General features: G+C 37.2%; 1 protein-coding gene and 2 pseudogenes across 6 annotated transcripts; 1 reads left to right on the top strand and 2 right to left on the bottom strand.

Annotated features, from left to right (window-relative positions):
• The first annotated feature begins 15,806 nt into the window (after positions 1-15,806).
• Positions 15,807-19,461, top strand: LOC121486329 (annotated as a pseudogene).
• Positions 19,462-32,018: 12,557 nt separating this feature from the next.
• LOC121471798 lies at positions 32,019-33,001 on the bottom strand (annotated as a pseudogene).
• Positions 33,002-35,471: 2,470 nt separating this feature from the next.
• On the bottom strand, positions 35,472-143,651 carry HACE1 (HECT domain and ankyrin repeat containing E3 ubiquitin protein ligase 1). 6 transcript variants are annotated; one of them, XM_041771114.1, is made up of 24 exons: positions 143,366-143,651; positions 135,498-135,552; positions 134,288-134,377; positions 133,405-133,509; positions 126,352-126,427; positions 117,054-117,185; positions 104,875-104,957; positions 95,413-95,509; positions 94,063-94,164; positions 93,151-93,257; positions 89,742-89,892; positions 82,749-83,083; positions 82,243-82,311; positions 81,912-81,999; positions 66,644-66,755; positions 66,457-66,554; positions 66,161-66,248; positions 61,190-61,339; positions 60,470-60,666; positions 54,083-54,214; positions 46,561-46,659; positions 46,212-46,282; positions 37,700-37,827; positions 35,472-37,152 (listed from the first exon to the last, which is right to left on the bottom strand). In XM_041771114.1, the coding sequence occupies exons 1-24, from the start codon at positions 143,439-143,441 to the stop codon at positions 36,989-36,991; spliced, it is 2,805 nt and encodes a 934-aa protein (XP_041627048.1). In that variant the 5' UTR covers positions 143,442-143,651; the 3' UTR covers positions 35,472-36,988. The 6 variants fall into 6 exon arrangements, with proteins under 6 accessions (XP_041627048.1, XP_041627061.1, XP_041627055.1 ...); XM_041771127.1 differs by having other exon boundaries at positions 37,700-37,813; XM_041771121.1 differs by lacking the exon at positions 143,366-143,651 and adding an exon at positions 142,599-142,757.
• Positions 143,652-144,179: the final 528 nt, after the last annotated feature.

Genomic DNA, 144,179 nt, shown 5'->3' with positions numbered 1-144,179 from the left:
AACAGAACATACAGCATGCTACCATTTGTGGGTGTTTTAAGGGATATTTGTACAAAGTTACATGTGTGTATTGTAGGATCAAGGATAGATGAAAATTTTTTATCATGTTCATGTATCCAAAATATTAAGGAATACCATGTTTAAGCAAGTCCTTGAAAATCTGGGCAATTATCTGTGATTTACCATTGCCAGCACCACTGAACCTTGTGGTTGACACAGATAAGGAAAAACTGAATGTATATAATCTCTTACTTTTCACTGAACACTGAATTCAGTGAATTTGGAAATTCAGTGGGAGATAGCATGAAGCAGTGCAAATACACAGTAAGCATCTGGAGTTGGATGGCCCAGGTTCAGTTTTCAGCTCCACATCTCAAAAGCTGTGCAGTCTAGAAAAAAGGACTTATGTTTTGAACCTCAGTTTTCTCAACCAGCAGTAGGAACAAATCTTTTTTTTTATATTTATTTATTTATTTATTTATTTATTATTTATTTTTAGTAGGAACAAATCTATAAGAGTTTATTGTAAAGTTCCAACTGGGTAATGATAAAACGGAGAGTGCCATGTCAGCCTAATATGACATAACCATGCTAGTTAATATCTAATTCCTATCTAAGAATTTAGTGCCATATAAACTGGAAGTGACATAAACAAGCTAGTTAGTTATGTAATTAATTTTTAGGAATTAAGAAACTCAGTGGCCTGAGTAGAAGACAATAATAATCTGGAAAATCTTGATGAAGGTCATATGATAATGAGGATTACATTTTAAAAAACCCCAGCTGCAGCAGAGAAAGATGTTTAATGTGCCCAAGTAGAGGGCACTATTCACATATTTGTCCAAAGAGTGATGTGTGTTTGTGTGATTGTGTGCTCGTGTGGGTGTGTGTGTTGGGGGAGGGGGGAAATTATGTATTTTTCCCTTTCAGCTTGAACCCCAATCAGGATGTCTTCCTCTTCAAGGAATTTAATGAATTCAACCCCTCCCTCTGCCCCTGGCAGATGCTAAACACAAAGTGACACAACCCAGGGGCAGCTGGCTACAAAGCATAGAGCTCAATGAAAAGCAGAAAATTATGACAGGCCATTTCCAGGTGGACGAGAAGCATTTGGTCAAGTAAATCTAAAAGTCAAATTTCCATAAAATTGTTAAAAACATGTAATTTAAAATCTAAATTTAACTAATCTCCAATGAAAACTGGAAAGGAAAAAAAAAAAAAGAAAAAACCCTTGCAAATACTAAGGACCCTAAGATAAGGAAAGGATAATATACATGAACTAAGAAGGAACAGAATGATCAGAACACAGAAAAGTTAAAAAATAAATAAATAAATAAATAAATAAATAAATAAATAAATAATAAAAATAAATAAAAAGAAGGAGGAATCAGATGAATCTGGATGTGAGGATTTTTTTTTTAATTTACTCATGAGAGACACAGAGAGAGAGGCAGAGACACAGGCAGAGAGAGAAGCAGGCTCCATGCAGGGAGCCTGATGTGGGACTTGATCCAGGGATTCTAGGATCATGCCTTGAGCCAAAGGCAGACGCCCAACCGCTGACCACCAAGGTATCCCTGGATGTGAGGATTTTAATAAATATCTGCAAATTCTTTAACTCTCCTGTCATCAGAAGTTAGGTGTCTATGTTCTCTGCCCTTAAATTTGGGTTGACCTTAATGACCAGTTCACCCACAGTATGGTGAGGGTGACTTTCCCAGTCATAGGATCTATGAAGTCATAATGGTCCCCATGCTCCCAAGGGCTCGTTACCTGGTCTAATGCTATGCTACTGCAATCTTGAGATTCTTAGCAAAAAAGGACTCACATTTTCAGTTTGCACTCAGTCCACAAATTATGTAGCCAGTCTTGCTTCTGAGCCTGGGTCATAAAAGGAAATGCTTGTGCTGGAGCCCTAGGCTACCATGTGAGCAGTCTGAATTAGCCTGAGGCCACCATGCTGTGAGGAAACCACACTATCCCACCCAAGGAGACATAAGTGCTTTGTCTATGTGAGAAGAGAGGTGCCCAGCCAACACCCAGCTGCCTTAGGCCCTGATGTTCCAGTTCTAGACAGCAGAACTGCCCAGCCAAGCCCTCCAAATTCCCAATCAAAAACTGTCAAAGAAAATAAATAAATAAATAAAATAAAAAATTTTAAAAAAGAAACTGTCAAAGATAATATCATAGTTGTCAATGGTCTAGGATTTTAAATTTTAGGGTGATTTTTTTTTTTTTTTTTTACAAAAACAACAGTTAACAGGAACATTGGAATATACCAGAGTAGATTTTCTTCCTTAGGCCATAAATTACTAATCTTTTTTATGAATAAAGGAGGAAAAAAAGCAGTAAGGAAGAATAGAGACACTTTCTTCAGCCCTTTCTCTAGCTATTAGTCATTAAACAAGAAAGGGAGTCAGTTCTGGAGAATGACTAGGCCTGGAACCCAAGAAACAAGGCATGTTGTGACCAGTCAGTGCCTAGGATGGAGCTCATCCTTTGGAGCCCGGTGAGCCAGGGGTGCATCAACTCCAAGAGCCTTAACTGAATGAGATGAACAGGGTGAAAAGACACCATATCTTAACTAACCCAAGTACTGTCCATTCAGTTTGTGTATCTCCTGGGATCAACCTTCACACTGCTGCGTCCTTCTGAAACTCCAGCCTGTCCTCAGCCTTGTAGGGCTAAGGGACAATGGCAACCATTCATCATGAGCCAGACTCTCCACCTACACTAGCTCTAATTCCCCAAACACCACCATGGGGAGGGTTTTGTTGTCCCCATTCTAGGAGATAGGAAATGGAGCTCAGAGTAATGAGGTAACTTTATAAAGTTGATGTCTACTGAGTGCTGATTATGTGCAGGCTCTGCTATATGTTCCATATGCATTATCCCACCGAATGCTCACAGCTGTGCCCTGAAGTAGGGAATAACAACATCCTCGTTTTACTACCAATGATACATATTCTAGAGAGGTTAGACAGCTTGCCTAGAATCACGGAGTGGCTTTGGGAAAGCAGGGTTCAAAATCCAGCTCAGACAGACCCTCTCCTCTGTGGTAACTCCGAAGGCCAGGCTTGGTCCACAGGACACCTCGTTGCCTCTTTGTAAAGCTCCCTCATTAGAATAGGGAAGGAGAGGCAGTGCCCTCAACATCAAGACTATGGTCTTGGGTGGGGGAAAGGGGACATTCCCCTCAACTTGCATGACCATGTTATGAGATTACTGAAATGCATGGGCTTTACAGGTTGGGAGATACATGAGACCTCTTTTATAGCAGATCTCATTATAAAACTCCAGTGAGTTCCTTTTGTGCCCCACGAGGGTTTCTGTCAGTGGAGTGTGCCATTCAGATTAATGGTAGCCAAAACTATAGTGTAAGACTCAGCCGTGGCCTGGAGAAAGCTCTCTAGAAACACTGGAGCTCCTCTTGCCTCTACTTGCATGAAATGTCATCATGTGTCTGCAGACCTGACTGTTGGTTGTTTCCACTTCTCTAAGACAAGTAAGGCTGCTGCACTATCCTGACTGGGCCCTATCACCATTATGCAAGTGATGTGAAATAACAAAGAACCTAAGCTTTTCCTGTCTTTTGGGCTTATATTCACAAGTTTTTTTATACCCTTCAGAGCCAATTTTGTTGGCAGTTACTAAGGTTAGCAACATCACCCCCATCAAACACCTCTTTTCTATCTCCTAGATGAGATCTTACACTATCTATTCCCAATCATTGCTTCTTGCTTATTGTGTAAATTGCATTTATCACTCTAAAAGGACTTGAAACATCTTGACTGTTTTCTTCTATGTGGAACTTGAAATGCATCGATTTCTGTTGCTACAGACCTAGCTATATGTTTATTATCTGTCACTTCTGGTTTACTTAGAAGTTGCCTCTGTAGAAGCTAACAGTCTAAAACTAGTTCACACAAGACAGAGAATCAACAGCCATATTTCATCCATCCTCCCAGTTCTACTCAACCTGTTTCTACTGGAAAGGCCCCTGGGACCAGAGGGCTCTCTCTCTCTTTCAGCGGCCACCAGAAAAGCCTTCGAAATGCCTCCAGTTGCTAGAAGAGAACAAAAGTGCCAAATTCAGATCAGAAATTCAGATCTGTGATCAAATTCAGAACTTCCTGTTGTTGCTGTCACCATCATGACCGTATGTTACACAGCAAAGCCATGTGCATCACGTCAGGAATATCCTGACCTGAGCTGATCGTCAGAGAAGAAAAGGCTAGTCTAGAGGCTAGAGGGTGGTCTTTGGAGCCAGACAGATGTGGTATTAGAAAAGTCATTTAACTTCTTTTGAGGGGTGGTTTTCTTCTCTGTATATGGTAATAATAGTTCATTTGCAAAGTTCATGTAAAAATTAGAAATAATGTCTGAAAAAAGTTGTTTTCATGCTCGATAGAAGGTCCTCAGTAAACAATACCTATTATTGCTATGAAAAGAAACTTAGTATAATAGCTTTATTTTAAATGTTAGTTTTATTTTTAGCAAAGTTACACATGCACATATTTTACGTGGTCAAATAGGGCTATCGGTCTTGTCATAAAACCAATACTCCTTATGTTATGCCTGTTTTCTACTCGAACTGCAATGCCAAACTGTTTTCTAAATTGGCTGGATCCATTTACACTCCCATGAGTCCCTGCGCTCATTGATTCTGAAACTCCTATCCTTCAATATTGAGATGATACTTTAAAAATTATTTTTTGGTCTACATTCTGGCTTTTGATTCAAGTTTTCTTCTTACCTTTCTGCTGAATTTTTGTTTCTTCTTTCATAGTTTTAATTTTTAGGATCTCTTATTAGAATTTTCTGAAAGTTACTTTTTTATAGCCAGTATTTTTTTTCTCTATGGCTGCAATATCTTTTTTCATTCCTCTGTTAATAATGTTCTCTGATCATATTTTCCTCTTCCTATTGCCTTCCTAGTGCCTATTCCCTCCAAGATTCTTTTCTTAGGTTGTTTCTGTCTCTGTCAGCCTTGTTGGATGCTTTCCTGAAAGGTCAGACAATTCCTGGTTGTCTGCCTCTAAAGGTGTTGCACTAACAAATTTATCAAAGCTCTGTGTGCATAGTGAGGCTTGGCAACTTTGTTCTATATAGTCATCTGCTGAGGTTTTCACTGGCAAAGAGTCAATGTCAGGAGATGAAGACCTTTGTCTTGGGCTGGTCAGATTTTTCAGACAAGCCTCTTCCAGTCTCCTACATATAGATGAAGTCTGGCTCCATATTCTGGGAACCAACAAAAGAAATGAAGAAAGCATTCACTTAATTTCCCTGTTTTTAATATGGGCCTGCATAAATAAACCTACCATTTTGCCGGGCTAAGTGAGAGGCAATCACCTGGCTATGCAAAGTGGGAAAGAAGATCTTAAGATCTGCTTCTGTGTTAATTTGGAAGATAATTTATTTCTCCACAAAACAGTTTAAAATTAGGCAACTGGTCCTGGATGGGTGAACTTTGCTCCATGAGAAGCGGGGAAAAAACCCAGGTGTCTTCTATTTTTGCTCTGCCATCTTCTAGGAGGTTAGAAGAATGTCCTAATCTCCTCACATGTCCAAGTTAACTTAACATGTGGTATCTACATGCCAGCTCACAGGAGGAGAGGAGAGAGAAATTGAAGGGCAATTAACTTCTTTTCTAAAGAGCCTGACACACCACCTTCTATTAGTTAGAAGAATTTACACATGTAGCCATCTCTCCCTGCAAGAAAGACTGAGAAATATCTTTGATAACTGGCCAGCACATGCTTAGCTAAAACTCTGTGATGGTTCCAAATGGAAGAGTGATCAGATTGGGTTTGGGGACAGGAGGCTTCTCTGCCCCAACTTCTCAAACAGATTTCAATCAGTCCTTCTGTCTCTAGCCCCACTTCTACTTCCTCTTCCACAAAACCTGTGACACCAATTCAGGAACTTTCTTGGGGTTTCGTAGTGTTAATAGGATTGCTTTTTTAACTTTTCCAACTGTAGGCCAAGGTTCAGGTTTCTCAAATCTGCTTTGATATTTGGAAGTAATTCACCTGCTTTCTACTTTCCCAAATTTCATGGCTGTTGTCTTCTTCTGATCTCCTTTTCTTGAAGATATAATCCTTGTTAAATAAAACTCTTTGCTCTCATTTCAGCAGGCTTGGGGTGGGAGTGGTGGTTAGATAAGTGTGCTCCATCTGCCAGTTTGAAACAATTCTGCTTTCACTAATTCTGATTTTTAATCAGGATTATAGGTGATAGGTATCTACTTTTGGTCCTTTCATTGGTTATCTTTCATTTAATCATACATTCATTCCATAAGTATCTATTAAATGTCTGTTACATGGTAGTCATTGTGACAGACACTGAAGAGACAATGGCTTTATTGAACTCATAGCCCAAAGAAATAAAGACAAAAATTCCTTTTTTAAGAGAAAAACATGCAATAAAAAATTAATAAACATGCAAGAAATAAAATAGTACACTGGGATAGAAAATAAAGAGGTAAGAGAAGGCTTTCTTTCATGTAGTAACACTTGAGGTGATATTTGAAAAAGACCTAGAAGCCACAAAAGCAAAGCACATGTGCTAAACTTGCTGTTTCCGGAACTAAAAGTATGTTACTATGATCTTTTGGCTTCCCATCTTTACAACTTCCTACCTTCTGGCTTCTAAATAGTACCATAAAGTTTTTTCTTGTTTCTCCTTCTCAACTTATAGGTATTGATGGCACAATGACATTACCTTTTCACTCAAAAGATAGAAGTTCAAATTCTAGTTCTGCAATTTTATAGCTACGTGACTCAGTCAAGTTTTTCAACTTCTCAGAACTTAAACGTCCTCAGTTTAAAAGTGAAAAATTATAAAACGGTTATGTGAGAATCAAATTAGATGATTCATGTGGAAGTAATTGGCATACAGTATATACTCAAAAATTGTTGAAACTAAATCCAAATACTGAACACATTCTCAGGTACATTAACTTGGATTCTCTCCCAAACTGGCAAAAGATTCATGATTAGTTTTCTAGTCAAATTATGAGAAAAAGAAAAAAAAATACCATCTGTGAATGTTATAAACAAGTATCCTAGGTAATGAAATCAGAATGAATGGGTCAGATCCCTGGCTCTCCCTGATTAGAATTAGAATTACATCTGATTATGACATCCAGAACCATGTTGTGTAAGGCAGCAGCTATACCCCTTGACATCTGTTTCAAGGATGGGGATATAACATGCCTCAACCCCCCACCCTCCCAGAGACTATTACAGAAATACAGTTAATGGACTTATCCAATGAGCTTTGAGTAACTCTTTTTTTCAGCAAGTATAAACTCCTGGAAAGTGTAAGCTTCATAAGTTTGAATTTGGAGTAATCCTGTTTATTTTTCTATAACTTGATGTCTTGAACACTGTGTAATGCCTACAGTGGTATTATTTAGACTTAATTTAAGAAACCTTGATCATTCACTTCCCAGACATACAATGCTGTGTTAATGTGCTGGATGGTGTATAAGAATGAACTTAGTATTTGTAGTCTAAAATATAATAAATTATAGACAATTCCAAAGTCCTTTTTCAGGGATTCAGAGGGCACTTTATTACCTTACAACATTCCAGATTAATCATTGTGAATGTCAATTACTATTCTATATGGTCAGGCTTAGAAGGAAAGACCGAATAAGGTCTATAAGACACAAAATAGTAGCAAAAGAGTGAGCTGTTCTCTTCTTAGAGCTCCCCCAGACAGCACTAATTCTACATGCAACTTAGGAGCTTTGTATTATAATCCAAATGCTGAGAGAACTGCCCTCTAGAACCTGAAGTATTCAGTAGCCAGGTCCATGCATTCTCAGTACCTAAAAGGTGAGGCATGCAGTGTATATTCAAAAACTGTGGAGGGCTGAATAAATGGATAAATATCTAATACTTTCCTTTTCAATTTATTGCCCTAGAAAACATACAGTGGTAAATATTGATATCAAAGACACTCTACTAGCTCACTGAAACTTAGCATTAGCAGTGATGCTACCATTTTTTTTAAGATTTTTTTTTTTTTTTTAAGTAATCTCTACACCCAATATGGAGCTCGTACTCACAACCCTGAGATCAAGAGTCGCGTGCTCCATGGACTGAACCAGCCAGGCCCTCCATGATGCTACCATTTCTACAGCAACATGTATGAGAGTGTGAGTAAAGGGTTAACATCAGGCCCGGCTGAGACAGGCCTGCCTGAGAATGACCTCCGGTCTCCCACGGTCCTGTTTCCTTGGAAACAGTAGAGTTAAGATAAATGGGGAACAGTTGTCTCTCCCCCTGTATTGTGTGAAACAAAAACCTGAGCTCAGGGATCTGCAAGCTGGCATGCAGACCTCAAGCTTGATGAAAACCATATACAAGATTGGTGGGGGAAGTAGCCTCCCTATGACAAGGTGACCCCCACACACCCTGACTCTCACACCTTGTCCCTGCGTGGGTAGGGGGCAAACAAAAAACCGCTACTGGGGTAGCAGTAGCATAGGCCTCCCCCATGACCTGACAACACTGTATCTCTGCTAGTCTCCTGCTGTGCTTCCTTCCAGAAAGTTCAGTAAGAGCAGTATTGATTAAAGCCTGTCTGTGTCTCTTGAGTCTGATTTGCCAACTCAGATTCATAATGGCAACCTAGCTGTCACAGTCAGTAATCTTCACACCTGGCTCTCCTGCTCCCAAATGTCACTTTCAGCACAGACAAGGGGGGAGTTAAAAAAAAAAAAAGAAAAGAAAAAGAAAAAAGAGAAGAAAGACCTCCAATGCTATGTTCCCCAAGTTGAAAAATAAAATGCAAATATTTGGGGATGCCGTGAACCCTAGGCAGAACCCAGACTGACGCCCAAAAGGTCACATCCCAGAAAAAATGAGAGTGGAGGGGATTAAAATTAATCCAAGTGCCAATGTCTGGAGTAGGCACTGCACAATTTAAACTGCATCACCAAAGAAAGGCCATTTGGGAAAGGAAGTGCAAAAGAGAAAAGGCAGGATAAGGGTAATTTGATGACTAGGAAAAGGTCAAAGGGGCATATTTGAGAAGGTCCCTCTGGATCTGTGAAACAAGAGGGAATAAAAGCATATGCGTGTTCCCTGAAATTAAAAACCCTTTTAGGTCATCTTCTCTGCTAAATTCTTATGACTCGAAATGATTTTAAATTCCCGAAAGCAACTCCTTCCTCTCTGAGTCAATGTTTAGCCACTTTAATGTGCTTTACCTGGGAGTTTGGTTCGTGCCTTCGAGCCAGGAAAAGAGTTTTAAGAGGGTCTAATATTCCCTTCAGGCATATGTATTTTTTCAAGCACCAAAACAGTCTACCAGCTAATAAGCCTATAAAGGCCGCGTAAGTGATATCAGAGCCACCACCCAAAAGACCTGGTTCAGAGCACTGAGAACTCCTGACCATCTTTGCTATCATTGATGGATTATCATTCATGTTTTTAATGTGCTGAGAGCCCACCATGAGCGAATCAAATTGGCCCTAAATTTCTTTTATTTAATTTATCCCATGTGACTAGTTTCAAAGAGAAGTGTGCTATAGGTCATTACTCTCCATATATTCAAAAACATTTAAACAACCTTCAGTGGGATCAATTCCAAGAAATATTGATAGTTTCAGTTATATCAACATAAAATAACATAGATGTCTTTGAAATGATACATTTCCCTCCAATAAAATCCTATACACAAAATATTTAAGGTTGTCTATACATACTATTATTTTAGGTAAAACTGCTTATATTCCTATAGCCCTTTATATGTCTCAATATTGTGCATAAATCATCTCATTTGATATTCTCAATAACCCTGCCATGTAGCAACACAGATATTATTACTATTCAGCTGTCTTAGAAACAGACAGTGGTTTAAAAATGTCCATAAGAAAACAAAGTTATTATGTGACCTTAAACTGCAACCCTGCTAGTCTGACTTCCAGCAAAATCATTTTTCTACTATATAACTTAATAAAAATTAATGCAAGAATTTTTTTCAGTTCACTTCTACAAAATTTCAAAGTTAGTAAAAACAAATAAAAGTTGTTACATAGCTCTTTCCCTCAGAAATAAAATAACTAAGTAATTTATAAGTTACTATGTAAAAATTCAAGCTTTCAAAAAACACAGAGCCATTTTTGTGATGCCTACGAGGTAAGGAATTTGTTCTATTTCTTTTTTATTTCCCAGGAGGGATTTATTAGACAAACACAAGTTTAAAAATTCATATACTTCAAGCACAAGTTTAAAAACTTTAATTCCAGCAATATGAATACTTTAATTTCCTGGGAATAAAAATTTTAAAAATCAAAATCTAGACCCACTCCCTTTAGTATGCATTCTAACAGTTTACCAAGCTCCAGAACAGATCTAGTGGGCATTTCAACTCTTTGAGGTAATCTTCAGATTTGCTTTAAATTCTTCTGGAAGATTCACACTTTAATAGTTGGGGGGAAAAAATTAATGACTTCTGTAAAGGATAGAAAAAAGTATTTATAATGGGACTTAGGGGCAGGAGCTCTGCAATTAAAAATACCATTTAAACATTTTACTTAAATCCAACCAAACTGGAGTGTCAGCGCAATTCTATTCGTTAATTTTGACATGATTTACTGAGTATAATCCCCTTAAGTCAGAAGCTGACCTCCACAGCATTCAAGCTTCCTGTGGGATCAAAAGGAATAATAAGAAACATGTTACTACTGTAAAATAAGCAAGTCTGGTGTTGTGCCGCAGGTTTGTTCCTATGTTGTCAAATAGACAAGCATGCAGCAAATACTCAGCAATAACAAAATAAATGTCCAGAGACCTTTTTCCAACCAACAAGCCGGCAACTCAGCAACTTCAAACAGATTTTTTTTCTTTCGGAGCCAATTCACTTGCAGTGTAGGCTGATAAAGCAGTATTAATCTCCTGCTTTAAATCAAGTTTCTGTCACTGGGCTCCATTAATCTCTCCCCTGTTATCAAGTGTCTCCATGGCAGGAAATTATATTTCTAAATTGAATTTTGTTCTGTTTCGATGTAGTAAGAAATATTTTCCAGACTACTAATAGGATGCATAAAGATTGTGACTCTGACAATACCGTTAGATAAATAAAAGCTATAAATTAAACCCACCTTCATTCACTAGCAAGCATAATAGTAAAATAGAAAACATTGATTACCTCGAAAGAGTAATCAAATAAAAGATTTTAAATGAAAAGTGAGGCAGCAGATGGTTAACTTTTTAATTTACCTTTTTATAGCAATTGCCCCATAAAGGTAAAAAGAAAAAAAATCAATTCAATGAGTCTCCTGGTGCTAATAAAACACATATTGATTCGTAGTGCATATGCTTACTCTACAAGATGCTCAAACCTGGTTCTACCACTGGTAATGGAAGCAGATACTGTTTATGAGCACTTCAGTGGAGACAAATTTACAGTAAAGAAATGTCTCTGAGCTAGATTTATTATTAAAGAACAAAACCCTATAACCACAAGTAACAAAGAGATTTCATTTTATGGTTAGAGATCCACTCATAGGTGGCCAGGACAATTGAGCCAAATGGCGGTTCAGTCACTGGAAGAGACCTTCAAAATTACAGTCTCCCTTTTTGTCGGTGAACAATAGTTATTTCAGTAAGGCTTAGTTTTTTTTTTCCATTGATATAAATTGCCATGTGCTGCCTCCCTTAACACAGGTCTAGATTCTCTTTGACAGTATCAATTTGGAAAAAGTCTCTTAAACTTGTTATTGAAAACACAGTCCCAAGATGGTCCATTAAAACTTCCCATATTTAAAGAAACATTGCATGAAGGAAGCTTTTCATTGTGTATCCATATAAGGAGCTTAGAGAACACAAAATTAATGCTACTTCTACCAAGATGCTTGAAGGGTGAGTAGAATCTGACAAATGTACAAAGGAATGGAGGGGGGTAGTTTTTCAGACAGAAGAGAGATGAATGGACACTGGCATTTCTTTCCCACTCTTGTCTACAGATCTCAACCTGAACAGGTAAGATATGTGGATCAAATCGCTAAACCTTCCTTAACCTCACATTCAGAATACTTCAAACAGAATTACCATGGTGGCCTAGACCACTGCTATATATATCATCTTCATCAATTGACGTATTTTGAAGTTCCCTTGGATTAAACATGTAAAGTTTATTTATAATGAATACAGGAATAAATGTGAAGCCACAGAACTTAAAGTTTATAGAAGTAAAACTAAGAATCTGATGAAAACTATAAAGAATACCTTCAAAATAATAGGTATTAGCCGGAACTAGACAGCAAACTAACATGGAATAAATTACTTTCAGAAGAAGAAATACAGCATGTTATTTTCATAAATAAAAACAAGCAGTAAAAAGAGAAGTCAGCATTCGAAAAACATATATCCTCCTCCTTTGCCCTCTGAGCAGATCTTACCTACATGTGTGAGAAAGTAAAAACTGCAGGCTTACAAACAAGAGGTCATAAGTCACATTCCTTATGAATAATCAAGGGGCAATGGTAAGTCTGGAAAACTCTGAAGCTTATTTATTATCGTTGTTGTTATTGTCATTATTTTGACCAGAGTGCTGACTATAATATGCTCCTAGGAAGAATGGCACCAAAAGAGAATGATGATCATTGTTTTTCTATATGCTGCAATATTGCAAAGTATTTTGCATAAACCACAACACCAGATGTCTGGCCTCTGGACTCACTTTTTATCAGAAAGTTCACCTCATCAAGCAGAATGCACATTTCAAGTATTTCTACCATGCTCCATTTAATGCCAAAAGGTTTGGTGGGGTTCTACATGGAATTAATTTGTGATCCTGAAACCCAATTGAGGACAGTCTCAATTTCAGGCTAAGTCCATCTCCCAAAATGTTGCTTCACACATGAAATCCACTTGCTAGTCACTAATTCTCAGAAGTGTCTTTTAGTCACCTACGGTTATATAAAACATATAGTTCAATTGTGATTCATTAAGAACAAAAACATCTATATTGCCTAAAAAGAGCACAAAACAGAAGTCACAAACAAGGGTAAAAGCACTTCAATTTTGCAGGAGAGAAAATCTTAGACTACATTTATTTGAGCTTTCCAGCAACTCACATTCTCCCATGCTGAATATTCAGAATTTTCATTTACACCATTAAATGGTCCCATTTTAAAAGGATCACCTTACTTGGCAAAACATATTTAGATACCCGGTTGTGTTGGTTCAAAGGCTTCTGGTTCTAAATATTTATAGGCAGAAAAGAGAAGTCTTAGGAGTCTACTTCACCTTGCCTTTTCCTGAGATTTGAAAAAGACTGATCAACCGCACACCAGAACATCAAGATGCGGCCAGAGGCTTCCTTCTTCAGCTGTGAGACAAAGTTCCCTCAGGAAGGAAATCTTAAGGGAGATACCAGGAAACTAAGTAAGGACTATGCCAGTCATCTATAAAGAGCTCAAAATACTTCAGAGAGCCAAATGTTCAACCAAGTCCTTTTTCTACTTTTTTTTTTATTTGAGAGAAAGAGGGGGGCGGTGTGGAGGGGCAGGTGCAGAGGAAAACAAAGTCTTAATCAGCCTCCATACTGAGCACAGAGCCTGACTCAGGGCTCAATCTCATGACCCTGAGATCACAACCTGAGCTGAAACCAAGAGTCCGCCACTTAACTAACTGTGCCACCCAGGTGCCCCAAGTTCTTTTTTAAAAGAGAGAAATTAAATCCCAAGTTCAGCTAAAGAGAAAAAGATCACAAGGGATATTCTATCTCTATCTCCAAAAAACATGGCACCCACTCTCAATTTTAAAAATGTACCTTTAGTCACTTCCAAGCATAGCTTTGTTTCTTTTTTCCCCACGAATAGCTTTAAATACATTGAGAGCTTTGTTTTGAATAATGGTGCTGGATTCTCCGTGGTGTATTTCCCAGGCCATTATCCTTGAATGTTAAATTACCCAGGAAGCTTCCTTAGGAGAGCTTACTTTCCAGAAGATACCAATCCTTAAAACTTGAGCTGAACAGAATAGATGCTTTATCTTAAAGCATTTTGTCAAATTCTAGCTGAATAGAAGGGACAAGTCCCAGGGCTAATACAAAGTATCTTTGAAGATCTAACTTTATAACCAACTGATTGATCAAAAGTGAAAGTTTAAGAAAGGAAGAAAGTTCATTGATATGACTTCTTAATACCTATCTGGTTCCAAATAGCCAATATTTATACTGAAAGGCTAAAGCTAATAACTTTTTTCCTGTCTGTATCACTCTTAAGATCTAGCAAGATCTACAATCTCCTATATTCTTCCAACTAAACTCTTCAGCAACATCTATCACTGCTCCACAGCATGAGGAGGGGCAAAGTAGGATACAAAGAAACGAAAAGAGCAGAGCCTCTCGCCTTGAAAGAGTTTTAAATTCACTGCTGCCACTTTAAAATTTGCATATTTCCCATAAATATCCAGATTTATACTCTTTTTTTTTTTTTTAATTGTAGGATCCAGCATCACTGGGCCCTCATTTCAGTCTGGCAATAATTGATTGGCAATGAGTAGCTACTGCTTAATCCATGGGCCAGATAATCTCCAAAATCCTTCCAGGAACAAAATCTGAGTGTCTAAATAAGACTGTACTTAGTTTGTTGTTAAACTTTTCACTCAAGTAGCATTAAATTCATAAGTGTGAAGCTCAAAACACTTGTTTGAAGTGCAAGTGGATTTCAGAATTAGGATTATTAAAAATGACAAGGAGGTTCCTCTTGTACTAAGTGGGATTACCACGGCAACACCACATCATCAGTAGGGTAAAACTAACCTACCCATGATGGTCTAACCCCAGGTCACCTTTCCTACCAGTGGATGAACAATCCAATGCTTGGGGAATTCTGCTTCATAGTGATAGGAAGAGACAGTGTCAGAGGATCATAAAGCAACATTGTTGTGAACCATTGGCCACCACAAACCAGTTATCTTGGTTATCAGTGGTAGCTTTTCTGACACCTCTTGCTTAAAACCCAAAAGATCAGAAGGATCATGAGGGCCTGCTGTCATAATGTGTATTCATAAAGATCAAGTGAGTGTTTGTCCTGGTCCACAGGAGCTGACCTTCCTGGGCTCACCTTAGGACACCTGCATTAGGGGATCCCTGGGTGGTGCAGTGGTTTAGCGCCTGCCTTTGGCCCAGGGCGCGATCCTGGAGACCTGGGATAGAGTCCCACGTCGGGTTCCCGGTGCATGGAGCCTGCTTCTCCCTCTGCCTATGTCTCTGCCTCTCTCTCTCTCTCTCTCTCTCTCTCTCTCTGTGTGTGACTATCATAAATAAATAAAAATTTAAAAGAAAAAAAAAGGACACCTGCATTATTGTTTGACAGGTGTACCACCCCAGGCCTGAGTGGCAGCCTGCCAGCCCCCACTGCCAATGTGCTTGTTGAAAGAGATTCGAGAAGGTTGGCCCACTTAGAGTATTCAATCATGCTGAAGAAGGCCAAGGCACCATCTTTGTCCAGGTTCCTCTCTCCAGATCCTCCACCTTGAACTGCAACCTCTTAAAGACCTCTTCAGAGGTCTTGCAGTCAGGCTTCTGAATTTCACTCTGGAAGCTCTGCACACACCACCCCTTGCACCAGGGGAAGGAAGGGCAAGGAAGAATGACAAGTGGAGCCTACAAGGTGGACTGTGGCCCAGGGCCAGGCCAGGGTTGCCGGTGCCATGAAGGAGGAGGCTGTCCAACACACGACGCTCACAGGGCTGACAGCCACATCAGGCACAACCTGACTGGCCACAGCCGCATCCAGCAGCACCAGTTTGCGCCCCAGGCTGGCTGAGCCTAGAGAGATGTGGGCCCACGTTATCATGGACCAGCACTCTGTACATGTGTGCCCTTATCACCATGATCATCTGAAGCTTCACCTACCACAGCTGGCTGGCCTTCATGTCCTCATGCTGCTGCTCTGGGCCTGCCTCAGCTGGACCGTGTGCAGCTGCCACCAGCTGGCCAGGCTCTGAGCACCTTCTATCCCAATCTACAGGTTGGCACTGTGTGGCCTGCACTACATGTGGGCCCACGGAGCAGGGTCCTGAGCTCCCCACCACCCTGGGCCCTGTCAGCCTGGCCAGCTGTGGCTAGAGAACACCCACTACCTCAGCCTGGACCTCAAGGCCATGGTGCCATACACCCTGACCTGGCTCCTGCGACACCAGTTTGTCACAGAGAAGTTGCTGAAGGTGAAGGCCCCATGCATGCTGGAGATCACCATGGCAGGCACAGAGCTCATGCAGATGCTACTTCAGAGTCTGGGGGAACAGTCGCAGGTGTCTGTGCCAAGTCCTGTATCTACACGTCTGCTGGCACGTCCACCATGGTCGGCTTTGCCAGCTACCTCATCATCTACAAGATCGTCTACATGCTCCTTCTCTTGCTCTGCCTCACCCTCTTCCACATCTAGTAAATCCCGTGGCAGAAGCTGCTCAAAGTGCTCTGGCAGCTGGCCAGAGCCGACACTGTGCTGGTGCTCATCGCCGACTATCATTTCCAGGTGCATGACTTTGCCGTATATTGGCACAACCTGATGGGCTTCACCAATGAGCAGGTGGGGGGCCTGAGCCCAGAGCAGCTCAGCATGTCCAAGTTCTCCTCCGGCATTCTCATCCCTGGCTCCTTCTCACTCCCCTGCTCCCTGCACTGCACTACTTCCGCCAGCCCTTGATGCAGCTCATCAGCCTCATGCATGCCCTCTGACCCGGCACCACTTCTTGCGCTGGGTTCACCGGCAGTGTATGTTGGGTGGGACCCCACTGGTGCACGAGGAGGAAGGGCAGGTCTCCAGGGATCAGGGGCTGAGCACAGCTGGCTCCCACCAAGCCACACAAGTCCCAGAAACCACAGCCAATAAGTGGGGCCTGGTGGCCAAGCAGCTGTTGGAACTTGGCCACTGACTTCTGGGACACCCTCGCCAACGTACAGGTGTTCTTGTGATGCCTACTGAAGCTGCATGTCTTCAAGGTGGTGGTCCTATACACCATCTGGATGGCCCTGAAGGAGGTGTGGGTGAGGAACCTTCTGCTGGTTGTGCTGTGGGCCTTCACCCCACCCTACTCCCACCTCTGGCCCAGGGCCTCCTGCCAGTCCACCTTCTGGAACTGCATTAGCATCATGTGCAAGATGGTCTATCAAGACCATCAGCCCCCATGAGTACTCCAGAAACTGTCCCGAGCCCTTCCTCAATAACACCAACTTGCAGAAGACAAAGATCAATTCTTGCTGTTCCAGAGGCCCATTAACCCTGTTAACTAGTTTTAGGGTGGTGTGGAAGGGCTTCCTGAACCTACAGACCCTGCTGCTGCTGCCCATTTGAGGCCACCATGTACCAATGCCAGGAACATCACCACCCACAGCACCTGTTCTCCAGTGGCTGAGCTGGGGCCTACTTAACTGCCTCAAATTCTTCTTCTTCTAGCTGGGGCCTACTTAACTGCCTCAAATTCTTCTTCTTCTTTCTTCTTTCTCCTTTTTCTTCTTCTAATTCTAATTCTAATTCTTCTTCTAATTCTTCTTCTAATTCTTCTTCTACAGACTTGGACTAGAGATCTTCCCGATGGCCATAAACATATTTGGGCTGTGCAGGAATGTCATGGTCATCCTGCATGGCTATCCTTACCCACCAGCACTCAGGGCTATTGCTGGCCTCTGGGCCAACTACTGCCTCTTCCTGATACTCTTACCGCCTTACCAGTGCCTGCTGTGCCTGGGCATTGCCCCTACTCTGCGCATAAACTACTTGTGGCACCGGAGCCAGACCATCCCTGTGAGCTCCACACTCAACTGGCTGTACCCGCCCAATTTATTCAGAGCCCTCAACTCTACCAACCTCCTAAGTGACTTCCTCCTGCTGCTCTGCACCTCCCAGCAGTGGCAGGTGTTCTCTGCCAAGCACATCAAGGAGAGGCCGGCATCAATACCGACCATCTGGAACCTACAGGGAGATCCCAACCACATGCCCAGCTTTACCCCTCACAAGTCCTATCTCAACATGCTGAAGGTGGCCATCTTCTGCTTCCTCTTCTGGTTGATGTTAGTCAAGGCGGCTGCCCACAGCAGCATCTTCAAGTTGGGTCCACCTACTGGCCCGCTTCTACCCGCTGCTCTTCAGCACCAAGCTGCAGAACACACGTGCCTGCCTCCTGCCATGGGACTGCCTCATCCTCTGCAAGCTCGGGGTCATCATGTCCAAGAACATGCTCTTATTCTCATCCTGGGTGTTTGTGGAGCAAACGCAGTGCAACTTCTGCTGGGCCATCCAACTTTTACTGAGCCCCATGTGCCCCGCCAAAGGTTACTGTGACCCCAGGGAGATGCTGGGCAGGGACCAGGACTGCTTGCTGCATGTGGAGGAGGCCAGATCCCCTGGGACCTGTCGCCTCTGCTCCTTGTTTCTGCTGGGGCAGCCCCGCATCTTCTCAGCCACTCCCTCCTACACATGGAGGCGGCGCTCGGTGCCAAGGGCTCTGCGGTCCTCCAAGCCTTTTGCTGTCTGCAATGCTGCCAGCCTCAAAAGCATCGATGTCCACCACAAAGCAGATAAGTCCCTGGCGCAGCTGCACCAAGCAGAAGCACCGGCAGGATGTGGCAAGCTGTGGCCCCTCCAGAAACCAGGAGCCAGGTCCAGGCAGTCCCTGCTGCGGTGACAGCGGCGGTGGCTGTGCCTGGAACACATCCGCGCCATCCACTCCCGCCTGGGACCATTACGTGGTCGAGTCCAGCTGTGAGGAGCAGAAGGAGGCCCGGCCGGAAGACCCCGCCGACCGCGGGCACAGATGGCACAGCAGGGATGGGTGACCGACGTCCTGGCGGCGCTGCGGTGGCAGGTGTGGGCAGGACAGGGCCTGCGTCGGGGGCAGAGGCCACGGAAGGCTCGGCACGGCCACAGGAGGAGGCGAGGGCCAAGCCCCACGGGGCCCGCGCGGGGTGGGGGCCGGGCTGGCACCCTCGGGGGCCGCACGGTGCCAGCTCCACTCGCGGGAGCTCGTCCGGGGTCGGAGGGAAGCCCTGAGGCGCGGCGGACCAGCCAAGGAGAGCGACCCCGGCCCAGGTGCCAGGCCCTGCCGAGCCCCGCGGCAGGTGAGTCGCCGCGCAACAACTAGCAACGTCCGCGGTCCCCTCAGCCCCCGCTGCAACTCCCTCAACGGCGACGCCGAGCCCCGGGCGTCCCGGTGGAGCTCTGGGAGCCTCCAGCCAACATTGGCACCTGGTCGCCCTGCGGCTGGGGAGCCGCTGTGCCTCCCGGAGCTGCCGGAGGCCCGCGTTTCACCACGGGCGGGAGCTGCAGCTGCAGGCCGTGAACCAGTGCGCAGGCACCTCCCAGGGCCCCGCCCCACCCTCGGGCCCCCGCCACGCGGTCGCTGTCCAATGGCCCAGCAAGCGCCTCTGGATGGAGGCCGTTGTCTTCGGGGCGTCACCCAGGACCTGTTACAGTTTGGCTTCTCCCCCTAAACCAGTCACACCGCGATGCGTCTCTCCGGGAGCAAGCCCTACTTCCCTGCGTGCATCCTGGGCCTGAAGAAGAGGAGGGCTCCATCACGCAGGACCAGCTGCGGCTCATGGTGCTCTTCGGGAGAGCTCCCAAATCCAGAGGATGGGCAGTCATCGAAGCCGGGCCAGGCGGCTGCGTAGGGTGAGGGGAGAAGTGGAGTCACCCCAGGAGAGAGTGAGGGTGCCCGGGCTCCACCTGCAGAGCTGCTTCTCCCTGGGCCTGGCCCTGAGCTCCTATCCACAGCTGGCCCGGCAGTCTGGAAGCTCGATGACCTTCCACTCAAGGAAGCCAGTAGCCTCTAAGCCCACACTCTCCCTCCAAAGCTAGACGCACATGTCATGGTAGTCACCCTCCTCTTTGGGCTGCAGCTGATTCATAGGGTTGGCTTCAGGCGTGTTGGGTGCAAATATACTTGGAGAGGAGGTTGAGGATGATTACTGACCTGTCCGAGTTGCCTCCAGCAAGCTGGCCGGCTGCCATTGCATGGTGCTGTTGGGGGACAGGTCCCCCATGTACAGTACAACAGTACACCATGGTACTGCATTTGGCCAAGTCCCTCTGGAGTTTCCAAGTCATCTCTTCTCTCCTCTGTGTGAGTAGAAGCATTGTTCCATCCAATGCTTGGCTATGTTGTGTTTTCCTTGGTGACTCTGATACCAGGATGCAGTGGACAGAAGTGTTTAAACTCTATACAGGGTGGCTGGCATTGTAATGATCTTTTCTGTCCTCCGTGGAGTTGGAGTCCTCTCCTGGCATTGATTACTGGTGTGCGGTGTTCTGCATGACAGACTGCTACCGGGTACCTGGGTTTCTTTTGGGTAATAAAAGTTGTCTATGGGCAGCCTAGGTGGCTCAGCGATTTAGCGCCTCCTTTGGCCCAGGGCCTGATCCTGGAAACCCGGGATCAAGTCCCACGTTGGGCTCCCTGCGTGGAGCCTGCTTCTTCCTCTGCCTGTGTCTCTGCCTCTCTCTCTCTCTCTCTCTCTCTCTCTCTCTCTCCTGTGTATTCTCATGAATAAATGACTAAAATCTTAAAAAAAAAAAGTTGTCTAAACTTAGAACATGTGGAGTTGTGCAACTCCACAAATATACTAAGAGATGACATGGCAACAGTGCTCTTTGTTGATAAAAATTCACTACGAATTTACTAAAATTAAAACTGTATAACCAATGTTATGTTTTCAGTAGCCTGGGTCCACGCAAGGATTATATTCTTAGGGGACTTAAATTCCTGAGAAGAGAGAAGCCCATGGAGCCAGAGTTCTCATCTCCTCCGCTTTAAGCATCCCAGGGAGCCTCCATATTCAAAGATATCAAGGAGCCTAAACATAAAAGGAAGCTGTGATGAAAGGGAAGGTGTATATAAGACTTCCCTCTAACACTAGTTTCAGCACTCTATTTGCTGATCCACCAGAAACAGGTTGGATGTCAGCTTAACGTCATCTCAGCCTCCATTTTATCTACCATTCATGCAGGCTAGGAATGTGATCTCAGGCATTAAGCTTAAATTTCACTTAAGTCAGATATTCCATTCATTTTTTTAAAGATGGTTTAAATTTTAGCATCCTGCTAGTTTAGTCCTCTTGATAGTAGTTAAATTACTAGGTCCATTCCAAAAGGGGGAAGGAAGAGATAGATGCTTGTATCCTCAAATACTTTCCATTGTTCAGCCCAGAAGTTGGATCCATTTTATCCCAAGTCTAATGGTAGTGAATGTGGATCAGAGTGGGACCACAAACATTGTTACTGACTGGGCTGTGCACAAGGCACAGATATAGTTGCAATTAAAAGCAATGTACTCTTCCCTCCCTCACATATCCCTGTGGTCACTTCTGTTTGGCACTTATGCTCTTTCACATTATCATAAAACTGTACCCCAGAGTATTGCTAACTCAGTTTTCTCCTTATATCACTATATTTGGTGTATTTTTCACAGCAAGGTGTTTCTGTAGATTGGACAGAGTTAGAGTTCAGCTTCTCCTAGCCAAAGTGTTTAAATTTGACTAGACAGCAGCAATTGCTTTTTAATCTAAGCAAACTGATCTGTCAAAGGCAATCAACTCAGGGAAGTTATTCCAGGAGGATCCTAATAATCCCAATGAATCACTCTGCCCTATGTGAAACTCAGCCGCTGAACTCTTGACATAGTGTCACAAGTACTTAGAGGAATTAATACATACAGCGGAACTCTATGTTGACACACAAACTCTAGCCTCTCGTGCATAAGTTAACGATCACTGTGTTTGGTCTGGGGAGGAGTACGCTGATGTGTGTGCTGATGTGTGTGGTGATGTCAGTCACGTTTAATGATGATGTTACATCACCTAGGCTTTGTGTTGCATAACCTTCACAAGCATTTATCAATAGTATGCTCAGTTCCTCTAGGTGTAAATAAAGGTTTGTCGTGATTTTCAAAGATCACCTCCTGCCTTTTAAACAAGGGTTCCTAACCTTTTAAAAATGCTCGTACCAATTTAGAGCTTTTCTGTTATCGGGACCTTTAAGTAGTTTTTCTTGGTTAAATATTGCAACAATCCTTGAAAGGTCAGTAGAGATGGTAACATCGTTTATATCATTAGTAAGTCACACAACTGAGACTCAAACCTAAATCTTAAGGCTTGATGTTTTGAGGTCTTTCCTGAGGCTGTAAATCTTGTCTTTGGAGCTTTTGTTCTAGTGTTAGGATTACTAGGACAGGTGGGATAAGGTGGGATAGCATTTTTGAGAGTCTTGTCCATAAATAGAGCAACCTGTCAGGTTCCCTATGCTCCCCACAGAGAACCCTACCAAACGTAAAATAAGGAAACAGAATCAATGGGGAGGCTGCGATGAGTTGGATCTCTTGGAGGGCTGGGCTGAAAATTCTCCCTAAGTGATGGCACAGGTATTCTTTGAGAATGACCTCCTCTTACAGTTGGAGAACTTTATGAGAAATAATGATACACACTCAATTCAGTCTGAGGGCAATGAAAGAGTAGATTGGCTAGAAGATAAGTCTGGAAGAACAAGGATAATAATATAACAGCTAATGTATATTGAGCACTATTGTAAGTGCTATATGAATATTAACTTATTAAATTCTCATCACAGCCCTATGCAGTAGGTACTGTTACTCTGATGAAAAATTGAGGCAGTAGGAGGTTGATTGACTTACATGTGACCACACAGCTAGTAAATGTTAGAATCAACATTACAACTTAGTCAAACTAATTCTCCAACTGTGCTCTAATGTGTGGTAGTGACGATGAATTTTGGAAAGACTTCCTGAATTATAAGAAATTTCATTTACTTTCCTGACTTAAGAACGACAATGAGTATTTCCATCTCAGGCAACATTGCAGCCCCGAGAATCTGACTGACCCTTCCATTGAAAACACCCCAAATTGATGCATAATGTTAAAAGGAAAAAAACTTCCTAAAACATGCTAATAAGCTGGCAAACAAAGTAAGAAATGCCGAGGTGCCTAAAGTCGCATGAAAATGTAGACCCAGTTTTCACTGGTAATAATATTCAATGATCCTGTGGACCTTGATCTTTGATTTCTCATAGGGTCACGGGGCATGGAGACACAAGAGGCCTGGCTGAGGTGGGGAGTCTAATAGGAGACTTCAATGACCCACAAATCTACTCCCTACATTAGAGATAATAAGAAAAACTAATTTCTCAGGGTGCCTGGGTGGTTCAGGGGCTTAAGCGTTTGCCTTCCGCTCAGGTCATGATCTCCTGGTGGGTCCTCAGATCAAGCCCTACTTTGGCAGGGAGCCTGCTTCTCCCTCTGCCCCTCCCCATTAGGCTCTCCTTTAAAAAAATACTAATTTCTCAATCCCTATGTGCTCATAGAGGAGAAAACAATCTCTTCTAAGAATTCATAAGCACAAATAGACTTTTATTTGGGTTTCTAGTCCAAATGTACACTATGAGAGTGGTGCCAAAGAAACTTCAGGTTAAGAATATGGTTTAAAACTGTACTGGGGAAAAAAATAAAAAAAAAAAAAATAAAAAAAAAAAATAAAAAAATAAAAAAATAAAAAAAAAAAATAAAACTGTACTGGGTTTGATGCTTGGTAGAATCAAAAACAGCCCAGTGAAAAGGGGCCAGCTGGCAAGTCAACTCCCAAAGAATCCCCATGGATAAACTGCCAAGGTATAAAATCTCAGAGCAGAGTATCCCAAAACATGTAAACAAAGGACCATGGGCATAGGGCCATTGGAAACTACAACCATAAGAATTGGACCCCAGAAGACACCAGATAGTGCAATTATGCAATCAAGAATGACAGGTGTAATCTGGTAGTGTTTTGCTTCAACGGTACCACTTATCTCTTGCTCTCTACCCCTGGGCTTCTCTGATGTCAGTTAGGATGTATTCAGAAATTAACTAGGCACTCATGTACACACATCTGAAAGGATGGAAGACTGCCATCCCTGGGGCAAACTTGGACCAGTGGAGAATGAAAGCTAATGGAAAAATGCTCTCATCTTCCACTCTTTTAGTGGACAATTCTGAGATAACAGCTCTTCAAAAGGTCCTGATAGAACTGGGTTCCAGTTGCCCACAGTGAAGATCAATCCACAGGGGCACCCTTAATATTGGCTTTCCCGCCTTCTTGGTTTCCCTTTCTCTAGGCTCACACTCCTGTTCCTTGGGTTCATTTTCCCAATAAGCTACTTGGCTGAGAATTTAAAATACAAATAAGGAACAAAAGACTAGAACACAAAAAGTAAGGCTCAGAAAAAGAACCAAACAGAACTTCTAGAAATGAAGAATAAAATACTTTTAACTTAAAGTGTAAAAGATGGCTAAACAAAAGAATAGACACAGCATAAGAAAGAATAAACTGGAAGATGAATCAGAATATTTTGCATAATATTTTGCATAATATTTGTCTATGTGGAACAGAAACACAAGCATATAGAAAATGTAGAGGAGATAGTAGAGATAGAAATATCTACAAGAGTTCAACTGGAATTCCTGAAGGAGCTAGCACATGGAAATAAATACAATATATTAATTATTGTGTACATTTTAACAAAAAATGTGTTTAAAAATAAAGATTATCAGATTGGGTAAAAATAAATAAAATCCACTTATAAGGGATGCCTGTGTGGCTCAGTTTGCCTTCAACTCAGGGAGTGATCCCAGAGGCCCCGGGATCAAGTCCCACATTGGGCTCCCTGCAGAGAGCCTGCTTCTCCCTCTGCCTCTGTCTCTGTCTCTCTCTCTCTCTCTCTCTCTGTGGGTCTGTTGTGAATAAATAATAAAATCTTAAAAAAAAATTCACTTATAGGCTGCTTTAAAAAGAATCCTGTGACATAAAGATAACAAATAGTTAAAGTTAGAAGGATGAAAAAATATATATACACAGTGTGGATAACCAAAATAAAGCTGATGTGACTATATTATTATCAGACAAAATAGACTTTTAAGACAAAAGGCATTGAGACAAACTACATAATGAGAAAAGGTTGATTCAACATCAGATATAAAAATTCCAAGCCAAACTCTACACTATATAGCCTGAAACTATATAAAACAAAACCTAAATACAAGAAGAAATATATAAACACACCACTAGAGTTGAGGACTTTAACACACCTCAGCCCTCGGTGATTGATAGCTCACGAAATCAAGCAGAAAAATATCAGTAAGCATACGGAAGATTGGAACAATGCAGTTAACAAGCTTTACCTAATAAATATATAGAGAACATTTTACCCAAAAAGTGAAGTATTTCAAGCCTCTTCGTAAACAGGAATTTACAAGGACTGAATGCATCCTGGGCCATTGTTTTAAGATTCAACTAATTTTAAATGATTGGTATCATACAGATTATATTCTTTACCACAATGTACTTCATAGAAGCACAAATGGCCAATATATTATCAAAATGCTGCTAACCTTTTAAGTAATATGGAAAATGAAAATTAGAATCACACTGATAATATTTCACACTGACTGTAATGGCAAATTTTTAAAGTCTGACAATATGAAGTGTTAACAAGAATCTAGGAGTAATCACATCTCTTCTACACGGCTAAAGAAAATATTAAATAATATCACCACTTTGGAAAACCAGTAGGATCAACTATTAAATTTAGAGATATGCATTCCCTATGATCCAGCAAGTCTATCAGAAAAACTCTGCACCTGGGTGGCTCAATCAGTTAAACGTTGGCCTTCAGCTTAGGAGGTGATCTCAGGATTCTGGGATTGAGCCCCATGTCAGGCTCTCTGCACAGTGGGGAGTCTGTTTCTCCCTCTCCCTCCGCCTGCTTCTCTGCCTGCTTGTGCTCTCTAGGTCAAAAAAAAAAAAAAAAAAATATATATATATATATAAAGTCTTTAAAAAGAAAACTCTGGCATATATGCAGACATTCAAGAATATTCATAGCAGTAATGTTTTAAAACAAAAACTGGAAGCAATACAGATGTCTAACCTAAACAAGGCCACAATAAAAAGTAATAATGTCCCCCTATGGAAAAGTTTGAAATTCCTCTAGAAAATACGAAGCACCAGACAATTGGGCCATAGGCACACTCATATTTAACCAAATTTTTCAAGAATTCTTTCCAGAACAGACACACCAATTAACACTCTAAATTGCAAGGCTTAATAACAGTTCTCACATGGTCACTGAAATTTAGTATTTTCTATTTTCTAATATTTCCTATTCTGATGTGGGACCTAATTTTTATTTGAAATTTGACTGTTTTGATTTGCATCTCTTTATAGACTTGTCAGCCAGTTGGGCTTCTCCATCTGTGAATTGCCTAACCATATTCTTTGCTCATTTGTCTACCTGGTTTCCTGTCTTCTTCTTGTTGATATGCAGCATTTGTTTGTTCGTATATATTCTATATGTGAAACCTTCATTGGACTTACACATTATGAGCATCTTTTCCCAATCTGTCACCTTTCTCCATGATGTCCTTCAAATGAAAGAACCTCTTATTTTGTAGCAAGCAATTCTTCCTCTCAAAGTTTCAGTTGCTTGGGTCTTAAAAGTTTTTCCCCACCCTCAAGTAGTAGTCTTTAAATGGTTTTTAAGGTTTTACATGGGAACTATTCTTTTGCATTTTTTTTGAGAGATTATTTCTTACCTTATAGTTTTATCAGCTATTGTAGGTGATATCTAATTTCCACTTAAATTTTCTGGTTGATTACTCCTGATAAAGACAAATGCTATCACTGTGATAACATCCCATTAGTTCTAATAGCTGTTCTGTTCAATCCACTTATTTCTTCTGTACACAATCATATCTGCAAGTAATTTTATCTCTTTCCCATCCTGGTAACTTTTCTTTACATCAGATTAGCCAAACCTTCAATATTATGTCAAACATTAACAGAAATATTGAGTATTCCTGTCTTGGAGCAGATGTTGATGAGAATAAAGTCTCCCCATTAACATAATATTTGCTCTAAAAATTTTGGTATACATTTTTGATACAATACAAATCAAAGGAATTCTTTTAAATTTTGAATTATGTCCGTTTTCATCAAAAGGGATTGAATTGAACTTTGTAGTACTAGGGTGGTTCAGTCAGTTGGGCATCCAACTCCGGATTTTGTTTCGGGTTGTGAGATGGAGCCGCACATCAGGCTCCATGCTCAGTTCAGAGTCTGCTCAAGACTCTCTCTCTCTCTTCCTCTGCCCTTCCTCTGCTATGTGCTCTCTCCCTAAATGAAATCTTTTTAAAAAGGGGGGGAGGGTGTTCAACTTTATCAAGTGTTTATTTCTACATTTATTGATGCAATCATGATTTTTCACCCTTATTTCAATAATGTTCTGACCTCAGGAACTGTTAGAATAAATTTTTGTGGTTTTAAGCTACTAAGCTTGTGGTTTTTTGTTACAGCAGCAATAGAAAACTAACAATAAAAAAAAAAAAAAGAAAACTAACAATACTATATGTGATTCTCATAACTTTATATTTCCTTTATAGACGGCAGAGAGAAAATTAAAATAAATTAAATAAATAAATAAATAAATAAATAAATGGCAGAGAGCAGTTAAGAAATTTGCCCAAGGTCACACAGCTGAGGAGCCTGACTCCTGGTTAAGAACCTAGGTGTGATTTTTCAGATGTGCCCATGGGGAATTACAAAAGCTTTCCCTGGCAGGCCTCGTGGGAAGAGGCTGCTGCTCCCTACCCAGACTTGGCACATAGCTAGTGCATTGCAGTCAACAACTTAGGCTCCCCTGCTCAGTCATGCTTTTCATATATTTGCATTCCTACCCTTCATTTCTGGTTCTCTTTATTTGAGGCATGGGGCAGAAGCCTTCTTCAGATGCTTCTGCTGAGTCCTCCTTTGGAGGGGAAGTGGAGATGTTTGCAAATGTTTTGTTCCACTTTGTTCCCTATAGCTTTTCACTCCTAACCTACCTCCTTCACCATCTCCCCACTCAACCACAGGGTCCATAAAATTACTGGAGCCTTTAGTTCAGGACTCCTGCAACAGTGAGAAGTCTCCCATGCCTGCGTTGATGCACCTGACTCTGGATTTCCACGAGGGAAATAAAACATTGGGAGTCAGTGGCTTCTCTAGTTTTAGACTCCTGCATATAACCATCCCAGCAGGTGATTAAAGGCTTAACTCTTTCATTTTTGGCTTGTTCCATTAATCAGCTACTCTAACATCTACCCCAACATTCCCCAGCTCAGCTGAACTTCTAACAACAGCTAATAGTAGGAAAGCTGGAATTCAAATCCAGGCAGTCCAGCTCTGAGCCTCTATTCCTAACCATAATGCCTTCTGCCTCCCTTTGTGTTAGACCACTCTGATCCAAGAAACTAATCATGGTGATTTGGACAGGGCAATAGAAGTTGACTAAAGAATATGGAAAAGGTAAACTCAACATGAGTTGGTGATGGGTCAGATGTAGAAGATGAGAAAAGGGAAAGAATAAAGAATGACTTGTAGGTCTTCAGCTCAGAGCATTGAAGTAGATGATGGTGACCATTTGCTGAGATAGGAAAGATATGTGTAGGGGGACAGGTGGACATGGGGAGGGAGACAATGGAGAAACAAGAGGTCCTCTCTGGATATATTTAAGTTTTAGATTATTTTTTTAAGATTTTTTATTTATTCATTCATGAGAGACAGAGAAAGAGAGGCAGAGACATAGGCAGAGGGAGAAACAAGGCTCCACACAGGGAACCCAATGCGGGACTTGATCCTGGGTCTCCAGGCCCCCCGCTGGCTGAAGGCAGGGGCCCAACTGCTGAGCCACCCAGGTGTCCCTAAATTCTTCATTAACATCTAAGTGAAGATGTCAGGTTGACTATTCATATGGAATTTTGGAATTTGAATGAGAATATCAATTTCTTCCTCTAAGATTTTTTTAAAAGATTATTTATTCATGAGACATACAGAGAGAGAGGCAGAGACAAGCAGAGGGAGAAGCAGGCTCTTCGCAGGAGCCCCACTTGGGACTCGATCCCGAATCTGGGGATCACAACCTGAGCCGAAGGCAGATGCTCAACCACTGAGCCACCCAGGTCTCTAAGATTTGAGGAAAAGAGAAATACTATATGAGTATACTGTGTGGGCATCACTTTAAGCACTCCTCCCCACTCCTATACTAAACTTTCAAAAAGAATCAGATATTGCCACTCTCTGAGAAAAATATAGAGCCATCTTCCAATATGGTTGGAATATGGACACAAGAGTCTCCAAATTATTAAAATTACTAAATCAGAATTCTCAAGGAATGACTAGAATCTAGAACCGAGCTAGCTAATAATTCACTAAGTAAAAATCTGAGAACCCAACTGCCATATATTAGCCTTACGTTGTTAAGTTTATCATTTTTAACCTGCTTTTCAGTAATTTATTCAATCAACAGGGTGATCAATTTATTTACCTCCAAATTTACAGAGCAATTTAACATTTCAGTCAGGCCAAAGATTTGAAGCTACCTTGGATACTCAGTTTATATTAAACTCTTCTTCCCCTTCACTAATACACTTCTGTAGCTGGTTTTTACACTTAATCATAGGCTATACTGCTGTTTTAAAATGTTTCCAATATGCCTTCCATCTGCCCAACCGAATTTTATTTCCTTTTGAGGGTAGGGACTGTGACCGAGTCCCCAAACCAGTGTTGAATAATTTAAGGGGAATTTGTTGAATTCATTTGGAAAGTTGTCTCTACTGTGTATCCAGCACTCACCTATAGGATGAGTCGCCCTCCATTTCACTCAACTAGACTCAATTTAGTCACACAAGTATACAATAATAGTCATCATATTCTCAGTTTATGGTTTTAATGGTATTGCAACATTAAGTTCACAACATATTTCCAAGCACCAAGTATGCTTGAAATTGAACATTTTTATAAAGATAATAAAACTTAATGACTACCCATGATCTATGATCTGACAATACATCTGTTCTTTTTCATCTTGAGATGGTAAAGTACCATCTCAAGTACCAAGTAGACCCTTGCTTATTGTGGCACAGTGGGAGAGAAGAAATATAGTCCTATTAATCACTCTTAACTATCAGCTTATTAAGTTATAGTTTCCCAACAGGCTTGTCTTACATGACTGTTAATAGGCTGCAGGTGTTTTTCTAAAACAGTCTTTTTATAATGCAGTTATGTCATAAAGAGACAGCATGGAGTAAAAGAAAGGCTTTAAATTCTAGTAGTAAAGTAGCCCCGAAGCCTTAAGCAAGTCACCACCTCTCTGATCTCCACCATTTTCTCATCTGTAAAATGAGAGGACTTATTATTAATTAAATAAGTGCATTTGTGCCATTTATACCTGGCCAGTAGGCATGTAACCATAACCCGGTACTTAAGAGTTTCACAAAGGACATTCTAACAGAAATCTCTCTACATTAAGATAGCTTAAGCTAACGTGTAAAATTGAGATTTGTTGCTAGTTAACTTTAGAGGTAAATTTTGTTACCTAACCACTGTGGATGTGCACAGAACAGAGGAGCATATTTCATGAGAAAAACAGTGACTACTGATACGTATTAATATGCCAAATTGTGCTGAAAATCAGCAAAATTCTACTTTTAGCTAAAAACCCACTCAGAGAGATAGCTGTTATACACACATACTATTTGACAAAAGCTTTTAAGTCCATTTGTGGAAAACTTTGCAAATGGAAGCTAGGTTTCTAGTTTAACCCATAAGAGTTTAAGTAACTGTCCACAAAGCTGGACTATATAACATAATATTAAATGCTCAAGTTCTGGGTCCTGAGAAGGAGGCTTATGTCATGTAGATGAGTTTCCTCTCTTGCTCTTGGAAAGAAGACTGGAAGTAAGTAATGATTAAAATTGATTTACCTTTTTCACATCCTTCTACCTCTCTAACCTTTTTTACACTCAGGTAGGGTACACGGCCCTAATTGTGCTGCTGGAACAAAGCTATTTGGTCCTACCTACTGTGTCAACATCCTTTCCTTGAACCTTCCCATAGTAATTCCACAACTGTGGAGCAATTGATGGACATTTCAACAAATAACCCAGAAAATGTTACCACTGTTAAACTATAACTAGTGTTGAAAGAGACCATCTGTTACTTATAAAACCAAAAATATTAGAAATCAATGTTAAAAATTTTAGAGACATGGTCAAATAAATTATGATACATTTATATGATAGAATATTATGCCAATATTTTTTTAAATGTTTTAAAAGTAAGTTGAAATGACATGGGAAATATACAAAATATAATGCTGAATAAATTTAAAAAAGATACTAAATGCTATGTTCTTTATGAACTCAATTATGGAAAAAATGCATGAGGACTGGAAGCTAATAACACCGCTGAGTAGTAGACTTGTAATTTATGGATTTTTCCCAGTTAGTACATGAATCCATGCTTTCCAGATTTTCCCATATCAAGTAAGTGCTATTAAAAAAAAAGGAAAATCAGAGAAAAAATATAAATTCAAATAAATGTCTAATTGGTAGAATTTTAGAGAGCTATAAACAGTGCTAATTAACAGGCAATGTGGAAATAGAGCTTTGAGGGCAAAGGAGCATTCCTTCATTTGTTTGCAAAAGACTTTAATTAGGAGACTTATTTTATTTTGTGTGTGCGTGTGTGTGGTTTTTTTTAATTGAAGGTCCCTTACCGCTCCTGCTTCCATGCGTGGCCACCAGCAGGGGAGAAGGGAAGGGGAACCAGGCAGTGCGAGGAGGGGTCCTCTCTGCAACATTCCATTTATACACAGAACTAAACAGACAAGCACAGAGTCACTATTGATGTTAGAAGTTACCAGCATGGGGGATGCCTGGGTGGTTCAGCAGTTGCGTGTCTGTCTGCCTTTGGCCCAGGGCGTGATTCAAGGATTGGGCTTGAGTCCCACATCAGGCTCCTTGCAGGGAGCCTGCCTCTTCCTCAGCCTGTGTTTCTGCCTCTCTCTCTCTCTCTCTCTCTCTCTCTCTGTCTCTCATGAATAAATAAATAAAAATCTTAAAAAAAAAAAAAAAAAGTTACCAGCATGAGAAAAGGAACAGGTGGGAAATTGGAGTGTCATAAAAAAAAAAAATACAGCCCCCCCTCAAACTGGGGTGACAGGGGGAAACTTGGTCTGTTTCAAGCCAAGAGGAATCAGATCAAAAACAGCTTGGAAAGGCCAGAACCGGTCAGGGATGGAGGGAGGAGGAAGGCCCAGGGGGTGAGAGGGCTGTCTGGCAACTAAGGTGAAGAGATTGGCCTCCCCTTGCTGGGATCTCCCCAGCCCCTCAGGTCTGGCAGGAAGGGCCGCCTGCAACCCCCATGTGCAGGTCTGGGGCTGCCGATGCTCCAGGCAGAGCGCTGGAGGGGACTCACAAAGGCTTGGCCTCCAGGGAGATAACGGCACCGCCCCCCAGCTTCTCTGCCCGGTTACAACAGTCCTTGACCTCCTCCTAGCAGTTTGCTTGTAATTCATGCTTGATCTCTGTCAGCTTCTTCACGATGGCATCCTTGGCACTGGCATCGATCATTTTGCTCTTAACGGGTACAGGCTCAGGTGTCCAGAAGATAAACCCGAGGTGTCCTCTTTCTTGCTCTCTCGGTCTCATAGGTTGTGTCGCAGAGGGCACAGTGGCGGTCCTTGTCTGACGGCATCCTGACAAAGGTGGCATAGGGGTGGTCGACAGTCTGGCCCACGTCACCTGCGAGGATCTACTTGTGCTCCTCCAGGTTGACGTTGTCCTTGTCCTGGCTCAGGCAGAGGAGTGCCGCCTTCTTGTGCTTCCTCACCTCCTCTGGTGTTGGGGACTTACCGTGCTTACCCTCATGTCACCAAACGCTTTGATGATGCCATCAGAGACTGCCACACCAGAGGCCACATTTCCGGTACCGAAAGGGAAATAACAAGGACAGTCAGAAGACAGGAGAGCCATTGCCACACTGCTGCTGGGCTCGGACTGAAAGAGACTTACTTTAAGCTAACCACATTATAAAATAGTAAGTTTTGTGGTCATGAAAATAGTGCTTATTGCTACTGCTACGGCATTTTATAGATCCAATAAAACCTACAACTGATGCTTGCTTTCCTCGATTAAAGACACCGGCGTTTCTTTTTTACATATATCACATAGAAAATAACACAGGCATGGGATTTAGATAAATAGGAAATAAAGGTTATATAATGAAAAAGTCTTCATCCCGTCTTACAATGCTTTCCCACATATAGCAGTGATCCACAGCCCAGAAATTATTCTTGTGTAAATCTGCCCGATGTGTATTTATACACTAATTACTCCTATATGCCTTATTTCACTCAACATACCTTAAAAACATTTACATATCAGTATGTATAAGTCCATCTTATTCTTTGTAAATACTATTTAGTATTCTGTTGTATGGCTGTAACTTATTAGTAACCCCTCACTGATGGACATTTAAATTATTTCCCATTTTTCTCTATACAAGGCTTCAGGAAATATATTTTAAGATTTTATTTTTCTTTATTCATGAGAGACAGAAAGAAGCAGAGACATAGGCAGAGGGAGAAGCAGGCTCCATGCAGGGAGCCCGACGTGGGACTGGATCTCAGGACACCAGGACCACAACCTGAGCCAAAGGCAGATGCTCAACCACTGAGCCACCCAGGTGCCCCAGGAAATATTCTTGTACAAATATCTTTATGTATATGAGCAAGATTATCCAGGAGATAAACTCTTAGAATTCATATTAAGTCAAAGAGTATAAGTACATTAAAAAAAATTTTTTTTGACACTGCCAAGGTACCTGGGTGGCTCAGTCGGTTAAGTGTCTTTTTTTTTATATAAGTTTATTTTTTATTGGTGTTCCATTTGCCAACATACATAATAACACCCAATGCTCATTTGGTCAAGTGACCCCCTCATTATCAGTCACCCATTCACCCCAACCCCCTGCCCTCCTCCACTTACTTCACCCCTACTTCGATTCCCAGAGTTAGGAGTCTCTCATGTTCTGCCTCCCTTTCTGATATTTCCCACTCATTTTTTCTCCTTTCCCCTTTATTCCCTTTCACTATTTTTTATATTCCCCAAATGAATGAGACCATATAATGTTTGTCCTTTTCCGATTATTTCACTCAGCATAATACCCTCCAGGTCCATCCACATCGAAGCAAATGGTGGGTGTCATTTCTAATGGCTGAGTAATATTCCATTGTATACATAAACCACATCTTCTTCATCCATTCTTTGGCTCAGGTCATAATCTGAGTCCTGGGATCAAGTTTCATATCAGGCTCCCTGCTCAGTGGGGGGTCTGCTTCTCCCTCTCTGTGTGCTTGCTCCCTCACTCAAATAAACAAACAAAAAAAGATACCTAAAAAAAAAAATGACATTACCAAATTGCCTTCCAAAGAATTTGTGCCAATTTATACTCCAGGGAAACATTTCCAATCAACATAGATTCTTTTTTTTTTTTTTTTAAACATAGATTCTTTAAAGCAAACTCTAATGCTGTCAATGGCCAGGAAGGTAACATAAACCAGGGATGCAGGCTGGGACAGGCAAACAGAAGACTGAAGAGCATATTCAGTCACTGAAAGAAGCAGCTTCTCCTCAATGGCACCTACTATGCCTTCTAGGAATCAACACCCAACATTGTTAGTCTTTTCTTGATCTCTCAAAAGCCTAAAATCTAGACTTCTGCATGAAACTTCCGGATTTTTTATATGTTGACAACTCATTTCAGAATTTTAGAATTGGCATGACAAACAAAACTGAGTGGAAACCACCTACCGGGCCTCCGAATTGTGACCTACACTTTAAAGCTGGGATTTCTGGGATGCCTGGGTGGCTCAGCGGTTGAGCGGCTGCTGAAGCTCAGGGCAGCTGCTGAAGCTCAGGGCGTGATCCTGGAGTCCCGCATTGGGCTCCCTGCATGGAGCCTGCTTCTCCCACTGCTGTGTCTCTGCCTCTCTGTCTCTCATGAATAAATAAAATCTTTAAAAAATAAAAAATAAAAAAATAAAGCTGAGATTTCCTTAGATACACTATTTCTGGACAAACTACAAGAGTTTATTAACTATGTGGTCACTATTCCTTCAAACTATGTGATCAATTTACTACGTGGTCACTATTCCTTCAAATTATGTGATCAATTTAATCTACTCTTGCTCAAATGTTTTTATTAATGGGTTCTTACATTGTGCTCCTTGTCCTATACTTTTATTGCTTTAGAGTGCTGTGTTCCTGTTTTCTTCATTTTATGGAACCACTACATGTTTTAAGGGCTGAGTCATTTTCCTATAAAAGTAATCTTTCACCCAAAGGGGTTAAAAATCTCTAGTCATTTTTCTATACTACTTTGCATTCAACGTATCCATCTACTTACAGAAGACATTATGGGACTACAGTATATTAAAAAGACTTGCTCCTCTTGCTTAAATAGTATTTTTAATCCATATAAAATATTTTATATTAACTACATTCTTATAGTTAAAAAATAAAACATAAAAAATAAACCTTGAATTTGCTAAATTTGTATCAAAAATATTCAAATTCAGGGGTAAAATACCATGAGATTTTTAATATTTTAATATCTCTTCTACATAAATACTTGCAGAAGGACCAATCTGACAAAGCCCAATGTATTGTACAAAACAGAAAAAAATGTTTGTAAACATTAAAATTATAAGGAATGTAATATTAAAGCGGTCAGTTACCTATTTGAAAACCCAGAAGGCAACCTCTTAAACAAGTGAACTTTGAGAATAAAAATTTTTAATTACCTTCATTTATCATAAATATGCATGAGTCTTAATTTAAAGCTAATTGTCATTTTTAAAGAATTCCTAGTTTTGAAATTAATTTGTTCAGAAATGCTTTCTCTCTACATATATATATATACCAATACGTATATATACGTACATATATATATATATCTGCAATAACAAAAGACCAAAAGACATATATTCAAGAAGCTCTATAACGTATCAAAGCTGTCAATGTATGTTGAAAATATGACTAGCCACTCATAGAAAAAAATCTGCATGCGTCATTTTACCAACATCAAATACCACTGGATAGTGTACTTTTAGTTTCCAAAGGCAAAGTCCTAGACATTATAAGTTCCTCTGTTAGCACTTCTAAATATGTAAGCATTCCCACTTCCCCTTAAAAGGTATGCTGCAACTACTCAAGTGTATCCTTTCAAAAGAATATTGATTAGATCACTGTAAAATTTAAAAACCCAAAGCTCTGTATTAGGCATATGTCACCTGATCTCAGTATTTTAATCACAAAAAACAAACAAGAATAAAAAATTACATATTTAAATTGTAATCTGCACATTGGATTACTTCTTCAAATGTTAACAGAACTCACAGATAAAATAAAAAGAATGTGGTAAAATATTACATTTAGTTTTGCCTAAAATATAAATTAAAATAGGGCATGAGAAAAACTTTGAGACTACAATACATATATGGAAAACGGACCACTGAGAGATGCAAATAATCTATACAATATAAGCTTTAATATATAAATTGTCATTTCATCAGCTGTTAGTCACATCAGTCTAAACTTTACATTATATATTAAAATATTAAAAAGCTAAAAAACATCATTGCAATATAGATTCAATATGGGAAAATACATATTTGTGGCTTTATACACAATCTAAATTAATACATTCTATACAATAGTTTTCCAAAATATAAACAGCACTTTACATGCAACAGAACATACCAGGCTGGATGTCCTAATTTAATATATAGGAAAATAAAGAGAAAACACCCTTTTAACAAGACAGTTACATAGTGGATGTGGAATGTAGAGTAAGATTTTTGCCTTAACACAATCTTGGATAAGAGTGAAGAAATATGAAAAAAGACAATTTCTACTACTTTCAATTAGCACTTTTTAAATTGAAGACCACTGTGATTTTATATTTTCTAATTGTGTCGCAAACAGAAAACATAAAAGGGAAGCGGGAAGGGAGGGTAGAAAGCGTGATCCTTTACGAATTTTAAACATCAGCCCTGCCTATGGGGTGCATTTTGGTTCCTTTTCTGTTGACAGTTTCCTAAATTATTTCTGCCACTCTGAATTGCGCATCAGTAATCGGATGAAATTTCCAGAGTTCTTTAAGCCATTGTGTAACCATAGCTGCCACAATGTAACGCCACAAGAAGTCTGTCCTTGAGTATTTCTTTACTTGGGTATTCAGGTAACTTGAGCATGTTGATGCTTTAAAAGAAAAATATACCACCATTAAAAAGGAAATCTATGAAATTTCTTATTGTTTTGTCTAGCAGTTAAAACACTACTCAAAATTAACATAAAACCACCCTCTCAAATTTGCATTCAAATTGGAAAACCCTGAAGTAGTATTTAAAAAGAAAAAAAAAACTGCTGCATTGCAGTTTCCTTTAGCATGCAAATGTAGTGGAAGAAAATAAGTTCTTTTCAGTCTGAAATAAATAAGCAATAAGGGAATTTAGTGTGAAGTGATGGTATAACTCAGCAGTGATACTTATGACAGTGTAACTTCAGTGATACTTGAACGACATTCAACTAAATTATAGGTAGGTCGTTTCCTCAAATATTTTTCCTACCAGAAAAGGAAGAGGCAATGAATTATGTTGATACTTATTTATCACTGATTCCAAAAAGCTAAAAAGAGATTACTGTTGAGGTTTTCCTTTAATGTAGTAGTATAATAGTTAGACCTTTAATCATTTCAAAAGTAATCAAGACAATTCACAATGCATTTAAATAAGCCAATTTAACATACCATGTGCTTGAAGTTGGTAGGAGATTTGGAGTATATGGCACAGCAGCAATTGTAAAGTTTTGCAATCCACTTCCACCCATGATATTAGCAAATCCACCATGTGGGACCCTGGAACTAAGAGTTCATATCTTAATAAATTGTAATCATGAAAGGAAATTCTTTGTGATAGATATATTACAAATTACAAGTTAGAGTAAGAATATATTCAACTCCAGGGCACTGACAAGGTAACATCTTTGGCCCGGCAGAACTCCAACTCATTATTAAAAGATGCTTTGTGGCCAGTTAGCACGCTTCCATGGAGACACTCCTCCACATTTCTACAAGCCATACTATGCTTTCAATTGGCCACTGCACACATACCTCTATTACTGTACGTAGCATACTGCACGTACAATTATCTTCTGTGTGTCTCTCCCCAATTAAATTGGGACTAATCTGAGGATCTAAATGTGTCATATTTGTATCTGTACTCCTGGGGTTACTAAAAACTGGCATCTGACATTCATTAGATATTTGCTGAATACATGAATGTTTGCTTGATTAATTCAAGCCACAGAAAGTCTGTTACACATAATCCAAATGATTTTTCAATTTGTGAAAAAATATCTAAGTATCTAGAGTTTGATGGGGTTCAGGGTAGGCCATCCCTAAATATGCATACTGATTTTTTTTTTTTTTGCGTACTGATTATTTTAAATTAAAGTTACTTAACAACAACCAGTGCAAAAAGGACACTTTAATCTTCCTGTCTCCCTGAAAGCAGGGAATAAAGCTCCCATGTGAAAGGTACTCTTACTGTTCCTGGAGGTGAAGAAACATGCTATGACCAGAGATGGATTCAGGGCTGAGATAGCTACAGAAACAAACCTCATTACTTCTTTAGCATGCAAATGTTACCCCAAGCACAAACTTCTTTGTCTTCTCAATTCCTCAAAGATGCATTGTCTTTTTGTCTAAAAAGTGTCAAGCCTGCCTATTTTGGTCACTTCTCTGAGATTCATATTTCTATGAGCTCCAAAACATATGAATTAAATTGGTTTTCTTCCTATTAATCTATCCATGTCAATTTAATTCTTACACCAAGCAGAGTAACTTTGAAGTGTAAAGAAAAATTTTTCCTCCCCAACAGGTCAAAGGGTTTTTGTTTTTTGTTTTTCACAGTGGGAAAACTAGAATATCCTTTACATTTCTGTTCCAAAGACCCCATAATATCAGCGCCACCTTCAGCCCGGGGCGTGATCCTGGAGACCTGGGATGGAGTCCCAGGTCAGGCTCCCTGCATGGGGCCTGCTTCTCCCTCTGCCTGTGTGTCTCTGCCTCTCTTTCATGAGAGACATTCTGTGTGTCTCTCATGAATAAATAAAATCTTAAAAAAAAAAAACAAAACTTGTGCACCAAAAGATACCATCAACAGAGTGAGAAGGCAGCCCATGGAATAGGAGAAAATATTTTCAAGTCATAAGTCTGATAAGAATTGATATCCAGAAAATAAACAGAACTTCTCCAACTCAACGAAAAACAAAAAAACCCATTTAAAAATAGGGAAAGGACCCAAATAGACATTTCACCAAAGAAGATACACAAATGGCTTTTAAGTATATGAAAAGATGCTCAATCAACATTACTAGTATTAGGAAAATGTAAACCCAACACACAATCAAATACCATTTCATACACATTAGGAGGATCTTCTTTTAAAATTAAAAAAAATATATGTATGTATGTATGTATTTTAGAGAGAGAATGTGTGTGTGAGTGTGTGTGTGTGTGTGTGTGTGCGCAGGGGAAGGGGCAAAGGGAGATAATATTTTAGAGTGTGTGTGTGTGTGTGCAGGGGAAGGCGCAAAGGGTGAGAGAGAGAGAATTCTCAAGCAACCTCCATACTGAGCATGGAGCCCGACATGGGGCTCAATCTCACGATCTTGAGAACATGACCTGAGCCAAAAATCAAGAGTCAGATACTTAACTGACTAAGCCACTGGGGCACCCTTCAGATGATCATTTTAAAGAAAAACACAAAAATTTTAAAAGACACACAAAAAATAATAAGTATTGGAAAGGATATGCAGAAATTGGAATGCTTATACACTGCTGGTGGGAATGTAAAATTTACATCAGCTATGGAAAACAATATGGCTGTTTCTCAAAAAATTAACATAGAATTATATATATATAGCCCAAAGAATTGAAAATAGAAACTAAAAAAGGTGATTTGTACATCCATAGTCATAGCAGCATTATTCACAAAAGCCAAAAGGTAGAAGCAACTGAAGTGATCATCCACTGATGAAGGAATAAGCAAAAAGTGGTATATATGTATTCATTGGAATATTATTTAGCCTTCAAAAGGAAGGAAATTCTGACATATCCTACAATGTGGATGAACCTTGAGGACATTATTCTGAGTGAAATAAGCCAGTCACAAAATGACAAGTGATGTATAGTTCCATTTATATGAAGTACGTAGAGTAGTCAAATTCAGAGAGACAGAAAATAGAATTATGGTTGCCCAGAACTGGAGAGAAGGGGTATGAAGAGTTAGTGTTTAGTTGGTTGACAGTTTCAGCAGAAGAAGATAAAAACGTTTGGGAGTTGGATAGTTGCACAACAATGTGCATGTACTTAGTATCACAGAACTGTACTTAAAAATGGTATTTATTTTCTGCCACATATACATAAAAACTGTGGAAATATGCACCATGATTTTGTTTATTTTTTAAAAGATTTTAGACACACAGAGAGAGAGAGGCAGAGATACAGGCAGAGGGAGAAGTAGGCTCCATGTGGGAAGCCTGATGCAGGACTTGATCCCGGGACCCCAGGATCACGCCCTGGGCCGAAGGCAGGCACTAAACCACTGAGCCACCCAGGGATCCCCAGATTTTCTGTTTAAACTCATAAATGGTATGTATTCGTTCACAGGAGGAATAATAACAATCCAATATAAATAAATCTCTAAAAACAGCAGTTTTCTTTTATCACTGGGAAGTCATTTGGTTGCTACTAAATGCTTTACTGATGAAATGTCTGAGATTACCTTGGAAATCCAAGTGACTATTAAAAAAAGTCTTGTTAATAAACATTCATGCATGAGCAATTCCTACACAGGGCAAAAGAATAGCTAAAGAAGACGGGGACATGTCTGTAAACTGAAATAAAATTCAACGCTAGTCCATGCATATTAACCTTTGCGTAAAACTTTAATAAAGGCAACCAAAAATGAAAAGGGATAAAAAGCCAAGCTGTTCTCAATTTCCTGCAAAGGTAGAATTTAAAAGTAAGTACACTATTTTATCATAAGGTGAAAAAATGAGACTTGACACTGTTTCTTACACAAATTAATAGACAGTATTTCAATATCAGAATGACTGATCTAAGGTTTTTTTATGTACTAAATTTTAAAAAATAAGCTTAAAAATCTGAAGGTTTCCCAATTTTAAGATCTAAACTAAAATTATACTGTAAACTGATATTCACAAGCAATCCCTGAAACTTTACTCTTCTTCTAAAAATTTTTTTTTAAAGATTTTATTTATTTACTCATGAGAGACACAGAGAGAGAGGGAGGCAGAGACACAGGCAGAGGGAGAAGCAGGCTCCATGCAGGGAGCCCAATGTGGGACTCGATCCTGGGTCTCCAGGATCAGGCCCTGGGCCCAAGGCGGCGCTAAACTGCTGAGCTACCCGGGCTGCCCAACTACTCTTCTTCTAAACTACAAATATGACCATGCTCCAATACCTGAATAAGCAGTGAATCTTATGCTAAGATGGCTCATCAAGCTTTAGCATGTGTGAGAAAAATAAATGAAATGGTCTTTGGTTGAATATTATGACACTTGGATTATATAATGTAAAATTACAGTTACTATAAACAACATGCATATAAAATAGAAATTTTATACACAATTCAAGTCTGATTTTCATTATTCTTAAGGGTTAAGGACAAAATAGAGTAACTCATTTAATTAACAGAGTCTGATAGACCAACAAAATAATGTCACACCATAAAAATACTTAAAAAAAAAACTTAAAAATTACTTTTTTTGCACTGATTCTAATAATTGGAACACATTTGACTTTTTAGTAAGTTTGCACTAAACTATGGATAATAGAAAATAATTGGATCTAATAATAATTGGAACACATTTGACTTTTTAGTAAGTTTGCACTAAACTATGGATAATAGAAAAAGATATTTTAACATCTAAATATAAACAAATAGATAATCAGAATTTTCCAGAAAGGGCTGAATAAAAAAATACATACTAAGTTTAGAATGGCAAACTCTATGCCTATACTAAATGAAGGTTAAGGTTTAAAAAAGCTTAAAACTTAGTCTGAATTCAAAACAAGGACTCTGTAGACTGTATTGAATGGTGGCTTCTTCAGCATGGTGTTGAAGCTTAGCTCTGTGTTGTTCCCCTCAGCTTCCTTGGCTTCTATTTTTACTCGCATCATTCACCTCAGTTTAAATGGATTCACAAGCTATACTTCATGACCAGTTAAATAATAAACAGTGCAATTCTTTTCAGTACTGCTAACAAGGACTATATGATTGACTTGGGAGACGCACTCTGTATTACTAATATAAGAGTTTTTCATTCTACAAGAGCAGCAACTTAACAGACATTTTTAGTACCAGAGAACTTGAGTAATTGTAATTGTTATCTGCAATTTAAAGACTTATACCAACCAAATCATGGTGGCGGTGAGGGGTGACGTAGATATAATAATCCACTGAATGGTGTTTAGATATTATCATTTAGAAAAATAGTAAGAGCTCTATACCTCAATACATAAACCAAAATAAAATCCAGATGGCTTAAAAACTGGAATGTAAAAATAGGAATTATAAGAAACTACAGAAAAAATGCAAATATATATGTTTGTATACAATATATTTGTATATATTGTATATAAATATAAATATATATATATTTATAAAACCTTGAGAGAATGGAGAAGGATTTCTAAAAACCACAAAGTACTGATATCAACTTACAAAATTAATCACTTCAATTTTATACATGTATACTTTAAATTACATGGAAATCTATAATATTTAACTTAATGAACTTAAAAGGCAAATGATAAACTAGAATTAATATCCCACATAAACATTTAAAATTGAATTTTTAAAAAATGACACTAGGGGAGCCTCAGTGGCTTAGTCAGTTAAGTATCTGACTCTTGATTTCAGCTCATGTCATGATCTCGGGGTTGTGAGATCAAACTGGGAGTCTGCTTAGGAATCTCTCCTCCTTCTTCTCCCTCTCCACAACCCACCCCCAAATAAACAGATGTTTCATAAATAAATAAATGAATTACAATAGAATAATGCATACAAATTAAGACCAGCAATTTACATAAAAATTATATAAATAAAAAATTAGATGAAAATAGAAATGATGATATCTTGTAATTGACAGAGTAAAAGGAATCAGACCCCTGATTCCCTGTTGATATGAATACTGAAATCTTTCTAAAAGGGTAAATGAACAATATATATCAGGTTATAAAAATTTACATACTTTTGAATCCAAAAATTTCCCTTCTAAGAATTTTTTCTATATAAATAATCAAACTGGCCCACAAGTGTATAAGTACAAGAATTCCTTATTTGTTCAGCATTATTTATAAACAGGAAAATTTAGCAAAGAAGGACAGTACTAATTAAGAGAGGTCCATAAACTGAAGAATAAGCAGCCATGAAAAAGATTAGATCTATAAATGGAACAATTTTTAATAATATACTGCTAAATTAAAAGCTATAAAAGAGGAATGGTGTTTTTAAAAACTAAAATCTATGGGGCACTCGGCTGGCTAAGTTGGAAGAGCATGCAACTCTTAATGTGCAGTTATGAGTCAGAACCCCAAGTAGGGTGTAGATATTACTTAAATAAAACGTAAAAAAAAAAAAAAAAAAAAAAAAGTAGGGCAGCCTGGGTGGGTGGTTCGGTGGTTTAGTGCTGCCTTCGACCCAGGGTGTGATCCTGGAGACCTGGGATCGAGTCCCACATCGGGTTCCCTGCATGGAGCCTGCTTCTCCCTCTGCCTGTGTCTCTGCCTCCCTTTCTCTCTCATGAATAAATAAATAAAATCTTTTAATAAAAAAAAAAAAAGAAAAGAAAAGGAAAGTAAAAGTTTAGGTATGTCGGAAAAATTCTGAGACACTGATATTAGAAGTGATTTTTTTTTTTTAATTGAAATTGTCTAACCGGGGCAGCCCCGGTGGCGCAGCGGTTTAGCGCCGCCTGCAGCCCAGGGCGTGATCCTGGAGACCCTGGATGGAGTCCCACATCAGGCTCTCTGTATGATGCCTGCTTCTCCCTCTGCCTGTGTCTCTGCCTCTCTCTCTCTGTCTCTATGAATAAATAAATAAAATCTTAAAAAAAAAAAAAAAAGAAAGAAAGAAAGAAAAGAAATTGTCTAACCCTGGGGCGTCTAGGTTGCTCAGTGGGTTAAGCATCTGAGTTCGGCTCAGGTCATGATCCCAGCATCCTGGGGTTGGGCCCCATATAGCACCAGGCTCATTGCTCAACAGGGAGTCTGCCTTTCCCTCCCCCTACTCTTGCACTCTTGCTCTCTCTCTCTCAAATAAATAAATCTTTAAAAATAAAAAAAGAAATTGTCTAACCCTCCTACATGGAATATATAATTTTTAAGTCTTTTCATTAAATTATTCAAATCTCTGGGTATTTCTTGGCATTAAGAAGCCAAAAAAAACCAAGACACAAGACTAAAACAAGGTTTTCTTTTTATCTTTACTCTATGATCTGTGAATATTCATATTCTCTCTCTCTTTTTTAAGATTTTATTTTTAAGTAATCTCTACACCCAGAGGGGGACCCCAATTTACAACCCTAAGATACAGAGTCTCAAGCTTTCCTGACTGAGTCAGTCAGGTACCCTGAATGATTATTCATGTTTTATTTATTGTTCAAAATGAGATTTAAGAGTGAAAGGGAGGTGGGTGGGGGATGAGGAGCTGGGTAACAAGCACTGAGGAGGGCAGTTGATGGAATGAGCACTAGGTGTTATACTGTATGTTGGCAAATTGAATTTAAGTTAAAAAAATTAGATGTATAGTGTAGTACAGTGTGACTTCAAGTATTTTTCTAACTCCACAGTTAATGGACTTAGAAAATAAAGCAAAATGTTAAAGTATTATATCTAATTACTTAATGGATTTTCATTTTATTTTATCTATATTCTTCATCTTCCAAATTTTCTAAAATGGTTATGGGGCTACTATTAAAATAAGGAAATAGTGGACTTTAAATTACATATATATTTTATATATATTTTATAGAGACATATGCTCACAATTATGTTTTTAAAATAAACAGAAAAAATACAGAAGTGAATATATCAAATTACTTATCAATATATCAAATTACTTTGCTAGCAGGGAGTGGTATTCCTTATTTGTTCTAATTTCATTTATGTTCCAACTTTGCTAGAATAATGAGGTACATTTATAGTGGAACAAAGGAACTATGAGTCCCATAAAGAGAACAGCACAGATGAAACTGTAAGATACTAAGAATGAAAATCAGATTTTTAAAAACATCTTTCAGAAAGTTAAAGGAGGTTAAAAATCATCTAGTTTTCTAAAGCTTTAATCACCCTAAAAGTAGACTTCCAAAAAAGATTTTATTTATTTATTCATGAGAGAGAGAGAGAGAGAGAGAGAGAGAGAGGCAGAGACACAGGCAGAGGGAGAAGCAAGCTCCATGCAGGGAGCCTGACATGGGACTCGATCCCGGGTATCCAGCAGTTGGTACTAAACTGCTGAGCCACCTAGGCTGCCCCAAAAGTAGACTTTTCAAAGACATGTGGTATCACAAATTATTTTTTAGGCCATACATCTTGAGACTTTAAAATCTGGCAAGAGAAACGCCTGGGTGGCTCAGTCAGTTAATCTTCTGACTCTTGGTTTTAACTCAGGTCATGATCTCAGGGTTATGGGATCAAGCCTCCTCACTCAGCACAGAATCTGTTTGGGATTCTTTTCCTCTCCCTCCAACCTTCCCCCCACCCATGCTTCTCTCTCAAATAAATAAATAAATAAATAAATAAAATCTTAAAAAATTGGTAAGAACTGGAGGAAAAACTGCTGAGTATGGATATTATATATGTCGCGTGTGTGTATGTGTGTGTTGTCCAGCAACCTAAAAATATTAAAAATTTGGCACTATCACTGACTTACCTATACAATGAAAAGATTACCAAATTACAAAATACAATATACACTGTATTTTGTATTGCTGATTGTATTGTATTGCTGATTGTCCTGATTGGAATAGTTTATTTTTTATACATTAAATATTTATTGAGGACTACCATACGTTTATCTTTAATGGCTAAATAAATCCTTAATAACCTAAAAAAATGGAAAAGGAGGTAGAAACTGACAATTCAAAGTAATAATGCATTTTGGCTATTTAAGCCATTAAAACTGCAACACATTAATCTCCCTCCACATTAGCATAAAAGTACTTCTTACCTGCCAGTAACAAACTGCAAGAGAAGAACTCTCTCCTCTGGAGTAATGCCTTCCACAACTTCCCAGAACCACTAACAACAACAAAAAAAACTTAACTCATATTTCAGTGCAATTGTAGACTTGTTAATACCCGAGAATATGTAATATTCATAAAGCATATTTTATTCTATGAAACTCATTTATCAAAAATGCTTTCATACAAAGTTTTCAGATGCAATTATCCCAGGAGAAAAGTTTAGGGAAAAATTTTACTTTGTTAATTAATGTAGGTTTTCATCCAATAGTGCTGAAAAGCTTATAAAATTAAGTGGCAAACTTAACTTCATTCTAAGCTCTAGAGAGATTTTACCTGAATAACTGGATCTTCTCTTTCATAGCCACTTGTGTATTCTGTATTTCTTATCCAATCGCTCACATCAATTTCTGGCATGCCAGAAAGCAGTAGCTCCTTTGGGGAAGAGGTAAAGTATTTCATTAATCTTCATTGGGAGAAAAAAAAAATTACATTTAAATAGTAAATTTGCCTTAATTAGAAACTAATCCCATGTAAAACTGATTTATTTTTGTGATAGTTTCTGCATGTCATCAATAACAAGTACTCCATGGGAGAGAACTCTTCATAATGATAATCTCAAATATTGCTGAGATGTGGCAATGCCTTCACATTGATAAAATTCCATTAAAACATATGAGACAAATACACAAACATATGCAACAAGTTTACATTTGCAATAATTTTATGAATTTGTTAAATTCTAAAGAGACCATAGGCTCAACATAAAAGTGACAACAAAGACCTGAATAAGTCCTGGCTTAAGCAAAGGAAAAGATCATTGGAAAAGCTCTAATCACAAGGAAAAAGGAGCAATATAATAAAAACAGGTAATGTAATAAAAAGTGATTCAAAAAAAAAAAAAAGAACATACTCAGGGCCTTGAAGAAATCTATTTTGGAATGATTTGGATCCTTTAAAGCCAACATTCTACAGTGTAAGAAAAAAAAAATGCATTTTCCTAATGACTTTTGGTAGTCACTTTACATGAAAATATCAAATAAATAAAAACAAAATTAAGAATGTCAAAAAATATTTACCATATGTTTTCCAAGAGGAAAGAGAACATGGAAGGAGCTTGTCCAGATGTCTCAATGAGCCCATACCACACAGTTGAATGTGTTTACATGGTCAAATAAGAGAATGAATATACACTACACTCAACTAAGTACTAACAAGCCAGAACAGCTAAGTTTGTTGTCACAGATGTAGATACAATGTGTTTAACTACTACAACAACTACTCATAACATACACCTGACTATTATAGAGGTGTGCTCGGAAGAAAATTAATGAAACCTAATAAGAAGTGAGATGTGAAAACTCTTGGGGGGCTTCTAAGATTTATTCAGAGTCTACAAGGTTCTCCCTTTTCCAACATATCTGAGTCTGGATTTTCTTCATAAAGTTCAAGCACACAACATATTTTAAGTGATTACATGCAACAGCAGATATGAGAACCTAGTTGCCTTCTATTAACCAGATATTAAGTAAACCTACAAAAATGTAAAACAATGTCACTCTTCCCGCTATTTTTACATTTTAGAAACGGCAATTTTCAATTTTTAAATGTTACCTATGTAAATATATAATGGTTTGTTATTTTTATGTTAAGAAAATATTTAACAGTTTTTTTAAGTTTCAAATACAGTAAATATCAGGTAATATAACCCACATAGATAAAAACTTTGTTGTAAGGATGTCCTAAAACCAAAAAGTTTGAGAATGGCTGGTCTAGGGTGTGTTCTGTTCCTTCTTTCCACAGTATTATAAAATACTTTTCCTAGATGGATATTCTGATTAGTCTCCATTTTAGCAATCCAAATACATTCTCCACCATTCTTTGCACTTTTCTGTACCCCAGGAGACCAATTCCTATAGACTGACTGGCTCTTCTTGCCTATCAGCTTTAGGCTGGGCTCCATCACTGGGAAACAGGCAGGCCTATGGAGGTGAGGATATTTTTTATTTCCACCTTGCCTCAGCACATCTTTGTAGTAACCATGTATCCTCAACCACGGCATCCTCAACCACGGCTACTACCAGGATGCCCCTCATTGGTGCGTCAGGCTCTCAGAGGGTCCTCGCAATACAATAGGAAGGTCCCTACTTTTATCCACAATTTCGCTTTCTGTGGTCTCAGTTACCACAGTCAACTGTGGTCCAGAAGCAGGTGATCCTCCTTCTAACATACTGTCAGAAAGTCAATAGTAGCCTACTGCTAAGTCATGATGCCTACATCATTCACCTCACTTCATCTCATCACATAGACATTTTATCTGACATCATCACAAGAACTAAAGTAAGTACCACATAACAAGACATTTTGAGAGAGACCACATTCATGTAACTTTTAGTATAGTATATTGTTATATTATTGTTGTTATAAATATTATTAGTTATTATATTACTATTAGTTGTTAATCTCTTACTATGCCTAATTTATAAATTAAACTTTACCCTAAGTATGTATATTTAGGAAAAAACATAGTATATACAAGATTCGGTCCTATCCGTGGTTCCAGGCATCCACTGGGGGTGTTGGAACAGATTCCCTCTTGATAAGGTGGGATTAATGTAATTTCTCCACCTGTCTCTTCAATTCTAGGGATGATAAAGCTTTCCACTGTTGCTAGTCTCTGGATGTCTCCCCATACTCTTGTGATTCTTAACACCGTCACACTTCTGTAATAGCCCCTTTGTTAAGTTTCTATTTGAACCATCTGGGGAAATTCTGTTCCCTGGCAAGACCCTGATACAGATCTGCCAAAAGGGAGTGGGGATGAATTTTAAACATTTCTTATAAGCCATGAGAGTTTAGTCCTCTTCCCTTCTAGACTGAATATAAGCTTTAAATAATATTAAGTATGCTTTCATTATTAATAATTGTGATTCAAAATGACTGAGACTATATTCTCTCAGGAAAGTTGAAGCATTTCATTAATATATTATTATGACTTTTGTGAAGAGGATGAAAGATCTTTATTATCCCACTTAACACCTGGGCAAAAAAAGTTATTACAGTGATTAAAAACAAGTAGATGAAATGGAAATTCCACAATAAAAAGAACATACAGCAAGAAGATTTCAAGTCTAATCAATAATTTCGTTTTAAAAAATATGACAAAATAAATGAATTTGTCTACTGGAAATGGGTATAACATACATATCCTATATGAATGGCCAGAGATGGAGTCATGCAAATATTCATAGCCATTAGCTTACCTAGAATTCATATGGCTCAATGTGTTAATATTCTGGTACCACACATTTACTGTAGATGTCTATGCCAACTTTTTAAAAGGTTTCCTATCCCAGTCTAGCACAGCCCTTTCCTAGGAAAGACATAAAGTCATCCAGGTCCCATTTATAACTCATGCTTTTGAAAGACAGTTTGACATATTGATGAAGACAGAGTGGACTCTAGGTCACAGACCATGGGTTCCCAGTGTGGCGCTAACACATACTGTATGAATAGAAGGAAGTTCTGTACCTTCTTTGGATTGGTTTTCCTCATCTATAAAATTGTCAGAGGTCTGTTGTGGAAATTTTATTTTTTTTATTTTTTTATTTTTAATTTTTTTTTGTTGTGGAAATTTTAAAAGTTAATACATATGAAGTGCCTGGCAAATACTACGTTTTTATTTATTTATTTTTATTAATTTTATTTTTTAAAAGATTTTATTTATTCATGAGAGATACAGAGAGAGAGAGGCAGAGACATAGGCAAAGGGAGAAGCAGGCTCCATGCAGGGAGCCCAATGTGGGACTCGATCCTGGGACTCCAGGATCACACCCCAGGCCGAAGGCAGGCACTAAACCGCTGAGCCACCCGGGCTGCCCAAATACTATTTTTTTTTTTTTGACAATGTATATAAAAGGTTCTTTTATTTTTTATTTATTTTTATTTTTTTATAATAAATTTATTTTGTATTGGTGTTCAATTTACCAACATACAGAATTACACCCAGTGCTCATCCGTCAAGTGCCCCCCCTCAGTGCCCGTCACCCATTCACCCCCACCCCCCGCCCTCCTCCCCTTCCACCACCCCTAGTTCGTTTCCCAGAGTTAGGAGTCTTTATGTTCTGTCTCCCTTTCTGATATTTCCCACACATTTCTTCTCCCTTCCCTTATATTCCTTTCACTATTATTTATATTCCCCAAATGAATGAGAACATACAATGTTTGTCCTTCTCCGACTGACTTACTTCACTCAGCATAATACCCTCCAGTTCCATCCTATGTTTTTAATAATAATTTTCATCACTGCATAAATCAGGATCATGCTGACAACACTGCTCTTCCCAAATAATCCCTCCATCTGAAATCAGCTCAACATAGTAAAGCCAGAGTCTAAGACAGATGAAGAATCCTGACTTTACTTCTATATACAATCACAATTGAAAACTTAACAATAGCAGACCTACATATGAAAGATAAAGGAATAAAGCTTTTAGAAGAAAATAAGGGAAAACAACTTCATGACCCTGGAATAAGAAACAGGTTCTTAAACATAAAAAAAGAACCAAAAAAGCTCCATCCATTAAAAAAAAAAGAAAAGAAAAGAAAAAGCAAGCGATAAATGTTGAACTGTGTTAAAACTAAAAACTTCTATTCACTAAAAGACACCAGAGTACAAGATATTCACAATATAGATAACAAAGACTCCTATAAAGAATCTTATAAATCAGTAACAAAAAACCAGAAAACCATAGAAGAATGTACAAATTACTTCAGCAAACACTTAAAAAAAAAAAAAAAACAGCATACCAGTGGCCAATGAACACATAAATGCACTCAAACTCATTGGTCACTGGGACATGAACCACAAAAATGGTAAAAGTGAAAAAGACAGAAAGTATCAAGTGTTACTGAAGATATGGAATACCCAGAACTCTCATACTTATTGGTGGGAATGTAACCTGACACATCACTTGAGCTATTTGCAAATATCTACTATAATAGAATAAATGCACACCTTATGTCCCAGTAATTCCATTTCAAAAATGTATACATATATCCTCCTAAAGGCATGTACTAGAATGTTTGAAATAGTATTTCAAATAACCCAAAGCGGGATCCCTGGGTGGCGCAGCGGTTTAGCGCCTGCCTTTGGCCCAGGGCGCGATCCTGGAGACCCGGGATCGAATCCCACATCAGGCTCCCGGTGCATGGAGCCTGCTTCTCCCTCTGCCTGTGTCTCTGCCTCTCTCTCTCTCTGTGACTATCATAAATAAATAAAAAATTAAAAAAAAAAACAAAACAAAACAAAAAAACAAATAACCCAAAGCTGAAAAATACCCGCCAAATGTTCAATCAAGAGTAGAACAGACTTCTACACACACACACACACACACACACACACACACACACACAATGAAATACTAGAATGCAATAAAAATGAACAAATTACAACTTCATGCAACAATACGCACAGTTTTCACAAAAGGTTGAACTAAAGAAGTCAGATATATTCTAGGTTATTATTCCATTTACATTAAGTTAAAAAACCAGAAACCTAATCTAAGATATTTTTAGAAGCCAGAATGGGGCACCAAGGTGGCTCAGTTGGTTAAGCATTAAACTCGGATCAGGGTCCTGAGATGGAGCCCCGCATTGGGCGCAGTGCTCAGCAGGGAGTCAGCTGGAGATTCTTTCTCTCCCTCTGCCTCCACCTCTCTCCCTACTCATGCTCTCTCTAAAATATAAACAAAATCTTTAAAAAACAAATATAAGACTGATGAATCACTGAACTCTACCTCTGAAACTAACAATACACCATATGTTAATTAATTGAATTTAAATAAGTTTAAAAAATAATAATGTTAATGGGAAAAAAAGGTCAGAAGAGTGGTTCCCCAAGAAGAGGGATAGTGATGAGGAGGACAGGATTGGACATCTGGGGTGCTAGGATTTTTGTTTCTTGATCTGGGTGATTTTATGGTTGCCTTCAGTTTGTAAAAATTCATCAAACTTTTCTGATGTGTATACTTTTCTCTACATACACTGTAAATCAATAATAAGTTTCGTAAAATTTAGAAGTATCAGTAAATTAGGAGGCAAAGTTTTCGTCAATTATTTACATTGTTGCTATTTGTTTTATATACAGGTCCAGAAAATGATGTAAAATTCTGTTCTGAACTTTACAAGGCGAATTTAGTAAGTACAGTACAGAAAAAGTCATTTCAGTCATGTTTAATAATAGTTCCTAAATATTCCTCCATTTCTAAATGCTAAAAGTAACTTATTGCTATGCAAAAACTAGACCAGTCTATATACTAAACAAAACCATTAATCTTAAACCTAAAAATGCAAACAAAAAACCCCCCTCAAAACTGACATTTAATGAAACTGAGTCACAATGGGCTTCAAAATTAACTAGTAAATTCCATTCAGTACTATACTAAAATATACTATGAGTGATAAACTAAAAATACTGGCACATATGTAAAATTAAAAGGTATAAATCAATGTACTTATTCATACAGTAAAGTGAAAGGCATAGGGTAAAACTACTTTATGGGAATAATAAAAAACAAAGGATACTTTTCTGTTGCTCTAAAATTTACTATTCCAAATTATAATTTTTAAATAAAAAATAGCTATATTCTATTCAAAATACATTTTAGTAAGGAGTTAGACAACTCAAAGAGTCTGAAAATAATTTATTATCAATAATGAGAGAAAAAGGATATGAGGGAAAATACAAACATAAATCATATAAAATTAGAAATCCTGTTAGGTCACAGTAAAAAGCAAGCAAATTAAAAGAGCAATACAAACATTAGAAACTGGAGGCGGGCAAAGAGAGGACTCCATATAGATTTAAAATGGAAAATGATAAAATGATATATATGGTAAAATAAGCAGCTAGAGAAATTAAACGAATACAATAAAAACTAATTCTTCTATTCAGAATGATTAAGAAGTTATCATTATTTTATACCTCATATGATCTAATAAAAAAATTCCTACGAGTTCATTTTTGCTTGAACTCTGACCCCATGAAGTCAAAATCCATGTGTAACATCTGAAGTCCCCTAAAACTTAACTGTTAATAGCCTGCTGTTGACCAGAGGCCTTACTGATAACATAAACTATAAATATATATTTTGTTATTTGTATTACATTTCATATTCTTAGAATAAGTAAACTAGAAAAAGAAAATAGTATTAAGAAAATCAAAAGGAAGGGGCATCTGGGAGCCTTAGTCTGTTGAGTGTCCGACTCTTCATTTGGCTTAGGTCATGATCTCAAGATTGTGAGATGGAACCTCACACATGTTCGGTGCCAAGTCTGTAAGATTGTTTCCCCTCTTCCTTCTCCCTCCCACTCTGCTCCTTCCCAACTCATGCATTCTCTTTCTCTCTCTCTCAAGGAAATAAATAAAATCTTTAAAAAGTAAAGAAAATCAAAAGGAAGAAAAAGAAGCTATAGCATTATACTATAAAACATCCACGTTTAAGTTTGAATCCACACAGTTCAAACATATGCTGTTCAAGGGTGAACTGTACTATGAATATTGCTTTTGAGAAGACTGGCCTTCAACATCTCCCATGTAAAATACTTTTATATGTGTTTCATCTTTGTTTATCACCACCTCACCCCACTTCACACTAAGGAATTGTTACTCTGGTTATCAAGCTTAAGAGAACCACATTCACAAATCTTGTAACAAGTCTCTAAACATAAACATTAGACTATAATGTCTTATCATATATGATTTCATTCATCATAGTACTCCAAAATTATTTCTAAATTATAGCAACTGGAGTCTTGTATTGTTTTGCAACCACAGAGAACTGATGTTTTTCCTTACCAATTCATATTCATCAAAAAGTTGTATGAGGGAAGGCGGAATGAACATATGAAAACCCTGTAAAAAAGCATTGATCTGAGGTTGAATGGCTCTTGTCATTCGAAGTTCAGTAACAAGCTGGACATACTCCGCCTATTAAGAAAAAAAAAAGTGAGGATTTTTTTTTTTCAATTTCACATACATAAAGATACTGTTGATACAATCATTTCTCATTGAAGAGGTGAAGGTTTGGAATTAATTTGGTACCATTATTCATAAACCACAGTAAACCCATAATCTACCAATAGCTACACTACTTAGGCCAAAATCCTAGGAATCAATCACCCATGATTTTTCTCATATGCTGTATCAGTGAGTGCTATTAGAACTACCTCCAAAAAACATTCTCAATCTCACCACCTCCACTTCTAGCACCTTGGTCCAAGCCATCATCTTCACCTGGATTACTATAACATGTGGTATCTGTTTCCATTTTTCCCTCTATACAGCTTCTTCCATAACACCAAGTGATTTTTAAAAATATATAAGTAATGTTTTATATATAATTCAGATCACATTACTCCTCAAAACACTACGAGGGGCACCTGGGAGGCTCAGTCGGTTCAGTCCCCTCTCTCCCTCCCTAAAACAAACAAAACCCCTATAGTGACTTGAGTAAAATTCAAATCACATTCCTAGCCTATAAGGCCTTAAATGATCCAACCTCTGCTTTGCTCTCTCATCTCATTCCTTTTCATTCTCCCCCTGGTTCATTCTCTCTACTCCCCAAACATAAGCTTGTTCAGACCTCAGTGTCTATACTTCCTGGTGCCTCTGACTGAAATATCTCATTAGAATATAATCTTTCTGCAGGCAGGGGCTCTGTTTTGTTTACCAGTATATATTCCCAGCTCCTAAAAAAGTGGCTGTCACTTTGTAAATGTTCAACAAATATCTGAGGGAATGCACACATTCAACTAGTGCATGTAATATATACTCAGAACTTGATAACATGGGTGGTTTAACCATACTCGATTTGATTCTGAATTAAGGTAAATTATTTTTACACATTTCATTTTAAAATACATCCCCCCAAAAACAAACAAACAAAAAATACAGCATTCCTGAAAACAGTGTCACTTAAAATTTAACTGGAAATAAAGAATGTATTTTGGCTCAGACAAGGATCAATTACCATACCTATCAGTCAATTCTATCAATTGTTATAACTTTATAATTATATCTAAGTGAAACTTTGTGACTTAAAAGCAATATACCATACATAGTTCTCACCAAAGCAAGCCTGTTTTAGGCTCCTTCTTTTATTTATTTGGCACTAATCTGATGCTCTGTCCAACCCCACTCCCCAAACATACTCCAGGGGGGAAAGGAAAACCACAACCACTGAGCTAGCAAATTATATATAACCGCTGGCTATGGATTCTCCATACATGTCAAAGCTACAGAAGTGTCATGGTAGATTCCCCACAGTTCTCCCCAAGCCCCATGTGGCCTCTGGTGCAATCTAGCACAGGAAAAGCTGTCATCTCTGCTATTCAGTCTACTCCCACTCCCAAATCCCATGCCCTACCATCCAAAAGCTTTTCTTTACTGCACAGGAATTAATCAGTTACTACATTTAGGTCGTTACTAGAGAGAGGGAGACAAAATTGTGTGCCAATCAAACAGAAACATAAACTAGATTTTTCAGGTCCCATCCAGGAAATAATATATATAGCACTGTTCAAATTATAACCAGCAGTGATTTCAACATTAGCACATCATTACCTTTTAGTTTATGTCTGCTCTAACTAAACTGACTACACTACAATTTTTCTGCTCCATTCATTCATTAATGTTTAAGGCGCTAGTGAGACCCCCTTTTCCCTTAACAAGAGTAGCTTTTTTCCAGAAGGATTTGTTCTTAGAATCTTATGGTGCTATTCAATAATTATTGTTTAAGACCTTAAATCATGAAGCATAAAAGTAAAAGATTTGTGGGATGCCTGTGTGGCTCAGTCAGTTAAGTGTCTGACTCTTGACTTTGGCTCAGGTCATGATATCAGGGTGTGAGATGGAGCTCCATGCCTGGCTCCACATTGGGCATAAAGACTGCTTAAGATTCTCTCTCCTTCTGCCTCTACCGTCCCCCTCCCTTCCCCTAACCCCACACATGTGCACAAGCACTTTCTCTCTCAAAAATAAAAGATTTGTGAATTGCTCAAGATACTTTACCTATTTTATTTTATTTATTTTTTTTTAATTTTTTTTTAATTTTTATTTATTTATGATAGTCACAGAGAGATAGAGAGAGAGGCAGAGACACAGGCAAAGGGAGAAGCAGGCTCCATGCACCGGGAGCCCGATGTGGGATTCGATCCCGGGTCTCCAGGATCGCGCCCTGGGCCAAAGGCAGGCGCCAAACCGCTGCGCCACCCAGGGATCCTACTTTACCTATTTTAATTTGCCACCGCATTTCGTATTTATCAGAATAGTACACATTCTGTTTTCAATAAATTAATTCCTATTATTTCCTCACACATTTTTTCAAAAATTAATTTCCACGAGTATACTAATCATTCCTTACATGTTTCCTTCTATTCTAATATAAAATATTATTCTAATATTCTAAATATTTTCAATATTTATTTCTGTAACTTTGACCCATAGTTATTGCATATCAATTTGTGGAAATGAGCACCTTCAAATACTAGTTTCCATGTTAAGTTAATTTAAATGTGGATGAATCTTGGTCTAAATTATTTCTCAGAAAAATAATTAAATCCTAACCACCACAAATCCTACTGAGATATTTAGTAAAATAAAGTTTTCCATAAAGCTGAAAGATAACTGTGAAGAAAGACGAAAATACAAATCCAACTGAGCTACAATGTTTTCCTCCTTCCTTAAACATTACACATCCTCAAATGGAACATAAATTAACACTTTCTTGATGATACAATATTACTATGAACATCCACTATTATTACACACTAATAGTATGACAATTCATACTGTGCAGAAATATGCTGGCTACATTCCCACTACCTATGAATCCAAGTGACTCGCCTCCCCACACTTTAAGCTCCTGCATAACTACATCAAATATCTTACATGCTTCAATAAGGAAACAGATGACAATCAGTTCACAAAGGAAACAGATGACAATCAGTTCACATAGAGTTGCACAATTAAACCTAAGCTATCATTTTCTTTCAAGTTATTATAAGAGATTGATATAACTTGGGGACAGGGGATCTCTTTTTATCCCTAACAGATGGCATATCCTAGGAGTCATATTTGCTCCCACCTGAGATATATGGTCTATTCTTTGAAGGCATAAAATAGTACCAAATGCCAAAGAATTAAATTGAAGAATTAATCATATTAAAGAATCTTAATACTTTTACTAGTGAAGTATATTAATATATCGAAAGCTTTCAATTGGAAAGCCTCAGCATGGAAACAACAGCAACAAAAAAGAGCCTTAGCAACTTTTTTCTGGCTTAACTCTGACTCTGGTAACTGATATAAAATAGATAAGCAAAAAAGAAACTGTTAAGCGAAAAACATAACACTGAGATTAGGAAGACTGAACTTGTGGACATTATGTTCCAGTAAAATTATATGTCCATATTTATAGAAACATTTTGTTTTAATAATCTCCTAGTCTTCTGCATATGTGGAATAAATAATAATCAATTCTCAGAAATATTCCTTAAAATTTTAACTTCTTTTCAGGCTTTTTTTTTTTTTTTTTTTTTTTTAAAGAGATCTGCATCATTACCTGATTAGAAGTTGCTTTATTTTTTTTAATTTTTTTTCTTTTTATTTATGATAGTCACAGAGAGAGAGAGAGAGAGAGAGGCAGAGACAGAGACACAGGCAGAGCAGGCTCCATGCACCGGGAGCCTGACGTGGGATTCGATCCCGGGTCTCCAGGATCGCGCCCTGGGCCAAAGGCAGGCGCCAAACCGCTGCGCCACCCAGGGATCCCCTCTTTTCAGGCTTTGAACCTAAAGTATGTCTTCTGAGGAATGGCAGTGATGTTGAAAATAAAAGCATTTTTTTTTTTTTTACATTTTATTTATTTATTTGACAGAGAGAGAGAGAGAGAGAGAGAGAGAACGCAAGCAGGGGGAGCAGCAGGCAGAGGCAGAAGGAGAAGCGGGCTCTCAGCTGAGCAGAAAGCCTGATGCAAGGCTCAACTCCAGGGCCCTGAGATCATGACCTAAGCCGAAGGCAGACACTTAATGAACTGAGCCACCCAAGTGCCCTGAAAATAAACACATTTTTAAGCTGTTTCTTTCCCTGAAAATCTTGTTTTTTGAAAGACAGCTAAATAAACCATATTTACTTAAATAAGTTAACTTTTACTAGTGAAAACAAGATGTTCTTTTTTTCCTTCCTCTAAGCAGAGGAAAAAATTGGGCCACATTTGTAGAACAGTTTGGAATAGTTATTTTTTTAATAATTAACAGTTTAAATGGCATTACTGTTGGCATAATTCAATTAACTGTTTGAATATATATCCTTTAGTGATAAAAGCTTCTTTCTTCAGTTTATCTACTTATTACTGCTCTAGTATGTAAGAGTTCTCAGTGAAAATTTCTCTACTGAGAACTCCAAAGGATAACCAGATTTCTTTTGTAGGAATAAGCAGATATGTCAAAAAAAGGCAAGAAATTATCTCATTTTCTCCATCCCCCCTGCCATTGTCCTATGAAATCCTCATGCATCCCCACATCAATACCAAAACCACCTATCAGTTGCCCTGACTCCAGTACTGACCCACTTCAATTCATTCTTGACACTCTAAGCACAGTTTGTTTTTGTGTGTTTTTAAGAAACGGAATCCATTGATGAAACTTGCCTCTATAATGTCTGCAATCATTCCTATAGTCTTCAGAATAATTTTCAAATTCTTTATTGTGGATGCAGTCTTTCAGAATTTGGCCCCTGACTACTCCCCTCATCTTTTACCACTCATTTATTTTGCAATCCAAGCTAAGATCTACAACTCTTAAATACCTGTGGTTCCCTGAACACATCATGCTCTGTCATCCTTAACTTCCTATAAGCCCAGAACATTTCTGTTTTCCCCCCCTTACTCCTATTTGGCCATTTAATGCTTCTCCTCTATAATTCAACTCCCATGCCATCTCCTCTATTCCCTGAAATCCTGTCTTATCCCACCCCTATTTCTTTCTCTCCCAGGCAGAATGAACTTGATGATTCACTGTAAAAATGTTATTAGCACTTAAAACTCATGTAGCTTACTCTTCAGTTCTAGGAGACAGCACTGAAGTTGTAAGAAAACCTGTCACTTCTAACTCAAATTTTATGGTTCCATGATTCTAGCTTTTGGTCAAGAATAAAAAAGAGAAAGTGAAAAGTAAAAGCAAAACTTTTCAAGAAAGAAGAAAATACTATTTAAATGTAAATGTTCAGTTTCTGGTAATTCAGCCATTTTCAAAAGTGACACCAGAGTTTAGTTTTATTATTTTTTAAGATTTTTAAACAAATTGACAGATACAAAATTAAATTTAAAAGAGCATTATGTTTCAAATGTGGAACTGATATACATTCTTCTGCCTACAACATTTGTATTTATTTAATGTACTCCTTTTTAAACAAAGGTATTTTCATCTATTCGGATGAAAATTTTCCCTGTATAATTTCCAAAGCCTTTCCATAAAATTTAGGAATAAATGACTCCCCCATGTGGAGATCAGCTTACACAGATTTTCTCGTACTAACAAGTTTGGCAACTCATTTACGCTTCATTATGCTTACAGATTTTGAAGTTGAGCTCCAAATGGGACATTATAACTTTATTCCTATAGAGACAAGGAAGTAAAAAGCTAGCCCTAAAGTAACAAAAAAGTTCATAAAAGAAATATATGTTAAAAAATAACAAAATCTCTAAAAAACATGGTTTGAAATTTTTATTTGTAAACTGAATATGTTAAAAATCTTAAAGCAAGCAATCAATTTAAGATGCAGGTTATTTTTCTAAAGACTTTTTATTTAAAAAATTAATCAAGTTGCTTATTGAGTAAGCATTAAATGTTTAAACATCACGAATGTGATGATCTTGATGTAAACTTCTATCTCTAGTCAATTTTTTCAAAAAAGAGATGCCCAATTTACATATCCAATGAATTGTGCTCTAAGGCTGTTTCAGGAACTGCCTCAGCTATCTAACACAATAGTAAAATGATCCTTCCTAACTCAAAGTTTGATATTTGATGGTTTAGTTAATTTAAATATTTTATCTATTATAAAATGTTATGAAACTCTTTTAACAGCAAAGTTTTTCTAGCTAATGTCAGGAGGCTAGAGTAATCAGCAAACTATCAGGGCCAAGTTACAAACAATGGCTAAGATAAATATTTGAATACTCACTTTGTTATTTTGTGTCACAAGAATACTTCCACCCCCAGGTTTCAAAGGCACCTCTTCCATTGCTCCAAACACATCAGTTTCAACAGAAAAGGTTAGTTCTAGACCCAGATCACTAATGTCATTATCTAAAATCCACTGCAAATTTTTGGCATATTCTGGATCAATGGATGCCACATCTTGGTAATTTACAGGGATACCTAAAAATGCAAACATAGAGCAGTTAGAGTCTAAATGCTTCTGCCTTTCCTTGTTTAATGGTAAAATACTGCCCTCTACAGATATTCCATAAAACTGCAAAATATAACCCAATTCACAGCATGATTTAAAATGGAGGCTAATTACTGGATTTGGAAGTCTGTTAACTTTAAGTTTGTGGGTTTTTCCACATTTTTATAATATAATCTTTCTTTGAAATCGCTACACAGGAAAATTATCAGATCCTTCAAAAAGTGCCAATTCTCTTAAGTGTATTCATACTAAAATGCATCCTCAGCATAAACATATATACACTAAAATGATCAACAATTTTTTCAGCAAAAAAAGTAGATTTTTTTTTTTACTCCCCCAGGCTCCCAAATGCCTTACATATACAGATAGCTTCCAAGTGAAATAAAAATTACCTCATCCAAAACACCACCACTTATCTACTTAGTTTTTTCCTTAAGATTCTAAGAAAAACATTTTAAATAAATGCCTATGGAAATAACAGTAGAGCCATACCAAGAATGTGCTTATAGAACGATCTTGTGAAGTAAATGTTGACCAGCTGCCTGTGGTTCAAAGCTAATCCCAAGATCTGTCCAGCAAACCGGAAATAGTTCAAGTGATCAGGATTTACATAGGAATTGCTATTAGGCTGAAAAGTTGTTCCTATTAAAATAAATATGAAATAAATACGAAATAATTTATTCCAAGTGATCAGGATTTACATAGGAATTGCTATTAGGCTGAAAAGTTGTTCCTATTAAAATAAATATGAAATAAATATGAAATAATTTATTTCTAGGAATCCAGATGCAGAAGAAAGATCATTTTCAGTGCTGATAAATCAGTTCATATACAACTTCAGTAAAACCAGGGTTACATTATGTATAAACTTCCACCAGAATGTTCTTTGTGGAATACATGACAATGGAATTGTCAGAAGATAATCATTAATTCACACATACTTATCAGAGTAAATCTTTGCAGAGAAAATTTTAGAATACTTTTAACTGAAAGCAGTTAGAAGATGTGTCAGAGAGATCCTGGAAATAATATACTAAAAGATAACATAAATAACACATTTTCCTCAGCAGTATAGAAATACTAGGCTGTGAATTAGGGCAGGCATAGTTTCATTCATCTATACACACCCAGTGCAGCAGATTTTCACACTTTTTGCTCCTTATGGAATAGAGCACTAAAAAAGAATAACTAAAAATTTTAAACTACAACTGTTCTTAAGTGATGAACTTGATGCCTTTTACCAATCACCTAAATCCACAAGTCAACTGATTATTCCTCGCAACAAATAATCAACTTTATTTTTTTAAAAGATTTTACTTATTTGAGAGAGAGAGAGGGTGAGAGAGCATGTGCAAGCAAGGGGAGGACAGAGGGAAAGGGAAAGAGAAAATCTCTAGCAGACTCTCCAGTGAGCCCAGAGGCCTACTTGGGCTTAATCTCACAACCCTGAGATCATGACCTGAGCGGAAACCGAGAGTTGGACACTTGAACAACTGAGCCACCCACTGGCAAAAGCAAGAGTTACCAATTACTGTCAAAACCTAGTATGATTCCACTTATATGGAAAAAGGTCTGGAAATGGATAGTGGTGATGGTTACACAACACTGCCAACATACTTAATGCTAGTGAATTTAAAATAGTAGTTTTATGTTCTATATTTTATGATGATGCAAACAAAAGTCTAAAAACAATCTAGTGCAGTGGAAAATCTAATACCAAGACCTCAACTTTAAAGAACTCTTTTTGTATTTTTCTGTAATGATCACTAACTGTGAACACAACTCTCATACATTCAACAAATATTTATTGAGCTTTTGCTATTTACTACTCTTCTAGGCACTTACACCCAACAAAAGAATAACTGCTTAATCTAATGAAATAGTATCCAAAAATAACATAAAATAAAGGAAAAGTGGAAAGTTTTGGAAAGTGAGATGTTTGGTCATTTGGTATATATATTTTGACAATAATTCACTTTGTGCGTTGCTGATCTTTGACTTTTCACTACTGGCACAAGACTACATTGCTGAGATCAGTTTACTTAGATCGAAGGTAAAAACTTAGAAGCTTATGGTTGATTGACTTAAAAGGGCCACATGAAGCTAGTCATTCACTGTCAAGTACCTTTTAAGAATCATTCCCAGTCATGCGAAAGACTGGGTATGAAAAGTCAAAGAAAAGTTTTGTTAGATGAAAAAAGACTTCAAGGACAAACATAACTATAATGCCAAAAATATAGTAATATAAGAATAGTCACAAATTTTGAATGCTAAGGCTAATAAAAATAGTGAGTGCTAAGGCTATCGAATCGATCAGCAAAGATCTTTGATAACTCAACCTTGTCCCCTAGGTCTGTGATTCCTTTGCTAAGTACTTTCTTGGAAATCTATGTTATTAAAAAGAACAGATAAGGAAAAGGAGAAATGAAAAAAAATAAAGAAGGAAACAAATGGGGGAAAAATCTATTTTTTTCCTGCAGTAATAGTTTAAAACTACTCAGGAAAGAAGTAATAGGTTTTTAACTTGAAAACTACTTAAAACAGAACACAAAGTTTGGGTTCTGTTTTAAGTTCAAAATAAATGTAACTATGACACAGCTATTTTCATTACCTCAGAAAAATCCCAGTGAACAAGAAAATATCATTTTCCACACAATAATAGCTGCTAATAATTATTTCTGCTTTTAATGTGCCAGGCACCAGACTAAGCACTTTTTTTTTAAATTTTTTATTTATTTATGATAGTCACACACACACACAGAGAGAGAGAGAGAGAGAGAGGCAGAGACACAGGCAGAGGGAGAAGCAGGCTCCATGCCCCAGGAGCCCGACGTGGGACTCAATCCCCGGTCTCCAGGATCACGCCCCAGGCCAAAGGCAGGCGCTAAACCACTGCGCCACCCAGGGATCCCGACTAAGCACTTTTTACGTAACAGCTAATTGATTTGTCTCTCACCACATTACAAAACATTCATTATCACCATTTTCAAATGGAAAAAATTGAGATCCTGAAAGGTTACATTTACTGGCCCAAGATAACAAGAGGAGCAGGGCAGGACTCACATCCAGGGTCAAAGGCTGAGATGCTACAGTAAGCATCTTAATTTAATTAGAAAGCAAGTTTTAAAGAAATTATTATAGACATGAGGACTATCCAAACATTTCCCATATTTTGGAATTTTTAATTGAAAATTTTAATGTAAGTCCCTTCATATCAACTAAACTTAAGAACAGGAACTATTTCACTGAGATTTTAATTTATGAATACTGTGACCCCAAAGAGAAGACTTACATGGCTTACAAAAAAGGACAAATCACAATCTTTATGATCTCTATGCTTCAATATATGCTCTGCTAATACAGTCATAGTAAGAGACATTACCTTGACTGAAGATTCCACACCAAATCTGTTTTTTTTCAGGTATGAAACTAAACAGACTCAGAATAAGGGACTATAAAGAAATGAAATAAATCTAAAATATAATGCTCTAATGCTAAATCTTTCTTCAAAGATCAGGCCTAACTAAACTCAGCATCTCCTCAAACTTGTCATAAAAACAACCAAGACACCAAATTCACCTCAGAGCAAATAATCAGAAGTTACAGACTTAAAACAGATAGTCACATATTCCTCAATACCTTCAAACAGACCATGTGTGTCTGAGGAGCCCAGCACACAGGTGAATACCTGTTCCCTAACATCACTGCAGCCCACCACCACCTTACCACTCATTTTTTTTTTTTTTTTATTTATTTATTTTTATTTACTTTTTTATTTACGATAGTCAGAGAGAGAGAGAGAGAGGCAGAGACACAGGCAGAGGGAGAAGCAGGCTCCATGCACCGGGAGCCCGACGTGGGATTCGACCCCGGGTCTCCAGGATCACGCCCTGAGCCAAAGACAGGCGCCAAACCGCTGCGCCACCCAGGGATCTCCACCTTACCACTCCTAAAGTCATCTTTCTTAGTGGAGTTTTGCCTGCTGGTTTGGTTAGAGATGAGAAGGTACAATTAATGATGCATTCTCTCCTTATACATATATAAAAAAACAAACAAAACAACTTAAACATTAGGAAAGAAATGATTTTCAGGAAATAAAAGCAACTGTGTAAAGCATTTAAAAATCCCCAATAAATAAAAAAAAAAAAATCCCCAATAAATAAATAAATAAACAAACAAACAAACAAACAAATAAATAAATCTGAAATCCCTTCTTCACTTGTATATGTCTTTCTCAAGTTAGAGAATTGTCAAATATTCCTCATAGATGAGGTGGTAACCACTTCCATTTAGCCTACAATATCAAATTAGAATTATGCAAGTCAGAAGCACTATTTCAATAAAAGGTTCATCTCTATTATAAAATAAGAAGAGCTTTTTTTAATTGGCCAGGTTTCAATCTTTTAAAAGGACTGAAAACTAAGTTACTATACATAAGTAGATTATAAGTTAAGATTTAATACCATGATTTCTAGACTTTGTTTTTTATGACCAATTAAATTTTAAGATTTGGCAATCGGAGAAGGACAAACATTATATGGTTTCATTCATTCGGAGAATATAAAAAATAGTGAAAGGGATTAAAAGGGGAAGGAGAGAAAATGAGTGGGAAGTATCAGAGAGGGTCACTGGATATGAGAGACTCCTAACTCTGGGAAATGAACAAGGGGTAGTGGAAAGGGAGGTGAGCAGGGGGACGGGGTGACTGGGTGACAGACACTGACGGGGTGGAGGGGCACTTGACAGGATGAGCACTGGGTGTTATACTATATGTTGGCGAATTGAACTCCAAAAAAATATATATACAAAAAAAAATTGTAAGACTTGGAAACTCAAATAGGGTTAGCAAATTTGAATTTTTCCAAATTAATATTTAAGTCCATCTACTAGCACTATTTCAGAAAAGGAGATTTTAACTCAAAAAAGTAGTTTAAGGACAATCCTTAAATTGGATAATTTAGTTTTACTTTATAAAGAACTGATGAAAGCTTCCTTGGAGCCAGAACTGGTCCTTGAGATAAATATTTGAGAACCAACTATTTAGAGAACAGAATGCTAGACTGAGGAGCCCCTGGGGTGGCTCAGTCAGTAAAATGTCTGCCTTTGGCAGGTCATGATGATACCAGGGTTCTGGGATTGAGCCCCGTATCGAACTCCTACTGAGCAGGGAGTCCGCTTCACCCTCTCCCTCTCCATCTGTGTTCTCGCTCTCTCAAATAAATAAATAAAATATTTTTTTAAAAAAAGAATGCTAGACTGAATCAGGTTCCACTCATGATCCTACTGCTCATTAACTATGTTAATGTAGATAAAAACTCTGAATTTCAATGTTCTTTTCTATGATATGGGAATACTCCACACCTAGCTCATAGAATTACTATGGGAATCAAAGGATAAAGTGCACTGAAGTAGTTTGAAAATATGAGAAGCCACAGAAAAAGTCATGTAGACTGTACAACTTACCATCAGCTGACTGGGTGAACAATGCATAATCAGGATTCACTATCTCATTAGACAGAATATCAAACCACTCACGCACAACACCTTGGCCCTGAGTTCAAGAAAACAAAATTAAGTATTAACAAAATATATAATGGGGAAATTTTTTTCTGAATAATAATAAATTAAAATCATTTCTAATTTCCTCCCTTTTCAATTATGTACTGAACTTTATTCAAGTGCGCGTTTCAATCTTTTATATATAAAAGATTTTATATCTTTTATATCTTTTATATAACAGCACTTATTTTTATACCCACCATGCCTTCTTCTCCATGGAACCGTACAGCAATTCCTTGCTTTAGCTTTGCACAGTTTGCTTTTGACACAACTTCACAGCTACTCCTAAAAATAGAATCTAAATATGTAGCATTGGTTAATTTTATATATTAGAACTTTCAAGAACTAATATTTTGTGCCTCACACACATCAGTTTATTAAACATACCTCTGTGAACAAGCAGGATATCATTTTCATTCACTGGCCTGTGCACCATGTCAGAATCTGGTTGTCCTGAGTGCAAATGTTCATAGAACCACTCACAGCGATCTTTAAATGGCTACCCCAACAAATGACAGTAAAATATGTTAGCAGTATTTCAGTTACTATCAGATTATGTAATGAGCCTACTAATGCCCTTTCTACAAATAATCATTCTTAGACCTTTATTTGTAATAAATAGTTCTACATAATGTTCTGACATTTCAAAACCTATTCACAAAAAGGCAAATCTTAGCTGAAATACTTTGATTGCAAAGAGTATTTTTTTAAATAACCAACATTTTTAATAGAAAAGACTTGATAAATTGGGTTATATCTAAAAACTTAATATCAGATATGTAATTGATGGCATTACTCCCAATTTCCTTTAAGCCCAACAATGCTTTTAGGAATGAATTTCCAAATCCAGAAAAATTACATTGCATGTTACACTTAATTCTTCATGAAAATAATCTTCTACCTTTATTCTCTTTTTTGTTTTTTGTTTTTTTTTTTTTTTTGAGATAGAGAAAGAGTGTGTGCTCAGCCTGGGGGAGGGGCAGAGGGAGGAGAGGAAATCTCAAGCAGAATCTGCACTGAGCCTGGAACCCGACACAGGCTTTGGTCCCAGGGCCGTGAGATCATGACCTGAGCTGAAATCAACAGTCAGATGCTTAATCGACTCAGCCACCCTGGCGCCCCTATCTAACTTTACTCTTATTTCTATCCTTTGAATATGTACTGTAAACCTTGACTATTGGGATATTTTTTCTTATTTAATATAGGTGCCTGACCTTGATTGCCAAGGCAACCACTTCAAAGAGGCATCTACTCCAAAGATGCCTATCTCAAATAAATAGAACACCAGCCACATAACTTGATAAAGAGCCAGGCCATTTTCCCACATGGAGGCTCCTCTGTTTTAGAAATCTTGGTTGATTTCTATAACTAACCATTTGGCCCACCTGTTTTTCCCCTTCCCGTGCTTGAAATTCCCACTTGTATGTTTTAGATTCAATAGTGAGTCTGTGAAACCCTAGGCTCCCACCTCAACCACAGTAAAAGCAGAACCTCAGGCCCATGTGTGTTATCATGCTTGCACATATGCACACACTCTCCCATTCCCCCACCTCCACCATGTGTGCTGTGTAATATCCAGATCCCATAAGTAATAAACCTATATATTTTTTTCAGTTTCCTGATGGTTAATGTTAAAGGGCATTTTGCAACCATAATAAGAACCACAAGGGCTGGTCTAGGCAAAAGCTGAGGTTTGTTATCGACAGGCTGAGACCAATATACAACCATTGGCATAGTTCGCAGGACTGCGTGATTGCCCTTGCAATTAACCAACAGGACTGCTTTTACCTACAATTTGCCTATTAATTGCCAAACTCATCATCTGAGAAAGCAGCAGCTTTAGCTGGGGTCTGTTGTGCTGCTACGTGCTTTCACACATCGCCTGTGTTGTGTGTTGCCTGAAGTATCCAACTTAAAAGGTCACAGCTGCCATAATAATGCAAGAATATCCCCAGAGCAGCATGATTAAAGCCATATGGTCTAATAATCAGACTACTAATTATAAAGGTCTTAATTGACAATATGTATAAGGGTCCTCCAAAGCCAAGGAGATTGAGGGAGGGTGGATTAGACTGCAAGGCTACTGTCACTGCCCAAGGAGGGTTCTGGGCCAAAGGTAGATAGAAATGATTCCCTTAGCTAAGGAGGAATTGGAGATTTCCACTTGCAACCACTGGGTCAAATGGGTTGTGCCCAAATAGATGTCCTAACTCAGAAGAGAGAAACAGCCTTGCAAATGGAAGCCAATAGAACCACAGGGGGAACATACAACAGAGGCCTACAGCCTCTGTGCCACCGCTTCACTCACCACCATTACTACTTGTCCCCTGACCCAATAGGATACTATGGATTCAATCCCAAGTGTGGTACTGCTAAAAAATTAATGGACAAATATAAATGTCCTAAAGAATCTAAGAACCCTGAGGAGGCATACCAACTCCTTGATAAATACAAAACCCCATGGACGCTTCCTAGGTATTACTCAATTATGCACACCAAAATGCCAAGACTCTGGTTTATGCTCCAGAAGCCTATAGTCTTTTCCCAAAGACCCTGTGCATATCATGCTACCGAAGGCAGGCTTCAACTCCGAAGAGGTTTCTTGAGACACCCTGAAAAGGAAAGTGCCACCTACAAAGAGCACCTACCTGACAGTGATGTCATCCAAAATTTCCTGGTTAACTAGTTTTCCAGTAAGATTAAGGTAACAGGATAAAAACAAGAAGTAGAAATTGAGATCAAAAGCTATATCTTAACTGATATAAATTCAAACCTTTCTTAAATATTTTATGCAGCAGGAAAGAGAAAGGAGAACTAATTGATTATTGCAGGTTTTCCTGTTTGTTTGGAACAGGCTCTGAACTGTTGTTACTCGCAGCGGCTAAAATGCACCAACTGGGTGGTATCTCTGAAGACTCTAAAACCCATAGCTTTCTTTAAGATCCATCTGGGCTATAATGCTCATTCTTTCTGAGAGAGTACAGATTCTGAGCCCTCTCAGCTTTCTGCTGAACAGGGCAGGGCATAACTATAAACATGCTTCATGAGGTTTCCCTGCTATCAAGGGAAGAGCAGACAGGGTAGCGTTATCAAGGCCTCTCTTGAAAAAGAAGAGGGAAATAGGAAGACAAAGGCCCCTAGAGCCATTGATGTTCATATTCTAGCCCTCCCTCTTCTCACTTGGACATGTGCTGTCTGGCACTGTACCCATCCTTCCATCACAGTGATCATTGCTAAGGCTTCCAGAAGTGGCCCATCTCCTACTACACAAAATTTCCATGGTCCAACTGGTTCATCATTTCTATGACCACAGTGATCCAGATGACCCCTTCTTCATTTCCAACCTGAAGAAACCCCATTTGACCTTGAGTCTAGAGGATTATTTCACAAGGCACTCCCCCTAAATACAGGGTTGCAGTACTACATTTTATTTTGACATCAGAAACCATCAATAAAGCACTAGAACTCCTAGGAGAAAACTTATATTCTTTCTCTATCCCTTGAAGATGTAAATACTACAATGACTTTGAAAAGTAAACACCCTAGGAGGTAACTAAAACTCTGCCCAGAGTTGCCAGAGACTGAAGGGAAAAAAGAGGGGAAAGCCTTTTAAAATACAAAATGCTATAAAAGCTCTTTTGCCCAAACTCTAGTCCCAGCCTCCTTAAGATTATTTGTTAAGGATAAATACAAACCTTAAAAGTCTCCACAAATACTAGTACAAAGCTTTAGCCACTGGAGCAGGCAACCTTAACTTATTCTGTCTGCCAATTTGGATTCAGCTGTTATTTATACGACAGTGAGTTTTATACTGTTGTACCTGATTCATGACTAGGATGCTGGAATTGATGCTGCAGGTCTCTGTGTCTGCCTATATGTTTATGTGTATCTATGCATATGTTATATGTATATGATTTTTTTCTTCTCTCAACCTCTAGATGGTACTGCCAAAATTAATTTGCAAAATAACTCTATTTAATTAGCTTAAAAATAAGCACTTACGGATTAAGTCTTCCTAAAACTCTGTAATACTGAAACTAACCCAAATATTTCAAGTTCACATGATCTGGGATAATCTTTGGGAAGTAAAAGCTAGTTTAAATTTGGTTTAATTATGGAATGCCTGGGTGGCTCAGTGGTTGAGCGTCTACCTTTGGCCCAGGGCGTGATCCTGGAGTCCTCAGGATCAAGTCCCACATTGGGCTCCTTGCATGGAGCCTGCTTCTCCCTCTGCCTGTATCTCTGCCTCTCTCTGTGTCTCTCATGAATAAATAAATAAAATCTAAAAAAAATAAGTGTTTTTTTAAAAAGTATGTCTTCAGATATATGCATATTTAATAAAATGCAGATTATATATAATTAACCTATATATAATCTATAACATAATTATATCATGCACATATATGTATTGTAAGTTAAACATAGAGATCATATAAATATAATAGGAAGTATGTTAAATAAAATGCAGATAAAAATGTATTGTACCTGGATTTACTAGTCAAATAAATTCATGTTATCTCTATTACAAAATCTGTCAGCAAGTAAAGTAGCTGGGCATGATGCTACCTAATGAAGTTTTTCATGGACAGTCTAAACATAATTGGTGTGATCAAGTAATTCAGATAAATGTTAAATGGGATAAGTTTCTAGATGAACTTTTCAGCAATAATTATGTGTTATGTCCAGCTAAAACTAGTTTCTAAAATTTTTGTTAACTTTCACCCCTAGAATTTTGCTGAATAAGGGAATTCATTGAATGTCTAAATCATTTCCAAATAAAATACTGAAACATTGCAAAACAAGTCGAAGTTTACCTACTTTTGACCTCTTATCACAGAGGAAACTGAAGATATTTGGGTCTGTTAGTAAGCATGTCTTGTGACACTGAAAAGTTGTACCATGAGGAAATATATATTGATAGAAATTATGAAATATAAACACATAAATTTGCCAACCTAAAGAATGCTGGTATAACAATTCACAAATTTTGCTTTTTACTTTTTATCAGAAATTAAGGTTTCTGAGGGCTAAGAGTTCTAATTAATATATGTAATTACAACTACTAGAAATAATATGGGAAACATCTCTCTGCATGCAAGGAAGGTAGGACATATCTTTACCTAAGAGAAGGTATGAGGTATGAAGATGTATATTTATTAAGGGAAAAGAAAGTAAATTTGTCTAAAGTAAAACTGGTTATTTCAGAATGGCAAAGAGGAAAATAAAGGATAAAATGGTACAGAAAGTAGTTGAAAGAATGAATTTTACCTTGTGGTTGACTGACTAAAATCGAATTGTTGTTTACAAGGGTTTCTTTTTTATAAGCTTTAATATCAATACTATGCTTATATAATTTTCTTTCATGTGCTAAAAGGACAAAGTTTTCTTGGGAGTACTGGTCAGTTCTTGGTAACAGATTATGAAAGCTTTTGCCTTACCTTTTAAGTAATCTAGCTAGAAAGCAAAGATTCTGTGTTTTATCAAAATAATTAACCTGTACTTCTTGCTGTTTTGATCAGGTCTTTGATTACTTAAGCAAACAGCATCTTCTCAATATTAAAGTAGTTGAATTTTGCTCCGAACTATGTAATCTTCTGTATATACCTTTAAAAATCTTTTGTCATTTTGGCTAAGTAGATAATTATTGTTTCATAATTATCTGTGATCCTATTTAGTCAAATGTCCAAAACCTTTTGATGTTTTTGACTAAATTCCCAAAATCAAATTCTAACTAATGTATTTCTGACCTGGAAATAACTCTGGAATTTTCTATAGAACCCCTGGAACATCTCAAAAGATCTGCTCACTCTCTTTATAAAAAGAGAAACAGTGAATTTAGCTTATTTGGTATGATAACTACATAAGAAGCACTGTCAAATAAGAAATAATGCTGAACCTTCCTTTTGGATATCCTTGTATGAATGGATATATGCTATCAATATAAGTATTCAAGAAATTCTACTGAATTCCTAAAAATCTGATACTAAATGTTTTCAGCCATCACTCCAGTTATCATCTTACAATGTGTGTCACAGAAATAGCCAAATTTCCTTATTAGTTGTGTTATAATGAACTCTCATCAGATCTTTAAACATGGGCATTTTCAAGTCTTTTATCTTTATCATATTTAAGTCTTTTAGTTTTTTTATCCTTTACAGTTACTGTTTCACTCTGATGCTTTTGCATATGTGCTTCTTCATCTTCAAGAAGATTCCTGGAAAGGACACTGACAAACCCAGGTCTCTGATAACTTTCAGATCATATCACTGAACTGGGTAAGAAAGGACAGAACTCTAAGGAAAAACTAGATTCATAAAACTGCTAACAAAAGATCAAGATGAAGAATCACTGGGACTGAATGAACTGATGAGAATGATTATAATTTTTTATGAGCCTTCTTTGAAACACTGTTGGTTCTTTAATCTTATGTTTTCCAAACTTAAGGAAACTTTTTCTCTTAAGCTACTTACAGCAATTTGGTAAAGAATGCCTTTGTGAACAAAGATGAAACCATCACTGTTACCTTCCATCTGATCCTTCCAGAATTTGGAAACTCTCAGTGAGTATTCTTAAATTTTCACAGTAGCATAGTTATTAACATAATCTGTTCTCATATCACGACACAACTGGAAACAATGGTCATACTATCAAAGGCTTTGAATGGGGCAGCCCGGGTGGCTCAGCGGTTTAGCACCGACTTCAGTCTAGGATGTGATCCTGGGGTCCCGGGACTGAGTCCGACGTCAGGTTCCTTGCATGGAGCCTGCTTCTCCCTCTGCCTGTCTCTGCTTCTCTCTCTCTCTCTCCTCTCTCTCTCTGTCTCATGAATAAATAAAATCTTAAAAAAAAAAAAAAGGCTTTGAACGGAATGTCATATTTGAGAGAGATATGCATAGATTCAGATGACCAAACAGCTTTAAAAAAGTAAGGCTGACTTTATGGAACCAATTAAGCCCCTTGGGAAAATAAGTTTTACCTTACTTGTAGGGTTCCCAGCAGCCTTACCAGATGAGTGAGGAAAGTCACTTCCTGGCAGGCCCGGGAACATCAGAATATTTTAAGAACCTCAAAAAATGAGGAATTCACCCAAATCTATTGGTATTATAGGTGAAGTCTGACATCAAGTCCTGAGCTTGGCCTCCCAGCCTTGAGTAGCTTTTAAAAATTCAATCTGAGACTCCTTATGAAAAAATCCACCAGAGCTGACTTACTACATGATCAATCGCTATTCATTCTGCACTTACGTAAATAAGCAGGCCAGGTTTAAAGAGACTGGCCTTTCTTAAACCCTTTAGCCTTATTTTCCTCATCTCTGATAGAAATGAGGGTGACTACAGAGAGTAAAAATTATGTTTCAGTAATACACCTTTGTGAATATCAGATTTTAGTGCTTTTAATTGTTCTTGAGGTTTTTTCACCTGTAAACTGAACCAGATCATGAACTCTTCTAGTATCTTCCAGTATTTGGCTACAACTCTCCAAACTGACACTTCCTATTTTTCTCCCACCCTTCTGACTTGGAATCACAGAGAAATTAAAATTGCCTTTTTCCCAAAGCCATGAGAGCTAGAATGGAATAACCTGATATAAAATTCAGAAAAATCATTACAATACTTCATATATAGACAATATTTGCACGTGTTGCTGTGTGGGCAATAGTGAGTTTATCTCAACACTTGATGGCATCATCAGAAAATCCAAACTGCAAAGATGCTTGAGCCTAACATCTAGAAATCCTACCTCCAGGATTCAAATTTGGTTTACAATTTGCTCCAACCATTAGCCTTTATTTTTCCTTTGTTTCCATAGAAATGCCTTTTATTAAATACCTGATTTCTTACAAATACAAGCCTAATTTTGGGAATCCACTTGCATGACCATCTCCTGAAATGAGATACAACTTTTTAATTAACTGATCTATTTTCATGGCTGGACCTTTCAAGTTTGAGACAATGGCTACAGACTGGATTTCGGACTACTGCCTGCATAATTATTAAGTTTTGCAATTATAATTATATTTAGATGTGTATGTTGTGGGTTACAAAATGCCCTGCAACAGACTTTAGCATATCAGTTACCCAGGCACTTAAGGTCCTCACTATTGAGCCCAATGCCTCAGAGTAGTCTGTAAACACTGACAGTTGTTTGGGTTTATTTCCTTTTCATAATGCAAGTGCCTGACTTAAACTTTGATTGCTGTGGCAGCCGCTCCAAAGATGGGCTATCATGAGGAGGGGGTGGGGAGGGGGCACACTGCCAGCCACAAAACTAGATTAAGAGTGCCAGACCACCTCAACATGCTGAGGTTCCTTTGTTTTAGAGATCTAGGTTAATTTTAGTCATTAACCATTTGGGGAATTTGTTTTTTCTCTTCCCATGCTTTAAATTCCTGCTCTTATGTTTTAAATTCACCAATAAAGAGTGAGCCCTCAAAACCCTAGCTCCTAACTCAACCCCAGGCTCAGGAGTCCTCTTTCTCTCTACCTGTGACCTCACAGCATGGCCCTAGGTATGCTGAGTAATTTCCAGGTCCTGTAAGTAATAAACCTTTATATTTTCAAAGTCTTCATGGTTATTGTTGAAGGGTATCACTCGGAACCACAAGGGCAGATGTAGCCATGACACGGGTTATTGGTAAGATGAGACTGACACACAACAGAAGACATACAGCAACTAGAAAAGAACTATTACCCTTTTTCTTCCCTTCCTCCACCCTAAAAACTGAATAATAAGATCTCCTGCAGTAAAGAAGTCTCTACCTTTATGTCAGATAAGCAAACTTGCAAGTGACTTGTAGTTTTTATGATTAATCAGGAAGTATTACATACCTAATGCAGGTAACAGCTTTAAAAATCTCAACTTCATTGTTAAAAATTATTTAATACAGCTTAACTTCTTAATACAGTTAAAGAGATAAGGCCAACATAGGACAAACAATATGTATATAATATCACTTTCTAAATGGTGAAGTACAGACTTCTACTATCATGGTATAGTGCACTAAGAATGTAGAGACTATGCAGATGAGGAGAGTACAAAACTTTCATGAAGTCACAGTTTGAGCCAGGACATAACACTGGGTAAGATGTGCTCAAGCAGGGAGAAGAGACACACCAGGTTAAGGGAGTCCAAAAAAAAAAAACAAAAACAAAAAAGGCACACACACACACACAAAAAAGGTACAGAAAGAAAAACTGTACGTCTCCCTAGAAGATGCAGTTAAGGTAACTGCCATAACCAGAGTCCTATCCCTACACATAATGAAGGAAATAAGTTTGTATAAGTACACTTAAGGACATAATTATGGATCCTTAGAATCAAGTGAAGAATACAGGGACCATTGTGGGTATTTGGTCAGAGGGATATAACATGATAAATGTGGTCATTAAAACGAGAGTAGAAGCAATATTAAAGGGAGACCATCTAAGTGGCAGTTTATTAAGTATTGGGTGATAAGGAGTTGGTCATAGGATGAAAGAGAAACAAAAAGGAAATCTGAAAAACATTACTCCTTTGAATAAAGATGAAAAGAGATGATCTCTAGGGATAGAACTTAATGATAGAAACAGCTTAAACGGGGAATACTCTCCCCTCACAATCTACCCCCATAGTCCTAGGGGCAGAGGTGGAAGGATAATTAATGAGGTTTTATATAACCTGAATCTCGGGTTATTTGGGATGCAACTTAGTACTTACTAAGAGCTTGGAAATTAGCACTGGAAAGTGCCATAGCTGAAGCACTGGAAATAGAGTCATGAACAGATCTGGATTTGGACACAAAGTAAGGTTCTTTGTTCAAGAGATTAAAGATACAGAGAACAAACACCTAGAACAGAGTTTACGATCACAGGTTAGGACTGAGAATCTGCTTACTGAATGATACACATAGCTAGAAAAGCCAAAGGAGGACCAGGGTGGTGCAATAACACAAGGCCAAGAGTTTTAAAACTAAGTATGATCAATATCCAAGACCACAAAGGGTATCTTTGAGGCAGTTTGTAGAACACTAGTAAATTTCTTCATGTGAGCTAAATTATATACTAGCTGGTTCAAAGGCTTAAACATTATTAAGTCTTAATAAAAATACTATTATGAAGGTAACTGGTGAGAGATTAACTTCTGCCTTTTAATACCTGCTCTTTCAGTAAAAAAGAGTAAATGCTCTCTTTTTAAAAGTTAAATGTATTGGGGAATCTGGCTGGCTCATTCAGAGAAGCATGTACTCTTGATCTCTGGGTCATGAGTTCCAGCCCCATTTGGGGTGTAGAGATTACCAAAATAAACTAAATAAATAAATAAATAAATAAGACTTAACTGTACAATTTTGTCCATAATTCTAATAGTCTTTCACTGAAAAAGTACTGCTGTTATCATATAATTACTGGGCATATAAATTTTATTTTATTTTTATTTTTTTTAATTTTTATTTATTTATGATAGTCACACACACAGAGAGAGAGAGAGAGAGAGAGAGGCAGAGACATAAGCAGAGGGAGAAGCAGGCTCCATGCACCTGGAGCCCGACGTGGGATTTGATCCCGGGTCTCCAGGATCGCGCCCTGGGCCAAAGGCAGGCGCCAAACCGCTGCACCACCCAGGGATCCCTGGGCATATAAATTTTAATAAACAAACTAGAATATAAAGTGCTTGCAGTTTTAATGATTATTTCTAAAACTCTGGTAAAAGAGGAGAGAAAAAAACATTACACAGAGGTGATACATTCAAGTGAGGGCTCTGAAGTTTGATAAATATGGTTTGGAATCCTGGTTCTGTCACTACTGGGTTTGTGATCTTAGGGGAATTACTAAATCTCTCAGAACTTCAGTTTTCCCACCTGTAAAATAAGGAAACTCAAGGGCTGTGAGGATTAAATGAAATAATGCAAATACAGAATATAACAATAATTGCAATAATTAGTTAACTAATAATTCTTAAAGCACCTGTTTAACCAGGTACCGTTTTAAGCACTTTACACATATTTTTACACATAATCCTCCCAACACTGAGAAAAAAGGGATTCATATCATCCCCAGGTGACAGAAGAGAAAAACGTAGCACCAAGAGGTTAAGGAACATGTGGAAATACTCAATATCCAGAATGTTCAAAAAGTAAGTATTGTTCTCATCACTCAGAACAGTGTTAAAATTATTTAACATGATGGAAGATGACAGAAAACTTATTCACCATTGTAAGATAATAAACTATAACCTTTATCTATAACAAGTGAACCAAGAAATAAGAGCAAATGGCATTTTTTAAAGTAATTCAAATGAAACATTAAAAAGTACAAAATGTGGGACACCTGGGTGGCTCAGTGGTTGAGCGCCTGCCTTCGGCCCAGGGCATGATCCTGGAGGCCCGGGATCGAGTCCCACATGGAGCCTGCTTCTCTCTATATGTCTCTGCCTTTCTCTCTCTCTGTGACTCTCACGAATAAATAAATGAAATATTTAGAAAAATAAAAAAATTTAAAAAATAAAAAGTACAAAATGTTACCTTCAAAAGCTAATAAATGATCTGTAAGATCAAAACATCACACACATTTATATACACCTAAAAAGCCAAAGGGCACGTTTTGTATGTAAAGTTTCTGAGTACCTGCATTTCCATAAAATAATTTGTAAAACAAGACTGATCACAGAGGCTCTCTTTTTTTTTTTTTTAAAGATTTTATTTATTGATTCATGGGAGACACAGAGAGAGACACAGAGACACAGGCATAGGGAGAAGCAGGCTCCCTGCGGGGAGCCCGATGTGGGACTCGATCCTGGGACTCGGGGATCACGCCCTGAGCCACAGGCAGATGCTCAACCACTGAGCCACTCAAGCAACCCAACAGAGGCTCCTCTTAAAAGCATTTGTACAGCAATACAAAATGTCTCTCCCTTTAATTACAGGCCACCTAAAAGCCACCAATAGAACAAAAAGTCAATCCCTTACCACAGGTAATTTTGTTCTTTTATATTTTTTGGGTTTTGTGAACCACCTCCAAGTTACAGAAAATTCCTAAATATAATAGAGTACAAAGCATTTTTTCCCTGATATGAGTTAGCTGCCAACATGATATCCAATCACCCTTAAATACTTCAATGTGTATTTCTTACAATCAAGACAATTCTCCTACATAACCATCAAAACATAACCATCAAAATCAACAGATTAACCCTGATACATTACTATAACTAATTCTTAGATTCCATTTTAAGTTTTATCTGTTCCCTAATAATGTCCTTCACAGTGTAAATGACTCCTGAATTGGATTCAGTTGTCCTGTCTTTTTCACCCTGGTACAGTTCTTCAGTGTCTTAATTTTCATGACCTTGATTGATACTTTTAAAAACTGCAGGTCAGTTATTTTGGAGAATGTCCCCCACTGTAGTGAGTCTGCTGATGTTCTTCTCATAATTAAATTCAGGGTGTATATCTTTGGCAGGAATATCAAGGAAGTGATGCCACATTCTCCTCAGTGCATCCTATCAGCTGGCATATTCATATGTCTATTTTGATCACTGCCAAGTTTTCCACTTAAGTTTTTAATCTTTGTAATTCTTAAGCATCCTATTAGTAGATACCCTGAGATTGTAAAAACACCCCACCCCTCATCAAACTTCCCATTTAATTTTTTTCAATATAGACTTACAGGTTCTAATTTTATTTATAATACTTTGCCATCATTATTTATTTGGATATTCAAATTATTCAGCTTTGGCCAGTAGTGTCCATTCAAGCTGGTTCTGTGTCATTCTGACATAATCCTATCACTCTTTGAACAACTTTCTTGCATAAAAAGAGGTTCTAGGCTCATTTTGTACTTCCCTGACCTACCCCTGAAATTAATCATTTGTCCAAAGAGCCCTGGTTAATTCAGAACGGTGTTTCTGGGCCAAGAACTGGGTGCCAGGTTTGGTTTACCTATTGATCTACATTAAAAATTTTAAGTTCAGGGATCCCTGGGTGGCGCAGCGGTTTGGCGCCTGCCTTTGGCCCAGGGCCGCGATCCTGGAGACCCGGGATCGAATCCCATATCAGGCTCCCGGTGCATGGAGCCTGCTTCTCCCTCCACCTATGTCTCTGCCTCTTTCTCTCTCTGTGACTATCATAAATAAATAAAAATTAAAAAAAAAAATTTTAAGTTCACACCGATATCTTCAATTCTAATATAAGAGCACACGGTGCACTCTATTCTCCTCCAATTTGAAACTCCTTTCTCCAATACTAAGAAACCAAGCTCCCATAATAAATATACTTACTTATCTGATAACTGCCCCACCCTGTATATAACCCAATTTCCTGTCACTGACATGGACACTTTACTGCATGGATGCCCTCTACCCTACTCAGGCTCTGTCAGTCTACTCTGAGCACCTGTCACCATCCTCTACACTGGACATCAGCATGTGCTGCTCCAACTCACATCTCTATGCTGGGCCCCTCTTCGACACAATCTCCTTACCACACACAAGCTCCAAAACCCCACGCTAGGCTGGCTACCACTATGCATGTGAACCCCTTCCTTACCCTGGCTAGGCAACAAAACCTCCTCTGTGGTGAAAGAGGTGGACAGCTTAATTCAGATGCTTTTGACTAAATTGTCCAGGAAAGGAAGAGGAAAACAGAAGTGAAAAGCAGAGATAATATTAAAAATAACAAACTATCTCTTTCAAAAACTAAAAGCTTGGGATGCCTGGGTGGCTGAGCAGTTAAGCATCTGCCTTTGGTTCAGGGTGGGGACCAAGTCCCACATCGGGCTCCCTGCATGGAGCCTCCTTCTTCCTCTGCCTATGTCTGCCTCTCTCTGTGTGTCTCTCATGAATAACTAAATAAAATCTTAAAAAAAAAAAAAAACTAAAAAAACTAGAAGCTTTTTTCACCTATAATCTCATTTGCCCTAGATTAGAGTTACATAGTTTGAATTTAAAAAAGAGACTTTTAAAATCTTGTTCTCTCACTTAGTAGTTGAATGACTTAAACAAGGTACTTAATCTCTTCAGTTAAAGAGTACCTATCTTTGCATGATTGCTATGAAAATAATCTATGTTGGGCACTTGGGTGGCTCAGTTGGTTGGGCGTGTTCCTTAGCTCAGGTCATGATCCCAGGGTCTTGGGATCGAGCCCCCGCATTGGGGTCCCAGCACAGCGGGCAGCCTATTTTTCCCTCTCCTCCCTGCTTATGCTCTCTGTCGCTGTCTCTCTCTCTCTCAAGTAATTAAAATCTTTAAAAAAAATCCATGTAAAGCAAATATATATCTGACCTAGAGTTAGCATTTAATAAATATAAGTTATTATTACTACTTTCTCTTTTATATTATCGTTTTTAACACATGTCAAAGGATAGCTATATACACATGTATAATTTTATAAAAAGTAGTTCTTAATTTTCTTTAATTTCTGAAAGGTTCAGTGTCCATAAAGACTTTTAAAAACACCTACAGTATCTATGACTACTAACCAAACTAGAGCCTCCAGTCTATCCTACAATTTTGACAAATTATTTCCTGAAGTTTTGCCAAGCTTGTATCATTCTCCTGAAGCAAAGTTACCAGGAGCTGCTGAGAGTCTAGAAAACAAAGGTTTGCAATGTGGCAATCAGGGTTTAACAAAGTGTGATCCCAACCTATCTTTCCAGAATTACATCTCATTCCTCACCTACACAAAATTTGTTTCAGCCACTGTAATTTTATACACTTTTCCATTTACAAGCCCTGACCCATATCTTGGCTAGAATGTTCATCTTCCTCATTTACTCCCAGCAAGATTCTGCAATATTTTTCAAGGTCCAGCAGAAAATACACCTCCTCTTCAAAATTTTCCTTTACTACAACAGGCAAAAGCAAGGTCTTCCTCCCTTAAACTTCTAAACAACTAGATAATAATATAATTACTGTTTCATAGGTACATTTATTATCTCCCCTGCTAGAGTGAATTAAGATCTTTCTGGAAAAAAGACATATGCTTTTCTATCTCCAAATAACTACCATTTATTGAACATACATACCAATTACATTTATTCTTCACAATAGTTTTGCGAAATTGGCATCATTATATCTATTTTATAGATGAAGAAACCAAGACTCAAGGATGTTGGAAATGTGCCCCAAATTACACAGCTGGCAAAAACAACCTTTTCCCTAGCATGTTTCATGAAACATGAGATATGAGGAATGAACTTTGCTACCAGGGAAAAGGCTCTCAGGTCAAATAAATTTGGAGGATTAAAAAAGTTTAATCACTATTTTAGGCAAAGGGCTTCTCAAAGCTTTTTAACAAGCTGTTGATATGCTTTATAAATCTCCAACAGAGATATTATTATATTTTCCAAATGCATTTGGGGATAAAATCCTTTTCTCAAGGATCATTAATCTTATAGGACAAATATTCCATGAAACCCATTTCAGGAAATGTGGCAATGTATTCTGTTGTCTTTGCACACAGTGGGCACTCAATACACACCTCCTTAAAGATTAAAAAAAAAAAATGCTCCTCATATTAAAGTAACATACTAATGTAATTCCACATACTAATATAAAGAATAAGGCAATTTCACTCTTCTTATAGCAGGAGGTCCAAGTATAACAATTAACATCATTAAACAGCATTCAAATTTAAAAATTTTTCATTAGACAGACTAAAAACAAGATTAAGAGAAATCTCTACCTGTGCTTTTATGATATGCATGAATCTTGACATCAACTCAGGACATTCAAGGAGGAAATGAAAGTGATCAAATATAATTTTGGGATTTCTAGAAGAAAAATATAATTTGTTTGAATGGACAGGAAGAATGAGTTGTTATTAAGTCAAATGCAAATTCAGATATACAGATACTGAAGCAGGAGAAATATATTAATCCACACCTATAATACTTTTACTTGTCATGGTGCATTTTTTGAATAGTAATAGAAATAACATTATTTCTGTTGAGATACAAACTATGTAAAGAAATAAAAGTCTATGAGGGCAATGCATGAATCCAAGAAAGCCTTACCTATTAACAAAGCATTTTAAAACTTCATCATGTTTGCAGACAAATTCAATGAAACGGGGTGAGGTCATTCTGTGGGTGATAAAAAAAAACAATCAGAACACAGAGAAATTGATGATACAGCAAATTTCATAATGATGTACAGAAATGGACTGGCTTCTATACAGAAAAAAAGGATATGGGTTTGGACTGTCTTTATAAAAATTTGAGAAACTGAGGTATACCCAGTCAATTTATAAGATAAAACAGTAACTGTTTAAAAATCTTGAAATTTTAAACATCTTTGCTCTATACATTTTGAATACATAATTAAGTATCCTATACAAAGTGAGGATCTTTAATAACTTATATAATCTTAAAACTCAAATATTTTTAGATTAGTACAGTATCATAAAACATCAAAACAGAACCTAAAATCAACAAATTATTATCTGTTGTTACTGAAGTTACAAAAAAATCATAGCTTTTCTTCATCTATCAGAAAAGGAAATAATAAGCAGAAACCTTACCCTGGAGGCATCTGACAAGAACAGCACATGTAAAAAGCTTGAATGACAGCACTTAGCCGGTTAGCTGTCATAGAAATAACATCCTGACAGTCTGCACTGGCTTCCTGTTTCCCTCCAAGAGCATCTGGTTTAGATTCTCCTGTGCCAGTGGATAGATTTTCATAGCTCCCAGGTCCTGGAGGTTCAAATGGAGGAATGGAAGTACCATCTTGATCTTGGCCTTTTTGTTTCAGTAAAATAGAAGTGATATCCGTTGAGTCCTTTTTGTTTTTCATCAATTCTGTAGCTATTAAAACTAGCCATTCATCTAATGAGTGCCAAAGCAATTCAAGAGGCTAGGAGAAAAACAGAAGCGTTTTTTAAATATCATTCTTAAACTCCAGGAGAAAAAACCTCACACAAAAAAATAATATAAAAGAGAAAATTTATTCTAGATATTTCTATTTTCCCAAGTTAATGTGATAACAATGCCTAAAGGTAAGTAACAAAAACATAAACGCCACATAAATAACAATTTCCTTGCTTATAGCAAAAATTTATTCCTTGGGATAAAAAGGTAAAACTAAAGCCTAACAAAAAAATTTATAAGCAATCTATCCTCTTTTAAAATTTTTCAAAAACTTAGCTTTAAAAACATATACTACTTCTATATATACAATCCCCCAACCTTTACTATATTCATGTGTCAACAATTTTCAATTATAAATCTTTTCTCAATTAGAAAAATTAGAATTTCTAAAAAAGCTTAATAAACAGCTTAGTTTTGGGGTGCCTGCCTGGCTCAGTCAGTGCAGCATGCGACTTGATCTCATAGCTGTGAGTTTGGAGCCTCATACTGAGTGTAGAGATTACTAAAAGAAATAATGTTTTTAAAAAAGTTTACTGTGCTCTTTTTTTACAAGTAATTCACAGAATTTTGAAAATTTTATGGTAAAATTAAAAATATGATGTAATATTTATATATATACACACACATACATGTTTTCATGCACATATACATAAAATCCATCTCTAATAACCAGTAATTATCAAATACTGACCAGCAAATTCTTAATTCCAAGTAAAGATTAACAGCTTAAAAAAAGAAAAAGAGGGAGAAAGTAAAGCGTTTCTTATTTCTACACTATTTAAAATATTCCTTTTAAGAATAATGAAATATCTTTTGTAAATTAACAACAAATGAAAATTCCTTTTTATATATTATGTGATCACAAAAGCTATAATAGGACCAAGTACTAAAGAAAATGAAATACATACATCATCCCTAATAATTAGTAATTTTTAAAAATTTTATTCAGTTATTCATGAGAGACACAGAGAGAGGCAGAGACACAGGCAGAGAGAGAAGCAAGCTCCCTGTGGGGAGTCCAACGTGGGACTCAATCCCAGGACCCCAGGATCACGACCTGAGCCAAAGGCAGACACTCAACCACTGAGCCACTCAGGCGTCCCCCATTAATTTTTAACAAGGAGAAATACTATCAAACAACAAGCTAAGAGTGATCTAGTATTCACCACCATTACTAGTTAGTAATACTGTACAGTTTACTTGAAAGTTGCTATGAGAGTTAAGCTTTAATGTCCTCATAACAACAGGAAAATGGTAATAATATGAAAGAAGGATGTGTTAACTGACCTTATACACATGTACCAAATTATCACACTTGTACACCTTAAACTTACACAGTGTTATATAGGTCAGTTATATCTCAATAGAACTTGGGGGAAAAAAAGACCTGCTAGAACATTTTTAACCCCAAATAAAAACTTAACAATTATGGGGGGGTGGCAAGGATAGCAGTTAAATGCTCCTTTATTCCTACACTACTTTAAACATTCCTATTGAGAATGATGAATTGTCTTTCTGCAAATATAAAAGTTACTCTTCCTTTTTGTTTCTTATAGGATCACAGAATGCTACACATTAGACCATGTGCTTCAGAAAGACCCATGCCTACAATATTTCAACCAAAAGAAATAATGTTACTTTTTAAGATTAAAATATTAAAATCTTACTTTATGGAAATAGATTCTACAACTATATTTGGAAGTTTAGGGAATATTTAAACAACCTGTTCTTCCAGGAAATTCTTTACAGTTATTTTCTCTTTTTTTAACATTTAAATTCAATTAGCCAACATATAGTAGTACATCATTAGATTCTGATGTAGTGCTCCAGAATTCATCAGTTGCGTTTAACACTAAGTGCTCATCACATCACATACTCTCCTTAATGCCCATCACCCATTTACCTCATCCCCCCCACAATTATTTTCTAACAAATTCATCTGCTATATGTTCAGCCTTTCTTCAGATTTCCAGAACATTCTCTTTTTGAGAATATTTGACTTACTGCATTTGCAAATGATTAAATAAGCCCAAGTCCTCACTGTAACAAACCAAAAGAGCAAAACAAAACAAAATAAAGCAAAAAGCCCCCACTATCACCAACAAAAACCTATTTGCTTCATTTAACAAATATTTAGTTAGTACACACTAGGCAACAGTTAAGCAAAGTAAGAAACTAATTATACTCTGAGGCTGAAATAAGCACCCCTGTCCCCCACAAAGAAGGCTTTTCCATGGTCAGGCACAGCAGTTGGGAGATCCAGGATCCCTGAGCTGCTGAAAGGAAGTGCAAGAAGTACCAGCTGCCATAAACACTGATGTGCCTGCCACCTGCACCGAAAATGTCTTTATTCTCCTCATGAGCAAAACATTAAACCTGCTGTAAAAGATGAAAAAGAACTTTTTATGCTAGCAAAACTTTTAGTTTTTACATCACCAAATGAACTTCCAAAATAGAAAGAACATGTGGGAATGTAAAACTTCTTGAAACAAAAGGCAAAAGGAGTAATTGGCCTCTAAATGAGATGGGCTAAAACCTAGAAAATGAACACACTGGATGGAGATGAAGCCTAAGGCAAAAAATGATACCTAACTGCTCACACAGAGGAGAGCTCTAAGACTGAATCAACAACAATCCTACTTTTAAACACTGACAATGCACAAAAATTAAAGGTCAATTCTGAATAATCCAGAAACAATTTTTTAAAAGCCAGATCTGTGTAAAAATAATAGTTCTGGGAAGAGTTTTTGGTAAAGGAACATAGCAGAAATTAAAAGAGATTGAGGGAAAAAAGAAGTGGTAAGTCATCTTAGACCTTTCTTTACTTTTCTCTTTTCCCTATCTTTTTCCCTATCTTTTCGTTCTTCATTCACACATGCATTAAAACTAATTTCCAACCTCAAGGTATCTTACCCTAGAGAGTTGTCCCTTTGAAGATTTTTTTCAGTTCATGCTTCAATAACAAAAAGAAAACTGTGAAAATAACTTTAATTTCTAACTGTGGTGTAGCAGCCTCAGATAAAAAGGATTAAAGTAAATTTTTAAAATAAAAAAATGAACTATTGCAAAGCTTATCTATGATGCTTTCTATAGCTATAAATAATAATGATACACATTAGATAAGATACAAATATATCAACTATTACTGAAAAATGAGTCAATGACTATGGAAAATGGGTCAATGACTATAGAAGCCATTAGCAGGCTTCTTGGCATTGTGAAATACTGCTTCATTTCATATTACTGAATAGTCTTTACTACAGAAATATATTTTACACATAGTAACAATGCTGTGACTATCATACATGATTTTCAAAACATTTTAGGTCCTATTTCAAAGTTGTAATATATAAAAACCTCAACTTGTTGGATAATGTTAAAATTATTAATATCCAAAAAAATTATCAATATCCATATACCAAAGTGAGACACAAATTTTATAGGTAAGCATTACTAACTTAAGTTCTCTAATAGTGTCTTGAAATTTTCTCTTAGTCTGACTATTCTCAATTTGATAATATCAAATGTTATAACCCCAAAGATAAGATTTTAATGTAAAAAGTTTCTCAATCTTTTCTGGCTTCCAAATATCCCCAATTATAATTTTATGAAAGTGTTAATAGTCACAGCTTACTATTCTCTCTCTCTCAGACACACACACACACACACACACACACACACACACACAGACACACACACACACCATATCAAGATTCAGGAAGCCTAAATTGTCTTCCCCATGCTCCTACTGCTTCAATAACCATAACTACCTTCTCCCTCAGATGCCCCAAAGTTCCCAAGGCACTATATATATATCTCTTAACACCGAAAAAAATGGCTAAGTGTTAAGATTAACTTAAAGGATTTCTTAGATAAATCAGAAAACTAATAACAGGATGTTAAACAATTTCACCTACTAAAACCACATGGCCTATAAATCCACCCATACTTAATGGAAAACCCATTAGTTAATCCTAACAATAAAGTGACATGTTAGAGTACCTAGTTAATGAAATGGAAAGTAGGGATCAACTGCTACCTTAGACAAAATGTGGTAAAAATTAAGATGGTATTTCCAATCTAGCATTGCAGGAACTCAGGAAATGGTTATGATCTTTACAACTGTGAATCACCCCACAGTGAACCGAAGACTTTATATACACAGATGACAACACAGTTTCTATATTTTATCCTTATAAGTTGGAGGGCAGATCATTTTGTCGTCCTCCGGTCTACATTTAATTCACAGAATTATATGAAAGAGCCTATATATTTTAATAGTAACATCTAATGTTTTTAAAAATTAGGTGAGTTTTGTAATAAAAATATTTTACTAATGTGCAAGGTCTAAATTTAAGAGAAAATGAGTGGTCAGAGGCATAAGTAGTTGTCAATGATGGGAAAAAAATTACCTTAAAAAAAGAAAAAAGAAACTAACAAAAAGAACTTTTTATATGTGTCATTGATATATGACAATCAAAAACAGAGTTTAGATTTCATAAAAGAAAAGCACAAAGAAAACCAGTGATAGCCTTTTCTACTCTATTATACCTGTAATGATGGGCTAGATAGAAAACTAACATTTTAAGTCAAGCATTAAATTCCCACACAGAGGCTACTAATTAGCACACAACTTATTTTCTGATGTCATTAGCAAACACATGGCAGACTTAAATTTTAACGACAGCACCAAAGACATCAGACAAGAGTGAATATAACCTACATGCAATTTGGGTAACAGTGATTGTATTTATACCTGATTTTATTTTGTATTCATCATTATAGATAAGTAGAGAGGATAAGCAGAAAATGAAATCAAGCCTAGATTCAGTAACCAACAGCCTGGGCTACACAAGAATACATTAAGAATAACTGCCTGGAATGTGAATGTTTAAGCAGTAAAATTCACTTAAAACAACACTGACAAAACAGTGCAACAATATTTAGATTCAAAATTTGCAAAGATGGTAAGTTATCACTCCAAACACTATTTTAAAAAATAGACACAAGAAGTGCTGAAGAAGTGGTATGTAAAAAGCCAAAATTTGAATTATAAGAAGCTGTATAACTGACTTCTTCCAGGAGGTGGCACAATAAGGGAAAAAAAAAGGAAGGAAAAATAAGAAACATTCTCTCTCTCTCTCTCTCTCTCACACACACACACACACAGCTGCAAACTCTTTCTTATACTAATTCTTTAAAAAAAAAAATAGTGGAGCAAACAGATGCAAGACAAACCTTTCTGAAAGCCTATCATATCCATTTTAGGTTATTAAAGACTCTACTAGTGTCAAAATACTTCCAAATTACACCTATCTGTAAGAGCCCAAAAAAATTTCTGTGTAAGAAAAGAATCCTTTAGCATAGTTCATTAGTTTTACTTTAAATTTTACAGACAGTAAAGCTATCAATCTGAGGAAATGGCACATAAAAATGTTTATATCACTTTTTGGATAGATAACCTGTATTTATACTCAAAAGACTAAAGAAATAGAAGCCTTTGTGAACCCAAAAGCAAATTTTATGCTATGAAAATCCCTTAAATTACCTTTAAAAAATAACACAAAAACAGTTATAAAATTACACATTCGTCCAACTTCTGAGTTGTCTAAAAATAAAATGCCATAAAAAAAGCCTTAACAATAGCATTTATAGCCACGTTCATTTTGCTTAATTCGTAAAATTTTAATTTGATTTGGGTGGCAACATTGTCTTGGGTCTTACAGGAAGCAGCTGATGCAATACAAAATATTTAAAGAATATATGGGGCACCTGGGTGGTGGCTCAGTTGGTTAAGCATCTGCCTTCAGCTTAGATCCAGCCCTGTGTCTGGCTCCCTGTTCAGCGGGAAGCCTGCTTCTCCCTCGCCCTTTTCCCCTCACATCCTTCTCCCCCCTTCCATCCTGCTCCTGCTCTCTAATAAATAAAATCTTTAAAAAAAAAAAAAAGTAAAGAAAATATCTCAATGATTTTTCCTTGAAGTGATCTCAAGAATTGGTAGTAAATCCAGGAAATGAACGTAACCTTACTTCAAAAACACATACACATACATAACACACACATGATAATAACCTCTAAATAGAAAAATTATGTTCAGAGGGGAGGTGGATGGGTTAAATAGGTGATGAGGATTAAGAAGTGCATTTGTCATAATGAGCACAGGGAGACGTATGGAATTGCTGAATCACTATATTGTATACCTGAAACTAACTTTAACACTGTATGTTAGCCAACTAGAATTAAAATTAAAACTTTAAAAAAATAGACACGAGAAAAAAAGAAAACTAGATGTTTTCTTTCCTTCTGAATAAGAAATTAAAAAAAAAACACATGATGGCTGCATATGGTCACATTTACCTGCATTCCAATAAAAAAGTAGACTTAAAAATTAAATATCTTTAATCTTAAAATACAATACTAATGGAATTACAATGTTAGTTATAAGAAAAATACAGAAGAAAGCTCACCACTTAGGATTTCTAATGATTAGACAGAAATGAAAGGAGAAAAGTGTACCTAACTTAAAATGTGATATGAGTAGGAAGCAAACTTAGTTTATGAGGTTTCTAACTAATGAAAGCATGCTTTGTCAAATTCATCTCTTTTTCATCTATCTTCCTAACAACGTCATATATTTTTCTGACCTTGAACACTTGGCTTCTTGGAGTTTTATTCCCGTTGTAGCCCAAATCGATTCCATTACTGGGAGAGGATGGACCAATTCGAAAGACATGACAAAATATCCTCACAATCCTTAAGAGGCTCTTCATCTGAGCATCATAATTACTAGACAGACTGAAAATAAAAATTAAAATATGAACAGGTTAGGTGAAAAAAAACAAATTACATCTTAATTTAAAACATTCAAATTACACTGACCATGCAGGTTTCCTAATATAAGTAGCAAATTCCTACCATGACAGGGTTGGAATGTTTTAATAGGAAGTTGCTATACATTATTTGGATTGCATATGAATGAATTATTAATGTTTAAGCAATCAGAATAAAACTGATAATCAAAGCATAAAACTATGAAGAAAAGCACCACTGTAAAATGGTTTCTTGAGGCACCAACTTAAGGCAAATTCGAACTTTCACTTCCCAAAGCATATAAATTACACTGAGTCTTTAGAACTCTGAGAATATTTCACAGAGAAACAATGATAGAAATGTTGATTATGTTAAGTCAACCCACAACTCAATTGTAGAAGCTGAACCTTCTACTCTCCTATCCATAACCTCATTTTCCCTCCACTCCCCAGAATAGTAACCAATTGTTCATGTACAGTAGAACATTTACAAATTGAGTAATCTTAAAGTTACTATCAGCAAGGGTGGTTCTCTACATAATGGGTAGTCTTATGACTCTATATAAATATAGGATCTATCCCACTATGGAAAAAAGAAAAGAAAAACTCAAGTCCAACTAACACAATAATACTGAATATAATACAAACCTTCTTTGACAAATCAAAAAGACCTTTAGAATTCTTTACTGCCTGGGGATTGTTAATCATTACAAATATCAACCAACTACCCTTCCACAGAGAAACTGTAGGAGTTAGGCTAAATCTGTACTGAATCCAATGACAAATCCTAAAAAAAAAAAACCTCTTGTTGTTCAAGTGGTGGTTTCATTTTGAAATCTCTAACATCACTTATCTTGTATTACAATAGTTGCTCAATAGAGTAAACAGTTGCATAAACTTCTGGGCATAATGGTATGTCCATCAATTGGTAGACAGATAGATGATATGTCAACTCAATAATATTTAATAATGTTATATGGTGACATATAGTGACTCTACTTATGATAAGCACCGAGTAGCATACAGAATTGTTGAATCACTATGTATGTTATATACAAACTAATGTAACATTGTATGTCAATAATGATAGTTTTAAAAAAAAGAGGGGGAATTAGTAATGTGGAAATGACAAATGCCTACTTCTAAGAATTTCAGTGTGGTAATGCCAAATAGAGGGTATTTTCTAACCTGGTGACATGTGAACCCAAAGTTTTCTGACACTTTCACTTCAATATTCCTGTTGTTTCTCATTCTAGGAATTATTAAATGGTTAAAAGTAGTCAATAAAAATTAGCTATCAGTTCCAATTGTTAGTGAAACGTAACAGTTACTGCTATCCACACTGTATTAAACTGGGAAAGCTACTTAGCAAAACTTTTTGTTTTAGTAACTATGAATTAAATGTGTATAGAATCACTACTTTAGCTTGTACCGATTTTTGCATATTTGTCTTTATGAAGTGTTTCTAATTTTATAGCCAAAGATTGTTAAGACTGATAAAATAGAAAATGTAGTTTAGCTGAAACTATTTCTTTCTTTGTGTTGTCACTCAGAAAAGTTTAACTATAATGATTCTCAAATTCTTCCATGAGAAAGAGGTAAATCCTCTGCAACATTACCATAGATATAAAAATTTAAGTACCTGATCTAGGAAACACTTCATGAGACATCTTAAGAAATATCTTCTTACACAGTGGAATCTGAATATCACTGTCAATTATTAATACAGTCTAAAACTTTGTATTACTATATCCAGTTTAAACTTCTTCAAGCTAATTCACTGGATCTAAAAAATGTTATTTTTCACTTTACAACCTGTGAAATACCTCTTTAGTATTATACAAAAAGATCATAAAATCCAAGCTTCATCATATCCTCCATTTAATCATAAAATGATAATTTCTTCCCAAGCCATGAGGTGTCTCAATATAAAAGTTTTAACATTGATTTCCTATTTCAAAGTCCTATCAATGTACTTACCTTTCGTTTACATAAGAGTATACTTTGATTCAGTGCCTTACTAAGCAAACAGTTGTGATTTCTGTTCATTTACACATTGATAACTATCTTTATCTTTAACCGTATGTATACAGAAAGCAAGATAACGTACTTATTTAGAAGAACACAACATTATCCGCAAAAGGGCCTTTAATAAATATTTGTCCTTAGTAAATATTCCTAGAATCAGTTAAACAAAAGGCTATCCATTTTTTTAAGAGTAAGCTAAATAATATCTCAATTGTCACTATGTATTTGTATCAGTTTTCCTTAATTAAAATTTCTGTTAAAGTAAATGGCCAAAATTATATCACATTGTGGGTTAAGAAACATAAAATGATTCACAAATGAATAAACAGAAAGGGAACAATTTGCAAAAGTACCATGAAACATAAACTGGTAGGGAGGAATAATTTGTATTTGAGATCCTCTTAAGACTCTACCTTGGCAGTTGGGAGATAATAGCAAATATATATATTGGTCTCTGCCCCTGGTTCCTGGCACAGAGTTCCTAAAATCCTCATAATCTCCTAAGTGATAAGAGCACTAGGAGCATCTTTTGTTCTAATATTTGATCTTTGATTCCACTTCCTAATATACAGCTCCTAAACCTCTTATAATTTCTGGGTGATAGCAGTGTTTCTTTTTCTCCTGAGGTGACTCTTGGTGGGCTCCTGGACAGAGGCTGGCCACAAGAAAGATGAAGCCATGATCGGAAGCGTGGAATTTCCAGACCCACCTCACATTTTCCAGAAACGGAAGAGGGCCCGGAAATGCAGTTAATGATCAACATGCCTACATGATAAAGCCTCCACAGGAATCATGTGGATATACTGAGATATTGAGAGGCTGAACAGTAGTCCATACACAGAGTTCTATAGTGCTCAACATTCCTAAACTATTTTCTTGGAGGGACAAAAAAAAAAAAAAAGACTCCTAAACTTTCTGATTCTTCTTTATGTATATTTACTTAGACGACTAATCTAAGCTATCATTTTATAAAATTTTAGACACCTATGTCCAAATCCACTTAAGTAAATATTTTTAGTCTCTCTAGACAAGTATCTCCCAGTAAGAGCTGACTGCCCTAGTCCTTTAAAACGAAACAGTAAGTCAGCAAATTTTTAGAACATCTTACCACTGATGGAAACATCCAACAACATAAACCATTCCCAGAAAAGCCAAAAAAACACAAAGCTGACAGATACCACTACCTATTGATTTGTCTATATTTTGAAACACTTACCTAAGCAGTTTATGCCCATTTGTTGTGGCAACTTCAGCAAGGCTTGTTAGAATCTTTAGGTACTGGCTTTCACTTTGCTGAGACAAATGTTCCAGAACTTGCCGTAACTAAATTTTTTACAAGTAAAACAAAATGTGATTATACAATAATCTATTAAACTTTATCAAGAAATTGAGTATCTATTAGTTTAAAAAGTATCCCAAAGCCAAGTAGCTGAAATCAAGTCCTTTACAGTTTTGTCTTGCATAAATTCAAAAGCTAATATACAGATGACATAAAATCTTTTCAAAATCACCCAGTAAAAAAGCAGTAAGAAATATAAATAGAAATCACCAAGTTAATTTACAGAATCTGAATTTCAAACTTTAATACATGAGTTTAAGCTCTGCAATTTTTCAGAGTAAAGCTATTATAAACTAACGATTACCAATGATACGATGATATTCTTCCTTAGTTATTTTTCCCCTATCTATGGAGAAAATTCCAATTCTTTTAAGCAAAAACCAAAGACCCCCGGGGTATCTGGGTGGTTCAGTTGGTTAATCATCTGACCCTTGGTTTTGGCTCAGGGCTATGGGACTATGGGACTGAGCCTCAGGTTGGCTCTGTGCTCAGTGCAGAGTCTGCTTGAAATTCTTTCCCTCCCTCTCCTCCTAAACATGTTCTCTCATAAACAAACAAATAAACAAAATCTTTAAAAACAAAACAAAGACCCAGAGGGCAGAAGGTTCATAGGGCTAAATAATAGCACAAAATTTATTAGTATACTATTTATACTTTCCTATAATGCAGATAAATTTGAATCATTAAAATATTTGTAATAATAAAATTACTAAGTACATTTTAAAATACCATATATGCTAAGCACGAACAAAGCTCGTTCATTTAAAAGCTATAGTACAATTACATTACCATGTTTTCTCGGAGATCTTCATTCTGTGTCATTTGAATAATTGTCTGGAAGAGCCTAGGGTGATACTGAATTAATACTTCACAAGTCTCTCCATAGCCACCCTAAAAAAGAAGAGAGAGAGAGTGATTTAAAATTATCTAAATTTTTTAAAAAGTTCCTAATGGAGAATTTATTTCCTCTACACACCAATCTGATACTAAATGTGTAGGTTTTCCACACCAAGCAATTCTCCAACTGTCTATAAACACCAACTAAGTGTCATACAACTTAATTCAATTCTATTGCTAACTAGGCACAGTTAACACAGACTCCACAGGTTAGGAGCTCAGTCTCATAAAAGTGCCCCCCCTTCAGAAGCCATTCACAAGACCAGGCCACCCATACTTCTCACTAACCAGCTATAAGTCAGGAGTTCCCATTAATCCTTCCTCAGGTTTGATGATCTGCTATTTGCTGTTTGATAATAGCTTCCAGAATTCAGGGAGACACTTTACTATAAAGCCTATAACTCAGGAACAGCGAAATGGAAGAGATACACAGAGTAGAGTATTTGGGAAGGGGCATAGAGCTTCCATATCCTCTCTGGGTGTGGCACCATCATCCCACAACTCTGATGTGTTCACCAACCAGGAAGCTCCCTAAGAACCCCACTGTATATAGGATTTTTATGGAATTTCTATTACATAGGCATGATTAATTAAATTACTGGTCACTGATGACTAAAGTCAATCTCCAGTCCTCCTTACCTCCCTGGGAGTGGGATACAACACTGCTCTGTAGTCACGTGGTTGGCTTCCCTGACAACCAGCACTTATCCAGAAGCCACCAGCCACCTCATTACTGTACAAAAACATTCTTTTCACTCTGGAGAGTCCAAGTGCCTGAGAGACTCTTGTGTTAAGAACTGGGATGAAGACCAATATAGGGATCCCTGGGTGGCACAGCGGTTTAGCGCCTGCCTTTGGCCCAGGGCACAATCCTGGAGACCCGGGATCAAATCCCACGTCGGGCTCCCGGTACATGGAGCCTGCTTCTCCCTCTGCCTGTGTCTCTGCCTCTCTCTCTCTCTGTGTCTCTCATGAATAAATAAATAAAATCTTAAAAAAAAAAAAAGAAGACCAATATATATTTCTTATAATATCACAGTTCCTTTTTCAAGATCATATTCTTTTTTAAAAAATCATATTCTAAAAAATAAGAAATAAAAACAAAAAAAAAAATAAAAAATCATATTCTTTACAGAATAAAAATCTTTGCATCTGTCCTCTCATTTGAGGGGAAAAAGTGATTTTACCAGTGTCAGTTTCTATTATAAAGTAAAGAGCTAAGAATATACATTAACAACATACCTGTACACATAAATCCAGAGGCGTTACTCCATTTTTATCTGACAGATATTTAGCTCCTCGTAACAGAAGAATTTGTGCTGTGTCTCTCTGACCATGACTGTACAGAAGTAAAACCATGTTAAAAAATAATCTTTTTAATTTAAAGTTTTTCTCTATGAATTATAGACAGTCAGTATGAATCAGCAGAGGGTTAACAATTTTTAAAAACTGAGAAGAGATCTGAATTACATCCTCAACATCTAGGAAAACATTTCCCAATGTTAAATCATACCTTCACTATGTAGATAAGTTTATCTATTTAAAGATTTAAGATTTTTACCTATTAAAAATCTTAAAATTGAACTTAGGACACATTACCTATAACAAATCATAATATCTTGGGATAGGCAGCTACTATTCAGGCTTATGTGCTATTTTTTCTTCCAATAATTTCCTTCTCAACTTTAGCCTGACCCTTCCTACCACACCCATCCAAGTCTCTAGATTTTTAGTCAAAAAAAACCTCAATATTCAAAACAAAAGTACATTTTATGGCACTTTAATACTTGGCAGAATAAATAAATACAAAATGAAGGAAGGAAGGAAGGAAGGAAGGAAGGAAGGAAGGAAGGAAGGAAGGGAGGGAGGGAGGGAGGGAGGGAGGGATACAAATATCAAAATAAGAGAATGAGGGGAGGGGAGGGATTAATATCCAAAAATACTATCTAGCTTTCCACCTTCATTTTATCAACCCACACAGTTTGGCTTCTGTTGACAGTTATTTAATCTGAGGTAGAATGAACAATGCTCCTATCCAAATGCCCATTTTCTTTTAAGTAGTAAAATTAGTAACCATCACTCTTTCAACTAGGAGGAATCTAATTTGGAGGACAGTAACCACTAGACTCTAGGGTCTTATTATTCAGTGAGCTAATCTGATCCAAGATAGTCTAGGCAATAAAAAAAAAAAAAAATTTGCAATCCAAAGATACTATAATTTAAAGCTAATTTTACCAAATGCCCAAGGAAGTCATATGGTTTGGAAGAGTATGTGATCAAAAATTTTTATTTTGTAGTTGATAAAAGCTACTAACTTAAGCACAGGTGAAACTAGAATTCAAATCCCTGCTCTTCTATACCAATACTCTTCCTACAATACCATTACACCTAAAAAGGTACGTCATTTCCCAAAAAGAAAGACAGATTTCTCAGAAAGTTAAAAAAAAAAAAAAAGCCTACTCATTCTTTTCCACAAAATGACACTGCATAAAGTATAATTTATAACCAAAAAGCATTAAACAATTAAACAATTTTAATTTAAAAATTTTTTAATTTAATAAAATCCTACTATGAATCTGATGGCAGATATTATAGCTGTATCACTCTCACAATACTCTATTGTCATGCTGATTATTTAGCTTAATACAAGTATCAAGAGGTCAAAACTGAGTCAAGAACAAAATCTAATTTATTAGAGAAAACCAAGAAACCAAGGAAATCAGCAATCTCTCCAAAAGCAACAGTAGCTAGTTTCACTATTGTACATCAAGAAAAGTTATCATTAGACGTCATTTGTGATTAAGCTAGAAGTGCTGGCCAACACATTACATATCACAGCTAATAGCAAATAGCTTACAATTGAAACTGTTCTTTTCTTTGTAATACCTAGAAATGAAAGCTAAGTGAAAAGAAACTAACCTAACCTTAATTTATTTAGAGACAGTGATAACTTTGCTACTACCCTTGGTTCTGGAAAAAATTTGCAAAGCGAATCTGTTCAACTTTCATGATATTTCTTCTATAACTATTTAACATCCATGTGTCTAATCATTCCAATTGAACTGTAAACTTCTTCACCATGTATTTATTCCATAGCACTAAGCACAGTAGTTGGCTTATAACATGTATTCAATATATTTGTTGAATTATATTATAGTTTTTAACTTCAGGTACCATTCATTTGACAAATAAGTATTAAATAAAGTAACATACACAGAAAGCAACAAAAAAAGACCTGATTCATAATTTATTTAGGATCTACTAAATGACAAGCATAATGCTCAGTTCTTTGTACAAAGTCTGATTTAACTCTGCCCCTCTTATAAAATAAGTATTCATGGGCACCTGGGTGGCTCAGTGGTTGAGCATCTGCTTTCAGCTCAGGTCATGATCCTGGGGTCCCAGAATCGAGTCCCACATCAGGCTCCCTGCAGGGAGCCTGCTTCTCCCTCTATGTCCCTGACTCTCTGTCTCTCATGAACAAATATAAATTTTTAAAAATATAATAATAAGTATTCATTTCATTTTCAGTAGCAAAAACTATGACTTTGAGAAAACCATGGAGTTACTCAAGATCAACAGTTACATGACAGAGTAGAATTTGAATCGAAGTCGATCTGAACCAAAATTTTCATCTGTATCGTATCATTCCAAAAGATGACTAAACATAGAGTTTGCTCTCAAAGCATAAACAATTTAGTATTTAGTACTCAAGAGAGAATGGTGTAAGTTGCAAGGGGATATATGCTCTGAGAAAAATACAATGGGGATCACACACAATGGACAGACAAGATCACCATGTACAAATGGGACATTGTTGAATATATGTGGTTTTTAAAATGTCTCCAAATAATTTATCATATATAGCCAAAACGATAATTAGCATGAAGGAAAAAGAATTCCATTTTGACATTTTTAGAAAACTGGAGTAATCTCTAAAACTACATTAAAATGTCATCTATGATCAAGTAACGTTTCATTTCAAAAATAAATTAAAATCAAGAAACAGGCGCTAAATAATATATAAAATCTGAAAAAAAAATAATATATAAAATCTGCACAAACCGACTTAGGCCTCAAGTGCTCCACTTACAATATTGCATGACATTAAGAGTAATCTGTAACAAACTTCTCAAGAATATCGCATAAAAAAGATTTTTCAGTTCAAATAACTAAAAATTTGCTCAGAGAACAAATATTCTTTACAGTTTAATTATCTTTTTTTAAAGATTTTATTTATTTATTCATGAGAGAGAGAGAGGCAGAGACACAGGCAGAGGGAGAGCAGGCTCCCAGCAAGAAGCCTGATGTGGGACTCGATCCTGAGACTCCAGGATCACGCCCTGGGTCAAAGGCAGGTGCTCAACCACTGAGCCACTATTTTTTTATATATATATATTTTTTCAAGAAGTAGATATACATGTTATCAGAAGTCTCATTGATATGACCATGGAATATGTAGGGAGAGGAATGTAGGAATTATATTAAAAGATTAAATTCTTCATTTTTTTTATATTGATTGAGATTATAGTCCCTTCAAGGAAATGCCAGTGCATTTTCTGGAAACTAGGAAGTTGGCAAAGATTTAATAAGAAAGTTGTAGTACTTCTAACATACTTAGAAGTGATTTTCAAGCACTTTCAGCCTCCTAATTTTAGGCTCTTTCAAGCAATATGATCTGAAAACTTGGCTAAAGTGCATATGGTACAAATATTGCAGGATTTTTTAGAACTCATAAAGAGATCATATTTTCTAATGGTCTTTTTCCTATTCTGAAGTTTACAACTTTGAGTCTTTGGGCTTTGTGTGGGACCCAGGAAATTTAACAAAAATCCCCTACCCCTGGACAAGCAGAGCAGGACTGATTCTATTTTGTGCTACACCTGCCACCTCCTGTATGACCCCCACATAACCTGCTTATTGCTTAAGGTGTGGCCCCACCCTAGTCAAGCGGCTGGGCCCACCCTAATCGGAAATCGGCTCATCACAATGTAACCCTGCTTTGTGCCCGCCAAAACTGCGCCCCAATTCTGACCAAAGTAATAGGCCAGCTCAAATGGATACTATAGGGAAAGATGTAATTCAATCGGCCACGTGTGGACCGACATGACTGTGCAACTTTGTGTATCCTATGGGCCACTGGCCCTATAAAATAGCTGCTACGCCTCTTAGTCTCGGGGTCCAAGTCCCTGCTCTGCTGTGTCGGGTACACTTGGACCCAAGCTCGAGCTTGTAAATAAACCCTCGTGTGTTTTCATCGGTGTCGGCTCCTTGGTGGTTTCTCGGATTCGCAATCTTGGGCACAACACTTTGCTTGTGAATTCCACTAACTGAAAGGAGATACTTGGCAGTAGCTACGAGTCCATGTTCAGAATCACACCTTTTTCTCTCTATTGCAGACATCCATAATTACATAAACATCTCACTAATTTACTGTATCTATATAACCTCAGCTAAACCTTGCTTTTTCCTAATAGGAAAAAAGGTATCCCAGATATAGAAAACACTTAAAAATCATTATACACCCAAACCTTTATTTAAAGAACTCAGTTAAGGGAATGTGAAGCATAAAACTGAAAATAAAACCAATCTAGCAATTTAAGGACTTGAGGCATTTGTAAATACTATATAAAAGTCCTAGGGAAACCTGGATGGCATAGTTAAGGCAACCAACTCTTGGTTTGGCTCAGGTCATGATTTCAGTGTCATGAGATTAAACCCTGCATTGGGCTCAGCACTGAGTGAAGAGTCTGCTTAAGACTCTCCCTCTCTCCCCCTCTGCCCCTCCCCTCACACTCTCTTGCGCGCGCGCTCTCTCTCTCTCTCTCTCTCGCAAATAAATAGGGGGGCCTGAGTGGCTCAATTTGTTAAGCATCTGCCTTCGGCTAAGGTCATGGTCCTGGGATCCGGCTCCACATTGTTGGGCTCTTTGCTCAGTGAGGAGCCTGCTTCTCCCTCTCTGTCTGCCTGCTGATCCCCCTACTTATGCTGTCAAATAAATAAATTAAACCTTAAAAAATTAAATAAGGGGCACCTGGGTGGCTCAGTGGTTGACCATCTGCCTTTAGCTCAGCGGCTGAGCATCTGCCTTCAGCCCAGGGTGTGATCCTGGAGACTGGGACTGAGTCCCATGTCGGGTTTCCTGCATGGAGCCTGCTTCTCCCTCTGCCTGTGTCTCTGCCTCTCTGCCTCTCTCTCTCTCTCTCTCTCTCTCTGTGTGTGTGTCTCATGAATAAATAAATAAAATCTTTTAAAAATTAAATCAATCCTTTTTCTTAAAAAAGGCCTAAATAAATAAATAAATGGCCCTAAAAACAGGGGCACCTGGGTGGCTCAGTTGGTTAAGTGTCTGATTCTTGCTATTGGTTCAGATCATGACCTCAGGGTCATGAAATCAAGCCCCATGCCAGGCTCCATGCTGGGCTTGGAGCCTGCTTAAGATTCTCTCTCTCCCTCTCCCTATGACCCTCTTCCAAAAAAAGCCCTATAAACAAAGGTGCCTAAAGATGGGAAGGTGATGGGGAAATAATTGTGTGCATGAAAAGAAAGCTAATGAATTATGTCTTGTGCAAAATACTTAGAGGAAAAAAGTGGCTGGAAAATAGTTCCTGTCATAATTTTAGGTCAAAATCAGTTTGAAAATGACTCACTCACAGAAGCACTACATAATTAAATATGGCAATACAAAGTAAAAAAGTCTGTATGGTAGGAGAAGAATCCTATTTCTCAGTATGAAAATCTTGTATAGCAATAAAACTAAATGAGGACAACCGTACTTTGTGCATACTGGGGAGTGGAGACGTATACCGCAGGTTAGCAAGCACTTACTAAGTGCAAAATACTCTGCCAGATGCTTTCTATAAGCCATCTCCTTTGATCCTTACTACAGTCTCACAAGCCAGATAGCAGCATTTCCATTTCAGAAACAAAGGCTTCAGAGGTCTAGGAATTTGACTAAAGTTGCACAGCTTTGGGGCTGAGATTTGAACCCTGCTTCCAAGGCTCTTTCTCCTATTATAGCTCAATACCTTTTGAATGTAATTCAAAATTTTAAAAAAGCATATGATAGTATATCTCATAATACCTCTCAACCAATAAAAACTTACATTATGTTTAGCTTTTTAGATCTCTCTTTTTTTAAAAATTATTTATTTATTCACGAGAGGCAGAGAGAGAGAGAGGCAGAGACACAGGCAGAGGGGGAAGCAGGCTCCATGCAGGGAGTCCAATGTGGAACTTGATCCCAAGACCCTGGGATCATGCACTGAGCTGAACGCAGACGCTCAACCACTGAGCCACCCAAATACCCCAGCCTTTTAGACTTCTATACTTTGTCTATAGGGTCAACTTGTTCTGTTTCCCACATTCCTTTCCTCTTTTCATTTATCATAGATGATACAATGGGAATAATTTATACATTTAATGTATATCTATATCTAGATATCGCAAATAAAAAAGTCTGCCTACAACAAATACCACATGATTTCACTCATATGTGGAATTTAAGAATACAGATGAACATATGCTGAAAGGGGAAAGAGAGAGAGGAAAACAAATGTTAAGAGACTTAAGAGACTTAAAAATAAAGAACAAACAGGGTTGATGGAGGGAGGTGGGTGGAGAATGGGGTAAATATGTGATGGGCATTCAGAGCACTTGTGATGAATACTAGCTGTTTTGATGGATTGCTGAATTCTACTCCTGAAATCAATATTGCACTGTATGTTACCTAACCAGAATTGAAATAAAATTTTAAGAAAAAAAAGTCTACATACAAACGAACCATGTTCCATATCTATCATCCTACTATAATGATTCATTTCTTTTCTTATTTCAATTTTAAGTTAAAGCTTAACTATCTCTGTTCAAAGAAGCCTAATATTTGCTAGAATAAGTTAATAATGGGAGGGGTGCCTGGCTGGCTAAGTCAGTGGGGTATGCGATTCCTGATATTGAGGTTGTGAATTCGAGATGCACTTTGGGTGTAGAGTTTAACTAAAGATAAAATCTTAAAAAAAAATTTTAAATAAAGGTTAATGATGGCAATATAATACTAACAGAAAGTACTTCTAAAAACCTTTTTTTGCCATACCTCTATGCTCAAACTAGAATAGCCGCATTCTGAACACTAATATACCAATATTTAACTATTACACATACTATCATTTTATAGAAGATATTTTTCAAACATGTAACTATAGCAATTCATTCATTCAAAAACATTTACTAAGCATCTAAATGCAAAGCACTGTACTACACATTGAATATAAAGTGGTAAGATTCTTCCCTTTTTTGAACTTTCAGTCTAGTAAGAGAGACATACGATAAAGGAATAAATAAACGATTACAAAATACAAAGTGCTATAAAAGAAATGACTGTGGGACGCCTGGGTGTCTCAGTCAGTTAAACGTCTGACTCTTGATCTTAATAAGCTGAGGTGTTGATTTCAGGGTCATGAGTTCAAGCCCTCTGCTGGGCCCCAAGTTGGGTGTGTAGCCTACTTAAAAAAAAAAAAGGGAAAAAGAAACAACTGTGATGCTGTGAAATAAAATTTGGGGAGAGGCCATACTCACACTGGCCAGGAACTACCTTCCGAAAAAGTAACAATTAAGCAGTGATATAAAGAAAGAGTCAGCCACATAAAAAAGCCAAAGTAACATCATTTTGGGGAAAACAAACAGTATGCAGAAAAGCCTACTGGAAAGAGTACCTTGCATTTAGTGAACCCCGAGAGAACCATTGTGACAGAAGCACAGTTAGCTAAGACAGGGTCAGACCACAAAGGTCTCACAGGCAAAATCAGAATGTGTATTTTATCTGAAATGCAACAGAGGCACCAAAATTTTTAAATAAAGAGTTTTTTGTTTTTTTGTTTTTTTTTTAAATAAAGAGTTTAAACACAAAATGACAAAAGCTGGGTTTTTTCAAGATTTTATTTATTTTGAAAGAGAGAGGGCAAAGAGAGAGAGAGAGAATCCCGTGCAGACTCATGCCATGTGCAAAGCCCAGAGCCCAACTTGGGGCTAAATCCCACAATCATAAGACCATGACCTGAGCTGAAATCAAGAGCCAGACACTTGACCAACTGAGCTACCCAAGTGCCCAAAATAGATTCATTTCTTTAAAAGATTGCTTTGGCTGCTAAAGAAGGGACAGATGGAAGGGAAACGAGAGAAACCAAGAAGACCAGTTAAGAGATGACGCAGTATTCTAGATGAGAGGTATCAACGTTAACTATGATCATTTCAGTGAGTTGGAGAGACGAGTTTCAGAATATATTCTGGAGGCAGAATTTACTAAATTCCAAGTTCAGGGTCAGAGAGAGACAGAGAAAAAGAAAAAAAAAATAACGATCTAGTTTCTATTTAAACAACTGAAAAGATAAAGGTTCCAATGACTGAGATGAGAAAAGGTAGACAAAAGGTTTGAAAAGGGAAATCAGAAACTCTGTTTTGGACGTGTTGACATCTGAGATTCTATAAAACTTGCGAGTGATGATGTAAATCAGGAAGGTAGCCATTCAAATCTGAAGCTTCAAAGAAAGGACTGATCTAGAGATAATCCTTCAAGATAGGATATGATTTCAGGGAATCAAACAATGACATTATTCATATATTCAGGACACTATGGAAAGAATGGGTTTTCTAACCAAGCAACCAAAACATAAATATAATGTAACAAAATGGCTGGATTCAGATAGAAGTCTAGAGATCCAAAAGTCCTTGTATTCTAATTCAATTTGTTTAATGATGATTTGAAGCAGTGTAATCAAAGTAACATCGAGACCCTAAAGAGAAGCTAAACAAGAACAAAAGCAGATCTTTTAGTCTAAAACAAACCTCCAGGAAAATGACATATAACAGAAAAAGGGATTAAAAAAAAAAAGAGGAGCTTTCTGGAGAACTTTATATCTGCATTTAAGAGACTAAATAAATACTGCAATTCATATCATCTAAACCAAAGACAAGAAACACTGGTATATTGTAAATTGCTTCTAATTGCAAACTACATTTATAGAACACACACATACACACACACACACACACACACACACACACATATATGTATGGGTACGTATGGGGTGGAGTACATGTATAATTATTATGTTGTTAGCTCCATATGGACTCAGGTTTTATTTATTACTGTATCACTAATGCCATAATATATGGCACACACTGAGTAGCTAACTAAATGTTTGCTTATTACACAAATGAACCAATGAACAAAATGTATGCTTCAAGAAAATGAACCAAGACAGAACTACAAAAATAACTTAATCTATAAGTTAATATCTAACCAGACAAATGCAAAGATTTTTTTTTTTTTAAAGTTACAAATACAAAGAAAGCAAAGACACGGCTCTGGTCTAAGACATATTTTAATAGCTTATCCCTCTGAAACTGACATAGTACTTAACAAAGAAAACTATGAAATTAAAGGATTATACAGACACCTTTTTTCATTAATTATTAAGTAATTAGTCTAAAATTTAAATAATCAAGTAAATCAAAAGCTCCCACCTATTAACATATAAAAACACTGGCAATATAATAGAAAATATTTTTCCTTGTGCAGTTAAGTGAGTACAGTATTTATGGGAAAACAAGAGAACTTTAGAAAATATACAGAAATGCTTGTGTTTGGAAATGTAATAAATACACACATTCTTTAATGAGAGCATCTGAAAATAGAAAATATCATACCTGCAAGCAAAGTACAATGGAGTGGCTCCAGATACATTTGGCCTGTTAATATCAGCACCACTGTCTAGCAAGCACTGCACTGTCTGGAGGGAAAAGAAATAATTAAAAAATAAAGCCAGAGAAGTAAAACAAAGACACAATTATCATGATTTAAATAGATAGAAGAAATGATCTTACCACAACTTGAAATTTTAAAGTAGAACAAGTAGGAACATGACAATTATGATAGCTGAACTACTTCAACTTTTTGGTTAGCTCTCTTGAGACTCTCAGGTACTAAATAATACATGTGTAATTATCAATGAAATATAACCTGTTAGAATCTGGGAAGGTTCTAAAAAAAATCACCGACACATGTAGCTACCAAGGACTTGAAAACAGGCTTGAACAACTGAGGAACTGAATTTTTTATATATTTTATAATAATTAAGTTTAAACAGCCACAAATGGCTAGTAAAGTTGACAGAACTATTCTAGATATTTGGATTTAAAAACCAGAATTCTTTTGCCTCTAAAAATAAAAAACAGGTATTCTTAACAGATAGTTAGGAAAACTATCATTTTCTAAACTCAAACATAATTATTAAAGTTCAAAATGTTAAAAAAGCTATAAAGTCCTCGTACTACTAACAGTAATCAATACTGATTTCAGTTTCTCTGACAGTCTCATTCATACATACTCTGTCTCCTAAGCTCTACTTCTGCAATCATTCGAGTCATATACTAAGGAAAAGCAAGTTATTATAAAACCTTAAAAACATATATCCCATAATTAGAGATAGGATGAGGCTTGCCTAAAACCTCAAAAAAAAAAAAAAAAAAAGCATCTCTCCTGGCTTTATTCCTTTAGTCTTCATTTGATTTTCTCCTACAAAAAAGGAAGAAACCATGTAAAAACCTAAAAGTTTTTAGAATTACACCACTTAATATTACTTCTGGACTGAACACATGTTCATTATTGCTGCTATAATACCTAGTACAAGGTCAGTAAAATAAGACTATAAACTCACAAGGAAGAAGAGGAAAGAACAGAACAGTATACTGGACAAATCGTTCAGTTTTGGGAAAGTGGCAAACAAGTGGAGGGATAGAAGCCGACTTAGCAGATCAAAGGCAGCTGAAGTCTACATGCCTGCAAACGTGGATTCCAACAAACCATCAAATTCTCCCTTTAGAGCATACATACAAAATACAGGAATTGGAAGTACCAGGTAACTTAGAAGACAAAGATAGTTACAAAGAGCTCTAAACAGAAATAGTAGTTGAAAGCCTGTAAAAGAAAGAGTTGGACCTTACCCTAGAACCCTTCTTCCCCATGGCAGAGAGTTAGCCACTATCTCTCCCTACACTGTCTCAAAATAGTAAGGTTTATTCTCTGGACAAACTGAATAGGGAGGCTCTAGACTGGCAGACAAGATACAGAAGTAAAGCAGAGATAAGGAACCATGATGAACAAAGTTAAGTGAAAATCTTTAGCCCCTACATTCCACTAGGCTCCCAAAAATCCAGTAGCCAGGCTTAAAACCTCAAAAGATGGAGATTCCAAGTTTCCTCTCTGGAGACTGGCAAGAGAAAAGAGTCCTACAAATACTAGCATTACAGAGTGGCCATGAAATAGCCCAATCATCTCCAAGGGGACACTTGACAATGCTGGGAGATTATTTTTTCATGACTGGGGAAGGGAGAGTACAATTGGCAGCTAGTGGGGAGAGGTCAGGGATAGGTCTAAACATCCTACAATCTACAGACGGCCCCCATAACAAAGGATTTTCAGGCCCAAAATATCTCAGGCAAGATTGAGAAACCATAGCACACTGTGGGGCCAGCCAATAAACCCAACCCATGTACACAATGCTTCCTGCCAATATTTTAGTGCCCTCACCACTCTACACAAATGGGCAGACAACATTTAAGAGACAACTACCTTGATTAACTAAAAGCAGGTCTCTTTCCTGAAAAACAAAAATCAAAACAAAAGAAAAAGGAAGTCAGGAAGATAAAGATAATAAAGAGAACCAAAGAAAAAGCCACAAAATTTAAAAAAGATATTACCTCAAACAGAAAAGATATTATATCCATAGGACAAGAACAAGATGCTGGGAGAAAAATATTCAGAGAATAAGAAATTAAAAAATATAAGTAAAAATTCAACAGGAACTTAAACATTTTTTTTAAAGTTTATTTTGACTTATTTGCTTAAGTATTCTCCACGCCCAACATGGGGCTCAAACTCACAACCCCGAGGCCAAAAATAGCATACCCCTCTCTGAGCCACCCAGGCACTCTGCAAATTCAATAGTTTAGAAAGACAATATTGGAAAAACCCCACAAGAAATAAAGTAAAACAAAAAGACAAAACAGGAAGAATGGGAAATTAGTAGATCAATTCAGGGAGACACTGCAGAAATCAGGAATAAAGAGAATGAAGGAGATGGGAGACCAAAGGGAAGTAATCAAGAAATAATGTCCAAAAATTTCCATAACTGAAAGACATGCAGTGACAAACTGAAAAGATTCACCAACTGTCTGGTGTAGTAAATTAAAGGCCAACAAAGCACATCAAAGTGAAATTTCATAATTATTTCATAATTTCATATAAGATTACAGAAATAAACAGAAATCAGATTAGCACTAAACTTCTCAACAGCAACACTGAAATTTAAAACACTAACTGCCTTTAAAATAAGGTAAATGACTTCCAATGTAGAATTCTATAGCCAACCACACTACCATTAGAATATATGGTTTTAAATAAAAAATACGCTTAAATACGTAAGATGTTGAAAAAAAAGTACATCCAATGCACCTTTTCTCAAGAAGCTACTAAGTAAAGGAATATATCAAAATATGAAAACTAGATTATTAGGGATTGAACATAGGAGAAACTAAGAAATTTCTAAGTTTAAAAAATGGAAATAATATTATCTAATGAATTTGTCTTTGTAGAAAATAGAACTGAGATATTTTGTTGGCACATATAGGAAGAATTACTGATTCATAAAAAATAAATTGAACAAAGCCAATTATTGACTTTAAGAAAAATAGTCATCCTACATAGAAAATGTTGTTGTAATTCATTACTTGAGGCACCTGGGTGACTCAGTGGTTTACCATCTGCCTTCAGCTCAGGTCATGATCCTGGGATCCTGGGATCGAGTCCCGCATCAGGCTCCCCACAGGGAGCCTGCTTCTCCATCTGCCTATGTCTCTCTCTTTCTCTCCCTCTCTCTCTCTCGGTCTCTCATGAATATATAAAATCTTTAAAAAATAAAAAAATAATTCATTACTTGGGTCAGGAATAAATAATAGTTACCTAACTATATATACACCTAATCTTCTCTGTCAAAATTTACAATTTAATCTTAGAAATAGGGGAGAAGGCATGGGAAGAAGATTTAAATGGATTATATCCTCACTCACTAGGACAAGAAATGATTCAGTGAGGGATCCCTGGGTGGCATAGCGGTTTGGCGCCTGCCTTTGGCCCAGGGCGCGATCCTGGAGACCCGGGATCGAATCCCACGTCAGGCTCCCAGTGCATGGAGCCTGCTTCTCCCTCTGCCTGTGTCTCTGCCTCTCTCTCTCTCTCTCTGTATGACTATCATAAATAAATAATAAAAAAAAAATTAAAAAAAAAAAAGAAATGATTCAGTGACATCTGAAAGTTGAGAAAGAGCCATAGAAAAAGATACCAGAAGAAACACTAAAAGAGCTCAAAATTGTTGCCTGATGATCATGACTGGATAGAAAGGGGAGCTTAAGGGACTATCATTTTTATTGCAAAGATTCTGATTGGTAAGAATAGAATTATTTTAAGATAGAGTATTCATGTATTGCTAATTGAATTTACTTCTATTCCAAGAGGAATAGAAACACTGTTACATAAAATTTTATTATCCTCTATAGAATTCCTTTAAACTGAGGACAAGTGGTCAAGCATAGCATTTAAATATAAGAAAAAGGGATCCCTGGGTGGCGCAGCAGTTTAGCGCCTGCCTTTGGCCCAGGGCGCGATCCTGGAGACCCAGGATCGAATCCCATGTCGGGCTCCCGGTGCATGGAGCCGGCTTCTCCCTCTGCCTATGTCTCTGCGCCCCCCGCCCCGTGTGACTATCATAAATAAATTAAATAAATAAATAAGTAAATAAATAATAAGGGGCACCTGGGTGGCTCAGGGAGTGATGCTGGTGTACCAGAATTGAGTCCTGCATCGGGCTCCCCAAAGGGACCCTACCTCTCCCTCTGCCTCTCTCTATCATAAATAAATAAATAAAATCTTAAAAAAAAATAAGAAAAATAAGCATTTAAGTCATATTTTTATAAAACAAGGCCTATTTGAGCCTTTTGATCATGGCTTTTCCTTTCTGAGTTTTGACCTAGAAGCTGTGTCTGCATGGCCCAAAACAAGAATGAGATGGACAGCAACAATAATGTTTCTTAGCTGTTATAGAAATTAGACAAAAAGCCATAATCGAAAAGGCTCAGGAGAGGTGAAAGCAATATATATACTGAAAATATATACTAATATACAATTAAAGCCAAGCAATCCAGATAGAAGCAGAAATAAATTATTATTATGATATTTAAATACTTTAATCTCTATATTCAACGTGGAACTTGAACTCACAACTGCTAGATCAAGAGTTGCATGCTCCAACTGGGCCAGCCAGGCATCCCAGAAGAAGAAATAAATTATTAATAAAACATGCTATTAATTCACAAAAGTTATAAAGTTGTTTAAAATACATAATGGTATAATAATGTAACTTTAACATGTACCTGGACACTGTGCTAATAAATTTAATACATCCTGTAAGGAAACTGATATTCTCACTACTTTTAAAGTAGGAAACTGAGTCTCAAAGAAGTAATGTGCATCCCAACACACAAATTAATAGAGAAATAGGATTAAACTCAAATCCATGTTCATAACCACTATGATACCTACCAAAAAGTAGGAATTCTAATTTTTCTGAATTTGGATTACTAAGTAGAAGTAATGCTAATTGGCAGAACTTCATAAACTACATTAATTATAATCTACTAATTCCCCACTAAATAACTACTTGAGAGTCAAACTTAAAAAAAAAAAGAGAGTCAAACTTAAGTGTCTAGACAGCTATTTGTGTTTAGCTTTAAAATAGTGTCATTTTAAATCATACACTTTTTACAGTATTTCTGTATCTTTTTTTATACTGTAGAACTTAGAATACAAAAAAAATTAGGCCATTAGACTAACATATCCCTCTACTGTTCTCTTCAACAAAGTGGTGAGACAAACTCTGAGCAAATCATAGCAAGAAAACATGTCTCACTACATGCACCATCCTATGTTCCTAGCATAGCCTCACTTATGGGAAATACCTAACAAAGATACGAAAAATTATTTCTGTTCTTGAGAAAAGATTAGAAAGTAAAGTAGCTCATTCTAGCATTTTCTTTTCCATTTGTAAATCTTTCTGCTTTTCTAACAAAATTAACATCATTGAATTATGTATCTATTAAAAGAAACATATTTTTAAAAACTTTCAAAAGTTCCACTTGTAGATAAAATGTTGCCTGAAGACAAACAAAAAGAAAAAGCTAGTTCCTTCAGAGTAAGGATAAATAATATATAAAGGGATGTGAATGTAAGGAAAGAAACTGCTTGTAGCACTGAAATGAATGAAAAGTCATCAATCTTTAGGATTAAAAAAAAAAGATTTGTGTGCAGACTTCTTTTTATAAAAGCTCAGTAACAGGAGGAAAAATAATAATGCAGTATTAGTTAAATGGCATAACAAAAGAAGAAAGAAAGTCCGAGATAATCCAAATCACAATTAAAAAAAAATTCCAGTCTATGTAGAACTACTTATATGTATACAAAGGGTAAAATAACTTTGAAACTAGTAAAACTCAGGTGGAAGAAACTCTGAGCATTTATTAAATACATGTATGCTCTTGAAGAAACTATACTCCTTGAGGACTTTAAATTACACAGAAGCCTAATGAAAAACATAATTGAAGAAATTAATTCTGGATTTAACTACTAAAATCCCTAAAGAGTTTCAAAAGCAGAGATTTTTCACCCATAGGAACAAATCAGACACATTTTAAGTGTCTGATTATTATAAGAAATAGCACTTATCATGGCACCTGGGTGGCTCAGTTGGTTAAGTGTCTGACTTCATTCAGGCTATTATCTCGGTTCCTGGGATAGGGTCCCGACACATCAGGCTCCGCACTCAGTGGGACATGTGTTTCTCTCTCCCTCTGCCTCCCAACCCCTTCTTATGTGCACACATGCACTCTCTCAATAAATAAACTCTTTAAAAAAATAGCACTATCAATATATACAACATTTAAAAGTACAAAATTTAAAAGTGACAAACATTCAGAAATGGAAAGAAAATGGCCGAGAAAAACTGGCTGAAATGGTACTGCACTTTTTAGCCCGTTCTATCTTTCAAAAAGAATCCCAAAATCCATTATGTGCTAGGGACTACTCTAGATGCCAGAGTTAGATAGCAATGAAGAAGAATCCCTATCCTCATGAAGCTTACATTCTAGTGGAAAAGGAAGACCAAGAGACAAAACAAAAACATGTAGTAATGCGAGACAGTGACTAGTCACATCCAGAAAAATTAATAAGATTCTCTAGGATAGATTTGCATTCAATGTGTTGTAGCAAATTCCTCACACCTACACCCCTACCTACAAATACTTCTGTAAAAATTGCATTGTCGGTTTTACATACTATAAACCATGAAATCCAAAAAAACCTGTGATTTACAATGGTGATTATTCTTCTGTTTTAAAAACTTTATGACTTCTCATTTACCTGAAAAAATTAGGGTCAGCAGCTTACAATATGAAAGCAGACATATAAAAGTATGCCAACATAAATATTTGTAAATGACAGTTGATTATCTACATTTTCCAATATAATAATTTTAAGAATGAAATCATTTGCCTAGTTTAGATAACCAAAAATATGCTTTCAAGGTAATTCAAAACTTCAAATTCCCTGTCCAATATTTCCCACCAGCAAAAACACAGCAAAAAACAAACAAAAAAAAACTATCCTTTTCCTAGATTATCTATAAGGGGGAGGGGGTCCTTCCTCCTTACAGTGTAAGAAACTGCTAGAAAGTAACCTTGAAAGAAAAGCATTCAAAGAGGATTTTCAAATTGCTTCAAGAAATCCTTGAGAAGAAACAACACATTCTCAACAAACTTCATGACTTTTCAAGTGGTAAAACAATATTCTGAGTGGAAAACTAAATGTGCCAAGCTAAAGTTTGAGTCAATCTCAAAAGTCATTAAATTGAAGGCAGTGACTAACCAAGACCACCTGTGCCCAAAACACTGAAAATTACAAAGAAATACAAGGCAGCTCTACTTTATCAATATCAACTATCAAAACAACACTGATCAAAGTAAAAAGGAATAGATATTGAATATTAAAATTACAAGTAAAAATACGAATTGTATTATTACTTGCTAAAAGACAAAACAAAAAAGCATCTTTATCTTTTATTAAAAATAATTCTGATGACATGACTTCACAGCAGTGCACAAATTACTTATGCACTAAGGAAAATGGCCAACTCACTAATCAATGACTGTTTTATATATGTTTCTCTAAGCTTACCAAAGCTTTGAAGTCTTATGTTACATCTAATAAAAATCATTATTACCCACTTGTGTTTGAAAATCACAGTAACAACTATCTATTATTTATTTGCTCACATTTTCCAGTTGTTATTAAAGGAGAATTCTAACATTAGAATAAATAAAATTATTCTGAATCTAAAAATAAATCCAAAATGTTAGTCTATCTACCTGTGAGCCTCAAGGCTGAATCCAACGAATGATTTTGCAAAAGCATTCAATTAAGTTTGGATGGCTGTCCTGTAATTCTCCGGATGAAAAGCTTGAAAGCTGGCTAAAAGATATCAAGAGAGCTAACTGAACGTAGGTAAGCACTGTTCCTTACCAAGCCTACAATTTCAGTAAAACATGCAGTCAGTTCTACCAAAGACAGTTTATAATACCAGCATCAAGTAATGCTTTTAAGATTCAGGAGCTTAAATCTCCTCTAAGCAGGGTCCAACAATCATTTTATATTGTCTATGAAGTTTCATATTTAGCTCTATAAATTTAGCAACATAAAGTTTATTCTGATAAAAATAAAATTTCTTCTTTAATGAAGTGAAATTAGCCCATAAACTAATCCCTCTGTGTATTCCAATTTATTCTAATAAATTGTGACTAAACCATTCGACAATTTGCTAGGGTTTCTAAACCCAAGTTATTCCAGGAAAACAGTAATCAACCATTTGTGGCAATTTTACACATTACTAAATCTTAAAGAACTAACAGCAAAGAAAAAAGCCACCAAAAAGGAAGTTCAGCCTATGGCCAGAAAAACTGAAGTCGTTTATATCTATGTAGGTTTTACTATACTTTCTAAAAATGAGATTAAGATTCAAACTAGATACTGGTTCTAGGTCACTATATAAGACTAAAGGAATTAAGAGAGAGTGCTTTCTGTACTTTCCTTGCAAAATCACATCATACACATTAATAATGGTAATAGAGAAAGAAAGAGTACCAATACTATTACTGTTCTTTATTTCTAAAGATTTTATTTATTCATTGTTATTGCTCTTAAGTATCTTCCAAAGTGTTCACAACACTTAACATAAATTACATAAACAGTAAACAGAATATACCTTAGGAGGTAGGTAAGGGCAGGGGAAGAAAAATTTGCGAAAGACTATGTAACAGGCCAGCTGAATAACCAAATTCTGAAGTGATTTTTAAAATCAATATCCCAAGACAAACCGTAATTTTGCTATTGTACAGCAAATAACAGCTGACCTTGGGAAAGTTATAAAAAAAATTAAAATACTAAGGGGCTGGGGCACCTGGGTGGCTCCACGGTTGAGCATCTGCCTTTGGCTCAGGTTGTGATCCTGGGGTCCAGGATCAAGTACCACATTGGGCTTCCTGCATGGAGCCTGCTTCTCCCTCTGCCTGCGTCTCTGTCTCTCTCTCTCTCTCTCTCTGTGTCTCTCATGAATAAATAAAATCTTTTAAAAAAAATACATCTTGAAACCTGTGAGCACTGCTGTATGTCTACATGGAACTACGTTTTGAGGTCCTTTTAATGAATTTATACATGAATTGGCTTACTTGGAGACCATGAAAAAGCAATATTTACTTGCTGCTAAATAAGTCATCAGGATACCTGACAAAGCATTTTAGATTCAGTGTTCAACTTACAGAGAGCTATACAAACAGCTAAAAAAAAAAAAAAAAAAAAAAAAAACCCAAATCAATAATCCCTACCCTGTAAAAATTTATTCTATCATATGCTCAACTGCTGAGATCTGACCATGTCCCAGAAATAGACAAGTAATTATAAGACACTGGTAATATTAGCTCAGCTACCAACAAAGATAGACTAACTTTTCAATATTTCTTTTTGCCTTAATGAAGGAAGAATTAAAGATGCATATAATAACTCACAAAACAGCCAGTGCTAAACATACTCTTTATCTGTTCATGATCCTCACAGATAACTATAACTGACCAACTAAAAGACAATGAAATCTCACTCACTAATACAATCAACCGCAAGTCAACACGGCTTTTTGTACCCTTCCTCCACTGCTATATCTGCAAAATCTCACTCTGTGAAACTCATCATTGCAGTGAAGTCAAGCCCCCTTATAAATCTTCTGAGAATACAATTCTTCAAAGGCATCTGACTATAAGGAATCCTCCCTTACTTCACCACACCTGCTTTAGGTTGTAAACCATATGGAGTATATTATACTTATACTAACTATTCTTCAATAACTCCAGAGGACAATTCTAAATTTTTAATGCAGCCTGTAATGCACATGTTTTGAAATAAGGTTTTCTCAGCAATTCTTGTTTCTTCACTGGCTCAAGATAGCTAAAATGAGCTTTTGTAGATCACTTCTAATCTAAATCCTAGTTTTTTTGTAGAAAATTCTTGGGCAACAGGTAGCATTTATAATCTTAGTAAATGACACTCCACTCCTGTTATGGCACAGTGTTTATATTAAAGTGGGTGTTTTTCTGTCCTATAACAACTACCAGCAGGACTCATTCTCTAATATACAACGGTTGTTTAAAAAGCTGGGCCAGGGGACCCCTGGGTGGCGCAGTGGTTTAGCGCCCGCCTTTGGCCCAGGGCGTGATCCTGGAGACCCGGGATCAAGTCCCACATCAGGCTCCCGGTGCATGGAGCCTGCTTCTCCCTCTGCCTATGTCTCTGCCTCTCTCTCTCTCTCTCTCTCTCTATCATAAAAAAAAAAAAAAAAAAAAAAAAAAACCTGGGCCATTGGGCAGCCTTGGGTGGCTCAGCGGTTTAGCACCGCCTTCAGCCAGGGGCGTGATCCTGGACACCTGGGATGGAGTCCCATGTCGGGTTCCCTGCATGGAGCCAGCTTCTCCCTCTGCCTGTGTCTCTGTCTCTGTCTCTCATAAATAAAAAATAAAATCTTTAAGAAAAAAAAAACCTGGGCCATTTTGGGCAGCCTGGATGGCTCAGTGGTTAAGCGTCTGCCTTCGGCTCAGGGCCTGATCCTGGAATCCCGGGATTGAGTCCCATATCGGGCTTCCTGCATGGAGCCTGCTTCTCCCTCTGCCTGTGTCTCTGCCTCTCTCTGTGTGTCTCTCATGAATAAATGAATAAAATCTTAAAAAAAAAAAAAAAAACCTGGGCCATTCAAGATTAGGACATTTCAGATAATTTTTCTTCACACAGAATATTTTTTAAGTTAATAATGTTGACTCTCAGAAAGTAAAACTAATGAGAAGGAAAATAATTCTTGAAAACACTGGGTTAGTTTTCAGATGATGAAAGACAAAAAATAATAATAAATGAATAATTGGTGTTCAGAAGAAACTCTGGGGGAAAAATGCTATATCCCTCCTCTTACCCAATTCATTAAACATAAGACAATGGTACTCCTGGCCTCACTATCTTAAAATAGTACAATATTCTGTGAATTGTAAGTCTTACATAAAGCATCTAAACATATAGGATCCTACATTCTGAACCCAAATTAGGTAAAAAGTGTTTGCAGAGGTGAAAATCTAGATTCCAGTAGGAATTTTCCCAACACAAAGATAAGACTCAAGAGTATACAAAACAATACATATTAAACACACAAATTTCTGTATCTTGCAGTTACTGATATTTTTTTGCTTTCGGCTGGGTTTTGTTGTTATTGTTATGTTAAACAAGTAAATAAGTAACTTTCTATTATCAATAATGTTAAGTGTGGAAAAAAAAAAACTCAAAAGTAACCAGGATAGGAAATTATAACAAAGCAGATTTTCAATTTTAAGCTAACAATTTTTTTTAAAGATTTCATTTATTTATTCATGAGAGACACAGAGAGAGACAGAGGCAGAGACAGAGGCAGAGGGAGAAGCAGGCTCCATGCAGGGAGCCCGACGTGGGGCTCGATACCGGGTCTCCAGGATCAGGCCCTGGGCCAAGGGCAGCGCTAAACCGCGGGGTCACCCGGGCTGCCCTAAACTAACAATTTTTATATAAAACAGCCATCTCCTATTGAAAGAAAAAAGTGTTAGCAATTTTTTAAAGTTAAACGTTTTTACATGGGAGTAACAAGGAAGTACTGACATAAAACAAATGTAAGACTTTAGAAATCTAAGAAAGAAAACCACCACCATTCTAATCTTGCATCATGTTCCAAAACAGCAGAAAAATATGATAATCCAAGTTGAAATATTTAAGCAATGTCAGTGCTCACTTTCTTACTATCCAATCCCAATAACTGAGGCTTACTGGTAAAAAGTAAAATATAAAAAAGTTATGTGATAAGACTGAGAATAAGATCATTATTACATGTGAACATACATTTAAATTTTAGTATATTCAGCTATCAAAATCTATAGGAGAGAAATAAATTTAAAATCCAAATATTTTAAACAGATTTAAAAGCACTGTTTTCTATTCCTTTTATCCACAAAGAATATATAGTAATCATGAACCCATATGATGCAGAAAACATTCTGAGATTTTGCTACAATGCTTCATGCTGCCAATTATGCACAGTGGAAAATTTTTCATGAATTCAAAGTTTGCAAAATAAATACATGCAACTTAAAGTCCTCATGGCTGAATTTACCGTCTTGTGACCATTCTGGCAGGCGACATGCAGTGCTGTCTGCCCCATCGCATCCTCAACGTCGACGTCACTGACGTGCTGCACAAGGTCATGGAGTAGTTCTGTCCGCCCATTCACAGCAAGCCAGTGTATCTGTACAGCCATTTAGTTACTTAACATTTGTGCAAGGAGTGTTTCATAAAGACAGCAGATAAATAATGCTATTATTTCTCAAATGTGAGCATAGTACACATACTAAAGATTAAAATAAAGCCCATATATTTCCTGTATTTTTCCTTGTTTTTTTAATGGGGAAAAATATGCATCAAGATGTAGGTTATACCACCTTGTACTTCAAAATCAAGCATTTCGTGGATCATTACAGTTAAATATCCTAGACTTAGGACCACCAAATACTCCACTTCCTAGATGATCCTGGACTCTATGCATAGTTTGTCTCTAAAGGAAAGGTACTGGATACATTTCCTTCCCCAGAAACAAACATGAGTAAAATAAGGTAATTAATACAATAGACATATTCTTCATTTCCTGTATTTTCCAAGTAACTCATGTATCATACATAAGTAATAATATAAAAGGAGAATAAAACATCTTAACTCTACCACTCAAAGATAATCAATGTTAAAACTCTGGACTATGCTATCCATGCATTTTTCAATTGACTTTTTTTCCATTAAAAAATACATCATGAAACTTGTTTTAGGATGGCAGCTTAAACACATGCATCAACTTCTGATTCTTCCCTCAAACACCACTGAAATGACAATGAACAATACTTTTTCTTAAAAGAACAGACCCATTACAATAAAGAAAAAAAGAGACTATAATAGCAACAAGTTTTACAAGATAAAAGCTTTTGTGTGAATTGTCAGAACAGAAAGCTGAATCCTAAACTAGTAAGGTGATTCAGAGATCTGAATCCTAAACTAGTAAGGTGATTCAGATCTCTGAAATCCCAAAACACTCAAGAATCAGTGCACCTTGCATCTCTTGAAGTAGAGATGAACTAGTGGATTTAGACCCTTAAATCCCCAACCCTCCTCAACTCTTCCAGGCCAATGACTGCCCCTTCCCAATCTGAGAGACTACAAGAGGCTTGAAAACAATCTTTAGATAAGTGACACCAGGCACAATGAAGCAAGAATATCACATTGAAAAGGGAGATGAGGGGCATCTGGGTAGCTCAGTCGGTCAAGCGTCTGCTTTTAGCTCAGGTCATGATCCCAGGGTCCTGGGATCAAGCCCCACACTGGGCTCCCTGCTCAACAAGGAGCCTGCTTCTCCTTCTCCCTCTGCTTGCTGCTTTGCCTGCTTGTGCTCACTCACTCTGTCAAATAAATAAATAAAGTATTTTTTAAAAAAATTAAAAAGGGAGATGAAGTGCAAGTTTATATTTGATACTGAAATCCCAAACCATTCTCCTCTACCTAGCATCCAGGATGCTAACACCCTCCTGGCAATTGTTAGAGCTTTTTCTGAGGAATCCAACCAGCTTGAGAATAAATGCCTAAAGAAGCCGGTATCAGGAAGGATCCTAAAGGCAACTGCCCAAGCAGATCACCCTACACTGAAGCCCATGATGAATCATCTTATTCATTCAAACAGAGCTTTCAAATAGCTTTTCCTAATTCCACCAAACATTTGACAAATGCATCTAGTCTGAAAGACCAAACAACAGCAACAACAAAAAGCAAATAGCAGAGAAGAAAAGGAACCATGAATATTCAAGAAAAAAGTTTCAAAAGAAAAAGCTATATATTGAATACTCTCAGAGAGAAAACATACAGACTGCATCCTTCAAACAAGAACAGGATATTATTTTTTAAAAAGACAATGAAAAACAAACTCCTGGAAATTAATACTGTGATAGAGACATGCAAACTCAAAAGAAGATTTAGAAGATAATATTGAGGAAGCCTTCCAGGAAGCACAAAAAAGACAAAGAATTGAAGAAGAGAAAAGGTGAGATAATTAAAAGGTTAGCCCAACAGGTCCAATATCCAAATGATGATTACATAATCAGACTCAAAACTCAAGTAATGCAAGTATCAACATAAGGATCAATACAAAGTATCAACAAATTTTCCTCCCATTAACTCTTTCTCAGTTAACTATTGGAAATGTGCTCCAGCAAAGTGACAGAATAGTTATCTACAAAGACAGACACAGAATCCAAATAAAAAAGAACCCAAAACAAGAGAAAGGCAAAAGAAATCTCTAGGATGATGGTGAAGAGACATTCCAAACAACTGTGAAGGAGCCTACAAATCACCCAATCCATCTTAGAGAGGATAGAAGTCTCCATTAAAAGAGTCCTTCAAAATTAATCAAGAAGATGAAAGACACTGAATATTTATCATGAGGATATATACAAAGCTCAGAGAGAGCTTAGTAAAGAATAAGAAGTACTTAGAAAAGTTTTTTTTTAAATTTTTAAGCTGCAGTTAACATAGAAACTGGAAAAGACAAAATTATCTCTACTTGAAGATGACATGACTGTCTACATAGAAAACCCTAAGCAATCTACAAAAAAATTCCTAGAACTAATAAAAAGTAAGCTCAGGAAGGTCATAAGAATACATGATCAATACACAAAGAAAGGAATCTCATTTCTACATACTATCAGTGAACATGCAGAAACTGAAATTAAAAACATAGTACCATTTAGTATTGCTCCAAAGAAAATGAAGCTTAGCTATACATATAAAACATGCACAAGATCTCTATGGTGAACAGAGAAAATTTCATTTATAAAAAGAAATCAAAGACCTAAATAAGTGAGGAGACATACTGTATTTACAGTAGTGAAGTCTATTCTCCTTAAACTGATCTATAGGTTTAAAACAATTTCAGTAAATATCCAGCAAGGTTTTTTTGTCATAGTCAAGTTTATTCCATAAATTAGTTTATTCTATCTATAAATTTCTGACAAAGAAACCAGAATAGCTAGCACAATCCTGACATAGAAAAATAAAGTGGGAGGAATTACTCAACCACATACTAAGGCTTACTATTCAGTATATCTACACTAATCAAGACAGTGTGGTATAGGCAAAAGCCAGTGAAACAGAAATAAGAACCCATAAAAAGGTCCATATAAATATTCCCAATAGATTTTTGAGAAAGATGTGAAACCAATTTCATACAGAAAGGATAGTCTTTTTTGTTTTTGTTTTTTTTTTAAAGATAGTCTTTTTAACAAACAGTGCTCAAGTAATTGGACTTGATGAGAAAAAAAATGAACCTCAAGCATCACATCTTACACAAATATTAGCTCACACAAATATTAGCTCAAAATAGATTATAGATTTAGATATGAAATGTAATATTATAAAAATTTTGAGAAAATATTTGAAAAAAATCTTTAAGATCTAGTTAGGCAGAGTTCTTAAATCTGATACCAAAACCATAATCCACAAAAAGAAAAACTCGTATATTGGCCTTCATCAAAACTGAAACTTTATACAGAAGATCCTGTTAAGAATTAAAAACGCAAGCTAGAGAAAGTATTTGCACATCACATACCTTACAAAGGACTTCTATCTTCAGTATATAAAGAATCCCCACAGTCAAAAGTTAAAAGTAATCCAATTAAAAAATGGGCAAATGATAGGAACCAACATTTCACATAGAAAGATACACAGATAGCAAAATTACTCAAAGAACACAAAAATACTAATTCAAAGAGATACATGCACCCCAATGTTTATAGCAGCATTATCACAACAGCCAAACTATGGAAACAGCCCAAAACCTGTACACTAATGTTTACATTTATAGCAGCTTTATTCAAGATAGCCCCAAACAGGAAATGACCCAAAGGTCCTTCAACAGGTAAACAGTTAAACAATCACATCTACACCAAGGAGTATCAGTCAGCAATATAAAGGAACAAACTACTGATACATGCAACAACCTAGGTCAATTTCTACAGAATATGAGGAACATACAAAAGCTAATCCTAAAAGGTTCCATACAATATCATTCTATTTATAGGACATTCTTTAAAAAGACATAATTTTAGAAATGGAGAATAGATTAGTTGGCTGCCAATGGTTAGGCATGGAGTGAAGAGGAGGAAAGGTGTGGTTACAAAAGAAGAGCAACACAAAAACATCTTTGCAGAGTTGGAAATGTTCAGAATATTGACTGTGGTAGTGGAGACATGGACCTACACAGGCAATAATACTGTACAGAACTTATTATACAGACACGCACACAAATAAAACCAGGTACAAATGAACAAGTAGAGGCGCCTGGGTGGCTCAGTCTATTAAGCGTCCACCTCTGGCTCAGGTCATGATCTCAGGGTCCTGGGATCGAGGCCGGCGTCAGGCTTCCTACTCAGTGGGGAGTCTGTCTCTCCCTCTCCATCTGTCTCTCCCTAGCTCGTGCTCTCTCTCACTCTCTCTTCTCTCAAATAAAATCTTTAAAAATAAATAAATAGAAATAAACATAATATAAATATCCTAGTCACGATATTATACTATCATTCTGTATAATGTTACCATTGAGGGAAATTGAGCAATATATACAGGGCATTCCTCTATTCTTACAGGTATAAATGAATGTACAATAATCTCAACTTTTTTTAGAATGCAGTTATTAACTACATGAAAAATGCTATGTAAAGAAAAGTAACTATAGCGAACTATTTGGCCTATGAATAGTATGTATATAAACAAAAAATTAAAATACTGAAACATGATCTAATTAAAATTACAATTATATTGGAAAGGTGTGAGGGAAATGTGCTTGTACATGATGGGATAAGGGAAATGGAGCTGAAAAAGAGAGCAAATAACCTTATCTTCCATAAAGTCAACTGGTGATGCCTAAAACTGAAAAACAAAAAAATAATAGTAGCATGTTATTCAGATGTGAGGAAACAAAATGTTTACATCCATTAAAATAGCTGAGAAGAGCTAATACAAAGTTAGAAGTTTATAGAGCCTGGAGAGCTAAGTCAAGAGAGTATTTCCTTTTCTGGGGGGAGTGTCACAATATACATGTATATTTATTTGAGGTATAACGTCATACAATTCACATCCCATACAATCCATCTATTTAAAGTACACACCTTAGTGGGTTTTGGTATATTCACAGTTGTCAATCATCTTCACAATCAATTATAGGACATTTTCATTTCCCCAGAAAGAAACCCAGTACCATTAGCAGTCACTGCCTATTTCCTCCCTTGTCCTGAGATAGGTAAGATACATGTCTCACCCTGATTTTGCAACTGGGTAAAATAAATTAACATCGCCGTTAGTATGTTTAACTGATTTTTTTTTTTTTTTTTTTTTGCTTTGTTCTTGTAAACCTCTGTTAGAGGCAATGAATTCTCTGACAGTAGTGGGTGGATGATAGAGGTAGCATAATCAAATATCCTATCACTCCTATTGCTTCACTTTTTTTATAATTTTGCTGGGTTCAGAACAAACCAACTTAAGTCTAATTACCTCACCCCTAACAGCAATATGTACAAGGCAAGGCAAAGTCTACAAAATCCTGCCATGATTTTATGGTTTATGGTGCTGAATGACAGAGCCTTTGCAGACACCAATCCTTTGGCTTGTTCTTTTGTTTGCCACTACCCCAGGCCATCCTTGACAATGTGCCTTAATAATATTCAGGATGGATGAGCATAAAATGTACTTTATTTAAAAAGTACTAGGACAGTGATTTTGAAGGTGAAGGTGGAAAGGGCAGGCTCTCTACTGCAGGATGTTCTTGAGCATATCATCTGAGGAAAAAGCACATATAGAAGCTAAAGATCTGGAAACTGATCCCCATAACTATTCATGCCAAAGATCTTTGGGAAGTCTCCATGTACCTGAACACCAGTTAAGCTCACCACTCTAATGTAACACACTCTCTTTCATCTCCAAGCCTTCACCAAATCTATTCTGTAGAGCCAAAATTCTCTTCCTCCCCTCCTCTCCCAAGCCTACTACCACCACTTTCACCAGTCTAACTTCTGTTTGTCTTTCTGGCCTCAACTCATGTGATATGTCCCTGGGATACCACTTCCAATGCCCTAGGTGAGGATCGGAGCTCTGCAAGGACTTCCATAGCATCTCCTTCTCCTATCTTGATATTCATTACAGTATTACCGCTGCCTGGTAATTTTCCAGTCTTCTTCTAAAGAAAAATAAGATAAAAACATGGAGGGAGGCATATCATAAAAAACTCTTAATTATAAAGAACAAACAAGGGATCCCTGGGTGGCGCAGCGGTTTAGCGCCTGCCTTTGGCCCGGGGCACGATCCTGGAGACCCGGGATCAAATCCCACGTCGGGCTCCCGGTGCATGGAGCCTGCTTCTCCCTCTGCCTGTGTCTCTGCCTCTCTCTCTCTCTCTCTCACTGTGTGCCTATCATAAATAAATAAAATTAAAAAAAAAAAAAAAAAAAACAAGAGGGTTGTTACATGGGAGGATTGTCTAAATGGATGATGGGCTTTAAGGAGAGAACTTTTTTTGTAGGGGGCGCAGTAGGCAAAGGAGAGGAAGAAGCAGGCTCCCTGCTCAGGGATCCCATGGGATCATGACCTGAGCTGAAGGCAGATGCTCAACCAACTGAGCCACCCAAACGCCCCTGAGGAAGGCACTTGTGATGAGCACTGGATATTGTATGTAAGCAATGAATCACTAAGTTCTACTCCCGAAACCAATACCACACTATATGTTAACTTGAACTTAAATAAAAACTTGGAAGGAAAAAAACAAACTTTCCTGTCTTCCTTAGAATTTTGGGGACAACAAGGACCAATCAGTCATATTCATGGCTCTATCCCACAACAACAAAGTGCCTAACACATAGTAAGTATTCAAGAAATTCCTGTTGAAAGAACAAATGAAGGAAGAAATATGAGGAGTCCTTTGTGAGGGTAAGCAGCCTAGAATGCATGCTAGTCAACAGTTCTCTCCTTCTGTAAGAAAAATCCTGGGGCTCCTGGCTCCTCACTCAAGTTTTCTTCCAACTCAGGAGCCACTGGCTTTACTGTCCCACGTGTTTGGTGGCAATTATTCAGTTCTTCAGCAACACATTTTCACCATCCCACCTTCCCTCAGCTGATGGGGTCAATGGGCTCAGCTGCTGAATTAATCCCATCATGGTGGTCTGGGACCAGGTGGAATCATGCTTTGTGGACACAACAGTTTTCAAGAGCAGGAAACACACTATACCAGTCAGGGCCATAGGAGAAAACACCAAGGTTGGTCCCAGGCAGAAAGAGTATAGAGACTATTTTTCTCTAACAAGCGTTGTTAGAATATCTTGACTCTTTAAATATGTGCATTAATATTTTAGGTAAAAATTTGATTTTTAAAACTTTTCTACTCTACTTCCCTTAAAATTCAGGAGTAAAAGAGAAATTAGCAGATAAAAATGTATGTGATTAAACAAATTATGTTAATATTGAACATCTTATCTTGCCTATACTAAAGAGTGTCCTAAGGACAGGTCTATGTAAATTCCATAGTTTTATAATCCTCAGGAGTAGCTAAGCATCTTGTAGATATCAAGACTATAGTTTTTCTTTTTAGAGTCAGTGGCATTATCTTGTTAATTACATAACAAAATCTAGACTAGCACAGGAATTGTGGATTCCAAATAATTATCATGACTGAGCTTATTCTTTATCTTTAGAAAGTCACTCACAGAATAAAGCAAATCTTAGGGAAGCTGTATTTTAATGCTCTACCACCCTCTACCTTCAAAATGTTTTTAACAGAAAATCCTGAAAACTGGGATCCCTGGGTGGCGCAGCGGTTTGGCGCCTGCCTTTGGCCCGGGGCGCGATCCTGGAGACCCAGGATCGAATCCCATGTCAGGCTCCCGGTGCATGGAGCCTGCTTCTCCCTATGCCTGTGTCTCTGCCTCTCTCTCTGTGACTGTCATGAATAAATAAATAAAATAAAATAAAAAACCTTAAAAAAAAAAAAAAAGAAAATCCTGAAAACTGACATGGTATGTAAATTATACTCTTCTTTATTTACAAATTAAATGATTCAGAATCTATAAATACTACCAAAAAAGATAAAAAAAAAATTTTTTTTCAAATCAAGAAACTGACTCAACTACAGAGAACACACTGATGGTTACCAAAGGGAAGGCAGCTGGGGGTGATGGGTGAAATAGATGAAGGGGATTAAGAGTACACTTATCATGATGAGCAATGAATAATGTATATAATTGCTGAATTACTATAGAGTACACTTGAAACTAAGAAACACTGTATTCTAACTACACTGGAGTTAAAATTAAAAACTTAAAAAAATTTTTCAGCTTTATTGAGTTATAACTGACAAAATTGTAGAATATTTGAAGTATACAACATACTGATAGACACCGGAAAAGGATTCTCATCATCCATTCAATACATACATCACCTCACAAACAGGAAGGTAGAACTTAATATATAAAATTTGACATTCAAAAAAAAATTTGACATTCATTACAACTTCAAAACAATTTCTCAATAATCATAATTTATCTCTACTTCTAAAATGAATAATGCTCCATTAAATAATGACAATGATTAAAATTTTTAGATTTCAGGTACAGAACTGATGAATCACCACACTATACATCAGAAACTAAAATAACACTGTATATTAACTATACTAGAATTAAAATAAAAATAAACCAAACCAAACAAAAAATAATAAATAAATTTTTTAAAATGTGTGGATTTTAACAATCTTTTCAGAAAGGTCCCACACACCTCCAAATAACATCTATATGGATCAAAAATATATTAACTTATTTTTGAACAAAAAGTGACACAGCAAAATGGATAAAAATACTAGGTTAGGTAAGATACAAGTCTGAAGGATACAGACCAAAATATTAACAGTGATTATCTCTGAGTGCAGAGGATACAGTGAGTGATCATTCCATTCATTACTTTTTTTCCTTTCTGCCTAGCCATCCAATTTTCCTAAAATGTACCTATTAAAATAATTTTAAAGAATGTAATAAAAAATAGCTCTCCTTTAATGAACTCATAACACAGCAGAAATGCTCCTTAAAAATCCCCTGAAAAGTCAGTGACAAAAGCTAGAGGAATAAGTCTTCAAAATAAATGAAAGGTCACAAACAAAAAAGAGAAAGGAAAAACACAGTGAAACCATAACTTCTCTTAATAAATACAGCACAGAACTAAGCCTCAAATCTTTCTGGACAAAGAAGTAACTTGCAGAAACACTTGTACCGCCCTTTGCATTACTTCACCTTCAATATTATTTTCTAAGAAGTATTTTAAAACTCTCAGATAAAAGTCTTAGCACTTACTGCTGTAAGGCCTTCATTATTACAAATGTTGACATCAGCACTGTATTCTAATAATTTACTCATGCATTTCTTCTGCCTGAAAAGAAAAGAGACACAGATAACCGGTATGAGAAAAATAAGCAAATGACAATTATTTTACTGAAATACTGACTACAATCAACATTAGTTGCTGGCAAGTATCCATCTGTAGGTTTTTAAACAAATGCTATAACATTTGAAATAAGATGAAAAATCAATTCTATAATTCAAAATAATAGGATAAAGAAAAGGCACAATGAGAGGTTTTCATGTCATTAGGACAAATTCATCATTCAAAATGCCAAGAAATTTCTAGTGTTGACTAAATACTTGGAATAGTAATCTTCCTTAGAAATATAAGACATGGGGGCAGCCTGGGTGGCTCAGCAGTTTAGCGCCACCTTCAGCCCAGAGCAAGATCCTGGAGACCCGGGATCGGTCCCACATGGGGCTCCCTGCATGGAGCCTGCTTCTCCCTCTGCCTGTGTCTCTGCCTCTCTCTCTCTCTGTATCTCATGAATAAATAAAATCTTATAAAAAAAAAAAAGAAATATAAGACATAAGACATGGAACACCTGGGTGGCTCAGCGGTAGAGCGCCTGCCTTGGGCCCAGGGTGTGAGGGTGTGATCCTGGAGTCCCGGGATCAAGTCTCACGTCAGGCTCTCTGCATGGAGCCTGCTTCTCTCTCTGCCTATGTCTCTCCCTGCCTTTCTCTCTCTCTCTCTCTTTCTGTCATGAGTAAATAAATAAAATTTTTTAAAAAAAGAAAGATAAGACAATGTAAGTCAGGTGGAAGGGGAATGGATATAGCAAAATGTCTCAATGCTGTAGTATCCTACATTCTTGATTGCAAAATACTTAAAAGTTAATACTTAGATGAGTTATAAAAACATAACTACAGAATTAATGAAGTGCATATCTATCCATCCTCCTACCCTATTTCATTTCTCTTTTTGATAATTTTTACTGCGGTAAAATACACAGAACATAAAATTTGTCATTTTAACCATTTTCAAGGGTACAGTTCAGTGGTATTAAGTACATTCATATTACTGTGCAAGCATTACCATCATCCATCCATAAAACTCTTTTCATCTTGCAAAACTGAAACTCTATACCCATTAAACAGTAATTTTCAATTTCCTCTCCCCTTGGCTTCTGGCAACCACCATTCTACTTTCTGTCTCTACAATTTATCTAAGTACCTCATAAAATTGGAATCTTACAGTGTTTATCCTTTTGTGATTGGCTTATTTCACTTAGCATAATGTCCTCAAGGTTCATCCATGTTGTAGCATACATCAGAATTTCCTTCCTTAAGGCTGAATAATATTCCATTATATATATATATATGTACACACACACACACACACACACATTTTGCTTATCTATTCATATATCAATGGACACTTCAATTGCTTGTTTTAGCTATTGTAAATAATGCTATGAATAAGGGTGTACAAATATTTCTTCAAGACCCTCCTTTCAATTTTATTGGGTATACACCAAGAAGGGGGATTGTTGGATCATACATTAATTCTATTTTCAATTTTTTGATGACCCATCAAAAATTGTTTTTCAGTGTACCATTTTACACTCCCACCAACAATGTGGAAGGGCTCCATTTTCTCTACATCCTTGCCAACACTTGTCGTTTTCTGCTTTTTGATAACCATACTAAAAAAAAAAAAAAAAAGATAACCATACTAATGAGACTGTGTTGGTATCTCATTGTAGTTCTGATTTGCGTTTCCCCAATGATTATTTATATTGAGATTGAGCATCTATTCATGTTCATACTGGCTATTTGTAGATCATCTTTGGAGTAGTCTGTTCAAGTCCTTTGCCCCCTTGTAAATTGCCTATCCATTTCATTGTGCTCACAATGTTTCCTTTTAGGCTGATCCATTCCTACTCACTACTCAATATTCATCTCAATGTCTGTCTGCTTCATTAAATAATGAAAAACCATGCTTCAGAAACTGCAAGTGATACACACACTATACATATATATATTTATGATATACATTTTATACACACACACACATATATGCTTGACTATACTCAGTACTAAATTAAGGAAGCAAGATATAATCCATGGCATGAAGAAGTTCATGATTTCGCTGAGTAAACAGTTATAAGTATAAAAAATATGTAACTCTGTATATGTAATAACATATTATGTACTGTGTGGTACATATAGTATACATACAGTATTAATATATGGGTATACTACATATATAGTACTGTATATAACATATATAAGAATAGATAGCATATATTACTATTTACTCAATTAGATCACAAATTTCTTCATGCCACGAATTGTATATTTCTTTAATAAACTCAGTACTGAGCATAGTTAGCTGCTCTCAATAAAACTTTATTGACTATTAATTATTCTATTTTTTAAGTTAACAGCTAAAATTTTTAATAACTGAATAAATTTTTTAAAAAGAGAACAAATTACTTTTCTAGCTTTGGGTTTTGTATCCGAAATGAAATTAAACATCATTTAAAATCAGCATAATAAGAAAAGAAAGAAAAAGTTCTGACTAAACATTTACAAAGTTTATCTAATACACTGTTCTGAACTTTAGGATATAAACCTTCAATAATCCTGAGACAACAGACCAGACAGCCCTATTAAAATGAATACATTGTTTAAGATATATATGTGTGTGCCTATATCCGTATTGCTGAATTTCAAAAACCTCCTTAAAAGCTGTCTTAGGCCACTGGCCTATTGCCAAAATAAACACTCCGTTGGGAATGGGCCAAAGAAATAGTCCTAGAGGGGTACTTGGGGAGATTGCTGAGGTAAAGCAACAATGCTCCTCATCCCAAAAATGAACTGCAAAAGACAGAGAAATATATCGTTTTTTATCATTTAACAATCATTATTGCTACTCTTTCAAAATTTTATTTATTTGACAGAGAGAGAAAGAGATAGAGCACAAGTAGGCAGAGTGGCAGGCAGAAGCAAAGGGAGAGGGAGAAAGCAGGCTCCCCACTGAGCAGAGAACCCAACACAGCGCTCAAGCCCAACCAAGACTCTGGAATCATGACCTGAGTTGAAGGCAGATGCTTAACCGACGGAGCCACCCAGGCGCCCCACATTATTGCTACTTTAGAGAATCTCAGTATGTCAAAACAATCTAAATGGGCACTATTTTGCCAAGATTTAGAGCTAAAATATTAACACATGAGCTCCACCCTTTATGAGGTCACAACCTAGCCCCAAAAAATAAAGAAAAAAATCATGTTTCAAATTTGAACAACATTCAGCCAGCCTAAAAATACACAACTGTAAAGTCTTCTCTTCTAACAATCTCATTTAATCATGAGAAACACTAAATCCTCCTGTACAGGAAGCAACTATTTTCCTGCCCAGATATTGCACAATTATAGGAAGCTTATGGTAACCCAAATGACACAGGAGCAAATCATCCTAGTGCTCTGTGGTAGCTTAATGGGTCTTCCACTGGAAAGGAGGGCAATTCAGTACCAATGCACCCAGCACTAATGGTTAAAGAGAGGAATGCTAAAGCAGGCCAAGAGAATTACACTACTCATCAAACAATAACTGAGGAACAAAACAAAAAACTACCAAAAACTCATGGACAAGCAAAAGGGGCAGAACTCCCCTATGACTTTTGCTTCCCTCTAGACAAATCTGAACTCATAAAAAAATTAGAATAAAAAGCTACTTCTGAAAACATCAGAAGCTACAGGAAGTAATATGTACTCAAAACCACTCAGCAAACATTTATGGAGCAACTCTAAGTTGTACAAGGCACCCAATAATAAAAACTAAAATAGTCAAGTATTGAATATCAATATTAATCTTTACAGAAACAGAAAGGTATCCAAATTGGATGTTATGTTAGAGTTACAAACTCTTTTTATTCCTTTTCTCTTCATTGCGTTACCATGTGATCAAGTGATTTCGGTCATATTTCTTCATCTTTAAATGTAACAGTCTCCAACTTAAACATTCTCACATCCCCCACCCAAAGAAAGATAAATGTGTTAAGGTGACAGTGATGGATAGCAAATGAAAGGAATCCTTTCACAATGTATATAGGTCTATCAAATCATAATGATGTACACTTTAAAAATCTTGCAATTTTGTTGGTTGTACCTCAACAAAGCTACGAGAAAAAAAAAAAAAAAAGTTATGGTCTCCTAAATGACTTAAGTCTCTGACCAAAATGGCAGTAGGCATTTTACCCCAGCTGTACACTGATCCCTCCTTTCACTTATAGTTGCTGAGATAGAGTACTAAGGTATTTTTCTATGTGTAATTTTTTGAAAAAGCTTTGTCACTATCCTACCAATACTTGGGATAATGTATCCAGATTGGAGATCAATTCAGAAAGGAATGAATTTGACCAAATCTATGACATTGGGTTTAACACCCTACAAACATAACCAGTGTGCTCATTATTATTAAAAAAGTTGTTTGGGATCCCTGGGTGGCGCAGTGGTTTGGCGCTTGCCTTTAGCCCAGGGCGCGATCCTGGAGACCCGGGATCGAATCCCACATCAGGCTCCCGGCGCATGGAGCCTGCTTCTCCCTCTGCCTATGTCTCTGTCTCTCTCTCTCTCTCTCTCTGTGACTATCATAAATAAATTAAAAAAATTAAAAAAAAAAAAAAAAAAAAAAAAAAAAAAAGTTGTTTAATCAGCATGTTGTTACCTTGTTACCTATCAGAACAGTGGACAACTAGTTCACATGCTAAATCAAGAACTAGATCAGACCAGACAGGGTCAAAGGAGTATGCCTTCTTCTGTCCAATCTAGATATCACTAGGATTCTTATGCTTTTGGCTCCACTTTAATCCTTTTATGCAAAAATTTGGTCTCAGAATGACACAGTGCACAATTTTAGCCCCATAACTATCTCAGGTAGGCATCTATCTCAACTACCAAGAATTCCAAGTCAAACAGGAAACAAAAATATCTTCAAAAGTAAAAAAAAAAGGGATCCCTGGGTGGCGCAGCGGTTTGGCGCCTGCCTTTGGCCCAGGGCGCAATCCTGGAAACCCGGGATCAAATCCCACATCAGGCTCCCGGTGTATGGAGCCTGCTTCTCCCTCTGCCTATGTCTCTGCCTCTCTTTCTCTCTCTGTGACTATCATAAATAAATAAAAAAAATTTTTTAAAAAGTAATCAAAAAAAGGGGGGGGGGCGCCTGAGTGGCTCAGTTGGTTAAGTGTGTGCCTTCAGCTCAGGTCATGTTCTCAGGGTCCTGGGATTGAGCCTCATATCTGGCTTCCTGTACAGCAGGGAATCTGCTTTTCCCACTCCCTCTGCCATGCTGCCCCCTCCCCCAGCTCGTGTACACACACATATCCTCTCCCTCAAATAAATAAAATCTTAAAAAAGAGTAATCAAAAAAGAGACACATGGGAATCAACTAAATAAATAAAATCTTTAAAAAAAAAAAAAAGAGTAATTCAAAAAAGAGACACATAGGAATATACCTTTTTTTTGGGGGGGGGGGGGTAGAGACAAAGGAAGAGGGAGAAAGCGAATCTTAAGCACACTCCATGCCCAGCACAGAGCATGACACAGCCCTGGATCTCAACCCTGAGACCATGACCTTAGCCAAAATCAAGAGGTGGAAGCTTAACCAACTGAGCCACCCAGGTACCCCAGGAATATGCTTCTATATGGAAGTTTTATAAGCATTTGAAACATATTTATAAATATAAGTTCTTCAAGCCCTGAGTCAAAAACTACTTTTTCATTTCAAACAGAATTCCAGCCATTTGGTATGGTTTCTCAATCCAACACAATTTTTTTTAATATGTATTTATTTGCGAGAGAGAGAAAGAGAGAGCACATGAGCACAAGAGCAGGGGGAGGTACAGAGGGGGGGAAAGAGAGAATCTCAAGCAGACTCCCCACTGAGCTCAGAGCCCAATGTGGGGCTCAAAACCAGGACTCTGTGATCACAATCTGAGCTGAAATCAAGAGTCAAGATGCTTAACCGACTGAGCCACCCAGGCGCCCCTCAGTTCAACAGAATCTTAAGACATAAAAATAGTGGTAAGTAGAGGCAGACACAGAGATGTGACATCTGAAATTCTCAAAAAAAAAAAAAAAGGGGGAGAAAGAAAGTCTTAAGAAGTGTAGTAGGGTATAAAATAGCATACAATGGGGGTGCCTGGGAAGTTCAGTAGGTTAAACGTCTGATTCTTGGTTTCAGCTCAGATCAACATCTCAGGCTCCCGAGACAGAGCCCATGTCATCGGGCCCCATGTTCAACAGGAAATCTGCTTGAGATTCTCTCCCTCTGCCCCTGCCTGTCACTCTCTCAAGTGCTCTTTCTTTCTTTCTCAAATGAATAAATCTTTAAAAAAAAAAAAAAAAACAGCAAACAATAACATGAAGATGTTCATAATGAAGACCAGAGCAATCAAGAAAAGGCAAAAATATATTTACATTTTGGAAATACTTTTATAAGGGGGAAAAAATTTACTAAGAAAATTCAAAAGCAAGGGTAGTAAACAAATTATTTATTTAGAAAACCTCATGTTATAATTAAAAGGAAAAATAAGTTTTGGCACTGAAAGGAGTAAGCTACTCTTATTTAGAAAGCTTACTATAGTATAGCTCATTCTCAAAGTTATAAATAAGCTGGGTATAATATATTCACTGTCTTTAATTCCATTAATAAAGTTAACTGAAAAGCAATGTGGAAAATAAGACCAGGAATTAGATGAGGAAAAAAAATGAGCAGGAAAAAGAACATCAAAACAAAGAGGTGACAATGATACTTCTCAGAAACAAAGTATCATTATGATACAAGTAAAACAAACTTAAACAAGTATATTTTCAAGAAAAAATATTAGTAAACAATTAAATAAATATGATAATTATTTCAAAATTGAATGTAATGACCCACAAATTTCTTCCCAAGGCAAATATTGGTCAAAAAAAATCAACAATCAAGAGTGCCTTGAATACCGTCAGTCATCACTGATATAACAACTTAAGCTACTCAAGAAGACAAAATATTTACCCATTTCTAGCTGCCAAATGAAGGGGTGTACATCCTGAAATATCTTGATAGTTAGGATTTGCTCCTTTCTTTAATAGCAGGACCAAGCATTCCACCGATCCACAACTAAAACAATATTAAAAACAGTTTAGATACATTCAACAAACAGCCATAGTTGAAATACCTTAATTAAAAAAACAAAAAAGCTCTACTAAACATATTATTTTTGAGGTCCATTATTAATCTACAATTTGATTTAACTTCTGTCACAAATAGCATATTCCAAAAAAAAAAAAAATAGCATATTCCTCTACTTTCAAGAAGATACATTCTACTATGAAAGCTATGAAGTATTTGAGATGTTCATATAAAGTATTAATACATAAAAAAACAAATAGTACTCTCAATTCTTTGGCTTTACAGAAGCCAAATTTATTATGAAAAATTAATTTTAACATATATCTAAGTCCTGAAAGGAAGTTAGATATCAACTAATTGGTTAAGTACATACTGAGAGATTATGGGTAAAAATCATTCTCACACCTAACTAAAAAATATAAAGCCAATGGCTTCATGTGCAGTTAACATGTAAAATTTCATACTGCTAGGATAAAAGAAAAATTTCAGTGAATGTACCCTTTATTAAGTACATCCAGGAAAGACAAACCTACTGATCTGATCTAGAGCAAGTTAAAACAGTAGATGTGAGACTTGAATCTGATCGCAAGGTTAACAATATCTAGAGAAAGGATGCAAACACAGCACACTATGCTCTCAATAGAATAATGAACCATTCAGCAGTCTGTTCTCATCTATTCCCATACCTCTTGTGGGACAACACTGGCCCAAAGCTTACTGATCACTGTGCTAGACCAGATTTTAATTCAAAAATCTTTCTTCTTACTTTGCTGCAATGTGAAGCAAGCTTCTTTTCACACGTCCAAATGCATAATTGACATCAAACTTTGAATTTGATAGTAGCTCAGAAACAGACCTAAGCCAAAAGAAAATTAATGAGTCGATACATTAAAAAAAGTTTATAAAACATAGAAACTCAAGTCTATCTCCCTTTAGTTACTCTAACCAATGATCCAAAAAGTTCTGTCCCACATCAACCAAAAAACAAAGCACCGTTTTCTGAGCACAGCATGGTAGCCAGCACAGTTTCATCCAAAAAACAACTGCACTGACCTATAAACTGATGTTAAAGGTTTCCTCATCTGCTGATCTATATTATCATCTGCTCTGAAGATACTTAAGTTGGCTTCAGTTCTCCCTAGATTCTTGAGGAACAAAGAGAGTTGGGATGGCTGCTCCCCCTGCAAAAAGTATAGCCTACGTATATTAATTTCGGCCAAATAAGAAAAATCAGATTTAAACATGTTTTAGTTGTATCACACAGGAAGTTTAAAGCAAAAAATTACTTATATTTTAAACTTGTTTCAAAATAGATTCCTTGTCACTTTCTTATTATACCAACTATCCACTGGCTAACTACAGCGGAGCAGCCTGCTAGAAGTATAAACATCTCATCATCCAGCCAGACAACTGTATCGCATATGCACCCTGTAAAAAAAGTGTCCACACTACATCAATAAAAAGAACATCAAAATAGAACATTAGGGAAGTAAGCTGTCCATCAGCCCCAACCTTTTGCAATAAATCATCAATGACCAACAAAATACCTGACTTAATATCTGATAATTCATTAGAAAATCTCTTACCAAAGAATTTTACAATTGATATGGATCTTGGAAAACTTTGGCTTTTATTTCACAGGCAGTAAACTATAAGAGAGGTTAAATAATGTGTCCCAGGACAACATCTGTGTCCAAACTGTGTGTGTGTTTGTGTGTGTATATGTATGTGTACACAACATAGATAAATGTATTTCTCTTGGGTTTTGGTGTTTTGTTTTGTTTTTTGAGGAGCGCTTTTATTCGTTTCTTTTTTTAAAAGTAGGCTCCCTGTGGAGCCTAACACAGGGCTTGAACTCACAACCCGGAGATCAAGATCTGACCTGAAAGCAAGAGTCTGCACACTTAACTGAGCCACCCAGGCACCCCTGTCCTGTATATTTATACAAAGAGTGTAAATTCGAAATAGACACTTACCTGTGTTGATCAGCCATAACCATTGGCATTAATGTATAAACAGCAGTTTCATTATCTGAGTAAAAAACAAAACAAAACAAAAACTAAACAAAAAACAGAAAAATAATTTGTCCTATTTTTTCCCAAAGGGTAATACTTAAAACCACCTTAGAGTTTTCCTAATTTCATATAAAAGATGAGAAGAGGTGGAAGGAGATAAAAGATAGTGCAGGATACCAGAGGTACTGCAAAATTTGCAACAATGCAGAATTTCCTATCCTAATGCTAGGTTGCTTTACATCATCACCAAAGTGCTTTGCTTCCAGATTTGATGGGGAAAATTAGAGGCCTGATATTTTCTGTAGCTTTAACAACAGAAATTTCTTTTACTTCCAGAAAAGTGTTTATCAACTTCATGATTTATCAGGCTTACATGTAGTTTTGGGGAATTTTTACGTATAAGGGCATAATAGATATATATGGTAAAATAATTTTAAAACCTTAAATATACATAGTACTTGCTTCTTGCCAATATTATAACAAAGGAAGTTATTTTACAAACTTTTATGGAACAGCATTAAAGTCTTAGTTTTCCCTGTTACTTTACACTATTAACATTGTAACTTATATCTTTTATAGAATTAATTCACAGATATATGACCTAAAAGAAAAGGTTAAAAGTCAACAATATCTATGACATGAGACTATACTTACGTAAATTCAGCTTTGTTTGGATTTTTTATATGTTACTAATGATCATTTCTCAACTCAATGCATTTTAGAGGTTTATGATCTTTTATAAGTCATTTACAGAGAAGTGACTCTGATACTCAAAACATTAGTGCCAATGCTAAAATTAAAGTTTCAGGAAGAAAAAGAGTATTTGCATAGCATCAAAGTATCTCCCCAAAATACTGACCACAGTGGAGAAACCAGCAGATCACCTTCATCAATTGATAAAGGGTAACATCACCAGATATAATATACACTGATATCATGTAATGTCATGTGGCCTCTGATATGATCCACATAGCACAGAACATCATGAAAAAACATCAGACAAACCCAAATTAAGGGAAATTTCACAAAATGCCCGAGCAGTCCCCTTAAAAAGTCTCAAGGCCATGAAATACAAGAAAAGACTGAAGAACCATTGCAGTTTGGGGAGGGTAAAGAAACAGGGTCAACTAAATGAAACGTGATGTTATCAACTGGATGCTAAAATAGAAAAAGGACATTAGTGAGAAAACTTGTGAGATTCTAATAAAGCCTGTAATGCAGTTAATAGTATTACACCAATGTTAATTCCTTAGTTTTGATAACCGTACTATGGTTATGCAAGATGGGAAAATTATGGGAAGTTGGGAGAAGGATGCATGGGAATTCTGTACTATTTACGCAACTTTTCTGTAAGTCTTAAATTACTTAAAAATAAAAAGTTTTAACAAAAGAAGATAAAAGGGTAATTGTTGGGACGCCTGGGTGGCTCAGTGGTTGAGCATCTGCCTTTGGCCCAGGGCATGATCCTGGGGTCCTGGGATCGAGTCCCACATCGGGCTCCCTGCAGGGAGCCTGCTTCTCCTCTCTCTGCCTGTGTCTCTGCCTTTCTATCTGTGTCTCTCATGAATAAATAAATAAAATATTAAAAAAAAAAAAAAGGTAATTGTTATCATTAAAAGAGTCTTAAGACATGATCAACCAAGTATAAGGTGTGGACTTTGGGTACTGATCCAACTGTAAGAGGATGTTTCTGAGAGACAAAAGCTCCGTAGGGAGTGGGTATTTAATGATAATAAAAATTACTGTCATTTGCGTTGGCTCCAACAATAGTATTGTAATTATGTTTGAAAAAAGCAGTTTGCATATTCTGAAATACAAACTGAAGAAATATATACCAGAGAGAAGGAAAAAAGTTATCACCATTTCTTCAAGTTTTTTCATTATTTCACTATTTGTAAGTATATCCATGAAAAGCAATTTAGTCCTAGTCATGACTATATACAAGTTCAGCATGCAGACACAACTCTTTCACTACAAAACAAACAAAAACTACCCCCAAAAAAATCCTAGTCCTAACAGCCCACATGTTTAAATCATTATCTAAAAGGCATTTCTCTAAACACTTTATGTGCATCATCTCTTTTATCCTCACAATCACCTTATAAGGTAGGTACTATTACTATCTCCATTTTATAAATGAAAAAACTGAGCACTAAGTAACAAGCTGCACAATAGTGGCATTAAGTGGTTAAGCTTGAATTCAAATGTGGCTGATCCCAGGGCCCACACAATAAAAATCTTACAGTGCACTACATAAAGTAAGCAAAAGGTTTATAATACAATACTTAGTCCTTTATATGCAGTACACTCTAATTTGTTTTATTCTCTTCTATTTTTTTTTTTTTAATGCTGACTGCAATAAATTGTTCTCATTAACTACCAGTGAGTCACAGCCAAGAGTTGAAAACTACTGCACTAAGCCTCCCTGGGCTTGGCAACATTCTTTATCTCTCAAATGATACACACCTCATTAAACATCTGAACTTCCAAACCATGACAATTTCATTAAGTTGCTCCATAATAAACAAAGTCATAAAAAGGAAGTACCCTTATTTTTAATTTAAACTTATAAATCGAGTTAGTACATAATATTAAATGAGCAAAAGTTTTATAAGGTTCACATGGGTTTTATTTATAGGGTGTTTATTTAGACAAAATTTAGATATAGATCTCCCTTTTTTTAAAGATTTTCTTTATTTATTCATGAGAGACCCAGAGAGAGGCAGAGACATAGGCAGAGGGAGAAGTAGGTTCCCTGCAGGGAGCCTGATGAGGGACTGGATCCCAGGATCCCCAGGATCGGGTCCTGAGCTAAAGGCAGATGCTCAACCGCTGAGCCACCCAGGTGTCCCTAGATCTCACTTTTTATATATATATATATATATATATGATAGTCACACACAGAGAGAGAGAGGCAGAGACATAGGCAGAGGGAGAAGCAGGCTCCATACACCGGGAGCCCGACGTGGGATTCGATCCCGGGTCTCCAAGATCGCACCCTGGGCCAAAGGCAGGCGCTAAACCACTGTGCCACCCAGGGATCCCTAGATCTCACTTTTTTAAGTCACATATAACTTTGTAAAAACATAGCTCACATACACTAAATGGTATGAGGAAATAAATATAACCATAACTATGATCCTAAAAGGAGACTATTCAGGAAACAGTATATTATGGAAGAACAGAATAAAATTTGTTGTCACCTGCTTCCTTCTCCACACTCAGGAAGACACCTTAAGAACTAGGTATATAACTGAAGTTCTCAGAGTGATAAAAAATGTTTAATCTCTCACTTTTTCAGATTTTCAGTGTTGCCCACTTTTGATTAGTTGATGAAGTTCCAGAACTCTACAACTAAAAGGAAAACTTTAAACAAGGAGCTTTGATTCATTATGTTATATACTATTTTTCTTTAAACCATCAAATGGGAGCAATTTTTTTAAAAAACCCTAATCAGCATTCAAACATACGCTAATATGGGCTCAAGTTCTATTATTTTACAAAACAAGCTACATTTACCGTTAAAATCAGTAACTTAACACTACTTTTTCCACATAATTGACAATATAAACCAATTTTTTTAAATCCCATTAAAAATCACATCCCACAGCAATTCGGCAGTGTGGCAGGATACAAAATCAATGTCCAGAAATCAGTGGCATTTCTATACACTGACAATGAGACTGCAAAAAGAGAAATTAAGGAGTCAATCCCACTCACAATTGCATCCAAAAGCATAAGATACCTAGGAATAAACCTAACCAAAGAAGTAAAGAATCTATACCCTAAAAGCTATAGAACACTTCTGAAAGAAATTGAGGAAGACACAAAGAGATGGAAAAATATTCCATGCTCATGGATTGGCAGAATTAATATTGTGAAAATGTCAATGTTACCCAGGGCAATTTACACATTTAATGCAATCCCTATCAAAATACCATGGACTTTCTTCAAAGAGTTGGAACAAATCACCTTAAGATTTGTGTGGAATCAGAAAAGACCCCGAACAGCCAGGGGAATATTAAGAAAGAAAACCATAGCTGGGGGCATCACAATGCCAGATTTCAGGTTGTACCAGAAAGCTGTGGTCATCAAGACAGTGTGGTTCTGGCACAAAAACAGACACATAGATCAATGGAACAGAATAGAGAATCCAGAAGTGGACCCTCAACTCTATGGTCAACTAATATTTGACAAAGCAGGAAAAACTATCTACTGAAAAAAGACAGTCTCTTCAATAAATGGTGCTGGGAAAATTGGACATCCACATGCAGAAGAATGAAACTAGAGCATTCTCTTACACCATACACAAAGATAAACCCAAAACGGATGAAAGATCTAAATGTGAGACAAGAATCCATCAGAATCCTAGAGAAGAACACAGGCAACCTGGCCACAGCAACTTCTTGCAAGATACATCTATAAAGGGATCCCTGGGTGGCTCAGTGGTTGAGCGCCTGCCTTCCGCCCAGGGTGTGATCCTGGAGTCCCGGGACTGAGTCCCACATCAGGTTCCCTTGCATGGAGCCTGCTTCTCCCTCTGCTTGTGTCTCTGCCTCTGTCTCTCTCTCTGTCTCTCATGAGTAAATAAATAAAATCTTAAAAAAAAAAAAAAAGGATACATCTATAAAGGCAAAGGAAACAAAAACAAAAATGAATTATTGGGACTTAATCAAGATAAAAAGCTTCTGCACAGCAAAAGAAACAGCCAACCAAAGAAACACGAATGTGTTCTACCAGAATCCAACTCAGTAAATCAAATCTGAGGTTTAATCCTATGCAACAAAGTTAATTTTAGAATAAAAGCTGATTAAATAACATTCTAATGTGTTCCAATTAGATGATAATCACTGAATTATAACATGGCAAAATAAATATCTCATTATGTTCTAAATTTAGAGAGACCTCAGAACTTCCATGCAGTCTTTAAAATGAAAGCACAACAAGCTGGAGTTTTATAGCTAGATTTTTTTTATAATATATACATACATACTTGAAAGAGCCAATCTCAAAGCATTCAGAAAGAAAGATCCATCAGAATTAGGGACAGGGATGCCTGGGTGGTTCAGTGGTTGAGTGTCAGCCTTTAGCTAAGGGTGTGATCCTGGGGGTCCTAAGATCGAGTCCCACATCGGGCTCCCTGTAGGGAGACTGTGTCTCCCTCTGCCTGTCTCTGCCTCTGTGTGTCTCTCATGAATGAATAAATAAAATCTTAAAAAAAAAAAAAAAAAAAAACTTAGGGACAAAGACAAGATGAGCAAATCCATTATAATGAAAGAAAAACAAAGGGAAGCAAAATGCCACTTTTGCCTAGCAATGTGGGAAAATGTTTCATTTTTATTTACTACTCTAGTTTCTGGAGACTCTCAAGACTGTTGGTGGAACTTTCTAATAAGTAGAGAGGCCGATACTCAGAGCTTTAAAAATGTTGACATAATTAGATCTGTAATTTTTCTTCCACTTATGAATCCTAAAGAAAAACTTAGAAGACTAAGTCTTAAAAACTACAAAGCTGCTCCTCATAAAATTATCCAAAAAAAAAAAAAAAAAATCAAATCCAGTATTTGTTACATTATCGTATGAAATGCTGCAGGGTCATCTGGCATATTTAAAGATGTTTTTTTAAAAGTGATGTTTTCTGGGCAGCCCCGGTGGCTCCGCGGTTTAGCGGGTGCCTTCAGCCCAGGGTGTGACCCTCCCTGGAGACCAGGGATCGAGTCCCACATGGGGCTCCCTGCATGGAGCCTGCTTCTCCCTCTGCCTGTGTCTTTGCCTCTCTCTCTCTCTCTCCTCTGTTTCTCCTGAAAAAATAAATAAAATCTTTAAAAAAATAAAAAAGTGATGTTTTCTAAAAGCAAAATAAAAAACTATATGCAGTATGATCTTAATTTGGTAGACAAAGAGAAAAAAGACATAAAATACTAACACCTGTCTATTACTGAATGATAGAATAACAGATTTCTAAATTTTTATTTCTTCCTGAAATTTTCTACAATGAAAATATATATTTTTAGGACCAGGAAACATTATCAAAGTCTTCTAAATCATATTTGTGTAAAAAATAGTGGGATTTAAACTAAGCAACACAACTGCCAAGTCAATGAAACTGCATCCTGTGGTCTTCACCAACCTACACCCATAATTTGTGGAAAACGAGTGAGGCCAGCACGCACCAAACGGACTCAAACGTAAAAACTGCAAAGAAAATATTGAAAGCAGACGTTCAAGCTGCAAGTCCAGTGACTAAAATCACTATTTTCGGTCAACTACTTCACACCAGCAAAGCACCAAGGAGAAAATCACTTTTCAGAAAGTCACACAAACCATCCCTGTTCTTAATCCGAAGTAGAGACCAGGGGGTAAATTTTTCATGAAAATTATCCCCAAAGTTCCCAGTCCCACATTTATTTGATGACTCTCTCCCAAGGCCTCCTATAACCTGCAAATCACCTCTCCAGCGGCAGTTCAAAGAAAGTTTTGAAGAATGAAGGGCAGGCAGCCTGGGTGGCTCGGCGGTTTAGCGCCGCCTTGGGCCCGGGGTGTGATCCTGGAGACCCGGGATCGAGTCCCGCATGGAGCCTGCTTCTCCCTCTGCCTGCGTCTCTGCGTCTCTTTCTGGGTCTCTCACAGAATAAATAAAATCTTAAAAAAAAAAAAAAAAAAGAAAAGAAAAGAAGAAAGATACACTAACACAATGTATTTAAAAAAAAAAAAATCACCAGCCATCACCCGCGAACCCTTCTCTCACTGGGCCTACAGAACCAAAGGGCAGCACTGCCGTCTCCCGCCGCCACTCACACGGGGGATTTCGTGAGGCTGCGAACAAAAACGGCTTCCTCACCTCCTTTTAGAGCTAGTGCCTTCTCTCACCTGTTCTAAACAAACCCTGGCACGATGGACAGTAATTCCTCAGCTACAGGGATCATGCCTTGCTCCTCTTTGTGGAAGGTCCCCAACCTGCACTTCCGTCTGACGAATCCAGGAGGCATGAAGGCAGGCAGGCACCGTTTCAAGGCGTGTATGCGCGCGCACACACACACCCCAGTACGGATGAGTACATACCTGACACCCTTTTAATTGATCTATTCATTGTCAAAATACCAGGACACGGGGACCCGGGGTGGCTCCGCCGTTGAGCGCCTCCCTTCGGCTCAGGTCGTGACCCCGGAGACCCGGGATCGAGTCCCGCGTCGGGCTCCCTGCGCGGAGCCTGCTCCTCCCTCTGCCTGTGTCTCTGCCTCTCTCTCTCTCTCTCATGAAGAAATAAATAAAATCCTTAAAGATGTAATAAAATAAACATTTCTTTGGGCAGCCCGGGTGGCCCAGCGGTTGAGCGTCTGCCTTCAGCCCGGGGCGTGACCCGGGAGACCGGGGATCGAGTCCCACGTCGGGCTCCCCGCGCGGAGCCTGCTTCTCCCTCTGCCTGTCTCTGTGTCTCTCATGAATAAATAAATAAAATTAAAATATATATATATATAAAAACACAATAATGCTCTGCATTTCCGAAAAGAAAAGAAAGGCTTAATTCCCGCTCTGCAGCTTAAAGTTTAAAAAAAAAAAAAAAATGTGTTTCGGTGACCGTCCGGACCCCGAGCTAGCGACGACCGTCCAGCGCCCCGCAGCCGCGCGTTCCCCGACCCCGGGTCCCGGCCACCCGACTGGTATCCGTCGTGTCCCTTTGCCAAGCCGCACGGCGACCGCGGGGAGACGCTTCTCAGGCCCGCAGGCCCGGAACCGCCGCGGGCTCCCCCCAGGACACGGAAGGCGCGCGTCCCCCGCGCGGGGCAGCCGCCCCCGCCCCCGCCCCGGCCCCGCCCCGCCCCGCTCACCGTCCGGCAGCTCCACGGTGCGCGCGCGGCGCAGCGAGCGCGTCAGGCGGTTGAGCTGCTCCATCGCTCTCTCCATCCTCGGCGCGCCCTCCGCGCCCACCCCGCCGCGCCGGCGGCCTCCGCGCCCAGCGCCCTACATCCCGCCCCGGGCCGGCTCGGCGGCCGGAGGCACGGGCTCGCCCCGCCTAACGGGGGGAGGGCGCGGAGGGCCGGGGGCTGCCGGACCGACCCCTGACGGGCCACTCGCCGCCGCCGCCCGCGCGCTTCCTGCCGCCGCCGCCGCCGCCGCCGCCGCTTCCCTCCCGGCTTCGCACGGCCTTCTGGGAACTGTAGTCCAGAGCCCGCCGACCCGCGCGCCGGAGGCGGAGCCACGCTGGGTGCGCGGACGCCGGGGAGAGAGCGGAGCGCGGAGCGCGGGAGGCGAGGCCGGGGCCCCGCGAGCCCCCGCGTTCCAGGCGGGGCTCGCTGTGCCCTCCAGGGTTGCAGACGAGCAGCTTCCTCCAGTTCTCTCCCCCTCCCGTACCGCCGATTGGGCTTTTGCGCAGTTGTTCTTCGAATCCATCCTTCCCCTTCCCCATCCTAGGCGGGCGCATTGGTTTTCCAGATGCATAAACTATCCAAAGAGCTTATTCTCGTGCATCAAACTTAAGATTAAACTCAAACAAACGCAAAGCTTCGTGAGGGCAAAGCACCACTCTATCTCGTGTCTTGGACTCCCATGCTTATCACCTGACACACAGAAGACGACACTTTAAGGAAGATCTAGATGATGACATCCTGAAAGAGAATTGTGGTTTCTTTGCTACAGTGCTGA

Source organism: Vulpes lagopus, chromosome 1 (assembly GCF_018345385.1).
Source record: "Vulpes lagopus strain Blue_001 chromosome 1, ASM1834538v1, whole genome shotgun sequence".
Classification (NCBI taxonomy): Eukaryota; Metazoa; Chordata; class Mammalia; order Carnivora; family Canidae; genus Vulpes; species Vulpes lagopus.
Note: the sequence above shows the minus strand (reverse complement) of the source record. Positions and strands in the feature narration are given on the sequence as shown.

What these genes read in the sequence shown, in the direction of transcription:
- HACE1 (XM_041771114.1), bottom strand. Translation starts at nt 143,441, where the DNA reads ATGGAGAGAGCGATGGAGCAGCTCAACCGCCTGACGCGCTCGCTGCGC. An exon ending in GCCAGAATGGTCACAAGACG is followed by an intron (nt 104,958 to 117,053) that starts GTAAATTCAGCC and finishes TTTTCCCTCCAG; the next exon opens with ACAGTGCAGTGCTTGCTAGA. An exon ending in TCTTGTCAGATGCCTCCAGG is followed by an intron (nt 82,312 to 82,748) that starts GTAAGGTTTCTG and finishes TATCACCCACAG; the next exon opens with AATGACCTCACCCCGTTTCA.